We start from the raw sequence: 137,077 nt of genomic DNA, 5'->3' as shown, positions 1-137,077 counted from the left end.
ACCGCGTCACCTGCTACAATAGTTCGACTATACTTAGACCACTCAGCCCGGCACCGCGTCACCTGCACGACTATACTTAGACCCCTCAGCCCTGCACCGCGTCACCTGCATGCAAATGATTAAATAGAAAAGAAGAGATATTATGTATCAATGTATGATACAAAATCCTTTCACGCACTGTTTTGTGTGTTGATCTTCCTATCAAAGTCACAATCAGGCTTTCAATACAGAACAAAAGCAAACACCTTATTTCAAGTCGAAATGGTATCTAACACCACTAGATATAGATCGAGAATGAAGAGCCCAACTCTATAGGGTAGCATCATTCAACTATAACCATCATTGATCTATCACAATGTGACCGACAATCTCTCTGCACAATCGGGAAACAATAAAGACATGAAGACAATCATGGGGCACATTAGATACTTGTTAGAGAACTTGACAGAAAATACTGTATAAATATATTATGGCAAATAGGTGAGCTTGCATAATGATCTTGATAAACAAAATGACATAAAGATAGAAAGTAAATTAGCATACACAACATAGATTATTTCAAAATTAAATGCACACATTTACGGCATTTTTTTAATATGAGAGCAAAAAGCTTATGATTAAACATAACCTTAAACATGCTTTTTTATTCGCTTACAGTCAAAACCTTACACTACACTTTTGTACTATGATGTAGATTTTTTGCATTCAAAGTTTAGACAATATAACCGTCAAACGACAGCAAACTGGGTTGTTTTACATTTGTTAGGTTTTATTGTTAAAGCAAACAAGAGTCATAACTCCTCAACGGCATTTTTGTGAAATTTGTCAACATCAAATATGACCTCCATTCCGTCACCAGTTATAACACAATAAATTTAGATATTAAGGTTGGTTGTAAGGTTCTTAACTTATCCGACGAAAATAAGTTAAAGATCAATCAACTAATATAAGGACCATAACTCCTTTACAACATAACTCAAAAGCATTAATATTGAACTTGGCCTTAATTGTCATCGGCATTGACATATTATAATTTAAAAAGCATTGGTATAGCCAGTCAAGGTCGATAAAAACTTCCATTTGTTGTTAAAAATTAAGACAAGGAAACTGCTGAAGTCGACCGCCCGCCCATCCGCCTTGCAATCCACAATGAATTAAAGGATTTTTGTTCGAAATGAAAGTTAAAAATTATTTGAAAAGTTATCAGTTTCTTATGATCTTTTTTGCTTCCATCAAAACTTGCCTGTATTCATATATAAATATTAGAGGCAACAGATACCAAAGAGACATCTAAACTCGTAAGTCAAAAACAAACCGGCAGAAAAACGAAAAACGACAAACAAACAAACAACAGTAGACAAAACACAAAATAGAAAATTAGAGACTGAAAAATTTATTCACATATATATCCAATATATGACTTCAATCAAATAAATGAAGACAAGGAAAATGGTCTCATAGATGAACAATTGCTTACGACCTGTCACATGTCTAATAAAAAGGACTGTTATTTGTACAATAGCTGGCTGATGGCAGGGTAATAAGCATTATGTTATACATTGCAGTTACGCCTATATCATGATTATTGTTATATTTAAGGTAGATTCATGGCTTGAAAAATAGCACGGTGACCCATACTTATTATAGTTTTGAAAAAAACATAGTAAAATCTTCATTTTGGCAAATTATAAGAAAATTCTAACTCAAAAAGTCTATACTTATGATCTACCTTAATATGTGTAGATTATGTAAATTCCCTAAACCAGAGAGTTTGTTAAACAACTTCTAAATTCCTTGAACCAGAGAAGCTGTTCAACAACTTCTAAATTCCTTGAACCAGAGAAGCTGTTCAACAACTTCTAAATTCCCTGAACCAGAGAAGTTGTTCAACAACTTCTAAATTCCTTGAACCAGAGAAGCTGTTCAACAACTTCTAAATTCCCTGAATCAGAGAGTTTGTTAAACAACTTCTAAATTATTTCAAAATCGGGGAAATTTCGTGGATTTTACAAAAACATTGTAAAAATATACATAAGTTAATTATACATGCAGGGATTGTATTGGTGTTACTAGAACACTTAGTGGTTGAATATACAATTGTGTTTAGTAGACAAAATATTGTCATTAAAATAACCCAGCAATAGCGTTTACGATCTGTTACCTAAATGAAATACGAAGAGTGAAAATCACGCCTGTTTGATAATTCAATTAAAGAGTCAAAAGTAAGGCAATAAAGCACGAACCTTTTATGAAGGTTGTAAAAGTGAAGAAAAAAAAAATTGTACACACAATAAAAACATGATTAAATAAGAGTAGTGCCATGCTGAAAGAAAAAAAAGTAATTTCATTCTGAATGAAAAATACATTTCAAACCTGAACGATGCCATTTTACCTATTCCACGAAACATTGCGAAGATCGGTTTCACAGTCAGAATGGGTTAATCTTTTCTTTCTGTTTTGTCTTTTATCATATTCATTAATTTCATGTACTTTTGAGGTTTCAAAATTCAAGGTGCTATGCAGATATATAATGGTTAAAGGAAAAACAAAGTGCAGAGTTCAAATAAAATCAAAGTTTAGCTAATTGGTGAGACGATTGTTTAATCAAAAATATAAAATTATACGAAAAGCTTCTTATATACAAAATAGTTGATATTCTTGACGTAGAAGATTCCCTGGGTTTCTTTAACCAAGATGATGACGAAAGTAAAGCCATTACTTGGAGGTATGAACCATACTAAGCAAACTCGAAAAAAATGCTAATGTATGGAACATCTTGGTGTGCCACATAACAGACTATATCAGGTCTTCAAAAATGATCTTTGTAGTCGCATGTCAAATCTAAACTTATTTTGTCCTTGTATAAAAAAAAATGTAAAGAATAAATTTTTTTCTATTGTATTTCCTATTATCATATTTTTATTGTTTTATACCAAGGATTTGTATTAGGAAGTATATAGTATTACTATAATTATCCTTGGGTATACTTAGATGTTGTTTAGAATTTGTAAATATGTTTTTGTAATTTTTTTTTTGTTGCTGTTCATACAATATAAATTTTAAAATCTTCACTTATATGGAGGAAATAACTATATTTAATCAATCTATTATTTATGCTTTTGAAATATTACATGTGTATATTCTATAAATGAGAAACAATAATTGAGTGTTCCCCAAATCTAACACCAAATCTTTATCATTCAGCAATGAAATTAAATGAAAAGAGCGAGATTTCAACTTAAATGAAAATAACACTACCAAATTTGATGTGCTCGTTCTGAGCAAGCTCTAGTAAATAACAAAATAAAACCAACGTAAAACCCTTAAAAACAATAGTAAAAAAAAAACCAAGCCCAAACACACGGACAAACAAAACAATCACATGCGTATGTTCATTAAAAGAGGTCAATTTGTGTTTGCTTCATAAAAATAACTATCATCAAATGAAGCGACAAACACTGACGTAATAGTTTAAAGGGTATATGTAAGTAAAAACATATCTATTTAATTAACATGTAATATTACACCTTTGAGACAGTTCTTATGTGTTGATTTTAATCAATAATAGTGTTTTCAGCAATAAAACAACACATTACGACATTGTGATTGGTGTATTAAATTTGGACAAAAGACTGACGCCTCTACAAAGGGACAGACACCTTATTCGGTGAACACAGACGGAAAACACAATTACGTTACGTAAATCAGACGTCGAGTTATCACCCTGAAAAAAACAAATGTGTATTTAATTGGCAAAGGGTAGAACTGGTTACTAGATATCCTAGTAAACTTAACTTGACCTACTTTATATTGCTTTAGGGATATCTCCCTTTAAATCATTATTACCCAGCTTGATCTATATATAGATTTAAATTCTAATGTATGAACCTTTGATTTTGCTCACAGCAAAATAAAGTACAAATGTGAGGCAAAATAGTACATCTGATAAATTAATATATGTATACATATATCTAATTTATAAAATATAATTTTCCAATTGTCTTTGAGCAAAATAAAGAGTTCATTCTTCTGAATTTAACCTGCACTGATTTCATCAAGATTAAAAAATCATATCATATCTTGTTTTCTGTTCATTAAAAATGTAGTTTTTTTCTCGTGTTGTGGCGATGGCGACAACAACTAAAATTAACACATTTATAGAAACTCCTTAAACAGAACACACACGATGCGTCAAGAAGGATTGTGATAACGCAAAATGCGCACATTTCCCCTCAAATGTGTAAAGCCTGATACACCAAATCTTTGTGCGACACCGTATGTATGCTTCCTGCACCACCACACGCGAAAATAAGTCTTCGATTTCAACAACTGTTATAAACCTATATAGCTCAGAGACGCAGCAGAAAGTCCAGACTCTTTCTATAGACTTTTCATATTTCATATCACAACAACCTGTGTTGTAATGAAATTTTAACAAATGTCGATGTAAGGGGAAATAAGGCATTGTACAGTCCGTTAGTTACAAACCGCAAATGTCACCTGTTCATTTTCAAAAGTACCCGTAGGAGAAAAGTCCTTGATGTATATTTAGAAGGAAAAACAAGATTTTCTTGATAAATTTATATTTAGCTGTTGATTTTGAATGATAAAACTATTTTTAGTAGTTCTTTGGGCCAAGGATGTATACCAAAAGGTCGTCTTCCTCAGTCCACTTCGTGTCCTGAAACGTGCTTTAAATATTGGTCATTGTAGTTTAGATTAGGTGTTTCACTATACCTGTTTAACCCCGCCGGATTATTTCGCCTGTCCCAAGTCTCTGACCTTTGCTAGTCTTGTATGATTTTTTTTTAAATTTTAGTTCATTTATATGTTTTGGAGTTTAGTATGACGTCCATTTTCATTGAACTAGTACACAGTGTTATTAAGAGGCCAGCTGAGGCCCGGCTCTGGGTGCGGGATTTTCACGCTTCGTTTAAGACCCATTGGCTGTTTTCTGCTATTTGGTCGGGTTGTTGTCTCGTTGATATATTCTCCATTTCCATTCTCGATTTTATTTGGATACTTGAAAAAAAAGTTTTAAAAAGTGTCGAAATCTGGTACAGTAAAATTGGAATTATTAAATCTTATGACGAACACCAGGTGGTCAGTTAGTTCCCGGTGATATATACATACAAGTAGCTCCGAATTTCGTCGTAGTAGAAAGAACATACGAATCATTGTTAATTTTAAATCAAAGTCTTTTGTATTATTTTAAATATATATACTAGTTCAAGTTATAATAACATGAGCAACACGACGGGTGCCACATGTGGAGCAGGAACTGCTACCCTTCCAGTTTTTAGCCATGGCGTTGTCAGTTTATTTTCGATTTATGAGTTTGACTGTCCATCTGGTATCTTTCGGTCCTCTTCTTTGATAAGGTACTTATAAATCTTTGTTGTATAATAGAAGAATTTTCTATTATGTGCTAAGGTTATAGTTCTGTAAAGAATGGCTCTCTCTTTCATATCTATAGTTTGCACTTAATTAGATGTTGTATTATATATATTACTGAGAAACGAGACTTTATTGAAATATTGAATTGATTAGAATATATCAAAACCTGTCGTTATACGACTGAGAAATCATATAAAATTAAAGAATGCATCCCCGTGCATATATAGCTCTGATCGTCTTGAATATGCATGAAACATTTGCCACTGGTAGTTGAGCAACCAACAATCAACCAATCAAAGCTCCGATGTATTGCCCGTGTTTGGACCATTGAGGTTACATCAGCTCATCGAAATATAAGGTTTATTTTTTTTGAATATTTTGGCCACGAGCAATATGGTAGTGGTGTAGTTAAATTGGTACCATTTAAGGTATTAACATCTTTTTATATATATAAAGCGTTATAACGGTGATAAACCATGAGTACCGATACCATTGTTTCACTTGATGGTTTCTAGCGGACAAAGTTATGTGCATATACTGGTTCATTTATCATAAACAAATAACCATTCTTTAACATTTCTTTTTTATAACAAATTCATGCAGGTGTACTCGGCTCCAATCTTAATTGACTAGGATTGTCAGTTTTTCTATCGAAGGTCGTTGGTTTTTCTCCGGGCACTCCGGTTCCCCCACCAACACAAACTGGCCGCCACGAAATAGTCCAAACGCGGTGCTTAAAAGTGTCGTTAAAACACCAAAAATTCAAAAATCAAGATAATAAATTAATATGAAAGCCATTAACCATCAAAATTATATTCATTTATAACAGACATTATTATTTCTTTATCATAGTAATAAAATTGAGTATAGAAATGGTGAATGTGTCAAAGAGACAACGTGCCGACCATATAACAGACAAAAGCAGAAGGTCACCAACAGGTCTTAAATGCAGCGAGAAATTCCCACACCCAGAGATGTCCTTCAGCTGGCCCCTAAACAAATATACACTAGTTCAGTGATAGTGAACGCCATACTAAACTCCAAATTGTACACAAGAAACTAAAATTAAAAATAATACAAGACTAACAAAAGCCAGAGGCTCCTGACTTGGGACAGGCGCAAAAATGCGGCGGGGTTAAACAGGTATATTAGATCTCAACCCTCCCCCTTTACCTCTAGCCAATGTAGAAAAGTAAACACATAACAATACGCACATTAAAATTCAGTTCAAGAGAAGTCCCAGTCTGATGTCAGAAGATGTAACCAAAGAAAATAAACAAAATGACAATAATACATAAATAACAACAGACTACTAGCAGTTAACTGACATGCCAGCTCCGGACTTCAATTAAACTGACTGAAAGATAATGTCTTCATCATATGAATATCAGGCACAATCCTTCCCGTTAGGGGTTTAGTGTAATACCATCATAAAATATATGAGAAGAACATAACCCGTGTCATGCCAACAGTCTCAGCTGGTTTTTAAATTAATGTGTTTAGTTTAATAAATTCATTTGACAGACATTAATAATAGTTCTTTTTTTTTTTTTACCAATTGACACTGCCATTTCTTTGTTATAACTATAACATTCTTTCTTTAGCTGTCCAAATAAAGTAGTATACTGCTGTTCAGTAGTCATCAATGGATTTAGCAAAAACAAATCCAGGTCACATTTATATACAAAAACCGATGGAATCAAATCAACTATAAGAGGAAGACAACGGAACAACAGAAACACTTAACTGCAACAAAAACCGACACTATAGCATACACAGCAACAGACTATTTGATAACAAATACTTTATTTCTGACTTGGTACAGGACATTTGAAAAATGGTGGGTTGAACATGGTTTTATTGCTAGCCAACCTCCCGCTTATATGGCAATGTTAAAAATACCGCTATAATGACAATATCACGTGACTGGAATACATACAAATAATCGGAAGAACACTCAGGACAGAGAAATGACAAATAAATAAACAATATAATAACATGTAAACCACAGAATCATAACGGACACTTCCCATGAATTTACGACAGGACACCAAGACACCACAATAGAATTATAAATTGCGTCACACGAATGTTTCAACGCCACAAAACGTGACGTATTTTTTATGAAGTTTATTTTATCACAGGTAAGTTTCTATAAAATAGATATAACATTGGGATTGAGTTTGAGTTTATAATAGTGTTATTTTGTATTTTCCAACCATGACAATAATATGAAAATGGAATTGCATTTGTAATGGTGTAAATATTTGTATTTTTTTTTAACCATGTCGGTTTTTCTTCTAAATCAAAACTATGTATAAATAAAAAAAGTCCTGTGCATATAATTTCTTTAAACTAAAAATAACAAATAAATGAAATAGCTGATTAATTATCTTATCTTTTATACATATAAAAAGTAGAAATATACCACACACGATATAACATAACACAATATCAAACCAGACTTACCAAAGAAACATCATAACATAAATACATGAATGTTACATCCGAGACACGCCGTATAGAAATGCCATTTCACACACGAAAAAACAGTCATAGTTGGGAACAGGTCACTTTCAATCAAGAACCAAGAAGCTCACATTTCACCATCACTTATAACTATCAGACATCTTTTGAGAACATTTAAACAAAAAAATGTATATGATACTGGGATGATCCTAACTTAAAGAATATTGTTTTTTTGTTTAGACAAACCCAAGTAAGAAATGACCACGACAATGGAACATAAATAAAACAATATGAGAAGTCACAACAAACAGGTTTTCAGATTCCACCCATCTCGGTCGAATATTGAAACCACATAATGCAGAAATGAACCTAATGTGTTCCTCTACTTATGTTTAGTTTCTGCTATTTCCTAAAACAAATGTGTGGGATTTTTTTTTAGCAGAAACATTCTTTTATCCAGAGAACACGGTCAGACATACCAGCAACACTGATTTGTGTCCACACTTTTTAAATTTGAAAAAAAGAAACGTGTAAAATTGTGATTTCGAAATAACTCATTATTGTGGTTACCGAAGTTAAAAACTATTAATTTTAAACCAAACCTTTTGTAAAATGTTACAAGAAAAGTTTTCAGACTTAATCGCTTGAACAGTTAGTTACTTTTCTATTATTCTTGACTCTTCAACGAATCAAAGTGGCATTTAATTGTTGATTCTGGTTAGGTGTTGTTAACGCATTGAATAAATGTTATACGCAATGATTAAATGTTACAAGACAATCTATGTTGTGTTCGGCTTAATAGATGAGTTTTTAGTGTTTTATTATTTAATAAACTAAAGATTATATCTGTTATTTGTGATGGTAATTTGACTTTAAAACGCTGTCCTTCAGGTTATTGAAATATTAGATACATCAATAGTTAACATGTTTGTTATAACTGTAAAATAAACAACGTTTAAAGTTGATGACATTGAAATGACCTCAAACCATCAGTTCAGAGGGTAGATAGATGCTTTGTAACATAGAAAACTTATGTCTTGTACATGTTTCCTTCGCGTGATCGGAAAAATTAAAGTTATTGGTGATATAAAAAAAAATCACGCTTTTAAATTAGATTTCTCTTACTTCTTTTCTTCCAAAACAAAAGTTGTCATTTATTTATTTCTGAAATTTTCAATCTTAACGATTAATATACACCTGTACTTATGCTTTTATATGCTTTATAAAAGCATATATGACGTTGCCGCTCTTAATCTATATGTAATTAAAATGAACCATATAACTGCAACATTCCATCAGCACCTGCATATGCAGTATATATCTCCAAGTTGAAACGATGTTCTTGGGATTGGTTTCCTATCATGATTTCCTTGATAGAGGATTGCTGCTCACAAGGAAGCTGTTAAACCAAGAGTTCCAAATGGTGAAGTTGGAATCATCCTTTCGATTTATGGACGCTATCACGAGTTGGTTGACCGTTTTGGAATATCCGTTTCACAGATAATAGCGGATATGTCCCAAGTGTGTTATTATAATCCCGTCCCCTTTTTCCCGAATGTAACCTACTAATTTAGACTTATTACCTGGTTTATACTAGTAACATGAGCAACTCGATGTGTGTCACATGATGAGTAGGATCTGCTTACCCTTCCGGAGCACCTGAGATCACCACAGTTTTGGTGGGGTTCGTGTTGCTCGGTATTAAGTTTTCTATGTTGTGTTTTGTGTACTAATGTTTGTTTGACTTTTACATTGTTATTATTTGTTTTCGATTTATGCTTTTGATTGTCCGTTGGGTATCGTTCGCCTCTCTTACGGGAAATAGAGTGAACCAGATATATTCAAAGTTCGGGATTAATCACTCATTTGAAATGCCTTACTGAGCGTAATGATCATATACCAAACATATCTTGGTGTATCCTATTTAGTTTAATTGGCATGTACAGTGACTGCTATTTAAAAGAGCTCGTCTTTATAGATTTCAGCCTAATGTAACGTACAATTTAACTATAACTGAAATGATTTCCAATATATCTGCACTACTCTAGAGTCTAAAAGAATCATTCGAGATCAGAAATTCAACGTTTGCAAAAGTAAAAAAGTTGTTTGGTTTAATATTAAATTGCTTTCTTGAATTTCTTCTGTTTTCAACAAAGCATACAGGGGCAACCCTGTAAGTAGTTTCCTATCTTCCATTCGAACATGTTTAAAATGGACCATCCATAACTCACATGCATATCCAGTATACGAGCAAGAAATTCGTGTTAAATTCAATACACATTTCATTATTTAAGAATATCTATATAAAAAAAAGAAGAAGATGTGGTATGATTGCCAATGAGACAACTTTCCACAAGAGAACAAAATCACATACCAATTAACAACTATAGGTCACCGTATGGCCTTCAACAGTAACATTTTTGGCACAATATATTATGTTTTCTTAATGTGTGTTGTGTTTATCATTCAATAACTAAAGTAATTTATAATAGCATTAACGTACGGTACCATTTTTGTCTACACCAGATGCACCGAAGTGTTTATGAGAAGAGACAAAGTATTATACTGCTTGATTTTGAAATTCAATGGAAATATCATATGGGGGTGTATCAGAAGAGAATATGTTAGCTTTTGTCCTTCTAATATTAAAACTTTAAACCATGTCGAGATTTATTCTAGATAGCTGTTTAAGACATCGTCTATTGTGTGAATGTTATTGCTGAAATATACAAGAACAGGATGTGTCAGCAGCAAACACTATACGTGTGGTCCATTGGTTAAATTATAATTATTTTATTCTCTTAGAAGGTTCAGATTCTTTACTCATTTCGTCAGTAATTATTTAAAACAAATCAATGTCTTTGAAATGATAGATATTCAGTTTGTATGACGTTGAAATGATAGATATTCAGTTTGTATGACGTTCAAGATTTCTAAAGATTAATCTTCATTTGTCCACTAGCTGTTGATACTAATGACTAATTTGTTATTATTTCTATTTGTCATTGTATATTTGAATTTCTTTTTGTATGTTAGTATTATTTGATTTTCATATGTGTATCATAGTTACAAATAAATGTAAATATAAGGATAATTTGAATTATTTTTTAAAGAACAGATGAGGGGAAATGGGATCAAACCATGCAGAAGTTATATGCTAATTTACAATCGGGTTTGAAGAAGTCTAAAGGCGAAAGACACCAAAGGGATATGTAAGTCTAAAACAAACCGATAATGCCATTGCAAAAATAGGAAAAACGATATTAGAAAAGATAAACATTGGTCAGAGACACAATACTGTATTACAGGTCCCTGCATTGGTATACAAAACATAACATATAAAACTAAAGACTGGTCAGCACGACCCCCACTAAATTCGAGAGTGATATCAAGTGTTGTGGAATGGTAAGCAAATCCTTCTCCACATGTGGCACCCTTCGTGTTGCTCATGTGAGTATAAATCCGAGGATGAGTCGAATTCAATAGGTATCGATGACAAGTCCAATATGTCTCCAATCAACCAAAATGAAATAAAATTGTCCAAGATTTCAAATTATTAAGCCTAAAAAACGTTGAAGCAAAGATGACGGATTACTATAGTACATGCACTTGTATTTACTATGTCTAGGTTTTGATTTATAAACTATGTCAAGTCGATGGACTGTCATTTTCTTACCTCACACGACTTTTAAAAGTATGATTTTGAAATACTGGCCTCAGGGAACCTTTAAATCGAAATTGATATAAAAATCTTGTTCCAAGCTTATTTTTAACGTTTAGGGAAAACAAAAAAAGTATCATATGATAAAACAAAGAAAGTTCATCAACCGAACAAAATATTTGAACATTGGTCTAAAGTGGATCAAAGTGCATATACTGCCTCTTCAAAAATAAATTTCTTCTTAATTTATCTGATTTCCACATCACATCAGTAAAGATTATCAGTTGAACAGTTTTGCAACAAACATTGTGCGCATTTCTACGGAACCTTTTAAAGTAGACCGGTGTATAAAATGTGGTTTAAGCTACAACGTCCGGCCAAATGGGTACGTAACATCATATGTCTCTTGTAGACAGAGTGCCACGTTTTCTAAAAAAATAAGAACCTTTGCAACAGCTGATTTTGGTGTTTCGTAGGTGGACGGTTGCAATGTAAAATTGAGGACCCTTTATAAAAAACAAGGTTGATCACTGTTCATAGAGGCAGTGCTTATTTCACTCCTTTCACCGTGGTCAACTACACGTTGTAGAACCTGCATATTTAAAAAAAGATGTCATATTGTCAGATGTATATATGCAAAGTTTGTCCATTAGCTTCACGCAAGCAACAATCAATCAATCTATAAATTATATGTATAAACTATATCAGGTCTTCAATTATGATCTTTATAGTCACATATTCCATGTTCTTGTATGAAAATTGGTGAATATTGTATAAAAAAATGTGGTATTATTGCCAATGAGACAACTCTCCACAAGAGACCAAAATGACACAAATATTAACAACAATAGGTCACCGTATGGCCTTCAACAATGAGCAAAGCCCATATCGCATAGTCAGCTATAAAAGGCCCCAAAATGAAAATGTAAATAGACTTTTTTCGCCTGTATTTCATATAATTATGTAAATATCTATGTCCCGTTTTTAGCTCACCTGACCTGAAAGGTCAAGTGAGCTTTTCTCATCACTTGGCGTCCGTCGTCCGTCGTCCGTCGTCCGTCGTCCGTAAACTTTTACAAAAATCTTCTCCTCTGAAACTACTGGGCCAAATTCTACCAAACTTGGCCACAATCATCCTTGGGATATCTAGTTTAAAAAATGTGTGGCATGACCCTTCAAACCAACCAAGATGGCCGCCATGGCTAAAAATAGAACATAGGGGTAAAATGCAGTTTTTGGCTTATAATTCAAAAACCAAAGCATTTAGAGCAAATCTGACATGGGGTAAAATTGTTAATCAGGTGAAGATCTATCTGCCCTGAAATTTTCAGACGAATCGGACAACCTGTTGTTGGGTTGCTGCCCCTGAAATGGTTATTTTAAGGAAATTTTGCAGTTTTTGGTTATTATCTTGAATACTATTATAGATAGAGATAAACTGTAAACAGCAATAATGTTTAGCAGAGTAAGACCTACAAATAAGTCAACATGACCAAAATTGCCAGTCGACCCCTTAAGGAGTTATTGCCCTTTATAGTCAATTTTTAACAACTTTTCATCATTTTTTGTAACTTTTCTAAAAATTTTCTTCTCTAAAACTACTTTGCCAAATTTAATCAAACTTGGCGACAATTATCATTGTGGTTTATAGTTTAAAAAGTGTGTTCGATGACCCAGCCTACCAAACAAAATGGCCGACATGGCTAAAATTAGAACATATAGTGGTAAAATGCAGTTTTTGCTTTATATCTTTGAAACCAAGACATTTAGGGCAATTTTTCAAGATTTTAATGTCCATCAGAATAAGATATATCCCCTCACAAATTTTCAGTTGAATCGGACAACCTGTTGTTGGGTTGCTGCCTTTAAATTGGTTATTTTAAGAAAATTTTGCAGTTTTTGGTTATTATCTTGAATACTATTATAGATAGAGATAAACTGTAAACAGCAATAATGTTCAGCAAAGTAAGATCTACAAATAAGTAAGCATTATCAAAATTGTTAGAGGACCCCCTAAGGAGTTATTGCCCTTTAGAGTCAATATTAAATAACTTTTCCTCATTTTTGTAACTTGTATAAAAATCTTTTCTAAAACTACTTGGCCAAATTAAACAAACTTGGCCACAATCATAATACTAGGGTATCTATTTTTAAAAAGAGTGTCTAATGAACCCGCCTACCAACAAAGATGGCCGACATCAGTAAACACATTAACAGGTGAGCGACACAGGCTCTTGAGAGCCTCTAGTTTATTGGTGTTATACTTAGATGTTGTTTAAAATATGTAAATATGTTAGTGTAATGTTTTTGATTCTGTTCATATAATATAAATTGTAAAGTCTTCATATATATGGAGGAAATAAAAATAATCAATCAATCAATCAGTACAAGTCTAAAAGGGTACGACATAAAAAAAATTGATAATAAAATAAACAAATATTGAATAAATTCGGATAACATATATCCTTCATGAGAATGATCACGATGTAAAATGAATCATATCAATCTATTCTGATTATAAAACTATACCAATCTTGAAATCTATACAATAAAACATCATATATATAAAATTATATACCTGAACATCATATATATATATATACCTAACATCATATATATGTTACAGTGAATTTGTATAATCAGGGATTATGTATAATCACTAGTTAGTTTAGGGATTATATATAATCACTAAAACTTTCAGGGATGATGTATAATCACTAGAAAAAACGTCAGGGATTATACAGAATAACTGAAATGATACTAAAATATATAACATATTGAAATATCTTAAAAGTTAACCTTAATATATCATAATAATAACCTTAATATTGTAAAACGTTTGGCATTATTTATTAATATGAAATAAACAAAAACATTGAAATGTTATACACAAAATAATTAAATGATAAGCACAATATAATTAAATGATAAGCAAAATATATATAGAATAATTGATGTTTTGTTTTTAATACTGACTTTATCAGTAATAATATCAAGCGAGCCCTTTCTGATATTGACTGTATTAGTATTAATAATATTAGCGAGCCCACACGGGCGGGTTGATGAAGTCAGTATGAAAATATTAAATTGCATAATGATTATTCAATTTATCGTATTGTTTTAGCAATTGTTTTTAGGTTTAGAATATGAAATAAAATGAAATTGTCATTAAAACTATTTTTATGCGTACAGTCGTTTTGATAAATGTTAATATTATGTATAATTTTTAAATATTAAACATTTCATTTACAAAATAAATTTGGATGGCATCGACTATTACATATTTGCCCTGATTTTCTACAGGCATATCTATCAAATTCACATCTGTTTTTACTACAACATCAACATTAAAAAAAAACCTTGTCCTCAACATCAAATCAGATTTTACGGCACGTCTCAGAGAAATAGAGTTTTCAGTACAAACATCTGAAGGTACAAATTGTACCAATGAAGGGAAATCATCAACCTCAAACTGATTTCTTGTATTAAAGATCCGAGCAGGATTCCATGCTATATAGCAAGACGATATCCTTCTTCAGTCTTTTCATGAATATTGACCATCAGTTTTTTGGGATCTCCCTTTCCTGGAACCAAGGATTTGTATAGTAAGACTATACAAATCCTTGCTGGAACCACTAGTGTAATTGGTTTGAGATATCATCTTTGAAGCTTTTAATTATTGATAATCCCTGAAATCATATTAGGGAAATTGTAGAATAGTAATTAAAACTTGATTTGCCATTGCAAGCAATAGCGGATGGCACCCTTTCCCCATTGCCAGGCCAGCGGCAGCCATTTAGAAAATTCGAAAATCAAAAGTTAAGTTTACATAAGCTAGGCAAAATTTGTTCTAACTTTGATTGAATTTAAAGCATTTTGAAGTTTTTCATGATTTTGCTGTTCCCATGGTACCGGCGGCCATTTTGAATATTCCAAAGTCAAACCCCCGCTGCAATTTTTCCCCTCCATAATCATATATACCATCATATACCATTTAATGTCTCTAGAATACATTTAACATTGATGTTCTGGAATGTTCTGTGAAAATTCAAAGTTTTGACCTTTTTGCATTGTTTCCATGGTACCTACAGATATTTTAGAAATTCCAACGCCAAATTCCACATCTTCCAATGTTGCTCATCGTTACTGTGAAGTTTCATGAAGTTTGGAACATTTTGATATTTTTGAAATTTTTGGTTTAGTTTCCATGGCAACATAGTAGGTCCGATGAGTGCCAAAATCATCCAACACCTGTATATAGTGGGCACCTAAATTGTATTAAAATATGATGATTCTGAGTGTAAGCATATCAAACAGTTCACCAAAACAAAAAACAGAAATTTTTCACATTTGTTTCGTTTCCATGGCAACGGCAGCCATGTTGATGATGCCATACCTCACTGCACTATGTAATGTGGTGGTCAACATTATGGTATAGTTCCATCAATATTGTTTAAGCCAATTCTGAGAAATAGTATGGACAAAAAAGTGTGGAAGAATAAATATAACTAGATTTGCCATTGCAAGCAATAGCGGATGTCACCCTTCCCCCTATTGCCACTAAGCGGCAGCCATTTTGAAAATTTCAAATTCAATATGTCACCCGACATTGTCGATCGGGTGACATAACTAGATTTGCCATTGCAAGCAATAGCGGATGTCACCCTTCCCCCTATTGCCACTAAGCAGCAGCCATTTCTATGGCAACGGCAGCCATTTTCAAATTTTCAAAGTCATAAGTCTCATCTTTACTTGTCAGTTAACAATAATATCAAGTTTCATTAAGTTCAAAGCATTTTGAAAAAATTTGACATTTTTGCAGTTTCCATGGCAACGGTAGCCATTTTGGAAATTCCAACTTCAAAAGTCTCATGCAGACTTGACAGTAAACAATCCTGTTAAGTAACATCAATTTTGGAGCATTTTGATTTTTTTGAAATTTTTGACATTTTGATTGGTTCCTATGGCAACAGAGACCATTCCCAAAATTTAATGGCATATACCACATTGGTACATGGGAGGGACCATACCATCAAAGTTTGGATCAATTTGACCTACCATTTTAAGAAAGTAAATGCCACTTTAAGATTTTTGGACCATTTTGACCTGTTTTGCATTGTTTCCATGGTAACGGCAGACATTTTCGAAATTCCAACGCCAAATTCTACATCTACCAATGTTGCTCATCGTTACTGTGAAGTTTTATAAAATTTGGAGCATTTCCATATTTTTGAAATTTTTGGTGTGGTATCCGTGGCAACATAGCAGTTCCAATGATTGCCAAAATCATCCAAAAGCAGTATATAGTGGGCACCTACATTTTATTAAAATCTAAAGATTTTAAGCTTAAGCATTCTCAAACAATTCACCTAACTCCAAAATTATATTTTTTCACCATTTTTCGTTTCCATGGTGATGGCAGCCATTTTTTAGTTCCAAAGTTGCACTGCAACTGGAAAGTCAGGGTTCCTTGTTATAATGCACCATCGTTTAGATTGGTTCCTTTGGCTCTGAGAAAACTGCCGGACAAAATTAGGTGGAAGAAAAATAATAATAATAGAGGAAAAGCAATATGTCACCCGACATTGTCGATCGGGTGACATAATAACAAAGAAACATAAGAAAAGCAATATGTCACCCGACATTGTCGATCGGGTGACATAATAAGACAAAAAGAAACGAACAATAACAATATGTCACCCCAACTCCGTTGAGGGTGCCATAATTATCAGTGATTATATAAAATCACTGGTCATTTTCAGGGAATCTATATAATCACTAATGATTTAAGTGATTCTACATAATCCCTGAAAAATCAGGGATTCTACATAATCCCTGATTATACAAATTCACTGTAACATATATATACCTGAACATCATATATAGAGACGCTAGTACACTTATTTTCCTATACCATCAATGGCTGTCGTTGGTTGCGCTTGTTATTTCATTATTATCATGTCATAAATCAGGCCGTTGTTTTTATGCTTGAATTCTTAAAATATTTTTATATGTCGGGAGCTTTTTAATATTGGTGACTATACGGTATGGCTTTGCTTATTGTTGAAAGTCACACGATGACATGTAGATTTTGGCGTTGAGTTGTCCCATTGGCACTCAAAATGCATCTGCTTATCTTGTCTAGTAGCATACTAGCATGGATTTATACAATTAGTAATGAATACGGTATGTGTTTTGAACATGGTTGAAAGCCGTACGAAGTCTTATAACTGTCTGCATCCGTCTATAGCATTTGGTCTCTGGCGGGTCTCATTTTGCAATCAAACCAAAATCTCACTATTTTAACAAGTCACCTAATTTGTACAAAATATATTTTTTTTATTTCACTCTTCGTCAGTAGCGAAAACAAATTAATAAGGTATGGTATGAATGACAATGTGGTGTAACTATTCAACATACACCAAATGACATAGATATAGTATAGGTTAGCGCATTCAGCTATCAGCAAACCCCATATGGTATATGCAGGTATGAGTCATAAAAGGCATCAGAAAAAGTAAAAAAAAGCTTACCGGAAAACTAATGACCTGCTATCTGTACTGGAAAAAAAATAGAGAGGTGAGAGTAGCAAAGGAAATTCAAATTCACAAGTCGAAAACAAACTTTTAAACCATGACATGGTGAAACATGAAAAGCGTCCAACAGACAAACAACAGTTATGCAGTGGTCACACTGTCCCGAAAATGACACCAAATGGTCACACGTATATGAAATATTGAATTTTGCGCGAAGATGGCCCTGAATTTGGTCAACAGCCATTTAACAACAATTTAACCGATTCGAATATGATGCATACAGAAGGTCACACGATGACACCGAACCACAAACACGAAGGGTAAAATGAACAGCCGAATTCAACACGAAAATAAACTTTCGCATGGTCTTACGGGATTGTTTTTGGTATACCAAAGATTAAGCTGCCGCTAATGACGAAGAAGTATAACAGGCAGTATGCCTTTAGTGCTTTTACAAATAGCACGATCTTTTAAAAGGTCAGATCCAATTTGCTGTCAATTTCAAGACAGTGTGACGCAGGAATGGATAAAACACAAAAGGACTATCGACTTCATGAGCAACACGAACCGCACAAATAAATCGGGGGTGATCTCAGGTGCAGATAACAAATTACGAGTAACAAATACGATTTACAGCAACCAATGCCAACCTCAGAATTACAGGGTCCGGATTTGGGAAAGGCATATATAAATGGATGAGTTTAAACATTATTAAGAGTGTTCAACCCACAACCACATACACCGGCATGGTGACCGGTGAAACAGCTCATCATAAGAAAACTTATACCGTGTGGTAAAAATTGCATCATGCGAATATTTGATGACCAGACAAAAAGATATTACATATTAATGCTTTCGAATGTTTATAATTTTGCTATATGTTAGAAGTGCATTTAAACTGAAATTGCTTGATTTTAAAATGTCTCTCAACTATTAGAAGTATCTTTAATCTTCATGATATTTGACATAAGCATTCACTGCATGAAACCAGGATTGTTATGCGATTGGACATCGTCGATATATATGTGTTTTGTTTTACTCCAGTTTTGGATTTTGCTGTACGTTCTTCTGTGTACCGTTTGCTATTCCAATGATTCCAATGATATAGTTTAAAATAGTGAAGGTTTTGGATCTTAAAAAAAAATTAGTTTATAATTAACTCGCCACATGTTCTTATGTTTGCCCCAAGTCAGGAATTTCGTCAGTGGTTGTATATTGTCATATCTTAATGTGGTTTATTTTATTTTGTCGTTTGAGGGAATAAGTTGTTAATGTCAGCTTTGATAGTCTGTGGTAAATTTATTCACAACCGTCCATGGCTCGTGGTGATTTAGTTGGACATTTGTCCGCACTAACCATGTATATCGTAAAAAACTTCTATCGTCCTTTCGATGTTGTTATCTTAATTGTAGGGTAGCAGTCTCTTCAGGTTAGGTTTTGTCTTAAATATGCAGTATATGACTTCGGAATTATATACAAATATTGTCAAACTTTGCTACAGTTTCGTTGGCGCATACCCCATATGGCGGGTCTTTTGTTCATACGTAAAAGGGAAATTAAATTGAAATTACAGCCATTGTAGCTAAATATATCTTTTATCTATTTATCAATGATTATCAGCAATGAAATTTCGTTAAGTGTTTGATTTTATCATTCCAAAAGGTGTTTCGCACTACCTTTCCTCGGGGGATATGGAAGGTAATAACAGGTGAAATGTCATTGTACTATAAAACGTTAATGTATCAACATTTTATGATTGAGACATACCTTAAAATCCAGAAATCCCCTTAATGTAAGATTTTTTCACAAGATAAAAAACCTTATATTAACCTTCGATATGACTCAAGTACAATCTACTTTTAGGGTTGACCTCCTGAAGATTTGGCTGTTCTGACTGAATCGTTCAATTCAATAGTTTTGCCCCTGAAGTATCTAGCTTTCAAAACCTCCTTTCATATGAGAACGGTATATCATGCTATGTAAAATGTTGAACAATTTGCATCACCATTTCAGTACGCTAAATACGACCAGACCGTTGTTTTCTAATTTAAATTGTTTTACATTTTGTTATGACCGTTATCAGAGACATGTAATACTTGCATTATATGACTTGATTTGAAAATGATAAAATTTCCAAATACCGTCCACGATCAAAACTAAAAAAAAATCTGTTTGTTTCCCAGTTGTACAGAATGTGTGTATGTGTTTGTTTATCATTTTTCAAATTAGCTGGTATTCGTGATATATATATATATATATATATATATTTTAGTTAACTGAGTGGATAACTACATGTATGTAAAATAACAGAGAGGGGCATAAGACGTCCCCCATAATACAGACAAAGAAACAGTGGACGTAACCCACATGTCACTATTTAAACCCGTTTAAAAACATCCAACCTGAGACTACTATAACCACTATAACTATGAGAATTCCCGTCTCGTAAGACATGATAAGTATATGTTAAACCAGAGACATATAATACAATATGGAGTATATGTCTCTGGTTTAACTAGACTTCAAAAACTTTAATATGGCCTCGTTAGACATGTTTGTTTATGTAATATATACGTGTTTCTCGTTTCTCGTTTTGTTTATATAGATTAGACCGTTGGTTTTCCCGTTTGAATGGTTTTACATTAGTAATTTGGGGGCCCTTTATAGCTTGTTGTTCGGTGTGAGCCAAGGCTCCGTGTTGAAGGCCGTACTTTAACCTATAATGGTTTACTTTTTAAATTGTTATTTGTATGGAGAGTTGTCTCATTGGCACTCACACCACATCTTCCTATATCTATGATAAGTATAAAGTTCAAAGTTCAAAGTTCTTTATTTTCCAATTAAGGGCCCCTGACGGGACATAATGACAACAATAAACAATACATTCTGATTCTTAACACATAAACATATAATGAAGATAAACTTAAAATTTCACTTCACATGAAGAGAATATAATATCATAGAATATATATATATATATCATATAAAATGTCACAACATAAAACAATTGTTATTGTTATTTGTTCTTTCAAAGTTCAAGTCATATCTTTGATTTGATTTTTTTTATTTCTGCCATGCTAGAGTGCCAGCAAAAATAGTTTAATAATTTATTAATTCACCATATTAAATGGAGAATGGAAATAGTTTGCTAACAGAGGTCCACCTCGTCTCTTATCCATAAAAATAAGTTGAAGGAATAAATAATACAAGTCACTAAAATGGAAAAGAGACCAAGGGCAAATGCACTTGGACATGTTAGTAAGTGGAATTTTAGATACCGTCTTAACCTCCTCGTGACTAGTGCACAAAAGTAAAAAAATATTGTTCACTTTAATGCAGAATTCACCAAGGGATGATACTAAAAGGTTTTGGCATCGCGGCAAAATCTTATTTAATTATATTTACAAATGCATAAATATTTACATATTCAACACTCTAGCATAGCATTAGCAGGTGCAAGTGAAGTGACAAGGTCCCACTACTTCCGAGAATGCCCGCGCATAAAGCGCTATTTGAAACGGCTCAAACATAAGCACCCCTTTCATTATCATAACCTTATTAATAATTGTATTTGTTAAAAGTCAATGCTGAAATAGAAAGAAAAATGGTATGAAAATTTCCGAGAATGCCCGCGCATAAAGCGCTATTTGAAACGGCTCAAACATAAGCACCCCTTTCATTATCATAACCTTATTAATAATTGTATTTTTTAAAAGTCAATGCTGAAATAGAATAAAAAATGGTATGAAAACTTCTGAGAATGCCCGCGCATAAAGCGCTATTTGAAACGGCTCAAACATAAGCACCCCTTTTATTATCATAACCTTATTATTCATGTTAGTAGCAAAGAAAAGACAAAAAAGAAAAGGGAATAGTACAGTGGCAAATATTTCATACATGTATATGACGATGATACATAATAACAGGAGAAACAATTAAGATGAGATATTGTATATGCTGAAACTGGAAAAGACTGCTTTGCATGGAGCTAAGTACATGTTGCTATATTTCTTGCTAGCTAAAATATTTGTCATTAACTGAAAAGATAATGACCTGTATTTACATTCACACCATCTGATCAGCCAGCTGTTAGCAGAATAGTTAGAACAGACCCTGGTCTAGGTATCAGATTTAATTCAGTTTGTCTGGCAGTACCAAAATTTACATGATAGATTACAATGATAACCATGATATTTTTTAAATTATAGCATTTTCTACTTAAAAAAACAGTGCCTCAACACTAGTCAGCTAGTACAGGCTATTTATGAATAAAAATTAAATGCATGACCTGCTTCATTAATGCAATGTTTCAATCTTTGTTCTTAACCTGTTAACATGCTTTTTGTCTTGAACTAAAGTCCAGTGGCAAATATCCCATGCATATTCAACACTTCAATAAATAACTGAACAGCTAAAGGGGGAGGCAATAAACCCCAACAACAGCTTAAGCCAGAAGGAACATACTGAGCTGCTGAGACAGGCTTACAAACTGGAAAGTGTTCAACAATAATCAGATAATACGACTTCGCAGGTGTTCAAAGGTACAGATAAATCTGGCAATTATTACCAGTTAGCTACATAAGACATGTTGCTTGCTTATATACCTAATCACAATGATCTGATGATACATCAGGGGCGGATCCAGCCATTTAAAAAAAGGGGGTCCTAACCCAGCACAAAAGGGGTTCCTAACCCAGGACAAAAAAGGGGGGTGTGTTCCAACCCATTCAGATGCATTCATCGTCAAAAAAGAGGGGGGTTCCAACCCATTAAAATGCATTAATCGTATAAAAGGGGGGTTTCAAACCACTGGAACCCCCCCCCCCCCCCCCACATGTAGCTTAGATATTGATATAATTTACAAGTCAACTTTGATATACTTTCTTTATTATAAAATTGTGTGTAAAAGGGTATTTTAATTGAAAATGCAATGATATTTCTTATACAAAGTTACCAGATTTCGTCATAATTAGCTGATAAACAGGTGAAAATAGACCAATGTCTGCTTTACAATGTACGGGCTTTCTAATTGAATATTTTTTATTCCGTAAATGCAATTAGAAACTTAAATGGTTGATGGGCCTTGTGATTAATTTCAAAATGGATGACATGCTGAAAAAATGATAAAAAAGTGCAAAAGTAAAACGTTTCTCACCAGTTTCCGGTAATATTCTTCTCTAGGTTTTGCTGAAATCTGTGGGAAAATCTGTTATAAATTGTTCAACTTTGACTTTGAATTTCTCAATAATTGCACGGTAGATTGTAATTTTGCTTGGTAGAATTGTTGGAAAATACGTCTAGAGTTCAAAAATATTTTTCTCAGGTATGACAGTTTGTTTATTAGAGTTACAGGTAATTAAATTCACTTACAGGTAAGTATACTCGCATTTGCGAGTATCAGTATGACGTCACACTCGCAAAAGCGAGTACGGTAAAAAAAATATCGGGAACTCGCGTTTGCGAGTTCGTGCAGACCTGATTACTCATCATCCAAATAAATTTTTCAGGATTTTGTAATTGGGTAAACTTAGGACATTTCAAACAAATAGCATTAATAATAAGATAATAAGAACTAAACTTAAAAAACTTTAATATGGCCATTTTACTTAACTTAAGAAATAATTATTAAGATAGTTGTGTGAAAATAACAATTGGAAGTTGGTGAATCCAGGATCGGAAAGGTTAACGTAGCCAAAATCTCTCAACTTCCAAAATCAGAAAAGCACTGTAAGGGCAGTAACTCGTGTTAAATATTTAACAATTACGCCGGAAAAGGCGGGTAATTGTTTTAGGGTGACACCATAGTGAAGAAGAACGAAGATCCACATGCACATCGTGACATGATGATTTAAGGTTTATATGGTAAGGTCTCTGGGTGTACAAGAAAGATAATAAATATTTTTGACAATATTTTCTCAATTCTAACTTCAGAAACAGTTGTTTTCATTCATTTAGAAAGCACATATCGTGATGTTTCAGTAAACATGATTTCAAAAGCCCGTTTGCATAATCATAAATAGTCGAAAAGTTTACTGTGATTGCAAAACAGCATGTTATATAACAGTTATAACTATGCTCAGCCTCTGCATAATACTCGGATGTAGGACAGAAAGTCTGACACAGAACAAAAAGTTAGACAAAAGTCATGGGACAAAAAGTTGGACAAAATTCCACATTTTTTTAGTTGACTTGTGACAAACCTTCATTTGTATAAAGGGTTATGAACAGGGGCGGATGCAGGAATTTTCGAAAGGGGGGATGCTAACCAAGGGCAAAGGGGGGGTGCTGGGGGTGCAAAACATATGTCCCGATACAAATGCATTGATCGGCAAAAATAAAGGGGGGGGGGGGGGGTGCGCACCCCCGGAACCGCCCCCTGGATCCGCCACTGATGAACAATATACATGCAATAAAAAATAAAAAGAAAGTATTCCAAGAACTTTTACCTATGTATTCAAACAATATTAGAAACAAATTATTTGTGACTTTGTCTTGGTCCATTATAATTCTTGATATTTATAAAGGATTTGGCAGAATACATTGAACATAGTAGGCCCTACATTAAGATTGTTTGCAGATGACATCATTATTTATATGGCAGTGGCAGATCCACCCCCCTTTTTTGGACAATCAATGCATTTTTAATGGGGACATCTAGTTGGAACCCCCCCCCCTTTTTGTCCTAGGTTAGGACCCCCCTTTTTGAAATGGCTGGATCCACCCCTGTACCGAAAACTAAAAATGATGATGAACTACAGATGACACATATCAATTATAGTCTGGCAGATGGGAACAGGACTAACTTGTGCATTTTCCCTCTGATAAAGGCAACATTTTCAGTGTAACACAAATCCGAAATCCTTTTGCCTTCATTTACAAATTACACAATCACTCTTTTAAAAAAGATGACTCTACAATAGGCCGCCTAACTTTTCAATCAAACTTAAAATGGGATAAACATATTGATAACATGACATCAAAAGCAAATCATTCTCTTGGCAATCTTGGCTTTATTCGTAGTAACCTTAAAATAGCTTCACCTAAAGTTAAAGTTCATGCATTTAAATCTCTTGTTTGATAAAAAATAGATTACTGCTCAACCATTTGGGATCTACATAAAAAACAGCAATTTTCACAAATTGAAATAGTTCAGAGAAGAGGAGCCTGCTTGACATGCAACCGCATCCATAATACCAGCTCAGTTTACTGAAATGATGACAGACATAAATTGGTACCCACTTGAAATGGGAGTTTAATACAGACTTGTTTTCTATTACAAAATTATACACAAAATTGATCCCACTGTACAATAAAACCAGACATAGCAATCCACACTCATTTTGACAAAAACAAACATCTAAAGACAATTATAAATATTAATTTTATCAACATACAGTTATAGATTGGAATCATCTGCCACAACAAATTGTGTAATGCAGTTCAGGGATTCATGAAGTATGATCTAAAGAATCTGCTCTTAACTCTATTTTCTATCCCTAACTATCACTGTTATATTGTTCAAATGTACATATATTATTTAATTTGTGATTATGTTTCTTTTTTTTCTGATAACCTTGTTAATTATAGAATATTTTATAATTGAAGGATATCTAGCAACTGAAAGAAGAAGACTCTTTCCTATGATTTCTGTCCAATGACCACAAGTCTTGCATGGACTTTCTTGGGTAAATATGAATTTTACAGTTACAAAATGTATTATAAATGAGAAGTCAAAATTGATAAGTCCCCCTCAAAGATACAGACAAATTTTTTTTTGGAAAACCGGTGAGTTTACAATGTGCTTGTGATCAGTGCAAAGATATTGACAAAATATAAAGTCTATACATATTTAACATGAACAAAGAGCATTACATTGTTTCTTGAAAGAATTAAATCAAAAGTTCTCCTTTTTTAAATAAACATCTAATTTGTTTTTTAATGGTGTCCGGTGCTATGATTGTATTGTTCCTATGTATGCTAAGAATATAATATTGTCCAGCACTATAAATATATTGTTCCTGATTATATATGTATCTAAAGTCTACCTGCAGTCTGTTTATACTTAGTTTACTGTTGAATTATCTCCCTTTCTGTTAGTTTTATGCTCTGTCTCTATATTATTGCCAATATTTAAACAAATTGGGAACTTACTCATGTTACTTCAGGTGGAACTAGCTTCTGTCGAAAATATCCTAAAAAAATCATTATTTGAAGTCCAACAGGTTGCTTTTGATCACATTTTAATATTCTGCCAAACTGCATGCAGGATACAGATAAATTAGCTTCTAGAATTTGATTAATGTTTTTAAGTTATACCAGACTAATTGGAGTTGATTGAAAATGATATATAAAAAGAGTTTTTTGATATGCAATTGATTGTAAAATAACTATTAATACTTTCTTAATAAAAGTGGCAGGTTAATCTACCACTGATCTACACTGAACATTCCTCATTATCTTGTTATTCAGATCGTTGACTCTTTTTTATTTATAATTCTTATAAAGACAGAGTAATTTAAAAGCATGCAAATATTTTATAAAATATTTTGGAGTTATCTCCCATTTAAAAAAACACTATCCTTTAATCAAAAATCATTTTGGGGTTGAAAAAAACAATAATGTTGGGAGCCTCCATACTCTGTCCATCCTTCAATCTTTAACACAGTTCCACTCCATTTCCTCATCGACTGTAAATAAGAGCTTCTTGATATTTGTACCATAATTCATTTTGGTTAGCCATATCACATGGGACACATTTCCATACCTGCCACTTGTCTTCTTGTTTGCAGCATACATGTATAAAAATAAGAAGATATGGTATGAATTTGTCAATGAGACAATTCTCTACCAGAGACCAAATGACATTGAAGTCAACAACTATATGCCAATGTATGGCCTTCTGTAATGTGTAACACTCAAACATATTGGAAATCATGATGCCTGTATAAAAAAGAATTGTCTATTTTTCTTATCGACTTCAAATTATAGCTTTTGATATTTGGCACAAAGGCTTTTACTTTAACTTACAACAAGTATTAAGATATGTCATTTATTTTCTTCCTGGTGTTACGTCACGCATGTATTTTCTATGCATCAATATTAGTTGAGGTTTATTCTAATATGACATGCTTCTTTCGCTTTAAGAACAAACCCATGCTCTAAATCCAATAAAATTAGTTGGCACATGCTTATATTGACTACTGCAGAATAATGAATTTGATCAAATTGTCATGCATTTGAAATATTCCATTAACTTTAAGCACTTCCAAACTCTTAAATGATGCACATGTTGTTACTAATTCATTTATTATGACTGTAATGTGTTGCATTCTGAAATTGACATATTTGACCTAGATACGACAACCATTCATGCTGGCTGTTCAAAACTCCTTCCCTTGAAAAATCACAGTGCCAGCCGTTTGCTTCTTTACAAACAGTAAAGGGAGGTTCACACAAGCTTTACACTTATATTTATCGGACATAGAAATTACCTTAATTGTCCTAATCAGAATCGAAATAATTGATGCAAGCTATTCTTTATTGTAGTTTTAACATGGGTAGGCATTATATTTGTGTTATTTTAGCCCTCACTATCACTCGGGCAAAAATAATCACGAATATAATACCTACCCATGTTAAAACTACAATAAAGTATAGCTTGCATCAATTATTTCTTAAGTGTTGGTAACCCAAACTGAGTGCTTATCTTCTGTCTGTTGTCTGCCTCTACATTGTTCAGTATATATAAAAATAAGATGTGGTATGATTTTTGCCAATAAGACAATTGTCCATCACTGACCATATGCCTTTGAAGTTATATATTGTGTTTTGACGTATAAGAAATATTGATGATACAAGTCTAACACATAAACAACAAGGGCACACGAGGACCTAAAAGAAATAACAGAAATACACAAGTACAATGGTAACTTTAAAAAACACAGTTGTATAAATTTGAACATTGAAATGAAATTTACCGTGACCCTGTCAAACTGAATGAAGTTTCTGTGACTTACACACAAAGAATGTAGCTACTGTTATAATAATAGTAATTGATATCGTGAATGAATTTTAGGTGTAAAGGTCTGTGAGGTGTATATAACAAAGGTTATTGTCAAATGGGGTGTTTTGACACACTGCTGGATCTAGATGAAAACTATTGTAAAGTAAGTATTATACATTCATATACTGTAAATTTAGATATTATTGTGTGCATTTGTTATTATGATTTTGTCATTTTAACTTAAATGCGATTTTAGTTTTTACGATTTTGAGAAAAATCCTGTTTAATTCATATAAAATATTTCACAATTTGAGTTTAAATTATAGTGTTTACAACTCTGTCGCATTTTTCGCAATACCGGTAATGAAAACTACACAATAATTTCGGAATTTACAGAAGTCGCATGTAAATATGTAGATATTGTATATATGTAAATATGTAGATATTGTATATATGTAAATATGTAGATATTGTATATATGTAACTATCGTGGTTAAAAGATTGTAGTTTTTCATCAATATGATGGATCAAAGTAAAGTTTTACGTTATTAAACTTACTTAAAATGTATATCAAAATACCATTACTCTTTTTTCATAAGCAAATATAGAGTATTTGATAACAAAGTGTAAATATTCAATAAAATATACAGCATCTACATCCATTTACTTAAGATTGATGAAAAAAGATCTAAGTTAATTGGTTAATTAAAGTATTAAATGAACTAGCTATTCTAACCTTACAGGTTTAATATATACCTGAGCCGATCTATTTATAATCTGAATCTGCTAATAGATAATTAGTGATACATGAACCATATTATAAGGAATATAGCTCAATCTAAGATATTTTAGTAAAATCTTGACATGCTTGAAACAGAGTCGAGATATCGGAATCTCATCAACAATTATTTTTAGAAGAGGGGCGAAAGGTACCAGGGAGATATTAAAATTCATAGATTGAAAATAAACTGACAATGCTCTGGCTAAAAAAGAAACAGACAAATAAAAGTACACCAGACACAACATAGTTAACTAAAGAGTGTAGCAACATGAACCCAAACAAAAACTGGGTAGATTATCCTTCACTATCTCAATATTTTAAGTGGCTTAAAAATATCCAAGTTCAAACTCGGAGATTTTTTTTATCAGGTAAAAGTGGTTCTATTGGTTAGTTTTGCCAGCAATAAGAGCAACAAATAATACATCATGATTCAACTTATTCTCTGAAAGAATTCATACAAATAAAATGATCAAACTGGGACTTTAAATGGGACAATGTATAATTCAAGAGTTTGACCCTAAAGAAATATCTAATATCTCTGCAACCTTTAAGTTAAGGTAAAATCTTTTAACAAAACTCAGATTTTTTTGCACCCACTGTCACTGGGGGTAGCATAAACAGTTACCCTTGCCCATCAGAATGAATTTCGCAAAATTGGTTTTAGTTTTCTAACTTTAGTTTGCCTCTACCAAATATTATGAAACTAATATACACAACGATTATTACCACAAAATACATATAAAGTTCGAATTTTGATGGCATAACTTGAAAAGTCTTAACCTGTTTTCAAGTTATGCCCCTTAAACGTTAAATGCCAGCTGAGTAATAATCTGTGTTCCATCCCGTTCTCAAGTTATGCCCCTTAAATGTTAAATGCTAGCTGGGGAATAATCTGTGTTCCATCCTGTTCTCAAGTTATGCCCCTTATATGTTAAATGCCAGCTGTTCAATCCCGTTCTCAAGTTATACCCTTTTAACGTTATATGCCAGCTGGGGCATCATCTGTGATCTATGGACACATTCTTTTTTCATTTAACAGAATACAAAGAAAAAGATACTTCAAATTAAATAACAAGCTGACAATGTACAAGTGCTTTAAAAAAAAGAAAAATACACAGGTGATATATTTTTCAATGAGCTGTAGTTATTGTTTATTTTATCAAATTATTCCAATAGATTTGGTTTCATGAATAAGTGAGATGAAAAGTCTTCCCACTCTGTTTTACTAATTTAAAGTGGTATTATGATTTTATAAGCCTCTGCTAAGAAGAAACAGGGACATATTTCTTTTCCATTTTACATCCCTAGATTGGGCACACCAAATGATAAGAAATTTGTAAATGTTGTAACAAATCTTTTAACACTGTATTTTACTGATGTATATTTTTACCCTAACAGAGTTATACCCATTTGATGAAGTTGAAAATTAGCAATTTGTTTTATTTCAAGAAGACAATGGAATTAAAAAGGTATCTAACTATTTCCATCCTAGACTTCCATCATTGGCAAGACAGATAAATATAACAGTGTGAAAGTGAAAAGCTTAATTGGTACTCTTAGGTTAGCACTATAAAATTTATTAAGAATATTGATTCCTAATTCTTAACTTAGAGTAAGTAGCAGGTGATTGCCAGTTTTATATCACGTTATTTCCTACATCTAGTAATGGTAAAGATATAGTGTTTTCTGAGTTCACCTAACAGCGATTCTATAAGACGACTTACAGTAAATGGGAATGTATTGTCATCTGCAGAGACACACAATTAATATTGTAATTTGCCTTCATTACAGTAGGCCTACAATCAATATTTCCCAACAACTTAACAAAATAACATCAGCAATTTTGTTAACAACTGTTACCTTATATGATTACATACAATTTTCTCTTAAAGCTTCTCAAACTAATATATTACATGGTATATTAACTTCCCTGCACATTTCTATTTTTACCCTTGGGATACAAAGAAATATGCTAAAGCTATTTATGGATAATTTTCTGGGGATATTTTTTTTTAATGGAAATGTACTTCATTTTCCTATCAATACAATGAAGTAAAACAAATGTAAAGACCTTTTTTTGGTTTGAAATTATTCACCAAAGCTTAATCATAGGACAAAAACTAAACATTTTCTGGTAAAAAAAAAGGAATTTCAGGAGATGTAGGGGTATGATTCAATTTCAGGAGATGTAGGGGTATAAATCAATTTCAGGAGATGTAGGGGTATGAATCAATTTCAGGAGATGTAGGGGTATAAATCAATTTCAGGAGACGTAGGGGTATAAATCAATTTCAGGAGATGTAGGGGTATAAATCAATTTCAGGAGACGTAGGGGTATAAATCAATTTCAGGAGATGTAGGGGTATAAATCAATTTCAGGAGACGTAGAGGTATAAATCAATTTCAGGAGACGTAGGGGTATGAATCAATTTCAGGAGATGTAGGGGTATGAATCAATTTCAGGAGATGTAGGGGTATAAATCAATTTCAGGAGATGTAGGGGTATGAATCAATTTCAGGAGATGTAGGGGTATGAATCAATTTCAGGAGATGTAGGGGTATGAATCAATTTCAGGAGATGTAGGGGTATAAATCAATTTCAGGAGAAATCAATTTCAGGAGATGTAGGGGTATGAATCAATTTCAGGAGATGTAGGGGTATGAATCAATTTCAGGAGATGAAGGGGTATGAATCAATTTCAGGAGATGTAGGGGTATGAATCAATTTCAGGAGATGTAGGGGTATAATCAATTTCAGGAGATGTAGGGGTATAAATCAATTTCAGGAGATGTAGGGGTATGAATCAATTTCAGGAGATGTAGGGGTATAAATCAATTTCAGGAGATGTAGGGGTATAAATCAATTTCAGGAGATGTAGGGGTATGAATCAATTTCAGGAGATGTAGGGGTATGAATCAATTTCAGGAGATGTAGGGGTATAAATCAATTTCAGGAGATGTAGGGGTATAAATCAAATTCAGGAGATGTAGGGGTATAAATCAATTTCAGGAGATGTAGGGGTATAAATCAATTTCAGGAGATGTAGGGGTATAAATCAATTTCAGGAGAAATCAATTTCAGGAGATGTAGGGGTATGAATCCATTTCAGGAGATGTAGGGGTATGAATCCATTTCAGGAGATGTAGGGGTATGAATCCATTTCAGGAGATGTAGGGGTATGAATCAATTTCAGATGTACCCAGCTTAAAAAATCAAAAAGACATCTAGGGGTGAACATAGTCATCAACATAATTGGGTGTCTATGAAATGTGTCAAGTCTTATGTCAACCGTCATCAACAATAGACAGGTGTCTATGAAACGTGTCAAGTCTTATGTCAACCGTCATCAACAAAAGACAGGTGTCTATGAATTGTGTCAAGTCTTATGTCAACCGTCATCAACAATAGACAGGTGTCTATGAATTGTGTCAAGTCTTATGTCAACCGTCATCAACAATAGACAGGTGTCTATGAATTATGTCAAGTCTTATGTCAACCGTCATCAACAATAGACAGGTGTTGATGAAATATGTCAAGTCTTATGTCAACCATCATCAACAATAGACAGGTGTCTATGAATTGTGTCAAGTCTTATGTCAACCGTCATCAACAATAGACAGGTGTCTATGAAATGTGTCAAGTCTTATGTCAACCGTCATCAACAATAGACAGGTGTCTACAAAATGTGTCAAGTCTTATGTTTACCGTCATCAACAAAAGACAGGTGTCTATAATGTGTCAAGTCTATAATCAACTGTCATCAAGAATATACAGGTGTCTATTCAATGTGTCAAATGTAATGTCAACCATCATGAACAAAAGGCAGGATTCTATACAATGTGTCAATTCTAATGTCAACTGTCATCAACAATACACAGGTGTCTACAATGTGTCAAGTCTAATGTCAACTGTAATCAACAATAGTGAGGTGTCTATAAATACAATGTGTCAAAGCAAGTTGCATAAAATTAAACAGAGATTATCAAAGATCTGCCTTCAACACCAATTCTTTGTATACAAGAATCATGATACAACTAAAGTCAATCACAGTTAAAGTTCCTATACGTGGACAGAAACAAAAATATACATAGGGCATGGTTTAAATTCATTTTTCCAACTTTTAATTTTCAATGGAAAATAAGAGGAACAAAATTAAAAACAATTAAAAACCAATTGTTCAGAGAACCATTGATGGTCTTTCCACCAGTTAAGACCTTTTTTTATATGAAAATATTAAAATTTGATTTTAAATGTCAATTTTAGCGTCAAATGACAGCTTATTGACGCTTATTCCAAAAATATATGGTTTCTATACAAAAAGATATAAATTAGGGAGACCATTTTTTACTTCCGGTTTAAAATATGTTACTTCCGGTAAATTTTTATTGTTTACTTAGCACTGATTCCAAAAATATATGGTTCTATATACTTTTTCATTAATTAAGTATAAAATATAGCTACTTCCGGTTTACAAAAGGTCACTTCTGATTGTCTTTTTCTAGATCACATTGATTGCAACCTAATTTAAAAAGTCCCATGTCTTGATCATGTATACATATGAGGTAAAAGCAAAGGTCAAAATCTAGAACGTTATATTTACCTATGACCTTGAGCTCAATTTCGAGGTCATCAACCAAGGACCTCAAATCAAAAGACTCTAGGCCTCTACAATATATTGTTAATGAGTTGTAATACCTTACAACAAATATTAGAAATAAAAGGGGTCAAAACTGGCATCAAATGTCTACGTACTCTTTCGACTAAAATTTACGTGTTACGACATGTCGCAACTAACAATTTAGTAAAACTAATTTGTCGATAAGTTATACGGCTTTTGAAAATAAGTAAAATTAAGCCAAAATAAAAAAATTTATAATATGACCTTGACCTTTGACCTTGACCTTATTTTCATTTTTTTGAACCAAGGATCTCAAATCAAAAGACCGTAGGTCTCTATCACTTATGGTTTACCAGTTAGAAATGCATATTCATATATCAAACATAAAAGGGGTGATAACTCTCATATGGAATCTATATACGGCTTCGGTCAAAATAAAACAGAACATCCTGAGGATATAACGAGCAATTTGGAAAAATAAATTCATCGGTTTCTTATACGGTTGCGAAGCCTTAAAGATAACAAGGAAAACAGTGTTCAGGGAGATAACTCTTATTTGGGAAAGTATTCGGTTATGCAGAGTTGGTTTCAAAAGCGTATAAACTGTTCGATATCATATTCCAAAAATCTAAGCGACATCTTGTGAAACAAAAAAACAGCGAAGGAAAAAAATTAGGCGGAAGAAAAAAAAATAAAATTAAAAACCAATTGTTCAGAGAACAATTGAAGGTCTTTCCACCAGTAAATATCTATTTTGATATTAAAATATTAAAAATCAGTCTAAAATGTCAGTTCCTATGGCTTTATGATGTATAGATATGAATTTTAACCAAAGGTCATAATCTAAAACGCCAAATTTACCTATGACCTTGACCTCAATTTCAAGGTCACAAACTGAGGATCTCAAATCAAAAGACCCTAGGTCTCTAATATGTATGGTTAATAAGTAATATCACTTTACGCATAATTTTAGATGTGGTAGGGGCTAAAACTCCCATTTATTGTCTACGCACCCTTTCAACCAAAATTATTATGTTACGACATGTCGCAACTAACAATTTAGTAAAAATAATTTGTCGATATCTGATAAGGTTAATGAAAATGAGTGAAAATAAGCCAAAATCAAAATTTAGAATATGACCTTGACCTAATTTTCATTTTTTTGGACCAAGGATCTCAAATCAAAAGACCCTAGGTCTCTATCACTTATGGTTTTCCAGTTTAAAATACATTTCAAAATTTCAAATACAAAAGGGGAAATAACTCTCATATGGAATCTCTATACGGCTTCGTTCAAAATAAAACAGCACATCCTGAAGATGTAATGAGCAATTTGCAAAAATAAATTTGTCGGTTTCTTATACGGTTATGAAGATTACGCGATAACAAGAAAAACAGTGTTCGGGGAGATAACTCTTACATGGAAAAGATTTTAGTTACGCGGTGTCAGTTTCAAAAGCGTATTAACTCTTAGATATCATATACAAAATATCTAAGTGACATCGAATGTAGGACAGAAAGTCACAGGACAAAAAGTCACAGACAAAAAGTCACGGACAAAAAGTCACAGGACAAAAAGTCACAATTCTTTTTTTCTGATTATTTTCTTTGAATAAAAAAACTCTTATTTCTACAAAAAAAAAATTGTATTTTTTTTTAACTATTGTATATAAACCAACTTTATAAACAACATCTATCAAAAAAATATCAAAGATGATTAAATAATTGTTAAAAATACAAGATGTCAAAGTGGCATGCCACTTAAATGGCTTCATGGTGCCAATAAATCTTTCTTTTGCACGATTAAAAATAAATAAATCTTTATTTTTCAAATATAATGACACATTTCCTAAACTTTAATATGGATATATGTATTAAAAAGTAAATATTTCAAGATATTTCTCCAACATTTTCAGAAAATTGTCAACGTATTATTTGTGACTTTTTGTCCTGTGACTTTTTGTCCTACCAAATTTGTGACTTTATGTCCTGTGACTTTTTGTCCTGTGACTTTCTGTCCGTTTACCGTGACATCTTGTGAAACAAAAAGTTAGCGAAGGAAAGAAAATTAGGCGGAAGAAAAAAAATAATAATCAGAAGAAAACCAATAGGTCTTTCCACGGAAAAGTGGAAAGACCTAATAATCAGAAGAAATCCAATAGGTCTTTCCACGGAAAAGTGGAAAGACCTAATTAAGACAAAGGACAAGTCTTAAATGTGACAAAAGAAACAAAAGTACTTGTTAAAAACACATATTTTAAAATAATACAAACATTCTTATATTTACACAATTTTAGAGTAAAATTCACATTATACCACACTATCTAGTACTTGTATTTTTAAGTGTCTTATTTTTTTGAAAAATTGGTTTTGATGGGGAGACGACATATTTAATATTATTATCTGTTTTCTTATTAAGAAATTACATTAGCCATATTAAGACAATCTTGCATGAATTGCCAATCTTTATATTGACATTGCTCGCTAACAGTTTTTGTTCCACCAGGGTTTGTTTTTCTCCCAATAAACTACGACAGTAAAAGATAATTAGACAGGATAATTATAACTTTTAATAACTAACATCAACGGAAATTTACTGTCCAATAATGGACGTCAATTTCACTGTCAGATAGATTTTTGATCCCGTAAAATTAAGACTGACAGCTGAGATGGGTTTGTAGAAACTGTTGGCTATTGATCTATGTTAAGACATAGGAAACTCTAACATTAAGCTTTTCCCTGATTAATAATCGATACGAGATAAAGGGGTGGTGTTGTGATAAGAAACTTATGTGGGTATTGGATTAATAGGACCACACATGGTGCATTGTATAAGGTGAATTTAGATGTAGATTACTTTTAAGGTAAAAAGAATTTATGATTTAAAATACAATTTAGAGAATTTGAAGTATTGATGCATGTTTGAAATTTAAAAATGACCAAAATATGTTTCACAAACATGAACCTGAAAATATTTGAACTTATAAAATTTATTTATTAACTAAAACTTTCTGGAAAAGTCAGAACAAAGGATACTTTACTGGTCAACTTCTGTTGCAATTTTGGAAATAGGAAACAGTTAGAGAGGTATAGTGTATATTGAAAAGTTTAAGAATTTTTATAGTGTTATTCTTACAATATGTGGCAAAAGTAGTTGAGTATTTTATAAATTACATATTTATGGATACATTGTACTTAATCTTTAAATTGAAAGTTGGTGCAATAAAATCTCTCTTTACCCTTTGAAGAGTGTCTGCTGTAAATAAGGAAACATTGGTCATTCTTTATTTACTTTAGCAGTGGAAAAGTCAAGGTTGATTTCTATTTTTGGAAGTGATTTTTTAATTAAAGTTTCTATTTTAAAATACTTTTGATCGTAGTAAATTTATGATTTTAACATATTTGAATGATACTTTCAATTCATTATCGTCTTTGAAATGTTTTCAGTAAATGAATTATATGCTTTGATAGTATGAATTGGTTAAATAATTTCCTTTTAATTTTATTATCATAAACTAGATCAAATGGGCTGGATCAAATATAATTTTTAATAATTTTTTTTCTTCAAAATAAACCTTATTTAGTTATCTCTTAGGTCAGGTCTTATCAGTTTCAAATAAACAATTAAGTGTAAGATAAAAATGGTAATTAATATGTTATAAAGTTGTTTAACAAGATATATCAAAGGAATGTTATCACACTGTTAACCCAAGAGTTATGAATTAATAGCTAATTATGTTTGTGAGGTTAATCTGCCCCTAGGGAACATGCTAAATTATGGACTCAGGAAATAGTTGTATTTATTTTCAGGATTAGGACTCTGAGATCACATTGGAACGATAGCATGTGTTAAAAGTTCAGTTGACAGCACTATACTGTGAAAAGGTAATTAGGTTATTTTTTTCTGTAAAATTTAATTTTCCAACCATATTAAATAAAATTTTAACATATAAATAAGTTGTTTTACTCTGAGGTTTTATAACATATATAAAAAAACTTGTAAATGATAAAGAGATTCATTTTTGAACTACAATGTACATGTATATGAAATGATGAAGCAAATATAACCAAGTAACTATACTTTACAAATCCTTGATATAACTGCCATGGCGGTCGAGTTACATCAAACTTTCTGGTCAGGCCGGGTATTATGAAATCACAGAAAATTCAAGAACTAAATAATCCAATAATCTGTAGTATTGTTGTCAAGAAATACACAAGTAAATTCACTAATCTATTTATTAAAACTCCATTCCAGGACACAATTTACATTATATACAGTTTACAAAATGTATAGTTCATATATTCATTGGCACATTACTTTCACACATCACAAATGGATTTCATTACAATTCCGCATCAAAATCGGCAACAGTGTCCAATACTGTGCACCCCAAAGAAAAACGCCACAGGCATAGTGTTCTAAACCACGCAACAGTCTGAGCGGACAAAATATCAAAAATGCATACAGTTGAATAGTAATGACACAACTTTCTAAGAATCTATAATATCTCCCAAAATCGGCTAAAAACTGACCACAATAATAAAATCTTTTTAACGTTTCATAATGTATAGTTCCTTTCTCAACTTCAATTTCATCCTAACACTAAAAACAGAGGGCTCTTATATATACCTATGATCTCCAAATATTCTCCAACTGACCTAAATATTCTCCAAATATTCTCCAACTGACCTAAATAATCTCCAAATATTCTCCAACTCTTTGTTTACAAAAATAAAACATATAAATCATATAAAAGTATTTACTATGTGACCTTAGAGAACATATGCTATGTTAATCTCTTATAGCAGGATAGCCATTTGACTTAATGACTTTAACAGACGATAACCAAAACTTTCATATGACAAAATTAATTACAGTGGACATAAAGTTACACTTGTACATTCCTTCCCCGCTAAATGATGACTGACCTCAGTCATCGAACTCTTACTTCTATATTAAAACTTAATAAATAAAACAGATTAATTGTACAAATAAAATCCAGCATAAACACGGCATTATAAATTGTCTGCACTTGTAAATCTTTTGTTTTAATATTTTGAATGTTCATTGACTTCACTAACGGTATTATAGCTGCCAAGGCGGAAAAGTCATTTTTCTCTGAATTCAATCTGTTTGGATATGGGATATGGCTTCCACGTACTGTTTCTTTTACCCCATTGAAATAAGAAAAGTCTCTTTGTTAATCAACGATAATAGTTATAATTGTTTCATCTGTAATAACATGAGAAGAACTATTCATATCTCCAAATGTCAAAGTATCTGATATAGAAATAATGTCATCACCAGTGTCGTCTTCTTTGTCTTCAGATTTATTGGCACTGTTCTTAACAAGTTGGAAGTTATTTGAGATATCACAAAACGTTTTGTCCAAATTATCTAAATGTTTTTCTCCATCTATTAAAATTTCATTGTCCGAAACATCACTATGTAAAATTAGCGAAAATGTTGTATAAGGGTCTTCTGGTAGTGGTTCCTCATCAGAAAGCTCATCCATTTCCTCAAATGTACCAATGTTTGTATCCTTGAATAGTTTAGTAACTGGTTTTGAAGTTTGATTCAACACTTAAAACACAACATCTTTGTCACAAACCAAACTTTTGCCGGTAAAACTCTCTATTTAGAAGTTAATTAACACTTGGTTCAACAATTCCAATCATTCAATTTACATCTATTTTTTTAATTAAATTCATCCTGAACAAAGCACTTGATGGGACACTATTTTGATCACCACTTCCTGTAAACTTTACATACACATTATTCCAGTAAGCTGCTTCATCTTTCATATCAATAACTATTCCAATTCGTTTCATAATATCAGTCCCAATGATAGCATCATACAGTAAATTATCGACAACATACATATTGTGCACGGACACTTCCGAATTAACACTAATTTCACATTCAAGAATTCCAGTAATATTAAGAGGCTGGCCGGTTGCCGAAACAATGTGTTTATAATTCGGTTTAACATTTAAAAGTTCAATATTTGGCACCATATTTTTGTTGACTAAAGAAACAACTGCTCCTGTGTCAATTAACAAGGTTGCGTCTCGCATGAAAACTTTTCCTTTTATTTTAATTCCTTGCACATTATCAGGAATAATAGAATTAATTTTTATTGTATCATTAAAATCTAAATTATCTACACAATCACTTTGGAAATGTTGAACATCAGTCCTATTCAAAAACGAGGGATTTTTATTTACACAAGTGGCCGCCTTCCCCTCTATGAAGGAAGCCGGTCTTAGTTTAAACCAGTTTGTCCACCTCCTCTCTGCTGTTATTGTACACCTTGTTTAGAATAGCAGTACCGCTCAATATGGCCTATTTTATGACAGTAATGACATATCGGCTTTCCATCTTCTGACCTTAAACCACTTCCTCTAGGATTTCCTTGTGCGAACTCGGTTGTACTACCCTGCTCTGGATATGATTGAACACTTACACTATTCATTTTTCTCTCCAGAATATCTAATTTTTTAGTTACATCTTCAAGTTTTTGAATAACACTTGCATCAGCGGACACTGCATTTACTGCGCAAGCAGTACTCACCTCTTCTATGCGTGTAAGCCGTTCATTACACTCTTCCCGTTTGGCAATTCGAAACGCCTGCTCAAAGCTCTGGGGGTCGCTCATCATAACAAATCGTCTAAAACTGGGATGAAGTCCTTGCAAAAAGTGTTCCATAGCTAACCTGTCATGCTCGTCAAGTGACACGCCTCCATGTGCCCGTCTTGCCAGTTTTAAGATTGCATTTCCGTAATCTTCAACACTTTCACCAGAAATTTGCTTCCTCTGAAATAACTCCCTATAGTACATACGTTCAAGTTCTTTTGGGCAAAATCTTTGCTTTAACTTTTGCACAGCTGTATCAAAATCATTTTGAATTTCACTATCCAAATCCTCGAAATAGTCAGCAGCTCTTCCCCTCAAGTACGCAGGCAACATTTCTCCCTTCCTGCCATCACTCCAACGATTGGCTCGGCTGATCCTATCAAATATTTTAATCCAGCTTTCAAAATCTTCCCCAACGTCTCCAAAGAATTTCGACGGTGTTACTTGTGATTTCGTTTCAGGCAAATCTCTGCGTTCATGAGGTGTAGATGAAATTGGTGTTCGCACTACAGACACAGATTGAGCAGGTGAAAGACTTCTATTTCTGGTTTTCCTTGTACGGCCCATAATTACGTATTTAAAATAATCACAAAAATAAAAATAACATGATGAAACACTTACAGTTCAGAAATATATTAAAGGACATCCAAAAGTTATATCTGGTAGTCCATATGTTGAATATTAAAACCCACTAGTTGTTCTTGTTGGATCCCACTTCTGACACCAAAAATGCCATGGCGGTCGAGTTACATCAAACTTTCTGGTCAGGCCGGGTATTATGAAATCACAGAAAATTCAAGAACTAAATAATCCAATAATCTGTAGTATTGTTGTCAAGAAATACACAAGTAAATTCACTAATCTATTTATTAAAACTCCATTCCAGGACACAATTTACATTATATACAGTTTACAAAATGTATAGTTCATATATTCATTGGCACATTACTTTCACACATCACAAATGGATTTCATTACAATTCCGCATCAAAATCGGCAACAGTGTCCAATACTGTGCACCCCAAAGAAAAACGCCACAGGCATAGTGTTCTAAACCACGCAACAGTCTGAGCGGACAAAATATCAAAAATGCATACAGTTGAATAGTAATGACACAACTTTCTAAGAATCTATAATATCTCCCAAAATCGGCTAAAAACTGACCACAATAATAAAATCTTTTTAACGTTTCATAATGTATAGTTCCTTTCTCAACTTCAATTTCATCCTAACACTAAAAACAGAGGGCTCTTATATATACCTATGATCTCCAAATATTCTCCAACTGACCTAAATATTCTCCAAATATTCTCCAACTGACCTAAATAATCTCCAAATATTCTCCAACTCTTTGTTTACAAAAATAAAACATATAAATCATATAAAAGTATTTACTATGTGACCTTAGAGAACATATGCTATGTTAATCTCTTATAGCAGGATAGCCATTTGACTTAATGACTTTAACAGACGATAACCAAAACTTTCATATGACAAAATTAATTACAGTGGACATAAAGTTACACTTGTACATAACAATAACGATTCAGGAGAAAGAAAATAAAACCTTCTCGTAAATTCACCAGGTTGGTTTTGAAGGATACCTTTTCACTTTGTTGACTTTATTTAATTATAATAATCTGCCTAGGAGAGGAAAATCTGGTCAGAGGAAGACAAGGTTTATCATGTTTTATAGAAAGTACATGTACTACTTACAAATGATATATTAAACAAGCCTTATGGTCAGGGTGTCAGTGACAATGGCAAGACATATTGTTCTCATTAATCTAATGATGGTGATATATTATTGTAGGTAACTAAAATAATAACACAATCATGCAGACTAGTAGAACCGATATATAGTGGTCATTTGTATCTTGGAGTGTGTGCAAATTGAATATACCCTTTTTGTGGATATTAATGGTCCAAGACTACAACTGTCGTCCCTTGATTTTCGTTGTCCACGAATATAGTCCCTAGTGTTGACAGTAGGTTACTTGCCATTAATTTTTATACCCCTTCCAAATTTATTTCTCCATGTTTAATGCCTCAAATTGCAAGTAGGGGGGTGAATTAACACTGTAAAAAATTTGGGTCCAGAATTTTAAAGAAAAGTAGTTATTTGGTCCAGCTGAAAAAGGTTAAAAATTAGCACTTCGGAAGCTGTCAAAAGATTTCAAGACGCCCTAAACAAAAAAATGTCCATATTTTGAGTTAGAGCCGATGAAGTTTTCTATAATTTTGATATAATTTAACCCAAAAGTAGTACAATACACTTTTAAAAATTTCATTGAGAAAGCGCAGTTGGGATTTTTAAAATTTTCGTTTATGTTCTAAAAGAAATGCACTACGAAATAATTGTGGTCTCGGACTTATGTTAGTTGCTTTAATGAAAGAAAATACGTAAGTGTCAGTGGAAAAGTTAAAGACAAACTTGAACAAATTGATTACATGTATCAGATAATACAAAGTGACTCTTGTCTTATAGGGGATTAATGACTTTGAAAAGATTACATGACAGTATTCCTAGAAATTTCAAAAGTCTATTTTGTCACATGTTCATCTCACTGTTTTAAAGTAGATATATGTCTTATTATTAAAAAAAGTTGTGAATTATAATTAAATGAACTTCTAAAAAAACAATTGAATTATCTGATTAGCAGTAAGTGAAAAGTCAGACAAGTTACAAAATAAAGGAAACTTAATTCTTTGGTATTATACGATCCTAAAGAAATGATAACTTTGTTTAAAAAATTGTTGCTTATTTGAAGTTGTAAAAATTTGAAAGCTGAACTCTGAAATTCAAGATAACCTAACACTTCAACTTGGCAATTGTTAAAAGTTATAATGTATAGTGTTTGTCAAAACAGGTGAAATCTTTTGACATATTGAGTGTGATATTTGTAATACACTGCCAATCACTTTACTCAAATTTGACTTTTTACCTGTTCATTTCTATTCACCTGTGTAATATAATTGACCTAGGACCCCTGTCAGGTAATGTATCCAGCTGGGAGGGTTAACAAGCTTTAAAAGTGTCAAAATAAGTGGGAAATTGGGACAAATAATGATTAAGGAAATCTTTAATCTCTTATACTGATTTATCTTATTATATATAGAGCTATGTCATTTATAGACAAGATAGGATGGTCATCTTTCCTTTGGTCAGTATAGTAGATAATGTTTACCTTATAAATTACAGAATTCTGTCATAGCATGAGCAAAGTAGAGGTATGCATAATTGATGAGCCATAGTACCAGTACAATGTAAAACTTGGGAAATTCCTTGAAACATGCATGATTATTTCATTGAGGAGAAAATATTTTTAACATCTACATGTTAATTCACCTCTGTCGACAAATTTTCAAGATTATTTTCAGACATTTGGATCCTTACCTTACCTTACCTCTGTATCTTTAACCCCCTTTGTAGAGGAACCATACGGTAGTATGTAGAACTTGTGATCTTTCCTATATACAGTGATGCCTCCACCAAATATGTTGCAGTGATCTATTTACATAGTGAAGTCCTACCCACAAGATCGAGAGTTGACTCATACCACATGTACATCTTCTTATGAATAGTGAAAGAATATTTTAACATGCAAATTATAAATTTATTTCTCCCATATAGTTTCCATGCAAATGATTCCATAAACTAGATTTAATCCATTTAAATGAGGGATTGAAATTATTCCCCACACAAAAGGAGGGGTATACTGGTTTTCCTTTGTCGGTCATACTGCATTCTCAGAGACTGCATTCCAGTTCATCAAAATGTGTCGCCCTGTTTTCAGGACCTACAAGTCAGAGATGGTATCAAGCTTTACATGACTGTGCTAGACCATAGGATTGCTTTTCATTTTCATCACTCATCAAATACAAATACCATTATATTCTGATATTTGTACACATATAAATGGCCTGCATGAATTTTTCTACATTTCAAATCAGAACTTCCTGATATTTGATATCAAGCTTTATGCAAGCATGTTAAACTATACTTCTCTTCCTTTTAAGTGTAGTGTTCAGTTTCAAATACATTTTAACTTAAGCACCATATCTAAGATTTAAGACACCACTGTGACCAGGAAGAAAGTTACTAAATATCAGTTCCAGAACTTAGAAATCAGAACTATTTCATGTGATCATATTGTACCTCAAATTGCATGAAATGTAACATTAATATTTAAATAGAAAATATTTCGATCAAAGATAATCTGATGAGTGAAAAAAATAACAAAATGAACAAGCTCTGAGCATGGAAGTGTTATTATTGACTCTCATTTTACACCCAAGCTCCAATAGTTAGGATGTCATGATGATGTTATAATTGTGCATTCTTATCACGAAAATAATAATTTTGACTACTTTTCTGGGCTCTCGGTCATAAAACTTTACTCAGTACTCCGAGCACAAAAAAGTGCTCAAAACACAAAATCCAGTTTTTTGATTGGTTGATTCTTGAGTCTGAGTACAAAAATCGTGCTCGAAAGTTTTATGACCGCAAGGCCTGGTGGTGATACCGGTAGGATGTATAACTTAACCACAGTTGTATATATCTGTATATCACGAATTTATTTTGGTGGCAGTTTTCAACAGTTTGTGGCCAAGGCCTTTAGAAACAAGAAGACTAATAATGGAAATATGATCAGGAATTTAAGCTAAATCCTGATTAAATATTATATATTTGGCCCAGTCATCAATTTCTAAAACAAATGATAGAATAATGGAAATCATCAGGAATTTAAGCTTTAATACTTGTATTAACCAGTATATTCATATTGTGAATAATATTTTGAATCTCCTCACAAACACATTTTCATAGCTTCTACATTAACATTTTTTTAAATTTTAAGGCTTTTTAAATGCTGTTTGTATCTATATTTGACTAAAATAAAATGACATTTTGCATTTGTAAGAGGGGGCACACTACGTTTGCGCGCATTTGGGGATTAAAATGTTTTACGTTTGCGCGCAGCTTTCGATTACATTTGCGCGCACTCATTTTACAGGTAAACTCAGGTAAAAATATAAATAAAAATTAAATCAAATTGTAATTGACTATATATTATTTTTATTTTCATAATAAATATGACTATCAATTATTAATTTTGAAAACCTTTCCTAAGTCAAATTATATATTGTTCATTGTGAATATTTCAGGATGAAAAGTGTTTCAACTTATAGTGTTCGTTCTAAAAATTAGTAAATAATTCAAATTAGTTTGTGAAGTTACACCAAGGTACAAACATGGAGTTTCGGCACGTACCGACATTTAAAGTAATGAATTTATCAATACTTTTAACTTTATTAAAGATAACAGCTATGTTTTAACATTTTAACATTTTCATATGTATTATATTTCTAGGATGTATAGTGCTTGTGCATAATAAAACGGACTTATCTTGCTCGAAATCCCACTTCCATCTCATCGTTGGTGAGCAGGGGACTATGACTAACAGGATTGAGTACTTATACTTATAAATAATTGAACAAATTATAAATAAATAAGTGTTATTACCTGTATTTACCTGAGTTTACCTGTAAAAAAAATGCGCGCAATTGTAATCAAAAGCTGCGCGCAAACGTAATGATTTTTGCGCGCAAATGTAATGGTAATGCGCGCAAACGTAATGCACCGGTAAGAGGATAAAGGCAGTCAGCATTTTTCTGCTTCATCAAGTTTGATTTATTTTCGATGAGTTTCCCAAAACACTTGTTATTTGCCTGTGAAATAGTAATACTTGATCCATTCTGGTGAAAGACATTTTGTTGGCTTCACTAGATCTCTGATTGAGTTATAAAACTGGAAAGAACATTTCTAGTCTGTTTCTTTACATATCATTCAGTGATTATGTTAGACAAGTAAGGAAAATATCCAATTTATTTCTTGGAAGATGCTACAAGAAAAAATTGTGGCAATTACGTTACAGGACAAGTAACAAAAATAACCAATTTTTACCCCAAAAATTGCTGTAAACGAAAATTTGCTGTGTTGTAATTTGTAATTTAATGTCTAGTCTACAAAAATTAACTGGATACCGTCTGTTAGAAGTAATAATTCTAGGTTTACATAGCAAATACTTTGGTTTCTATGTTTTACTGACGTATATATGTTCCGTAATTGCTTGTTTCCTAGAATTTATTATTAGGTTTCTACTACTTTTAAGGGCATGTCACTGAAAGTTATTACTCATAACAAAATGTACTTATAAGCTGTCAGGCAAATGTCAAGAAATCAAAAGTTGGAAAAGAAGGGTGAAAGACATCAGAGAGACATTCATGTTAAACTTTTTCAAACAAATTGAAAAGGATCATTATATTAATTTAGAAATAATTTGCAGTGTCAAATAATTGCTTTGTTGGGTGTCTTGGTCAACTAACTTGCTGAAATATTAATTTCTTCTTTTTTCATGGTCATATCTTTGACAATCTATCTTTTTATACATATATGATTATATATATAAATATATGACCATATTTTGATAATTGGCTCTAATCACTGACCAATTCCTACTTTTTTATGCCCCATGGGCATTATGTTTTCTGGTCTGTGCATCTGTCTGTCTGTCCCTCTCCAAGTTAAAGTTTTTGATGAAATTGAAGTCCTACCAACTTGAAACTTAGTACATGTACACATGTTCCTTATGATATGATCTTTCTAATTTTAATGCCAATTAATTAGAGTTTTGCCCCAATTTCACTGTCCACTGAACAAAGAAAATGATAGTGGGATTGGGGCATCCATGTACTATGGACACATTCTTGTTTTAACTCTTAAAAGATGTTGATATTTAAAAAGGGGACGACAAAAATTACCATTTTTGGTCATACGTGCAAAGTTATAGTAAATAAACAATACATTTCCCCAAAAAATCTAAACTTTCTACAGACACATTTTGGTTACAACTGGATTGTAATGTGTCAGATAAAAGAACGCTGGTCAAATTAAAAAAAAAGAAAAAGGGAAGAGTTGAACCCATTATTACACACGCACTAACCTGCTTACATCAAAAACAAAAACTTTTTTACAACAAATAAAATAATATTTTGATTTTATGCCTAAATTTTAGAAATCAGTAATTTGTTGTCCAGTACAATGTCAGTAATTATTCAAGAAAAAAATATTTAAATTCATTAAATGTAATAATCACTATATCTTTTCTGAGAAATAAAAGAAAAAGGCCAACCCATGTTTTGTTGAATTTCTTTTTTAATGATAAATAAGGTCATACCCATTTATGCGTGACATCATTATTCATGAATGTTTTATTTGATTAATAAGGCATATACATGCAAGAAAATACATTTCATTTGGTATGAATAAAAGCAGCTATAATTTAAATTAAAAAAGAGTGAATTTTAAAGAATCTGTTGTCAATGAAATGAATGAAAATCATATTGATATTGGTTTTCTTGTTTTATGAATTCATTATTTTAAAGAAATTTAGAGATAAAAAAAATCTACCATTAATAATCAATAGAGGTCAAGCCAGGTCAAGTGGATTAGGCAAATTATCACAAATTGATAAAACTTCAAAAATCACAGCAGGTTAGCATCAATCATTGTGTGTGGAGTACCTTGGTAATCAGTTACCATGGCAACTGCACTCTAAAGATTTTGGAATGATGCACACACACAAAGATTTGTGGGTATTTTTCCACAGTTAGGTAAACAGTTCATTAATCAAGTTAGTTTGGTTTCTTCCAGGGTCAATATTTGTTTGCTGATTTTTCACACAAATATTTATACACCCTTTATAGTAAAGGAAAACTGTTACTACACATGATTATTTTGTCAAAGAGTAGAAAAATAGATTTTTTTTTTCACTACAGGAAATATTATTAGTTAATTCTGCCAATGTTCTAACAAAGAAGAGAAAGAGATTGATTGGTTCAAGTGTGAATTTTAACATCTGGATTAATCTTCATTTTCTAGGATGATAATAAACAGTTAATGGATTAAGATTTTCTTGGTACAGAAGAAGAAAAGAAATCTAGTTACATGATCTTAAGTAAGTATTAAATATTATTCATTTAGAATTATGGAATTTTATCTGATTACACAAGAATTGTTTTAGCTTAACTTTAAAGAAAAATAAATAGGAGAAAGTCAAAGATAAAGGAATGCTTATTTTAATATCTGTTTAGAAACACAAGTTTGTCATTTTACAAACAGCATCAAAACTTATGTGTAAAGCATGGTCATTTTAGGCATGTTTCTAAGTGCCATTATTGAGAATACTAGCAAACAGATTCAGATTATAACTTTGTACTTTTACTTCATTAAGGCAAAAATTATTTGCAGGATATGATAAAGTTTATAAAACATGGACAAAGAGTAAAATACTCTGTAATCTAACCATGTCATGACATAACAATTAGATAATTGAAATAAATGCATGCGTTTATTAATGGTAACACAAGACTTATTGGTTAACGTTAGCTAGTTGATTTTAATGATGTTTTAGATAATTAGATTGTAGTGTCCTTTCTTAAAGTCTGTTTATAATCAACACATGTCAGGGTAATCTATAATAATGACTGTACAAATTTACCCTGAGTGTAGTCTCTGGTCTGGTAAAAGGCATTTAAACCTCCTATTCTATTTGTAGAATTGGTCATTCAGAAACAAGTCAATGGCTAACAACAGTCATTTTTTGCTGGACAATAGGTAGAATTTTGTCACATCAAATTTGATAAGTGTCAGAATTATCAGTTTAAGAATGATTGAGTGTGTCAAATAATGACACTGTTTATACATTATAGCCATCCCTGGCAGCTGACTGTCTGAAATCTTACTATTGTCTGTTTCTGTTTATGGTGAATACATGACATATGTAGCTAAAGTATATTATGTGATTACACACTATCACTTATCTGTTAAAAGGCTATGTGATAACATTTATTCTAGTAACAGATGCAGATCCATAATTTAAAAAAAAAGTGGGTGCCACCAAACTAGTAACCATTAGGAGAGTATGCACTAACCATATATGTTGCTCCATAAAGGGGAGGGCAGAGGTCCCTTTTTCTCAGCATCTATGTCTGAGGGCCCTATATGGAATTTCCAGTAACCATTTCATTTAGTCTATCAATCTGTTTGTCTGTCTATTTGTAGGCATCCTTTGTCATAAAAAAAGGTTCATTTGAGTTGCTTCTAAACATGCTTAAGATACATCAAATTAATCCTTATATTCTTACGGTAGGTGGAGCCCTTGACTTTTCATTTATCTATTTTCTTGTTTATTTGTGCATGTAGTTCAATAAAACAAAAAAATCCTGCAATATATCTTTCAACAGATTTGCTGTAACTCCTCAAAGATAAGGAACTAACATATAAGTATGTTCAACATATAAAAAGAAGATTTGATGTTATATGTTGCCAATGAGACAACTCTCAACAAGAGACCAAATGATACAGAAATTGACAGCTATTATTAAGGTCACTGTATGGCCTTAATTCAACAATGAGCAAAATCCATCTGACAAATGTAAAACAATGCAAATGAGAAAACTTATGGTCTAATTTATGTACAAAATAATGATGAAAAACAATTATGATAAGTATACACAACAAAAAGAACAACCACTGAACTACAGGCTTGTGACTTAATTGGGACTGGGACATACACATTGTACTGATGTGGCAGGGCTTCATGCCAAATTGTTATAATGCTTCACCCAGTGTACCGCTATCTTTCATTTTAGTCAAATTAAGTACATGATGTAAGGTGTTCAAACTTATCTTCCTCCTCAATGTGGAATAAAAACCTGACTGTGCAATAATTTTGAGATTTTGTTTGTATATTTATGATATGTGGTGCCGTATTGACTAAGGATTCTAGAGATATACCATCTGGTTGAGTGATTTTTTCTGACAAGACAAGCACACGTAGTTTATACATTTTTTTTCTGAAAAACTTCAGTTGTCAACACTTTTTTGCAATGGCTGAATATATTCAAGCTGCCTGTGTCTGCTATTAAGTTGAAGATAAAGTGTTCTTTCTACATTTGACAGAAGTACTGACTTTTGAATATTTCATGGTAAGTGTAGTTAGTCTCTACTCTTGTGAAGGATATTCATTTTAAAATATCATATAATGGTAACAGTCTGAGCCTTAAGGTTTTTTCTGGAGCTGCTTTGATCTTTTATAATCGTCATAGGTCTATGTCCTAAATCGGTATAACACTGGATTGAAAATAATGGCATGTGATAGATGTATAGTCAGTAATATTACTTACTAATTGTTTCATGGATTCTATAACATTTTTTAGAGAATGGTTCAATCAGTAACCATTTATCATGTTTATAGTAAAGGTATTCTTTTCAAGAAAAGGAAAAACTCTGTTAAACATGTTAAACATGTTAAACATTTGTTAAACCAATATTTTTGTTACCCAAATTACCCTTTTAGCAGGTTTAGTGAAAGTCTTGTAATTTAAATGTAAATCTCATTAACTCCAAGTGTAACCAAATACTTAAGTTAAATCAGCCATGAAGAGGATGCTTGATAAATCAACATTTTGTCAGGAGAGAATTGATAAACACCTTGAAATAAATAATGAAGGCAAAGGGGAGCACATATTTAAGATAAGCAAGAAATCTAAATTATTTAGGGGAATAAAACTTTGTAGTTGGACAGTTGGTTTAAAATATTTTGGAAGTACATATTCAGTGGCGGATCCAGAACTTCTTGTAAGGGGGGGGCCCGCTCCAGTCAAGCTTCACTGATTCTCTATATAAGCAACCAAATTTTTCCAATGAAAGGGGGGCTCGGGCCCCCCAGGGCCCCCCCTGGACCCGCCTATGCATATTCACTGTTCAACATGTTTTAGTAAAATACAAAAAAGTCATCAAATGCGTAAGTGAGTATGAATACAAAAATTACATAGATTGTATATGTAGATAATGAATTCTTACATTGAATTATATAACCTGACAGCTACACTTGCGTACCGCAAAATATACATGTCAATTCCAGATTTATCTTACATATGTGAAGATGGCAGTTTCTTCATGTTCTTGGTATGATAATGCAGATAAAAATAATTGAAAAAAAAAAATAAGTTGAGAATTGATATACAAAAAATATCACTGAACATGCTGAAGTTGGCTGCAATAATATAAATGAAGTATAGGCCTTTATTCTTTGAACATCTAGTACATGATTGTATTGATTTTACATTTGTCATGAGGTGGATGTGTACCAGTGTGGTTTACTACTTTGCAAAACAGGTAACCTTGCAAAGGTTGCTATGCAAGTTTGTTTCACTCTTTTGCCACACAGGTCACTGTTTTGTAATGTTTGCCAAAGAGTTTTGGGTACCTTTGATTCATTCCTCTGCCATACAGGTTATTTTTTCCACACATGTGAATGTTTGATTGACCCCTATCTGTCCTATGAAAGGCAGGTACATTTTCCATTCAAGAGAAGATTTGGTTGACTTGGTTCTTTCCTTTGAAAAACTGTTAACTCTGTTGTTGTGTCCTTTTCCTTACAAGTAATTTTGCCACTCAATGTTTTCTATGAATTTTTTTGTGTATTCACTGTATTGGTTCATTCCTTTGCCATACAGGTAAATTTGCAATGCATGCTTTAAAGTTTTGTTTATCTTGGTTCATTCCTTTGCCATACAGGTAAATTTGCAATGTTTGCCATAAAGATTATTGTGTTTTGATTGGCCTGTCCATCAGTCCATCTTGTTAGCCATATCACACACACAATTCTTGACAGATTTTTATAAAACTTATATTAGTACTATATGTTAATATCAGCAATATCTCTTGACAAGTTCTATAATGGTGGATGATCAACTTTTTATAAAAAGAGTTATCCCCCTTGGAAATATTAAATATGTATACATGGGGGACATTGGAACTGTGTTTTATCGTTTGATTTTGCCATTTGATTAGGGACTTTCCATTTTGAATTTTCCTCGGGGTTCAGCTTTTTTGTGAATTTACTTTTTTCTAATATTTAAGGGTTGAGATGAAGATTGTGGTTAATTCCTTTGGCTATAACAGGCAAGGTTTGCAATTTTATGCATTGGCTAGCAGAAAACTTTGAAACAGTTTCTATGAATGTTTGGTATTTTGGGTTATCCTTTTGTGGTAGATGTAACTGTCATTGCATTAATGTTGTGAATTTCTGGCCGCCTTAGCTTCCTCCTTTGCTTTACAGTTAATATTGCCACTCTGTTGAATTAATGGTACCGTTAAGCGGGTTATTTTCGCGGGTGTAAAATTTTGCGATTTTCATTGTTAAAAGGTACGGTATACGAAATATTTTGGCAGTTATTATTTTGGCGGAATTCAAAACTTTCATCAAGACCTTTGCATGTACACTTTTAAATTAGCGGAAATTATTTTGGCGATTTTGCGATTTTGTTCTATCTGCAATAATAAGCGAAAATGTACACCCCGCGAAAATAACCATCTGTACGGTATCTTGCATATTCAATTGCCATTCTAGTTGTGAATCTTGAATTAATAGTCCTGACTTTTGACTTGATATTTGCTCACATATTATGAGGGATTTCCTTGAAACTTCTCATCCCCATATATATGTTCATATAAAGTTATTTTAGTTTGATGAACATTTTTTAATTCCTTACTGAGAAATTCTTAATCGATAAATGACATTTTATTGCTCAACCAACTGCTTATTATCAAATAATACAAAAGAAAGGCAAAACACTAAATTATGTTTCGGATTTTTTTCTCTTTTAGGTAGTTCAATTGAAAAAATATAGCATTTTAGTCAAGCAAATGTACATCCTGGAGTAAGAGAGGCCTGTTGGCTTCATTTAAGTAGTAAAAACTTCAATTATAGATATCTGTAATAAGAAAAACACAGGGAACAGGACTTTACATAGTTTATATGCCAATTATGTTTGGTTGCTGTCACTGTGAAAATATTTTAATATAGTTCAGTGTAACAGAAATAAACATTGATTTAAAGCTATTTGTTTTGTGATTGCCCTGTCTGGAGGGAAGATATATATTATTTTAGTTACTCAATCAACACCTTTAACCTAACCATCAATACGTTACCATGGAAACTTATCTGTTTGATCTCTTATGTTAACATTGAAGTAAATAACAGAAACCATCATGTTTTTGATGGAAGCACCTTTACCCATAACAATGTTTACATGACTAAGTTTTTATTTATCATTGCTTGTAGGTTTAGAATGATAAAGCATTCCATGGAGTGCATATGATTCAGTATGATATGAAATAATTTGTTACTGTAAGTTTGATGCAAAGGTGGAATAGATATCACCTGTGAGGTTTATAGCTTAGACCTGTACATGCTGTAGCAAGGTTGGAAAATATATCACCTGAGGGTCACAGCTGAGGCCCTCAGTTGGGTTTTCTCCAATGGATTAGTTAGGGGCCATTGGAATTATTGTGACTTTGAGACGAAGAAGCGCTGTTCCTTTGCTTTTTGTGTCCTTTTTTTTTTCTGTTGTTGTGCATGAACTGATTTTGTGTCATGTATATGGATACACCATATCTTTTGTTTTCTGTTTTATAATCAAACTTCAATCTGATTCTTGACTTCATGGATACCCCATATCTTTTGTTTTCTGTTATATAATCGAACTTCAATCTGATTCTTGACTTCAGTAACAGTACTTAATGTTGTGAGGATTGTCGTCTGAACCCTCATCCCCCTTGCTATAGATGTATATATGGCTGGTCCAATGGGAACCTAGATATTATGCTTTAATACCTTAAGCAATAATAAAACTTTCAATAATTTAGAAGGATCTTTTGAGAGGAAGGTCTTTCAGGGATTTAACTTAATTTAGAATAAAGCATGATAGACACAGAATATTAAATTATGTTTAATGAAATCATGGGGTTACTTAAATTCATTTTCTTCAACAATTTTTTGGAGTGAACTGTTTATCTTGTTTAATGCTATCCTTGTTTTGGTCGTCTGTTTCTCCTCATCCAGGGAGCATTACGTAACAATGATTTTGTGGATACTTAGAATGGATTAATCTGATTTGGTTAATGAAAAAGGAAAATGTCTTTAAATGTAAAAGCTTTATATGTATCATATTTTGTATTATATAGATATATATATTTTTCATCTTATCTATTGAATGTATTATGATATATGGTGTGTAGGAAGTAGTTATACTAGTACTACACTTGCTTTGATATTATCTCTGTTTTTGAGAAAGATATCAAGAAAGTGTGTAAGCTGAGCAGTAGATTTGTGAATGAATGTTAGGATTACTTTTGATGTCTAGTGGGACTAATTTAGAATGACTTTAAGTGTGTCTGTAAATTTAAGTTTATTACACTTCCTTACTTTGGACACTTAATCTGTTATTTATTTGTAAATTTATCTTTACAGAATCGTTTGAAGATGGCTACACAGGAAGATAATATTTCATCTTAATTGTGTGAGTATCTATGATAATTTGTCAGATGTTTGTAATTTTATAACTAGAGTTATCTCCCATTCTTATAAAAATTAGAAATGTGGTATGAATGTCAATAAAACAACTTTCCACAAACAATTATAAAAAGGGAAGGATATGTATAATGTAATATGAACTCCAATAGGACAACTATCCACCAAAGGCTATTACAAATGAATGAAATGAAGTATAAAAATGCCAATAAGACTACTTTCATTCCATAAACAATAATCATAAAGGTAAGTATGCAAATAGGACAATTATGTACCAAAAAGATTATTACAAAAATAAGGAGAGGAGGTATAAAAATTAGAAAGACAAATATCTACCAACTTTGGCAACTATAAAAGATTATTTTATATTACAAAAATTATGAAATGTGGTATAAATGTCAATTATCCATAATTGATTACCGTAAGCATGATAACTTTTTTATTAAGAGGAAAGAGATGTGGTATGAATGACGATACAACAGCACTTAAGATTTAAAGAGAAGGATGTAAGCAACTACATGTACAGGTCTCTACAACAATCTACATAAAGGAAAACTTATACAAGACAAATAATGAAATGTGAAAAAATTGTCTGAAGAGAAAATTAACAACCTACAAGGCTCATTTAAGCTAATAACATTTACAAAAACAATATAATAACAAAAGTTAAAAAACAGAAATAAGTAGACAAAAATATATTTCAGATTGAGATGTAATATGAGACCTCTCCTCATTCATGTCCTTGAGATGGAATTCTTTATGTTTTTCAAGTGTAAAATAAACTTTTTGATTAAGTGGGCTACCATGTTATTGCACTTTTGTATGATTTTTATTTGATAAACATAGTTAGGAATATTTTACTATGATTGGCTACAAGCACTTCCTGTTGACCATAGATAAAGGCAGATGTGGTGTGAGTGCCAATGAGACAACTCTCTATCCAAATAACAATTTAAAAAAGTAAATTGTTTTTTCTGGACAACTTTCTAATATAAAAAAAGAAGATGTGGTATGATTACCAATGAGACAACTCTCAACAAGAGACCAAATGAAAGAAATTAACAACTATAACTATACGTCACCACACAGTTTTCATCAAAGAGCAAAGCCCATACCACATAGTTAGCTATAAAAGGCCCCGAAATTACAAATGTTATACAATTCAAACAAGAAAACTAATGGCCTAATTTATGTACAAAAAAATGAACGAAAAACCCTATTTTTAAATGCTTTGGTAACTGAGATTCATATCAGACCTAAATAACATGTGACATTACCTTCAGAGGATGGTTGTTTAAGATATAAATCCAGAATAGATATTTTTTTTCAGTGTTTATTGATGCGTAAACTTATAACTCCTTACCCACAAACTTAAGGGCATACGATACAGTTACAGGGGAGGTAATGACGTTGCTAACGTAAAATGTTATTTTCGCGACGTCAAACTTTGACATATCGGGAAAAGGTGCATTTTTCGACTGATTTTTATCATTCAAACTGATTTAATTTGAAAACGAGTTCATGGACCCCTATTTTTCAGAACAGCAATTTGTTTCATTTTGCAGGGAGATTATGTGACCAAAATTTTATAAAACTGTAAATAGAGGATTTTTTTTTATTTTGATAAACATGCAGCAAAAAATGACGTATTTTCCTCAATTCATGAACATTTGAAAAATATGAGTTATTTCTGAATAAATAATGCATATTTTTTTATGATACTTATAAAATACAGAAATTACCGATCATTTAACAAAAAACAATTTGTGTTTATCTTTTATAACAAAAAAGTTATGTCTTTCTTTCGAAAAAGAAATTACGGCCACAAATCTGAATTTAGAGCAAATATACAAAATTTCGACCTCATTTTACTCAAAAAGTAGCACATGAAGGTATACTTTTTATTACATATTTGATTTAATTAGGTAAAAAATAGCTTATATGCAAATTTTCATCAACTTGTAAATACAGGATCAAAACTGTATCGTATGCCCTTAACCCTTTAACATTCAAGGATTTTTTACCTTTTCTTCCCGAATAAAGGATATCTGTTTTCAATCAATTGCACATTTCGATAAAAAGCTCACTCAAAGGACAAGTTAGACTCATCTGATAGATAATTGACCAAGGTTTCAGGAAAACTTGATTTAAGGAAAATAATTTCTTACGTTGGTCACTTGATATCCCTCAAAAGTCACGTGACATGCTGAATTAAAGTGACAAAAATGTACAATTCAAGCGGAAAAGCGGTTTTACAGACATTTAGTGACAAAAATAGAACATAGTTTTAGTGTTAAATTAATGCATGAAGACTTTCGGAAACGTTATCGGTGAAAACTGTATACAGAAAGATGCAAAACTTGTCTGATTGGTAGAAATATCAAGACTCGAAACACCGAAAAATAGTGGATTTTTTGAGAATTTTTGTCATAGTCAAATAAATGGCCCAAGTTTATGTTAAAGATGTACTATTCATAACTGCTTACAGAATAAGCCTTTAGGAAAGAATTTTGAGTAAATTTTGAATGAAAATCTGGTATTTTTGAGTGCCCAGGCTAAGAATGTAACAAGAACAGAGAGAGGGGAGAAAAAGGGGGGGGGGGGGGCGGATTTTTTCTTTTTGATGTAAATCATGTATTTCAGTTGTCTTAATTGAAATTGAAAGTAAAGTTAAGTTAAGTTACATTTAATATAGGAATTTAATTTTTCATCCTCCGGCAGTGAGGTTTGAACACGCGATCATCCGGGTGTAAGTCTGTGCATCTTTCCACTGAGCCACAGAAACCATTGGGAAACTTATGAAATTTAAGCATATAAGTCACCTTCTCTGTAAGACTAGAAATTAATTTTGGGAGAACATAATCAAACTTCGTTTTCTTAAGAAGCTATTTTTTGAAAATTGTTATTTTTTGAAGCAAATTTGTAAGAAAGTTATTCAGAAATGTTCGTTTTTTCGTCTATATGTCACTATTTCTATACCTTAGCGATACGATATCCAACACCCTCATAACCAGACACTAAAGAAACAAAGATTTGTTATTGCTATTCCGACTTGGCTAACAATTTTTAACACATTTTAGATGTTCTCATCTCTTTTGCTATAAAAACTGACAAAAGAAAACATGAAAATTCCTTGTAATTTGAGTTTGTTTCAGTGTTGATACTCTATGAATCAGATTTTTTGTATGTGTATGAGTTTTACTTACAGTTTTGATAGTATTCTTGCAAATGATCACTGCACAGTTATCAAAATTGTCATTTTAAAACAAAGAACAGCAACAATTTGTCTTGTGACATTTTGTGAAAATATTCACTTTAAAAATAGAAATAAAACAGTTTTCCTCTAAAAACATCTTGTCAATATAGGGCAAATTGGCATAATGCATTGTATTTTGTTGGTTTCAGACACCAAAAATCAAGTTGGTGGTATACTGATCTTCAATTTGAGCCCACAACCACATATGTACGTCAAAAATTGTCAACGATACAAAACTTCATGCAAACTACTCCGCCACAAATTTTGCTTAACGGTCAAATTGACCGGTAGGAACGTAAAAGGGTTAAGGACAGGGAGTGAATAGGTCCTGTTTACTTATAGATGGAACTCTAGAACTTTGTAGTTTTTCCTATAAATTTTTAGTATTTTGAATTTTAAATAACATAAACTTGGTGCTTCATGACTCAAGAAACAATAAGATATAAAATAAAAAACTGGATATGTATTAAAACATTCAGTTCAATAAAATCTCTATCAAGATTTTGATATGAAAAAAATTTTGATGTTTAGAAATATGACAAGAGTTGAAGTAGAATATAATTGAAAGAAAGACAAGTTACTTTTTTCTTTGATGGTTTTACCTTTTTGTTACAATTAATTAAAGATACATCAACACCACATTATTTGGCCTATGTCCAGTGGATCATGTATATGATAAGAAGATGACATGAACAGATTACCCCCTGGCAGCTGTAATGTACATCTGCCAGTCTTTGTCTTCCATATGAAAATCAAATCATGGATACTTTTATTGTTTACTTTATGTAATTTTGAAAGCTTGAGGGTTTCTAACTTACTTAATTAGTCAGGTTTAATCCATTAAAACTTCAGATTCAAGATTCAAATTCTTTATTTAACCTCAGACACATTAAGCATGTTAAGTGTAAATTTCAGATCAGATCTGAGCACTGACCACTATACAACTTTTTAGGAAATAAACATTAAAAAGTTGGAAGTTTACAATACAAGCTTTGTTAAAAATGATTTGCAAAATATTCCAGGGGCAGATCCATCCATTTTCAAAAAGTGGGTTCCCAACCCAGGATTAAGGGGGCATTCCAACCATAAGTCCCCATTTAAATGCTGTGATTGTCCAAAAAAGGGGGTTCCAATACCTGGATCCGCCACTGTATTCCCAGCATTGACATTGCATTTATTGTCACAATTATTATTTTGCTAAAAAAAACATCCATCCTAGGCCTGCATCAAGATACTTTTTATATGGCTTTTTTCTTAAATTTATTAAAGATGGAGTTTAATTGTGAATTATCAATGAATAGTATAATATATTATTTCACGGGTATTATGCATTTGATCATTTGGAAAATAAAAAAATCATGTGATAAATCGTAAAGTTAAGGATGCTTTGACTCTTTGCAATTTTGAAATAATTCTATCTGTGATTTGGTCCTATAAATTTACTGGAGTCTCTTATTCTATAAAATTGAATGTCATTTTATTTATTTGTTGAGGAGGCTATTTGCTATCTGCTTGGCTGCTAATTTGCAAATTGGAATTGGCCATTTGATATTATTTTCCTCTGGAAGATAAGCAATTATCAATAAATTGTATGTACCATTTGTGTACAGAAACTAAATATGTGTGGGTTGGATAAATGTTTCATGAAATGTTCAAAGGATTAACACAATATTTTAAGGTTACATGCATCTATTCATTAAGTTTATATTTTCAGAACTATTAATTCGAAATATGCTTGTACATGTGTATTATAACAAAGTTTTTCAGTGTTATGGTTATATGAGGATTAGATAGATTTTAACCATCTTAATCCGTAGTTATACAAAATAAACTTGAGAATTAAATCATTATACCTCTATTGATGAAAATTTGATCAGAAGAATGCTGTTATCAATATTAAAGGATAAATGGTCTTTTACACAAACAAATAAAAGGATCAATAAGTCATTTCAGACACCATATACAGTAATAACCACCTTTAGCAATGTTAGTTGGCATTTGGAAGATGTGCTATGGAGATTTTTTTTCACTGAAAATGTATATCATAAATACTACTGGCAAATTTCCTAGAAATCTAAAACCCTGTTCTAATTGCTATCTTCCTAGTTTGAAGTGCCAATTTGATTACTACTGACTTGGGGAAAATATTGAAATACCATAAAATCTGTGCTTGGCTGTACATAAAGATAACTTTGTACCCTGGATCTTAGCCAGGTATTGAACCTAATAAATGTTTAATGTTGTGGGATTGTCCAATTTTCATTATGTAAAAATTGTACATTACTGTTGAAGTTCTAAAAAAAGGTACCAGTTGTTAAAAAAAATATACTTCAACATGTACAGTTCATATCCAAGTCTAACCTCCATCCAAAACCAAAACAAGCTTTGTGATAGTCTAGAAGTAACAGAAAAACCAAGGATATGGGGAATCCATCCATGACACAAAATCAGTATACGCATAGAAAAACAATGCAAAAAGAAGACTGCCTCGGTGGCAGAGAGGTCTTAGTAGTCCAACTACTGTATCAGTATATCACTAGCCAGTCAACACTGAGGTTGTGAGTTTGTCCCATACAGGGCAGGTACACTTGATTCCAATCTTAATTGACTAGGAGTGCTGTTTTCCTACCAAAGGTCGGTGGTTCGCTCCAGGCACTCCGGCTACCTCCACCAATAAAAACTGACCTCCACAAAAAAGCACAATTATAGTGTTGAAAGTTATCAGAAACAAGAATGTGTCCTAAGTACACGGATGCCCCACTCGCACTATCATTTTTCATGTTTAATGGACCGTAAAATTGGGTAAAAAATCTAATTTGGCATTAAAATTAAAAAGATCATACCATAGGGAATATGTGTACTAAGTTTCAAGTTGTTTGGCTTTCAACTTCATCAAAAACTACCATGACCAAAAACTTTAACCTGAAACTTCCACTTTCATTTTCTATGTTCATTGGACCGTGAAATTGGGGTCAAAAGTCTAATTTGGCTTTAAAATTAGAAAGATCATATCATAATCAACAAGTGTACTAAGTTTCAAGTTGATTGGACTTCAACTTCATCAAAAACTACCTTGACCAAAAACTTTAACCTGACGGACGAACGGAGCCACAGACCAGAAAACATAATGCCCCTCTACTATTGTAGCATTGGGGCATAAAAACAAGAAAAAAACCAAGATATATTAAGCATATAAAAAGCTGACTGTAATCTCATTACAACTCTTATTATATTAAGTTAAAATATGGATAGAGCTTACAGAATACAGAATGAATAAGAAAAGAGGAAGTAGGATAACAAACATTTGTCCACTTAAACACTCTTAGGATATTTTTATATAACACTATTTTCAGAAGGAACAAACTATTTGTAATATCATGTTTTCACTTGTGTTTTCAGGTACAATAATTCCATAAGAACACAAATGGTTGTCCAATAGGCAGCTCTTACATAAACAGGATACCAGTATAGGCATTCCAACATGGATCTGAAATTATCTGATCTATATTTGTTTTCTTTGATGATAGTTATTAGCTGGACAGGAATTTTATCACAGAAACGTAAGTGAGACATACTTTCTGTGAATGTTATAATTTTTTTTATTTTTATGAGGTGAGATATATATCCAATTTTATTGCCAACAGAAAAAGTAAAAAAAAATGTAAAGATTGGTTCTGTGCCAGAACATGATTGTGTTGTAACACTATAACTATCTAGGTTCTAAATTAAGATTTGGCATTTCAATGATATTATTTTCAGGTACTTCATCATATAAATGTTGGGATTAGGTTATTACTTTTATTACATTTTAGTGTTACAGAAATTAGAAGTATTAGTGAAAAATTAAACACCAATTTTTAATAAATTATTCAAAATCAAATGATTTACAGAAAGTAAAAGAACTTTGTCATGTTGTTTGTTAGGTTTTATTGAAAGGAAAGTGGTTCCAAGGGTTATCTTTTAAACAAAAACCAATATGTGTTTGTAGTATGTAAGTGCTTTCAAATTAAGTATGGACCCTTTTTTGTAGTGCAATGGCTTAGAAGAGGTATACTGAAACAAATGTGAACATAAACTGCTTCATTTTTTCTGCTTTTTGGTTGCAGCTGATGATTGGGTTTTCATTGAGAGGGTCCCTGCCCTCAGGAATTTTATAACCAATAACTTTTCACATCTGCAAGGCTTTTCAATGAGAGGGTCTCTGCCCTCCAGAATGTTATAACCATTAATGTTCTACATCTGCATGGTCTGCCTCCTTGTTTATGATTGAAATATACAAGCCCTGTTGTTTGTTTATTACTTACATAAATTATGACTGAGTATGGATCAAGTGTTAATGTTGTAGAAATATCTATCTTCCTAAAGTCAAGAAATTCAGCATCTGTTCTGAGGTAACTCTAAGGTAGATATAATATTAGTGAGGAAAGATAAGGGGGCAATAGGATTTCTGTTCAGTTTGCCTATTGGTATGTGTAAAGATGATCAAAGATTGTACTCATATCTTGGCGAAACTAACCTATTTGCAAGATATGTAAGAAGGTCTACAAGATTTAGTAGGTTCTCAAATAAAAATCTATTTTTGACAGTTGAAATGGTACATGGTTGATTGAAAAAAGACAAACTTAAAAGTATATGTAATTTCCATGCAATAACTTTAGATCTGACTTCAACCAAGGCTTTAAAATTGTAACATGTTATTCCTTGTTATAACATGTTGGTCAAATTCAATATTGAAAATTTATGTTTTTATCGTTAATAAGTTATCTTTGATTGATAGGGAAATGGTACTGTATGCCATTTGAATGCAATGGTTTCCAATTTCAATGTTTTTTTTTCATTTCAAAATAGAGTATGAAATTGATGATTTTAGCTTTGCCAATACAAGGTTACATGTATGGCCCTTGATTGATTTGAAAATGACATTTTTTGTTGATTTTATGTGATAATTTGAGAATGGTAGATCCAGTCATTTTGAAATTTATATGTTATTTCTAATGACTAAATAAAGTTATAGTGACACTTATAAATGTAAGAATAACATGGTTTTCTATCATTTGAACAGCTTATTGTTGAGATCTGATTTATGAACTTTTACCTTTAGTTTGAAAAATACTTCAATGAATTAGATTCCTTTCATTCTAATGGGTAAAATGCATTTTATCAACTTGATTATTACTCAGAGAAACAGACTTTCTAAATTCAAAATTAGTTTTCGTGTGTTCTTTGGTATTTTATTTCCTGCCCATTAATGTATTTACCCTCTGGGAATCCTCTTTTATTAGTTTTAAAAGCACTGAAAGTTTTCTTTTATGAAATGTTTTAAGTAGAGCTGTTACCAGACTCTGTTGATTAACAATAAATTATATATAGTAGATAGAATCAGTCTGAGAGAAAATGTGTCAAGATATTTTCCTTATAAAATGTCTTTCATCCCACAAAAGTCAAGGGTTTAAAATTGTTATAAATTAAGAAATAACATGTTCTTATGTAAATACCAAATACAACAAGGATATATAGTACCAAAAATCCTAAATCAAAAGAGTAAACAATTTTTTTTTTTATATAGCCTTGAATTGAAGTTTGTCTGCATTCATTCTGATTATTTTAAAAAATGTGATCTTTTTAGTGTTGATATAGAAATGTATCTAGATTTCCATCTGTTTTTCAGTCTGATTCTGATAGTTCTGTTCTTTAGGTTTATATATTAGCTTGCCCTCTATGAATTAATGGGTCTAGGTGGGTGAATTGTCTTAGTAGTTCATCTATTGTATCACTATTACTTGTCAACACTATTAAAGGTTTCAAGTTAGAACCACAACCTGGCAAGTGTGTTTGATTGTCAGTTTTCATGCTGAAGATTAATTGTTCTCATGCATCTCCAGCATTTTCCCTAAATAAAAATTGTCTGCCACTATATAACCAAAGGCACAGTCAATCTATCAATCATTTGAATCAGATAGTTTGTTCTTTATATTAATCAATTAGTTTTGTTCTTAGGGTTTAAATATACCTTACCTTCCATGAGTCAGATAGTTCCATTCTTTGAGTTTATAAATATTTTGTCTTCCTTGGGTCTTATAAAGAATAAATAGTTATGTTCTTTGGGTTTATAAATACTTTAAGATTGAGAATGGAAATGGTGAATGTGTCAAAGTGACAACAAACCGACCATAGACCAGACAACAGCCTTCCTTGGGGTAAATAGTTCTGTCCATTGTGACTAATGGTAGCAAACTTTCAGTTCTGTTCTTTGTGACTAAATGCACCCTTACCAAAAAGTGCTAACATGTTGCACATAAGTTGCACATAAGATGCTCACGTTAGAAACTAACATGATTGCACACGAGTTTTTTAACATGCAAATTAGGTGAGCATTTTGTGAGCAAAAAAATTGCACATATGAAACTAACCTAATTTGCATGTTAAAAACCTCACATGCAACTGCTCATATGAGATTTTGTTTCACATGTGCATTTTATTAGATTGCTCATATGAGCAGTTGCTAACATGTTGCACACGTGAATATTATAGTTGACCAAAACAAAATGGCTGCTTTAAAAAAGGAATATTTTTCAAATTTAAATGAAAATCTTAAATAATTCAGTTGAAAATAAAATAACTGATACATCATGTTAAAAGTGTTATTCTTTAATTACTGTCAGTTAATTATGATTTTCATATCATTTTTTTTTTTTTTTATTTAAACAATAATCATGATCATGACTAAAAACATAACATTACATTATAAAACTAATAGAGGGACTTGCAAGTTAGTACACAATGAATGTCTTTGATTAATAAGTACTGTATTTCAAAAAGTTTAAAAGGAAAAATCTTTATACATGTAGTACTTATTTTGAAGCAACCTGTATATATATTCCCATAAAGGACTTAAAATTGTAATATATTTCAAAATCTGACACAAAAATGAAAATAATGAAATAGAAATGATAACTTACAAATAATTAACCACAGCCACACTGGTTTTATCAGATTTCAACAATGCCTTTCTTCAAATAGCACAATATAGGATTTAACATTTTCCATATCCATCTACCTTCATTTATTGCATGCTTTTCATGAATTTGAATTTACAGGAAGTACATGACTGGGCATGTCATTTTGAAAAAGCTCATATGAGCAATGATGTAGGTTAGTTTTGAATGGTTAGAAGAATAGAAAAACTTTTCAAAGTACAAAACTAACATAAAACTAACATGGATGATAAAAGCTCACCTGAGGTTTGAATTGCACATGTGAGCATTATGTTAGATTTTTGTGGGCACATATGAACTACCAAACTGCACATATGAGCAACCTGATTTGCATACAATTCTTACTTGCATCTCATGTGCTTCACATGTGAAACTTATGTGCTTTTGTTAGCAATTTCTGTACGGGCGTAGCTTGCCTTCATTAAATCTTATACTAGTAGTTTTGTACTTTTTGACTAAAGATAGCTTGCCCTCATTAAATCTCACAGTTCTGTTCTTTGGGACTAAAGATAGCTTGCCTTCATTAAATCTCACAGTTCTGTTCTTTGGGACTAAAGATAGCTTGCCTTCATTAAATCTCACAGTTGCTTGCCTTCATTAAATCTAACAGTTCTGTTCTTTTGGGTTATAACCTGTGACATCTACTGTGGTTCTCTTGTTAGGGTTTATGTTTTCATACCTTCCTTGAGTCTAATGGTTTTTTTTGTTGAGGTTTATAGATAGTTTGCCTTACTTGCCTCCTTGTGTGTAATCATTCTGTTTCTTCAGTTTTGTAGATAGCTTGACTTTTTTGTCTTATTTGATATAATAGTTATTTTCCTTTGTGTTGCCCTCTTGTATGTCATACATGTATTCCTCACCCAATGTTTGAAAAGTTATAATCTTCAATATGAGTGGTAAAAACATCATTTCAAGTATGGAGAAGGGTCAAGGATAACAGCTAAATTCAGTTTTTCTTTGTAGCTAAAACATGTAAAGAACTTACAATACACATGGTTTTACTCTCAAGATATAAGCATTAAATAGGACAACACACCATGTTTTTTAAATTAAAATTTCATTGTGCAATATTCATTAAAAGCTTTAAAAAGTCTGTTGTATAAAGTGCCCTGCTGAGTAGATCAACACTGTCTACTGATATAACTCACATTAAATGTTGCCAGATGTACATGTAAAAGCCTTGATAAATGTCTTCTGTTAAATTAGTCACAGTTGGATTCTACAACTTATCTGTTTCATGATAAGAAAAGCTACTATCATACATTGCATTTCTTAACAGCACATTTCTTCACTAGTTTAACATATGCTTTTGATTTTATGCAACAGTTGCATGCACATGCATACTATGTTATGAAAACAATTTTATTGTAGAATTTTAATGAAATATGCACATTGAAGTTAGAATTTTTACGTACAGAATCCTTTCTTGGTACCTCCTGATGTGTCTATATAATGTTTAAATAATAAGATGTTGCAGGTTTATTTGTTTGTTTTGTTTCTATTTGTTTATATATTGTTAGAGGTGTCAGCATACAGTTGTTTATTTTGTGTGACATAGAAATAACTTATAAATATTTTGATATGAGCATCACTGATGAGTCTTATGTAGACAAAACGCTACTGAATTATAATCCTGGTACTTTTGATAACTATTATGTCAAAAAAGAGAAATGTTATTTGACAGGAAACATGAGTTTGAGTTTTTTGGTTGCTGTCTTATAAGGCTTATTAATTTTGACCTTTAAAGATCTCATTAATCTGACTGGTACTTCAGACAACATAAAATAATCCAGAATCCTTCAAGTTCTTCAGACCCCAGTTAAATGATCAATCATGAGAGTGTCACCTTAAACACATTTTAAATTTTAAAAACATTTCTTTAGACAAAATCCTTAGTTAGTCAATCCTGTATTAGATTGTTTTAGTAGCTAGATTGGGTCTGTGTGGGATTGGAGATAGATATTCAATGAACATTCTTCATATAACTTAATTTTCTAAACGACTGAACCTGGAAAACTCATTTATAAAATCTGATTATACAACTTAATTAAATTTTGAATGAAAAATCTTTTAAATTAAAAAATATTACTGCAAATATCCATCCTAATTTGGAAGCAAATTGAATTCCCATGGAAACCAAATTTATGACATTTTATTTTCTAAATACGGAACAATGTAATTCCTCGTTATGTTTGGCTTAGAATATAATAAGAATATAATACCTGTTATTAAATGCTTCAAACAGTTTGATATAGGGTGATAATGGTCATTGAAATGCCAGCTTTTTTCTGCAGTTTATAGACTATCAATGTTTTAGAAAATTGGTAAATCACAAAATTGATTTATAAAAGCCTGTTCTAAAAAGATAAGTCAAAATTGATAGTATTTATTGGAAAACTTAGGTTGGATATTGCATGTCAGAGAACACTATACAGTTTCTATTACTAAGCAATCTTCATTATTTTAGATTTGTTTGTTTTCTAAAGTACAAAACTTACAAATACTAGTTTTTGTGATTTTTAGGGTAGACTCACTTTTTGAGCTACAACATGTATAGTTTACCAAGTTGACTTATTGTGTGTTTTTGTATAAATTTTCATAGAAATGATTCAGTTTATTTAAACATTTACAGATGATAAGCATGAAAAAGAAGGTAATTGTGTGTTCTGTCTGCTCAGATTGAAGTGCAACTGCTTTTATGTATCTTTTTTTTGTTGCTTACTGAGCCAAAGCTGTTGCCATATTTTTTTTGCCTTTGTTTTCATTTAAAATTTTTATCTTTGATCTTTATTGAGAAAAATGACAACTGGACTAATAGGAATAGGGATTCTAGAGCAAAAAATATTATAACATGTGTAAATGGTAATCAAAAAGAAACTTGAACAGAAGTATACTTCTGGAAGCTTTTGACAAACTTGGTACACAATTATACTTTCCATTTCAACACATGGGGACATTTGCCATTTCTACACATGTGGATGTTTTCCATTTTTACACATGGACATTTGCTAATTTTACACATGTGGACATTTGCCTTTTCTATACATGTGGATGTTTTCCATTTCTACGCATGTGAGCATTTGCTAATTTTACACATGTGGACATTTGCCATTTCTACACATGTGGGCATTCAATAGTTTTACACATGTGGACATTTGCCATTTCTACACATGTGGACATTTGCCATTTCTACTCATGTGTATGTTTGCCATTTCTATACAGGTGGATGTTTGCCATTTCTACACATGTGGATGTTTGCCATTTCTAGGCATATAGTTTTACACATGACATTTGCCATTTCTTTACATTGAGAGGTTGCCATTTCTACAGATGTGGAATGTTTGCCATTTCTTCACATCAGGGATGTTTGTCAATACAAAATTAAATTATTGTAATTGAATGGTAAACAAACACTCCATTTTTGTTGCCAATTGGCTTTTGGATAAGGCAGCAAAGAGGGGACTTCTATTCTTACATAATTGAATATAACTATTAGTGCCATATACAATTATATATGTTTATAATCATGTCAATTAAGATATTCTAAAGATATGATTTCCAATACTTAACGATAATATTTTTGTGTATCCATGGAAATAGATAATTTGCCTTTAAATGCTGCTTGAATTAAAATGTAAGTTCGTCTTTTTGCACTGAACAAATAAGCATTTCAATGTTTTTGAACCTTTGTATAAAAGAATAATTATGTACTAATATGGGTATGCATACAGTTCAAATGATAATCACATGCTGTTAAATTGTATCATTTCTCTTAAATTGGAATCACTCTGAGGTATTTGTGAAAAATTGTTATGATTTATCTAAATGTTGAATATGTTTGACAATTGTATATGCAAGATTTGGACATGGGGGCTGCAGTTTGAAATATTGCTATTGTGTGCTCCATGTTGATTCTACTAAAAGTTCTATATTTTCAGCTGCAAAAGAGTGTCATTATATTGCTTAAGCACTTCAGCTAATAATTTTGACTCAATCTGCTTCTTACATCTTTCATTTTCATCAGTATATTGATTTAAGATTTCTTTTACCTTTGTTTTCTTTTGATGTTTTTACCCTTTGCATATCCTGGAAATAGAAATGTTTAAATACGGAAAGCACAGATAACTGCGGAGAAATACAGATTATTTTATTGAATTTTGCTGGAGATCTTTGTTGGAAGTAAAAGAAATATTTAATTACACAATATCTTAGTAAAACATTTACTCTTTGAATTAAAGGAAAAAAAGAGGAAGTATCGATTTTGAATGCAGCTTGAAGATATATAATTACATGTTTTATAAGATAATTGTATTTAGATGTTTATACACTCTATGATAGATAACAATACCTCTCTGACATAACTTACCACATACAACTATAGATATGTAAACCACCACAGAAAACAGCAAAACAACACTTGCTGAGAACAGAACACACAAACTCATAAAAAACAACAGTTGCTTAGAACAGAACAGAGCAACACAATTAAAAAAAACAGTTAACAACCAAAGCCTGCTCAGAACAGGTCAAAGCAACACAATTTAAATAAACCAACAGTAAACAAACATCACTTGCTCAGAACAGAAGAGAACAACAAATACATAAAAAAAAACTTTACATTTAACAAACAACACTTGCTCAGATCAAAACAGATCAAGAAAAAAAACTATTATCCAAAACACTTGAGCTGACCTGAATAAAACAAAAACTTAAAATAAAAAAGCATTCACACACCACTTTCTTATATGATACCAAAAAAGTAAAACAAAAATATTAAACAACCATCCTTGCCCATTAATTGCTCAGAAAAAGACTGACAAAAAAAATAAAAAACCTTCAGTAAGCAGACAACACTTGCTCTGACAAGAACAGAATACACAAAAAGAACAAATACAAACAAAACAGTAAAAAAACAACACTTACTCAGAACAGAATAGAACAACAACTCTGAATTAGCACTCCACACATGTCAAAATAATAAAACAATAAAACAAACAACACTTCATCAAACCAGATAAGGGACAAAAACAACTGTACAACACAAACAACACTTGCTCAGACTAAAACATTATACATGTTCCGGACCATACAAGTATTTGGACCATACGCGTATGGTCATGACCATATATGCGTATACTCATATGGTCCGACCATACGCGTACGGTCGGACCATACGCGTATGGTCGGACCATATGAGTATACGCATATATGGTCATGACCATACGCGTATGGTCGGACCATATGAGTATACGCATATATGGTCATGACCATACGCGTATGGTCCAAATACTCGTATATGAGTATATACTCGTTTGGTTATAAACGAGCCGGACCATATGAGTATTTGGACCATATAGGTATATTTTTCAATAATATGCATGAGAAAACTTTATAAAATAACAATGATTGCTACATGCAATTGTATTATTTACAATTCAAATAACATTAAATATTGATGCCAAAGTTAGTTTTCATCGCTAATTGTATTCTTGCATGGATGAGTAAGGTGACATTTACGTCCCCACGGTACCATAGCCTTTCTTTGGTCCTGGGTTATTACGATGCGTCTACGGTGAAAAAGCTATAGATCTCCAATATCGTAACATGACTGAAGTACATCATATCACCAGACAACTTTAAAAAATAAACTAGTGTCCTTGTCGGTGACGTCATTCATTTTTTTAAAACAAAACACGTATAAGTATAAAAAATTATGAATATTGCACTGCTAATGCTAATTATATTAAGTTTCAAAAGTAAGCAATTTATTAGACTCTTTATCCTGTCGACTTTTACGTCAGGTTATAGTAAAACAGTGTAACAGTTCATTAAGATATTTTTGGAAGTTATCTTCCCAGGTCGACATCTTGCCATTCACTCGCAATAACGATATAGGTAATGAAAAAAAAATGTGTTTATCATAGTTTTGACTAGAGATGAAATTTACTGTGTGAAACTGCTTATTTTATTTTGTTAATCTTGTTATTACATATTTTTAATGAAAAAAAACCTTTGGTAGTGTCTTTTTAATGACGTGACAACTAGAAGGGTTATATAAAGAGGTAAGCATAAATGTACCTCTTAATTACCCCAACCATACGCGTACAGTCCGACCATACGCGTATGGTCGGACCATATGAGTATATACCCATATGGTCATAACCATACGCGTATGGTCCAAATACTCATATGGTCCGGAACATACACAAACTACATGTCAACCTTTCACAGGACACTACAGATAAACAATACTTGCTCAGACTAAAACATTATACACAAACTACATGTCAACCTTTCACAGGACACTATAGATAAACAGCACTTGCTCAGACCTGGATACACAAACAACATACAACCTGTTGTGTCAACCTTGCATCCCTTGTTTATATTATTACTAGGACTATCTTAACAAAATCTTACAATGCCCTTATTTGTCTCTACTTAGTTAATTAGGAGAAATCTGCTATTGGCTGTTGGCACATTTTTTCTTTAAAAACACAAACCGAAAATTTAAACTCTGTGAAGAAATAATGATTTTATTTTTCAGATTCATCACCAAGTTGGAAACCAAAATCCAGACCAGCACAGCGTGATTCCATAGTAACCAAGAACGAAGGAAATGATGTTAAATTAACTTGTGGTGTGAATGGCAGTCCTAAACCAGACATTACATGGTATAAAGATGGAAGAGAATTTGATGATACAAAAAGACCAAAGGTATTATTTAAAGGATAAAGAATGCTTCAGAAGAATACATGTACTTGTATTACAAGCCTAGACAGACATTCACAACTTTAAAAAAAAAAGAAGCTATTGTACTAATCTAAAGCCAAATAACAATATAAGCATGCATAGCTACAAATGAAAATGAATAATTGGCAAAATTCCTTCTGCCCCTAATTTGAATGGGTTTTGGAATGGATGTCATATTTTGGCTTCTTTTTGGGTCAATGCAAAATAAGTTGTTGAGATATTGGTTTGCTGTAGCTTTTTAACAACTTTTAGTAAGTTGATAGAAGATATCAGATACCATAATTTGAAGGTTATTGAATTCTTAAACTGAATAATGAGGAAGATTTCTAGATCACTTCCATATTCCTATCTCAGTGTGAATAATGGGTTATGGTTCTAAGTTTGTAAAACAGTGAGGTGTTTTAATACAATAACTCTACCTTCTCACTTGCAGTGCATTTAACATTTGATTACAACATTTTGGAATTTAAAGTGCAGGAGTGGTGGGTGTGTTGATTTGGTTTTAGTATGTAATCGTGTTTTTGGTGTGATACTCTGCTGTTCTGAGAGAACTGCTATCATGAACTGTCAGGAATAATTCATTCAATTAGTGTCATCATATACCATCAACATGAGGCGGTATCTACAGATTAGGTTACATTTATATAAAAGCTTTTATATAAATTTATATTGATTCAATTTATGTAATATTATTAAATTAGGAAAAAAGCTTATAAGAAGAGGTATCCAGTAGCAAAACAGATAAAGATAAAATATAGGATCTAAATGTGCTATATGAGGCAAATATGTCAACTCTGAACATCAATGTAATGTACAGACCACACTTATTTTGGTTTTGCATGTTAAAGATCTCTGTCTTTTTATTCAGATTAAAAAAAAACTATACTACATGTACTACATGACGTACCTTACTGAGTACTCATCAGCTATACAAACTAAGTACTGGTATAGAATATTAATTTCAAATAAGAAATTTTAAATATAGCAAAAATTCACTTTGACTCATATATGGTGGAGCAAGCATTAAGCTTTACCCTTGTCCGTTTGTTACTTTACGTCATGCGTCCATATGTGGTGCACTTCAAAGTTGTTTCTGTTCTCTAATTTTATTTTGCCCCAACCAATTGTTATGAAACTTATACACAATGCTTATTACCATCAAACACAAATCAAGTTTGGATTTTGGTTGTGTTAAAATAACCGTTTTAGAGTTATTATAAAAAAGAAGATGTGGTATGATTGCCAATGAGATGACTCTCCACAAGAGACCAAAATGACACAGCAATTGACAACTATAGGTAAATGTACGGCCTTCAACAATGAGCAAAGCCCATACCACATAGTCAGTTATAAAAGGCCACCAAATGAGAATTTAAAACAATTTAAACGAGAAAACTAAGGCCTTATTTATGTACAAAAAATAAACAAAAAAAACAACTATATTACACATAAACAAACGTCAACCACTGAATTACAGGCTTATGACCCTTTTCAAATGGAAAAATTGCTGAATTTTTAGTTTCCATTCTCTAACTTAAGTTTGCTTCAACCAAATGTTGTGAAACTTGTACAAAATGCTTATCATCACAAAATACAGATCAAGTTTGAATTTTGGTGGTGTCACTTTTACAGTTCTAGATTTATGTCTGTTCAAAAATGGAAAAATTGCTGAATTTTGTTTTCTGTACTTTTACTAAAGTTAGCCTCAACCAAATGTTATAAAACTTATACCCAATTCTTATTACCACAAAACTAAAATTGAGTACAATTTTGGGTAGCTTCACTCTTACATTTTTTCAGTTATGCCCCTTTATAACTTTATATGATATGCAAGTGGGGGCATCATCTGTGTTCCATGGAAACTTTCCCCGTTTATTTGTACATAATGTTATTTTTCCAAATGTTATTTTTCCAAATGTTATTTTTCCAAATGTTATTTTTCCAACAGGTTCTATATAAAAGACATCTGCTTTGTAGTGTTATAGGTTTCTTCACAGGACACAATTCTTTCTTTCAGACAAAGATGCACCGTTACTCACTGATAATCAGAGACGCCCAGGTTGATGATAAGGGAGATTACCAATGTATAGTGAGGAATGTCCACGGCAGTCTTAATTTTACATTTTATGTAACAGTCATAAGTAAGTACTTGTACAGTAAATGGTTCTGTATTCTTTGTCAGTTTATCAACCACCGATTAAAATTATTATGTTGAAAAGTATTTATCAAATGTAGTCACATACCAACGTTTTTTAGCTCACCTGGCCCAAAGGGCCAAGTGAGCTTTTCCCATCACTTGGCGTCCGTCGTCCGTCGTCCGTCGTCTGTCGTCCGTCGTCGTCTGGCGTCGTTAACTTTTACAAAAATCTTCTCCTCTGAAACTACTGGGCCAAATTACACCAAACTTGGCCAAAATCATCATTGGGGTATCTAGTTTAAAAAATGTGTCCGATGACCCGGCCAACCATCCAAGATGGCCGCCATGGCTAAAAATAGAACATAGGGGTAAAATGCAGTTTTGGGCTTATAACTCAAAAACCAAAGCATTTCGAGCAAATCTGACAATGGGTAATCTTGTGTAACAGGTCAAGATCTATCTGCCCTGAAATTTTCAGATAAATCGGATAACCTGTTGTTGGGTTGCTGCCCCTGAATTAGTAATTTTAAGGAAATTTTGCTGTTTTTGGTTATTATCTTGAATATTATTATAGATAGAGATAAACTGTAAACAGCAATATTGTTCAGCAAAGTAATATTTACAAATAAGTCAACATGACCGAAATGGTCAGTTGACCCCTTTAGGAGTTATTGCCCTTTATAGTCAATTTTTAACCATTTTTCGTAAATCTTAGTTATCTTTTACAAAAATCTTCTCCTCTGAAACTACTTGGCCAAATCAATCTAAACTTGGTCACAACCATCTTTGGGGTATGTAGTTTGAAAAATGTGTCCAGTGACCCAGCCATCCAATCAAGATGGCCGCCATGGCTAAAAATAGAACCTTGGGTAAAATGCAGTTTTTGGCTTATAACTCAAAAACCAAAGCATTTAGAGTAAATCTGACAGAGGTAAATTTGTTTATCAGGTCAAGATCTACCTGCCCTGAAATTTTCAGATGAATTGGACAACCCGGTTTTGGGTTGCTGCCCCAGAATAAGTAATTTTAATGAAATTTTGCTGTTTTTGGTTATTATCTTGAATATTATTATAGATAGAGATAAACTGTAAACAGCAATAATGTTCAGCAAAAAAAAGATTTACAAATAAGTCAACATGACCGAAATGGTCAGTTGACCCCTTTAGGAGTTATTGCCCTTAATAGTCAATTTTTAACCATTTTTCGTAAATCTTAGTAATCTTTTACATCTTCTCCTCTGAAACTACTTGGCCAAATTACACCAAACTTGGCCAAAATCATCATTGGGGTATATTGTTTAAAAAATGTGTCCGGTGACCCGGCCAACCATCCAAGATGGCCGCCATGGCTAAAAATAGAACATAGGGGTAAAATGCAGTTTTGGGCTTATAACTCAAAAACCAAAGCATTTAGAGCAAATCTGACAGGGGTAAAATTGTGTAACAGGTCAAGATCTATCTGCCTTGAAATTTTCAGATAAATCGGATAACCTGTTGTTGGGTTGCTGCCCCTGAATTAGTAATTTTAAGGAAATTTTGCTGTTTTTGGTTATTATCTTGAATATTGTTATAGATAGAGATAACTTGTAAACAGCAATATTGTTCAGCTAAATAAGATCTAAAAATAAGTCAACATGACCAAAATCGTCAGATGACCCCTTAAGGAGTTGTTGCTAATTTTCACTAATTTGGTAAATTTTTGTAAATTTTTACAAAATATTTTTCACTGTATCTAAAGGTCCAAGTTTATTATAGATAGAGAAAATTCTAAGTACCAAGAATGTTCAGTAAAGTAAGATCTACAAACACATCACTATCAGCAAAACACAATTTTGTCATGAATCCATCTGTGTCCTTTGTTTAATATGCACATAGACCAAGGTGAGCGACACAGGCTCTTTAGAGCCTCTAGTTTTCTTTCTTTTTTTACCATTTTTAGAAAACAAGAAAACTTAACTTTAGTACACATGTTCCCTATAATATGATCTTTCTAATTTTAATGCCAAATTAGAGTGTTGACCCCAATTTCACAGTTCAGTGAACATAGAAAACGATAGTGCGAGTTGGGCATCTGTGCACTATGAACACATTCTTGTTCCTTTTAATGTAAACCTTTAACATTACATACATGCTAACAATGTTTCATGGACCCAGAAGTAGGTGAGAAATTAAAAAATAAGTATACTTGATTGCATTAAAAAAATGATTTAGCAAAACATGAAAAAAAACAAGAAAAAACACATAAAAAACTAAACAGGAAATTAAAATACTAGAAAATTGTGAAAGTATGATTGAATACATTATATAGAAAGAACAATGTGGAGTATTTTCATTTGTAAATCCCAGGGAAAAGAGATACATGTAAAGATTTCAAAAACTGAAAAAAAATATTGAATTGTACCAGCAAATAAAAAATCTTAAAAAGATGTAAAATTATATTGTTCAGAGGTTTTGAATTCCATTAACACCTGTCTTTACCAGATTCTGAAAACCTGAAGGCATTAAGTGCTACTGCAATCTACCAATCTACATCGGCAATATTGGTATGAAAGAAAATATTTAACAGGTGACAAGTCCTTCTTTAGCCTTCCAACTAACTATATAGTCTTTTATCATAAGCTAAAGTTAAATTGTTTCTATTTTAAGAACTGACATGGCCTTTAGAAGTAGAAGAACCTCAAAATCAGACTGTTAATGAAGGTGATGATGCTATATTTACTTGCCGACCTTTGAATGATCCTGAGGCCACAATTAAATGGGTGAAAAGGAATCAAACTGGATTACAGACAAGTATTGGTAAAACGTCAGATGTAAGTTATCTTACAATGTTACAGTTGTAGATTTAATTATAATGCCTAAATGTTACATATAGGTGTACTGAAGTTTTGTCAATTTCTACCACATATGTGAGATACTGATAACATTATTACATAATTCATAATAATTGCTGTGTATCATTATGTAGATATTATATTTTGTTTGATGGAAAGTTATCAATAAATTTGTTTAATAAAGGCTTATTTTCACAAAATGCCTGTCAATTCATTTAGAAAATTAAAGGGACTATACAAAAAAAAAAATGTTTAAGTTAATTACTCAAATAGATTACCACTTAAATACACTAATGGTTACATATGGAAGATTTATAAAATAAAACTGACACCTTCAATTGCAGATTTTAGAAAATAAAGAGATGTTAGTTATACGCACTGTTACCATGAAAGATGCTGGACATTATGTTTGTTTTGTTGGTAATTATTTTGGTTTGAAACAAGTGGATGTATGGTTGACAGTCATACCTACACCTACAACAACTACTACGACTACTTCTACTACAACGACTCCTCCACCAACTACTACTACTACACCGACTACCACAACAACAACTCCTACGACTACGACAACCACACCGACTACTACAACAACTCCGACTACGACCACTACAACAGCAACAACGACAACAATGAGAGCACTGTTCTGGCCAGAATCAACACCAGACTGGGATGCTGTCGATGAATGGGTTGCTGTTGATGACTTTGATAATCAAGAAGATAGACAACGCAAAAAAGATAAAAAGAAAAAGAAAAAGAAAGATAAAAAGAAGAAAAATAAGAAAGATAGAAAGAAGAAGAAAAAGAATAAGAAGAAAAATAGAGAAGATACATCATATATGCAACCTGAGATTTATGGTAATTGAATGATGTAAAAATAAAACCAGTCAATTCTTCTTCCATCTCTGGAATAAAAACCTAATTTAAAATTTGTGTTTATACCAGTAACCATCTCCAATAGAAGAATAAAGAATACAATAATATAAGTATATGTTTGAATAAAAAGAGATGGTGTATACATTGTAACCAAATATCAATAAATACCAGTCCACATCTAGAGGTCAACTTTTGGTTCTTTAATAATAGACAAGTTTCTGTACATTTTCTCAAGCTCTTTAAAATACTTAATTGCAGTTATAGATATTATTACTGCAAGAAGGAATGGACAGCATCTTTAGGATGGGCTTTAAGTCACCAAATTAAATGCTGAAAGAATGGTAACTTTTGATGAAATATTGGAATTATGGGTGTAAATTGTAAAACTGTAAAAGGGTCGAAAATGCATCCCTGTTCACATTCTTTTAAGAAATTAATGCCTGAAAGATATTGTGTTTGGGGGAAAACTGAATTAGAGTTGTCTCCCTTTTATCTCTTTAGCTATACTATTAAAAACAAATTGTATTATTTATTTATTAACATATTTGGATTGTTAGAAAGAGAAACCTCAAAACAAACATAAATCACCACAATTTTGTATTTTTCAATAGAAGCAATAATGTGCAATAAACGATTGTAATAAATGAATTTGATAACATACTATCAGAATTGTATACAAATGTAAATATACACAATTACAAAAAATATCAGTGTAACAATGTCAAATCTGCAAATTTGCTTCCTAATTTATCTATTTTTTCTTTGCCAGGATTGTAATCTGTGCTATTGAGATATTGAGACAACACCGTTGTAAGGATGTCACTTGTTTAGACATCAAATGTAAAGATATATATTTCTTATTATTTCAGATAAAAACTATGTGGACACCAATACCCCAAACCCAGACAATTGGTATGATAGGACAGGCCGTATTGATCCTAATGATCGATATGATCATGGAATTGTACCAGAACCCTATAATCCAACATCAGAAAATGATCAGATGGTTCCCTACGGAGAAAACAAAAAGGATGAAACAATCGATAACAGTGATGTTGATTTTACCGGCAAAACACAGGCTGAAAATGCAGATCAGAAAAAGTCTGCTGAAAAAGATATAGATGTATGGACTATATATATAATTGTAGGCTCGGTGGCAGGAGGGGTGCTGTTAATTGGAGTTGTGGCTATTGTTGTGGCATTATGTTGTAATCGATATGAGGATGATGGTTATAAACACACAAATGTTTGACTATAGGAGAGATTTCCATGGTAACAAACATTTAATGAGGAATACTTTGAGGAAATTTTGCCATGGAAATTGAAGACCTAAGGATTAATAAACATAATCATGTTGACTTTAAAATACATTTATAGCATTGTTGTTATTGATAGTTCAAAGATATAACACAAATATCAAGATGGACTTAGATATTAAACAATTAAACATTAAACAATGACCAAAGTGCAATAAATATTTCTAGAGTATACTTAAAGACACTTGATGTGCAAGAAGAATACTTTTTTATATGTTTGTATAAACTGTGAAGACACTATATGTGCAAGAAGTATACAATTCTATAAGTATATTTATTTATATGAATGTGTAAACTTCATAAGACTTCCTAACATACGGTGCAGACCAATTTTACAATACACACATGTTTATTATCAATTACATAAATGGATAATATAGTGTGTTGTTACAAAGTGGAATAGTAACTGGAATGTTAGTAGGCAATACAAAGAGGATGAGAACATATTAAAGTTATTTGTATTTGTTGCTCCTAATTACATTGTATGATCCAATGTATTGCAATGAAACAGGTTGATAGCATCCTGAACTGCTGGTATATTTATATGCCTGTATATTCTTAAGAGTGCAAGGAATCCAGTGTTTTATATCTGTTTATTTGATTGGCTTCATAAACATACATGTCATATTTGTCTTGGCATTCATAAAAATGATAATAACATTCTTATTTAAAAACAAGATGATTACAACAAGAGTAGAATACATTTGTAATGTAAATAATAACAACTGATTTATTGTCACTTTCACATTTACATGTAGATTTTTTTTTTATAGACCATCAAAATTGATCCCAAAAAAAATATGATATTAAAAACACCAATAGCACCAACTATGTTTCAGTAAATTTATATCATAGAAACTGAATTAATAGAAAGCAAATGAATGAATGGAAAAATATGGACATAATCCCAAAACTATAGGGAAGGGGGTAGATCCTGGTAAGATTTTCATCAAACTTTCAGTAATTGTTCATTGTTATCTAACTCAATCTTGCCTATTCATGCTATTTGTTCTATATTAGGATATAAGTTTTATTATTTCAAACTAAAGGAATAGTGCTTTATTTATATTCAGTGAAGATGCACTGAAATATCTGGAAAATATAACATAATTTAATAATTCATTTTATGGCATAGCAATATAATATTTCCCACAGAAAGTAACCAAAAGTTAGCGTGCAATAAATTCTAATATTGCAATAGTGCAATAAATCTTCAAAATTTATGATGTCATCAACGACAAAATCTTAGCTTAAACCAATTTTTACTTTCAAATATTATATTGCTTTACAATAAAAGGGTTATTGCATGAATATTGGGGAATAATCAATATTGTCCCTTGTAGAACATATATTGCACTCACAAGCTCATGCAATATAAAATTCTACTTGGGACAATATTCTAAATATTCATGCAATAACCCTATGATATTCAAATAATACAGTATTCACAGTTTACAATGTGTGTTAAAGGGAGATAATTAAACTGTCTTACAGTATTTATTAAAGGAAGATAATAAGGCTGTTTTAAAAGACATTTCGGTCAATTATTTGAATCATTGGAAATTAAGAAAAAATCATAATTACATATATGTTTTAGTCTGAGTATTTGTTTAAGGTGAAATATTACAGAACTTTTACTCTCAGAAGTTATTTTAACACCTAACATGACATTATTTTCACTGTTATCATTCAAATCAGGGATTTTTTAAAGAATAATAATACTCAACATTTTATTGTCTGTTTGTTGTAATTTTGTTTAATTATTTATGAGTGTTCAAGTGTTTTGTGTTTTATATATGGTCATATATGATCCAACAATATTAAGTATATATATATGTTATAACTTCTGTTTTTTATACGACCGCAAAATTTGAAAAAATTTTCGTCGTATATTGCTATCACGTTGGCGTCGGCGTCGTCGTCGTCCTGCGTCCGAATACTTTTAGTTTTCGCACTCTAACTTTAGTAAAAGTGAATGGAAATCTATGAAATTTTAACACAAGGTTTATGACCACAAAAGGAAGGTTGGTATTGATTTTGGGAGTTTTGGTCCCAACATTTTAGGAATTAGGGGCCAAAAAGGGCCCAAATAAGCATTTTCTTGGTTTTCGCACTATAACTTTAGTTTAAGTTAATAGAAATCTATGAAATTTTGACACAAGGTTTATGACCACAAAAGGAAGGTTGGGATTGATTTTGGGAGTTTTGGTTTCAACAGTTTAGGAATTAGGGGCCAAAAAAGGGCCCAAATAAGCATTATTCTTGGTTTTCGCACAATAACTTTAGTTTAAGTAAATAGAAATCAATGAAATTTAAACACAATGTTAATGACTACAAAAGGAAGGTTGGTATTGATTTTGGGAGTTTAGGTCCCAACAGTTTAGGAATTAGGGGCCAAAAAGGGACCCAAATAAGCATTTTTCTTGGTTTTCGCACCATAACTTTAGTATAAGTAAATAGAAATCTATGAAATTTAAACACAAGGTTTATGACCATAAAAGGAAGGTTGGTATTGATTTTGGGAGTTTTGGTCCCAACAGAATAAGGGGCCCAAAGGGTCCAAAATTAAACTTTGTTTGATTTCATCAAAATTGAATAATTGGGGTTCTTTGATATGCAGAATCTAACTGTCATGACTGTGTATGTAGATTCTTAACCTTTGGTCCCCTTTTCAAATTGGTCTACATTAAGGTCCAAAGGGTCCAAAATTAAACTTAGTTTGATTTTGACAAAAAATGAATCAGTAAGGTTCTTTGATATGCTGAATCTAAAAATGTACTTAGATTCTTGATTATTGGCCCAGTTTTCAAGTTGGTCCAAATCGGGGTCCAAAATTAAACTTTGTTTGATTTCATCAAAAATTGAATAAATGGGGTTCTTTAATATACCAAATCTAACTGTGTATGTAGATTCTTCATTTTTGGTCCTGTTTTCAAATTGGTCTACACTAAAGTCCAAAGGGTCCAAAATTAAACTTAGTCTGATTTTAACAAAAATTGAAATCTTGGGGTTCTTTGATATGCTGAATCCAAAAATGTACTTAGATTTTTTATTATGGGCCCAGTTTTCAAGTTGGTCCAAATCAGGATCCAAAATTATTATATTAAGTATTGTGCAATAGCAAGTCTTTTCAATTGCACAGTATTGCGCAATGGCAAGAAATATCTAATTGCACAATATTGTGAAATAGCAAATTTTTTTTTAATTAGAGTTATCTTTATTTGTCCAGAATAGTAAGCAAGAAATATCTAATTGCAAAATATTGTGCAATAGCAAGATTTTTTTTAATTGGAGTTATCTTTCTTTGTCCAGAATCAACTTAAATCTTTGTTATATACAATATACAATGTATATTCACTTTTTACTACCAACTGATAAATTAAAATAATCTTTACCATTCAGTGATAACAAGCAGTTTTTTTTACATCTTAATATTTTATGATGTATTTAAATGAGTAGTTATTGTTGCAAACTCCATTACAAATTAATTGAGATTAGTTTTGGAATAAGGGAAAGGGGAATGTGATTAAAAAAATTGGGTTCAATTTTTCTCATTTGAAATTTCATAAATAAAAAAGAAAATTTCTTCAAACATTTTTTTGAGAGGATTAATATTCAACAACATAGTGAATTGCTCTAAGAGAAAACAAAAATTTTAAGTTCATTAGAACACATTCATTCTGTGTCAGAAACCTATGCTGTGTCAACTATTTAATCACAATCCAAATTTAGAGCTGAATCCAGCTTGAATGTTGTGTCCATACTTGCCCCAACTGTTCAGGGTTCAACCTCTGTGGTCGTATAAAGCTACGCCCTGCGGAGCATCTGGTCTTCAGTTTATATCTATGAGTTATTTTGAGAGAAAAAAGATCTGTCCTATAGTTTACACTTGCTTTGAATTTTTAAAAAAACATTTGAAACTGGAAAGATGTTTGTATCCACTTACAATAATACCAAACACCAGAGGTGTACAGAAATATTCTACATGGGATAGTTAATACTATTGTTATATATTGATAACATTGTTACAGATTAATAACATTGTTACAGATTAATAACATTGTTATATATTAAAAACATTGTTACATATTAATAACATTGTTACATATAAAATAACATTGTTACATATTGATAACATTGTGTTTATATTTTGACAATCAATTGTTAGATCATACATTGTACATTGTCTTTTATTATACTTCAAGTTAAAATACCGGATTTTGATTGGCTAATATAAGGGATATAGTTTACTTTATCCCATAGCTAAGCCTAAGTTGACAATATTTTCTAGGGGTAACAATCAACTATATTAGCCTCTCAGCTATGTGTTATTTATATATCACTACACAACATTTTAAGAAATCCTTCCTGTCAACATATTTTTCAAAAGATCAGTGTAATGAAATAGGTTAAATTCATGTACTTAATTTTTTTTCTACTTTTTTTAGAAACAACAAAATAAGAATTAACTATTTCATGAACAAAAACAATTATATACCTAGTCAGTAGTTTTTTAAAACTTATTTTACTTTACAATAATACTGCACTGCATTTTTTTTAGACACTTTGTACAGAGCTAAGCAGACCTTAAGGCAGGTAGTGTTATACCAAAGAATTGTTCACAAGACAACGGGTAACTTGTTTTGAATGGCTTTAATATTTTATTTTCATCTTTCTTATTTAAGTTTTATTTAATATTGTAAAGATTGAAACAGTTGTTTTATAGTGTTTATAAGTATATGCATGATTTGTTATGTATAAATTATGTCTTGGCTAAATGTATTTGTTCTGAACTCCTTCAACTAAGAAATAATAATGAACTTTGTATATATTCACCTCTGAAAATGTGGCATATATAAGTTTATCATTTACAGCTGACTAAGATTGTCTTTATATTCAGTCTAATTGAAACATTGTACTATAATGAGATAACAGTATTGTATGTAAAGATTTCAGGGGCATCAATTTATTTTTTGATTGTTACAAATTTAGTTTATTGGAGACATGTTATTGGACCAGTAAATAGTATATTTGCAACCATCAAATAAGAAATTGAGGTCTGCAAATCTTAAGATAAAATGCCGGTGTTTCTGTTCCAATGCAACTTACAGGGTTATTTTTTTTTTAATCATACATTTTGAAACTCATTTTCATGATGTTTACAGTTGCACAGATAATTTCAGACAGTCAGTCGAGAAATTGATCACCTCTAATTAACCTTGATTTGAAACAGCTGTCATTTACAAAATACTGTATAAAGACAGCAAACTGGTTTTTTTTCTGCTGTAAATAAATGAAATTATTTTCAAAGACATAATGTTGAATCCTAAAGTATGGTATACATTCTTGAAATTTAAATCATTGCTCAAAATTTTTCACACTTTCATTTAAGATAATGTTCAGAAATTACATTTTTGTACATTGAAGTTGCTGTTTCAATATATCAAAGTCCATTTTTCTGTTGGACATATTTAACATTATTACATGAAAAATGTTTTAAAAAAGATATTGTGTTTGGATACCCTCCATACATATAATTTGTCTGTAAAACCTGTGGAATGTAGACAAAAAAAACCTCCTAGAATCTGAAATAAAGGATGTTTACCATAGATATAAAAAATAACAAGTGTTTTCTTAATTTTAACATTTCTTGCAAGAAAGTACATGTATATAGATTTCATTAAAATAATTGAAAATGAAGAAAGCATAATATAATACACTTTTTTTGACATCTTCAATCTTTTAGGAACCTTATTTAACTAAATTAATGTGGTTGGAAAATAAGTGAATCTTTGTTTTAAGAGAAAATATGTTGAGACAAGTCAGCATTAAAATGATAAAAAAATTCAGCAACAAGGATTATATTATTTTTGTTTGCGAATGATGAAAATTGTGTATGGGTTGCTTGGCAAAATCTTTAAATACATTGATAAAAGATCTAAGGACTGAAAATGGACATATAGGATATTTTTTACATTATGAAAACATTATTAATTTCACAAAAATGTAAAGCAATTTATTTGAGAAACTTTAAAAAAAAAAAAATAGCTATATAGTATTGATGGTGCATTTTTTCAGTGTTTCAATAATTGATATATCATTTATTTATGTTTAGTTCACAGTCCATCATAATGGAGAATAGATTATGATAAATAAATTTCTTAGAAAATGTTTTATTTACTTTTATACATTTTGTGTATGTGAGCAAGTTTTCAATATTAGTTGGCTTGTCCTTTGAAGATATGACCCTGGAATGAGAGGTTAAAGATATTATACAAAAATATTGTTAAAATATTTACACTGTTTTTGTCCAGCCTGTAACTTTTGTCGCAGAAATCTCGACATAGGGATAGTGATCCAGTGGCGGCGGCGTTAGCTAACTTCTTAAAAGCTTTATAATTTACAAGGTCGAAGACATGGATGCTTCATAATTTGTATATATATGTCTCATGATACGAAGTTTATGTCAGTCTCATATCCAATGTCCTTGACCTCATTTTCATGGTTCAGTGACTACTTGAAAAAAAGTTAAGATTTTTTGTAATGTTAAATTCTCTCTTATTATAAGTAATAGGATAACTATATTTGGTATGTGCGTAGCATCTACATCTACATCTACATTCTACGTTGATCTGTCAAATTTGACCAATACTCAACGCTTCTGGTGGGCGCTAGAAAAAGAGTAATTTTGAAAGATAACCAAAGAATATACAAGCGAGTATAAAGTATAAAAAAAATAATAATAAAGCAATGTATAAAAAAAGGGGGTTCCCATTTGCTTTTCATTCATCTGGCCTGAACCAATCCGGCTTCCGTGGCGGTACCAGGGGAAATAATCCCCGCCGGCACAGCTCCAGTCCATCATTTGACTTACTTGACAAATGGGGGACTGCACAGATTAGATAGAAAGTGTTGAAAGCTCCCTCTTGAAAGATACCAAGACGGAAGCCTCAGCTATAGTTGCTGGTAGTGAGTTCCAAACTGTCACTGTCCTTGGGAAAATACTGTATTTGTAGCCGTTAGTCTTGGTTGAATATTGCCGGAATTTCTTGGTATGTGACGATCTTGTTCTTGGTGTTAAGTATGTGTCGCATGGTATGTCCACAAGGTCATTAACAACTTTGTAGAGTAATGTAAGCTGTAATTTAACTCTTCTGTTTTCCAATGATTCCCAGTCTAGTTCTTCTAACATGCTGCCCACACTACTGGTGTTCCTATAGCAGTTGGTGGCATAACGGGCTGCTCGATGCTGGACCATTTCAACCTTTTTTACTTGCTCTTTTTGGTGTGGATTCCATACTGTTGCGCAGTAGTCTAAGTTGGATCTGACCATTGCAACATATGCATTTGTCTTGGTTTCGCTGTTGGATGTTCTTAGTTTGCGTTTTAGGAATCCTAGCATGCTGTTCGCTTTTTTTGTTACTCTAATGATGTGTTGTTTCCAGGAGAAGTCTGATTCAATGTCGACTCCAAGGTATTTGGTACTTTTTGATCTTTCTAGCACTTGTCCCTTAAGCGTGTATGAGTGTATTATTGGTGAACGTGATCTAGTGGTAAATTGTACACTACACTTCTGTGGGTGGAAGTCCATGCCCCAGGTTTTTTCCCATTCTGCAAGTTTGTAAAGATTTTCTTGTAGTACATTAGTATCAGCAGTATATGTTATCGTTCTGTATACTATACAATCGTCTGCAAATAGTCGTGTGTTGGATGTTATGTTGTCAGGTAAGTCGTTGATGAATAGGAGCAATAGTAACGAACCTATTTTAGCATATATATATACATACTAAAGTTATGCTAGTGATGACATTTTTTTAAAGTGTGCGATCTTAAAGTGAAAATATCAAGTTTAGATTATATATAGAAAACAGAATTTTAAACAATACATGAAGGACCTTTTAGAAGAAATGAATATAACTTTTAGATAATTACTTTGTAATACAACTTTTAATTCATGAGGAAGAGGCATTCATCATTCTTTTATCTTTTTACCGTTTTTACCGCAATTATGGAATAGTGCTGTTGATATTTTTAAAGATCGATACTAATTTTTAAAGAATACATCTATCGGTTAGGGGTATAAATGTGATACCAGTGTATATATAAAGAAAGAGAGGAATTTTAAAGTATGTGACATGACTTTTAATCAACACAGAAACATTGTAAATACAGGATAATGGAATTGTAATATAATTGTGTGTGGATAGGATCTCACCGTGTATATAGTCTCAGCACTTCAAAGCATTTGGTGGAGGCATCACTGTATATTAGAAAGCCACAAGTTATACATACTAGCGTATGGTTCCTCTACAAAGGGGGTTAAAGATACAAGTCAGTCAGTCAGTCAGTCCCTTGGGGGACTCCGCTGACCACAGGAACTTTCTCTGAAGATTCTTCCTCAACGATGACTTGTTGGGTACGTTTGGCTAGGAACGATTGAATCCACTTATGTGTTTGTCCTGTAACTCCATAATGCTGTAGTTTGTTTAGCAGCCGTTTATGCGGGACACGATCAAAGGCCTTAGAAAAGTCAAGGATAACCATATCAATCTGCTCTCCTCTGTCTAGAGCTGATGCAAGCTCATGACAAAGCATGCTGAGTTGGGTTTCACAGCTTCATCTTGCTCTAAAACCATGCTGACAGCTGGTAAGTATTTTGTGATGTTTCAAGGTGTTACTGACAATGATGTGTTCCTGGAATTTACAACATAGACAGGTGAGTGAGACGGGTCTATAGTTACTAGCATCATATGATTTTATCTGCTTCCTTTCTTAAATATTGCTGTTACGTTTGCTTGTTTCCAATCTTCTGGCACTGTACCGATTCGAATCTGGCATTAAATACAATGCATAAAAGGGTTGCTAGGTCGTCAGCACATTCCCTTAAGATTCTAGCTGGTATTTTATCAGGGCCGCATGCTTTACTTGGGTTGCATCTGTTCAATAGCTTTCTAACGCCTTCTGTTGTAAGTAAGTAAGTAAGTAAGTAAGTAATTTTTATTGGTTTAAAATCCAAAATTACAGGATTGATACCATTAAGACAATACAAATTTGTTATACACAAAAATACAAACATATATATATCATAGCAATTTCATAAACATTATATGAGGAGGTGGTACCACAAAGTTATTTAGTGCTTAATAAAGCATTTCTAGAAATGTACATGTCGCTTATAAATTTAACAATAATTCTAATTATATCAGTCTCAACACACGTATATAAAAATTTAAATCTTGCTTCATTAGTCATATTTAAAAAAGAGGAAACTATTTCACTAATTTTGGAAAACAGTTGGTCTCTAATTATATTTAGTTTTGTACATTTTAAAGTGAAATGAAATTCATCTTCAACTTCTAAGAAGCACAAAGGACAAATTCTTTCTTCTACAGGGGTTTTAGTGTGACGCCCTTGTTCAATTCTAAGAACACTGTTACTAATACGAATTTTAGCAAAATGCCCTATTACTTTTCTGTCTATATTTAACAATAAATAGTTTTCCAATTTATAATTTTCTTTAAGCTGTCTATATGTTCTCAGCTTATTACCATGTACTGATTTATTATCACAAAATATATTTTCTTTCCAATAATTAAGATATCTATCATTAAGTTTGGTATGAATTGCATATAATAAACGTCTTTTTGAAATAGTATCATGATTTTTCCAAACATGTGAAAAATTTAATGTAGCAAGTAACTGTTCAATCTTTTTAGCAAATCCATTGGTTAATTGCAGGTTGGAACAATATACATCTTTTAGTAAACAATTGTTATCAGATTTGATCAATGCTTGTGACTGCAATCACTGGCATTTGTGGATATTGTTTACCTGATGGCTTTGGTATGTCGTCGCTTTTTTCCTTAGTAAAGACTGATTGGTACTGTCTGTTCAAGATGTTAGCTTTGTCTATTGCGGTATTAAATAATCGTCCATTGTCTTTTAGAGGGGCGATCCCTGTGTTGTCCTTTTTAAATGATTTAATATAATTCCAAAAGCGTTTCTGTTTGCTGGGTTGGTCCAGTGGTGTTCATCTCCCACTTCTATGATCATGTTAATATTTATGTAGCTTGCAAGGTATTATGCCCGTCAGACAGTTTTCACTTGACCTCAACCTCATTTCATGGATCAGTGAACAAGGTTAAGTTTTGGTGGTCAAGTCCATATCTCAGATACTATAAGCAATAGGTCTACTAGTATATTCGGTGTATGGAAAACTGACAGGTATATCTGACCTTGACCTCATTTTCATGGTTCAGTGGTTATAGTTCAGTTTTTGTGTTTTGGTCTGTTTTTCTTATACTGTATGCAATAGGTCTACCTTATTTGGTGTATGGAATGAATGAAAGGTGTACATGTCTAACTGGCAGGTGTCATCTGACCTTGACCTCATTTGATGGTTCAGTGGTCAAAGTTAAGTTTTTGAGTTTTGGTCTATTTTTCTTATACTATATGCAATAGGTCAACTATATTTGGTGTATGGACATATTTTATAATCTATATGTCTGACAGTCGCACATGTTTGTTTGATCTTGACCTCATTTTCATGGTTTATTGCTCAGCGTTGAATTTTTGTGTCTTGGTCTTTTTCTTAAACTATATTGCCAATAGGTCAACTATATTTGTTATGGTATGGAAGAATGTTAGCTTTACATGTCTGCCTGGCATGGTTCATCTGACCTTGACCTCATTTTCATGGTTCATTGGTCAATGTTTTGTTTTCTTGGTTAATGTTAAGTTTATGTGACAGTTGTAATAAAGCTTTATTTTTAGAACTATCAACATAATATCATTGATTAGTAAAGAAGGCGAAATATTTCAGTGTGTGCACCCTTGTATTACAGAAGGCCCCAAAATAGTTAACCTTTCACAATGGGCCATATCTTTTGGCTTTGATCTTCATTGTCCTATGTTATCTTCTTTTCCAAATTTCTTCTCTGAAACTACTTACAAAGTTCAATCAAACATACAATGAATAAATTATAATCCTTAGGGTAAAAGAAAAGAATTTACGGGTAAAATGCATTAATTGTTGTACATTTTATTAACTACAATAGACAAAATTCTGACCTGACAAAAGTTTTAAGTGTGTCAAGAGAGCTATCTACTTCTTTCGCTAAAATTATCAGATGATTCATTAATGGAGTTAAATGATGTTTTTTTTTACCAATTAATCATGTTTTGGTTATTGTCTTGAAAACTATATAGGGAGAATCAGAAAACAGCAGAAAGGAACAGCAATAAAGAAAATACAAAAAATGCATATGTGACTGATATTGGCAGATGACCGCATATACAAGTCTATATCTATATGTACCAAGTCAGGAATATGACAGTTGTTATCCATTCGTTTGATGTGTTTGGACTTTTGATTTTGCCTTTTGATTTTTGATTTTCCTTTTTGAATTTTCCTCGGAGTTCAGTATTTTTGTGTTTTTACTTTTTTTTATACAAGATATTGCCCTAACTAAGGAATTCTTTTGACTTAGTGCAAGTTTTTACCAATTAGGAATTATTTCAAAAACTTTTAAAAAGTAGTGTCTCATTTTCAAGCACACCACATATTATTTTTAGATAGACTTCATTAAATAATCTATATGTCAAGAGGAAGATCCATTTGTTAGAGAGTTCTCATATAGTAATAACATATGCATAAAGTACATACAATATTATACATGTAATAATATATACACATGCAGTATACAATTTTAATCTGCCTTCTTCATGAAAAAATGTTAACATAATGCTTAAAAAGATACAAGTGTATCGGTCATCTTTATTTCATTTGGTAAACTGTTCCATATTTGGGAACCAGAATATATAAAAGTTTTCTTTAAAAAAAGTGTTTGGCTTCAGAAGTTTTTCTGCAGGTAAACGTTTGGTTTTGAGTTATCCTTCTTTAATTGGTGCTGTGTTACAAATATTGTGTCCATGAACAATGACATCTTTTACGAAAAATATATTCTGTGGGTTTCAACTATAATATTCTCCTTAACTTGACACGGTAAGAATAGAACATATTTTAGCACACCATTAGAACACATTCAACAAAGCAGACTGTGTTCACCAACTTTAAACACATGAATCCAACTCGGGTGATTTAAAGTCAATTAAATTTATGGGACAAGAATAGACAAATTTAACTTTTTATTCAGTTGTCTAGAATCAACACGCTCTTTCATTCCCATAATTACATATTGTACATACTGAAAATAAAAGAAAGGGTAAAAATAACCACACAAATTATGAAATAATCGGCAGCTAGAACATTTGCACACAGTTTCTAATTAAAAGAGTTCTGAAGACTTCACATGTATGATGAAGTTTCCTTGAATGACAATCTAAATAAATCTTACATCATTATGTTTTATTCACTGTCCTGGTAGTTTCTTCATAAACCAAGTCTCAAGTATGGTTTATAATTTATAAAATCTTTTCACTTGATATTCACGAAGATAAATATATTTCAATTTTATCACTTTCAGCCTTATTTCAGCGACTTCCGCTTTTGAAGAGAAAATCCTGCAATACTTGGTTCTACCTGGGTACTGCATCTGAAAAACTTCCTCATTTCAGAATGAACTTCTTTGATCCTCCAGGCAAATATGAACGGGTTTATCAGAAAGTGTACCATAAGCCAGAGAGTGCCGAATGACCAAGCATCTAGTGGAACGTTGGCGTCAAACAATTCAGCTACTAGAAGGGAAATGAATGGTAGAAAGAAGACAATCTGGGCAACTATCAAATAGAAGTTCGTGAACATCGCCCTTCTTTCCCATTGATTAAGTATGACTGTAGATACTTTCCGCTGTCTCCTTCTTTTGTCTGACACCATAGAATTATCCAAGTTAATTGAGTGTCCGTCCTCAAACTGAATAGTCTTCCGAGATGTGTAAGGTTTCCCCTGAATTCCTGTTGACCGAAATGACGATCTACTTTGCATTACTTTATTTTTGGCAACATTCCAAAGAGAAGTTCTTCGCGTAGCTGCAAATGAGGGGTTGTGAATAGGATCCTTGGATGTTGATGGGATATCGGCATCTGACAATGCTTGGTCCTGTCTAGGTACAGGAACTGATGAGTCAGGAATTGATTTCTTGGACTTCTTTTGGGTCAGAACTGAAGACTTGTAGAAAATTTTCCACAAATTACTTGTCGTTTTCCCATAAAGAATTAAATTTGCTATAATCAACGATACATACAAGCCAATGATAGCCCATCCGTTTATGTCAATATTATCATTGTGGTAGATTGTACCGACACTACATTCTTGAATTTTCTTGACCGGTGCTGTCGTGACAAAAACACAGATGTATGTCCATACCAGTCCCATCAAGATGACAATGGCTACATACTTTTTCTTTAGACTTAGCCTTGTAGATACGAAATTAAAATTCTTCACCGTCACATACCTCTCTATTGAAATAAGAAGTAATAGTGTCAATGAAAATCCAATGGAAACAAAATAAGCTATCAATTGTAGAGTACAAACAGGATAGTTGATATGGAGGGTTTCTGTTTTTGGAATGTCATCGTTAATGGAGTTGTATGTAATACATATAACGGCAATACCATGAATCCCTTCACTTACGCCTAATAACAAAACCAAAAGGCTGTGGATCTTCTTGGAGAATGTCTTTATACCAATGGCGGAGAACAGTAGGTTTAATAGAATTATTGTAGTACCAAATATATATGCTATAATTTTCTCGAAAGCAACTGTCATCTGAAACAAAAACACAATCATGAATAAACAAACTAGATGATGCATCTATGAGATAAGACTATAAGCAAGATGTATCAAACGGAAATACAGACGAAGAAAGGCGACTATTAATGTATCCAAACTTTGTGCTAAGAATGTATGCATGATTTAATGATATTTCAATATTTTTTTTCTTCAGCAAATCTAAATTAAAATTGCAATTAATCACATATTAAGGTAGATCTTCCTCCATCTTGGATTTTGAAATACTAGAAAACAAGGTCTAGATCTTTGATGAAATGTTCAAATTTTTATAGTAGTAGGTAATTCATGTGTAGGAATTTTCATTATAATATAGAAAATGCCATGTTTGATCATATTTATGATAACTTTGTCAAATAAGGGGAGGCAACTCAAATGCAAGGGCAGATAATTCAGATAGTGTTACTTTTACAATAGAATGTGTTAGGAATTTACCCATTTTTACATGTAGCAAGAAAACGAGTCCGGTGACCCCATTTTTTCTTTTCCTTATCTGAAAGCATAATATTGAAGCTATCTTCTCATATTTTATCTCAAAATTCTATGGTGTGGTTTGCGTTTTATGGCGGAAAAATGGGTTTTCCATGCATAATCTATACAAAATCTTGACAATTTTGAACAGCCTGTAGCGTGAAATAAGTCCGGTGACCCATTCTTTTTATTAATGTTTTTAAACAAGCAGGATATGAACTACATTTTGGCAAATTATTAAAAGAGTCTATGGATTATAATTTAGACACCCCATCTACCTTAAGTTAAGATACTTCGAAATAGTATTGACTGAATTAGTATACTATTACCCCCTTCAAGACTTTGATCTAGAAAAAAATAAAAAAAACATTAATTTATCACCTTTTGAACGTTCCATTGTCTGTTAAAATGACCACCTAAATAAGTGTTATCTCAAAAAGCACTTTACAATTATAGGATTAATTTGAGATCATTTTAATCAAAAAGATGTTCATCTCAAATTAACAGCATATCAAAAGAATAAATTTACCATTATTATTTAAGATCATACCTTGTTTGAAACAGCCTAGACGCAGTGATCATTCGAATAGAACATCTGCTATTGAACATATTAAGGATGGAGTTAAGCAGAGAAATTTAGCAGTTTAGATACTGGTGATAATTGAGTGTAAAACGGTACGTAATGATGACTTCATTGCTGAGTGAATCTAAATTTAATTGTGTATTGGATTCGGGTGATAATTTTTTCTCTCGATTAAATGGATAAGCTAAACACAGAAAATTTAAGACCGAAATATAATTAACTAAACCCCAAAAAATTGTGACAAAAATATGATAAATTAAACACACAAAAATTGTAACAGAAATAGAATGAAGTAAAACACAAATATTGTAAGTGAACTCTTATATAAATGCGAGCCCCATTTTAAGTAAATTGTATTTTCTTAATTTCACGCTTAAAAATTCGTTTAGAACTCATTTTGAAATAACATATGCTGGACTAATTATTGCACCACATAATGTTATACTGCATAGTTTCCTGGGATACCGAATAACAAAAATTGCAATGTTGTTAATTACGGAAAATCTATGGCGATAATTGATAAAGTTACATTTTGATTGCGATATCTAGGAAAAGATGCTAAAAAAGAGATGCAATTACGATTTCAGTTTTTTTTCTGTGTGATAATAAAAATATAAGAATATGTGGTATGATTGCCATTCCAATGAGACAACTTTCCACGAACGAACAAATGCCGATATAGAATACGTCGTAGTGAAACATGTTTGCGGAAACCAACCCTTCCCTAAGATGGGACAGGTGTGAGGTACAGATTTATATACGTTCTTCTTCTTGTTTTCGAATCCTGTATTCTATTGGATAATCGTATGTTGTGCACTTTTGAAAAAAAAAACACCACTGTTTAAACTAACAGTACACCATGAGAACACACTATAGAAAAAAGTAAAAACTCAAAAATACTGAACTCTTAGGAAAATTCAAAACGGAAAGTCCCTAATCAAATGGCAAACTTAAAAGCTCAAACACATCAAACGAATTGATAACAACTGTCATATTACTGACTTGTTACAGGCATTTTCTCATGTAGAAAATGATTGATTAAACTTGGTTTTATAGCTAGCTTAACCTCTCACTTGTATGACAGTCGCATAAAATACCATTATATTGACAACGATGTGTGAACAAAACAAATAGACACAATAGGCAAAGATGTCAACAAACAGGGGTACAGCAGTCACCAGTGTATTATAATATTAATCACTATAAAACCAACAAATATGCACAAAAAGCATATAGGCAAAGCACATAAGCAAAAATGAAAGACAAGAATATAAAAATTTACAATAGCACATTAACACAATGACGGGATGTGTAAGTACAGAGCCACGCCACGTGTAACAAAGAAACACAAGAGGGCATATAGACAAAGCACATGAGCAAAAATTAAAGACAAAGATACAAAAATTATCAAAGAACAATAACACATTGACGAGATGTATAAGTACAGAGTCACGTTAAATTGATATACAAAAAATAAAATAAAACCAGACTAAACAGTAAAAGTAATATTCATAAAGACAAATAAAAGAATAATATAACACGTTATTAAGATGATAAAAAAGTCAGTACCCAGCATCTATACTTCTAGACCATCGTGTATTAGTATTTGTGAATATTTATCAACAAGGTCTTGGTACCTGCCGATAGACTTTTTTTTTTTAGAAAAAAGGACGAAACGTTCTTTGACAAACCACTGGTTCATCAACTTTTTGCTCAGACACTGGTGACGTTTTACAAAGTCTGAATAGGTGTTACAAGCTCTTGAATACCGAATAAGTTGGGCAATGTATATTCCATATACTGGTGAAATTGGTATATGGCTACTGAGGTGGGAGAAATTGATAATTTCAAAATTTAAATAGTCCCGTTTGTCATAGATTCTGGAACTGAGATGACTGTGTACGTATAATTCGAGGTAACAAGTTATGGTTTAATTCTGACTGTTATAAAGCTAGAAAAGAGCTTAGGAGAGCTAAGCGGCTATATAAACATTATGGTTCAAATGTATTTAAACATAGAGTTAAAATATCTGAAATGTATTATAAAAATATTATGGATGAAAATATAATTAAATTTAATCGTGATATGCGTAAAAAGATGAAATATATGAGAGTAAAAAATTCGAAAGAATTTTGGAAAATCCTTAATCAAGATAGAAAAAGAGAGAAATCAAAAATTTCTCTGGAAACATTATTCCATTTTTTTTAAAGATCTGAATAAAAACAAGCATGACAAAAGAGAAGATTTTAGTATACAAAATAACATGGATCCAGAAAACTCCAATGACATTTTAAATGGGAAAATTACTAAAGATGAGATAAAAAAAGCTGTAAAAAATGCCAAAAATAATAAAGCACCAGGAGAAGATAAAATAATTAACGAATATATTTGTTCTTCTTTGGATAGTATGATAGATATTTATGTTCAATTATTTAACTTAGTTTTTGATTCAGGTATTTTGCCTGAAGAATGGCTTATAGGTCACATGATACCAGTATACAAAAACAAAGGAGACAAGATGAATCCTAAAAATTATAGACCTATTACATTGTTATCTTGTCTAGGAAAAGTTTTTACATCCATTTTGAATGATAGATTAAATATTTTTATAGAAGAAAATAAATTATTACATGAAAACCAAGCTGGTTTTAGGCATGGTTACTCAACAAATGATCACATATTTGCATTGTATGCATTATTTGAATTACTCTCTCTCAGAAAGAAAAAGCTACACTAAGGAGATACCTGTATTGTATTTTAAGCTCCGACGGCATCAATTGGGGATTTGATGGTCGCAAATTAAGTTTACTGGCGACCGACCATCAAATCCCCAATTGATGCCGTCGGAGCTTAAAATACAATATTGTTATCTCCATTCTAATGAAACTGACAGAAAACAACGTTAAAACATGTAATTAAAATCTGTCATATGCCGTCTGCGCTTGCGCGTACGTCCCATAGTATCAATTGTCAATTGATGCCATGTAAAAAAAATGACGTTATCCAATCAAAATGAACGTTACAAACGTTGTTGCATTAGAATGTGCATTTGTCGATTTCGAAAAAGCATTTGACTTTGTTCACCGTAACTCATTATTTTTTAAGCTTGTTCATACAAATATTACTGGCAAATTTTTAAGAATTATACAAAATGTGTATGAAAATGTAAAATCATGTATTAAACATAACAATGAAACTTCGGAGATCTTTTTCTCTGAAATTGGAGTAAGACAGGGAGAAAATTTATCGCCTGTATTATTGCAATCATATTTAGAAACAAAAGATATTAAAGGTTTAGAATCTATCAGCAAAGATGCTGAAAATGAACTTACAGTGTATTTAAAAATATTTTTGCTTTTATATGCAGATGACACCATTTTATTAGCAGAATCGATTGAAGATCTGCAACTTATGCTTGATAATTTTTCACAATATTGTCTAATGTGGAAACTTAAAGTAAATGTAGAGAAAACTTATGAGGTCAAAACATAGGGCATATTTTTGACATGTATACGCCCCGAACTTGTTAGAGTTTGAACTTACACTAAAATTCTGTCCTACCTTCACTTTTTGTCTACTTCAGAATTGAATTTTCAACGCAACAATATTCCTTTATTCTGGCAACAGTCCCAATTTATGTCTCTATGAGATGAAACATAGCAGTAGTCATCCAGGTCTTTTCAGGGCACTTTTTGCCTTTACTTTGTACAGGCAACTGGGAGGAGTAAATTTTTAGACAAGTTTGTATATGTATATTAAATTGTATGTATTAGGCAACATGTTTTTTTAAAGGGTAACAACTTTGTTTGATGTTGGGCATTGCAACTGTAGTCTCCCTTATAACATGCAATGCTGATAAAAAATATATTTAACTCGTTGTATTTACGACGCATGATCAGCTTTTTCTTCAGAACCTATTTGGTTTGCATGTCGTGTCTTTGGTATTTGTGCATTGTGCAATTTGTGTTTTTTTTGTAGGCATTTCCTAGGTAAGTTTATTGAAATTTGTTTACATTTTCGGCAAATGATGTAAACAATTTAGAATTCATAAATATTCTATTATACATAAGAACATATCTATACATATCTATCAAAACATCAGTCGGGTAATATATCATTGTTCACAATATGCAACAGTCCATACCATATATGGTAAAATCATTTCTTAATTGTAATGTGTTATAATAGGACACAATTACATCTCTCTATAATCTGTGTTATATTTGAATCTCTTATGAGTTTATGTTCATCCACGACAGTTATTGTTGTCTTCTCACAAGTTGTAACTGTAATTATCCTTGACAGCACCAAAATTTATGCTAAGTGCATTTTTATTATTGAATGTAAATACCACGTACTTTACATACAGTTTGAATTCCTGCAGAAAACTGTACAGGTTAAATCTAGCATGAGCTGTAGTATGTGCAGATTATACTACATTGGTTCTTGCAGACGTTTCCATGAATTCATTGTTTTTCAACCTAATTTCCACCATTTCATTAGTAAGTAAAGTTGACACAAGTTACTACTTGTTGATCACTGGTCAACATATCAAAATAAAAGGATGGGTCTGACACATACTCCACTTGAGGTAAATTTACATCATAATATTTGATTTTTTTCATAAACCTTAAGCTTTATGGTATAGTATAAAGGCTTCTGTTTTATCACACGAGAAATCCATTCATAGGTTCAAGTGGAGTGACGTAGTTCACATATTCTACAAAAGTTTTAATATCAATATTTTTCAACTATTTCCTTGTTAAACTCGTTTTCCCATTTAGATATGTATTTATGACCTGGTTTTCTAGGTGCATTGATGGAGATCAGCCATTTGATTAACCGTGTCTACTGTTTGTTTACTGTAGCACTGTGAACACCCATGCCAGAAACATCCATGATATTCAAAAACGTTTTCTTCTCAAGCCTCATTCTTGTGATAGCCACCAACTCTGTAGTTGCATATGTTCTTGTCTCCGCCATTACGTGCGTGTTATATATGTATTCCTTTTGATTAAGATACATATCTCAACCATTTCAAGACCTGAATGGAGTGTTTTCCTCTGGATTGTAGTAACCAGCAAGTTGTTTCTGAATCAGTCGACCTTTTCGAATGTCTTCCCATTTCGGTGATGTTTTAAAACATGTACTTTACTTTCCATCTTTCCTTGTTGGTTGTTCACAAGTGAATGAGTATCTATAAAAAAGAAATTTTTTTATAGGTTTACATATGCTCATATTACCAATAATGCAACTTAAAAAAACTTATCAGAGTACAGTTAGATTTATCTAGAACATACATCATTATCTTATTTTTTATTCTATTTCCCAGAATGCATTTGAAAGACTATATAAAATCTCGGAGATTTTTTTCATTTCACAAAAATCTTACATGTGCGAAGATGGATAAAAATTATTGTCCTATTTGTGAAATGAATTTTTCAAGAAAAAATGTGTTGATAAGGAAAATCAGTAATGCATATCCGCAGGCCACTGAAGTATATCCAACGCCAACGCTAACACGGAGGGAAGTTATCCCATTACCGTCGTCTCCGTCGCACATACTACAAGAACGATCGTCACAATCAAGGCCATGCAGTGAACAAAAAGATCAGGACCGGTTTATTTTTCAACATCCATTTACAACGACGGTGACTGGCGCAACTTCTTGTGGGAAGAAATAATTTAAAAAAATAAGTCTAAATTAGGACCATGTTTCAACAAAACCACATAGAATTATATGGTTGTATCGTAGATGGCAGCCTGTGTATAAGTAAATAAAAAAAAACGAGTTCTTCCAGGAGTACAATTCAGTCAATTTTGAAAATTATACTTTCTTGACCCGTCAGAACAAAACTTGAGTATTTTGGACGATCTGATGTCTACTGCAGCCTTAGACTCGAGAATAACCGATCTGTGTACTGGAGGAGACACAACAGGAATGTATCCGTAGTAATTCTTAACCAAAATTTGTATTACAGCAAGGATCATACTCAGAATGGAAACTGTCATTGTTTAATTATGTTTAATTGTTCTATAGATAGGCAACAAGTGATGACATTAGGTAAACAAATGTATCGAGGGTAAGTCAGCTATTTTATGAATAAGTTTCAGGATGCTACAGCGCAACCGTTTGTTTATTTATTTGAAGATTTGAAACCGACAACTCTGGAAAATTTACGATTAAGAGCCAATATTTTAGAAAGAAAACGTTAGTGACGTCACACTGATGCAAATTAATACAAATACAGCAGTCAGTATTATACAGAAGAGATTCAAAGTGAACAGATGTTTAATAAAGATCTCTCAAAAAGATTTCATGTGACGATTGTGGCGTTTTGTTTGAAACTATTCATGATCTACAGAAACACATCACAACATGGTGTTTGGAAAATAAAGAATCAAAAAGAAAATTGCCTGAAGATATAGAAGAAAATAATTCAACAAAAAGGGCAAGACTTGACAACCAATTAGATAACGAGTTAGGTTTAGATGACAACAATTAGGAAAATAAAGTTTTTTTCGAAAGTTAGGCAAATTATCTAGATGCTACATAAATAGCAAGAGAGTCAAAGACAACGAAATACTTGAACAATGGACTTTCAAAGAGCCAAAAAGAGAGTAGATGAAAAGTTAAACAAATGAAAACTGGAAAATATTTATGAATAGATATTTGCAGCTAATTTAATACATCATGAGACAAAACTATGGAAAAATGCATGAAAATGTTATGAACAAAGTCGGAGCGTATTTACGCGATAGATTTAATAAAAAATGAGCTATCCAGATGGCTATTAAAACTTTAGAACTTCATAGAAATAAATGATAATGAAAGCGAGGCTTGTGACAAGAAAAATAAGCAATTGAAAATATTTAAAAAACAATATTTTAGGTTATAACGCAGAACAACAAGCATGTCTTAGAAAGTCTACCTCAGGAACATTTATTTTAATCCATCTAACTCTGCAAGCTTTTCTAGGACTGAAAAGTGTTTTGTTTTTGTCAAAAAAGATGGAAAATATACGTTAAGCAAATACAAAATACGGAATTGGTTACACAGTCAGGAATCATACAGTGTTAAAAGACAGGCAAAGAGGCCACACAAAAACCTTATATGATAGTTACCGGAATTGATGAGCTATGGTCTGCTGACCTTATGGATATGGTATGTTTCCAAATAAAACGATGGATTTTCATACATTTTTAGTAGTTTTAGACACATTCGCAAAATTGACAAAACGCTCTCCTATGCGCATTCGAACAGACAAACTTAAGGACAGAATTTTAGATTGAGACTCGTTCAAGATGTATTTGAAAATAGTTCAAAGAAAAGGGGTATATAGTAGACAAAAAATACGAAGTATGGCATGTCAATGATGTTGAGAATTACAATCCGAAATAAAAATCAGGAGGACATTTTTTCGGCATTGGTTTCTATTTAAATGTTCAAATAATTCATAATAATTCAAATGACATGATATATATCAACATATGAGTCTTTTAACAGTTTTATCAGTTGAAACATCCAGAAGAAACTGGTTAAGTCGAATCATACTGAGAGATCATACGTGTATATATTATTTCTCAAGTCTTTCCTCCTTAACTGTTGAAATTTAACAGTTGTGCTAACACCATTTATCTTTATTTCAATGATTTATGCAGATATTGTAATCATGGTTATTGATCTGATTTTAGGCATATATATATAATATTCAAATTTGAACTTTTGTTGATATGTATGAAGACCTAGAAGGGATTTAGAGAATAGAAAGTAATAAGTTAACTCCTTAACAATACAGATCAATCAAAAACTTAAACAATAGAAAATCATCATATAATGTTATAGAAAAAAATGACCTAAAAAAATGTGGAAAAAAATTCATACCCTCATGTATTGCATGACTAATAATGTACATAGTTTAAAATGTGGTTTCCTTTGCTTTTTTTTCATTTGATATTCATGAATACTGTTTTTGTGTCATAGAAGATACCCCCTATCCTATGTTTTTCTAACCGTGATTTCAGACATATCCTATGATTTTATACATGTGGAATGTATCAAAGGAAAGAAATAATTTCTGACTTGTCTGAGTTTTTACATATCCATGATCATGGTGACATAATTAACAAAAAAAGGTTTAAAATTTCTTTTTATCAAATGTTTATATGTACATAAATTATGTATTTTTCGACATAGCCTGTACCAAGTCAGATTTATCTTTTTGCATGCATTTTGCATTTTTGTCGTTGGTAAACCTATAGTTAAGTAACCATGGTCCGTGAAACTGTATTAATACAACTTGTTTTATTGTTCTTTTTCTTAGGATTCAAGAGAGGTGCTGACGAAGGAATGGCCCCATTAGAATAAGCAAGGTTAGTTGTTTTAAACTATGGAATGAACAACTAAATTTGAATGATCATGATAATACATTTAAATTAAGATTTAAAACAAGCAATTTAAATCATTAGTATAATTGATGTGGTGGTAAGACTGGTTAGATCCTGTTATAGATCATACATCTAAGGTATGAATTAATAATTAATGTACATTAGTATGCAGTTCGAAGGATGTACCCAGAATCCTTTATGATTAACAATGATTAACTCAATAATATGTCAATTAGGAAGTTTTTAATATGCATTTAATTACTCATCCTTCATAAAAACAAAGAAATTTGATAGAAAAAAATGCCCTGCTAATTACTTATTTCTGACATGTAAACACTATGACTAAACTGTAATTGTTTTTCATTTGTAGAGTGTGTAAGAACCTTTTTCCCTATAAGCCTTAATACATTTGCACTTTAAAAAAAATGAAAGATATATCTTTGTTTCAAATAAAGAAATACTTGGTATGAGTAAGTTTTATCCTGTCCAGCATTATAGACAAAATTTTACATACGTTTCATTGTATCTAAGATAATAACCATCACTGAAAGTTAACCAATCAAATATCATTTTTTTTAATTGATTACAAGCTTAAGTAACCATGTATCCTCAAGCTTCCAAAAAGTTCTATAAAAACACTAAATAAAAAAATGTGCTTTGAAACACCCAAAATATATGTTTATGACCCATAAACTTTTTACTGCAATTAAATGTAGGATTAATTTACTACAACTGTCAAATTCAGAGGTTCATTTATTTCGATCCTTTCTAGTATGTAACCGGATGTGATGTACTATTTGGAGGATTTATACTAAATAAGGTTGAATTCCAGTTTTTAAACTTCCATTATGTCAAATAGATATGTGACAGCCCTGTTACATGTTGATGTAAGGAATTACAGAATTACGTTTCACTAATGGCATAGTCATCTTAGTGATTCTTCTTAAAGTACACTGGCATATATTGAGAAAACATTATTGATTTCTTTTTATTGGTGCCTGATCGTAATAATGTTAAGACACAGTGAGACACTAGATTTTGTGGTGACTTATTTTATTTTATTAAAAATTAAGTGTCATCCCAAACTTGTCCCACAATGATAATTTTGTCAACACTGTAATACAGATACATGACAGAAATATGAAGTATTGCCTATTGGTTTAAATATTTTGCCCTTGCAACATGACATTAATACAAATGAAATACTATATAAAAAAAATCGTAAGAATTCCGTTGACAAATATATAATACATGTACTTGGTAATATTTTTTTTTATCAAAATGATGATTCAGCAATTTTGAAATGCTGTTATGTGTGTATACTAGTGGTATCATGCAGACAAGAACTATTCGTATGGATCTAGGAAAGGATGTCAAGGTATACATTATTTAAAATATTGAATACATCATATTATATAACTGTGCACTCGTAAAGTACTGCACACGTCTGCACTCATTGTCTTTAAAAGAAATTGAGAATGGGAATGGGCAATGTGTTAAATGACACCAACCTGACCAATGAGCAAAAAACAGATCAAGTCCACCAATGGATCTCTCACACAACAAGGATATTCCACAACCAGAAGAGGGCGGGGGGATGTCTTCAGTTGGTCCCTAAGTAAAAATGTGTACAAGTTCAGTGAAAATGGACGTCATACTAGACTCCAAAACATTAAAATGAACTAAAATTCAAAACCATTCAAGAATATCAAAGGCTAGAGGCTCCTGACTTGGGACTGACACATAAATTGGTCATTGGTCAACATTTTTTGTGAGATCTCAACCCTCCCCTATTCATCTAGCCAATGTAGAATTAACAAAAACACAACAATATTCCCAGTAAAACTCAGTTTAAAAGATCTCTGAGTCTGATGTCAGAAACCATCAACTTTAATTCTTGTTAACCTGTTAATCGTTCTTTTGAAAGATTATCCAAGTCAAAAGTTGGGTATAATGATTTGACAACACTAACTATTATGAAAAATGTATAGATAAAAAGCCGCCATATATTTTGTGTACATTAGCAGCTTCGGCATGTATTTTGTATAAATTACCTACATTGTCCATGTAAACATTGAAAACATCAAAAATACTTCAGACATAATAACATTATACTATGTTGCGGTTTTTCATTTAAATCTTTAAGATTATATTGAACTATCATGAACATGTGAATGATGTATTGAATAACTTTATATATTTCTTTCCAGTGTACATTGATTTTGAGCGATGATCTACAGATCAGATCAGACTGTACATGGCTAGTCATAACATCCACTGATATTGTAGCTTTATACTGTGAAAACTTGTGATATTTATACATTACAGTTCACATTACAAATTGAGGTCTTTGTAGTAGTTGGTTATTGTTTTGGTTTCATCTACAGTACAGATTTTTTTTTACTAAAATACCTAATTAAAGTATAGTTTATCAACAAACAGGATAGTTCTTGTTGTTCACAGTACTTTGTTTGCATTTATGATTCAAATTCGATTGAAAGAGGTCGACTATAGTTTTGCACTCCATCTCTCATGTCATTCGATCTAACTCAGTCTGTTGCACTTAAACATTTGTAAGTTTTCTGCAATATCTAGTGGAAAAAGGTGTTTGGTATTCTTTTCTTAGACAGCAATCAAACAAACCAAAATAACAAAATCAATGTTGAGACGGTGTCAAACAGTCATACGTTATTCTGTTTATCTGTCGGTAACTGATTGCACTCTAAGATCTCGGCATTTAGTGTCTTTTTGTTGTTGGGGATGAACAAATAACTGTCCATTCCACTCTATGTTTTTGTTAGAAGTATTTCTACTTGTATCAGCCTGATAAGCTTTTTACAGGTGACTTTTAGTTATTATGTTGTACTGTTAGACCACTGTCCCATGTTTGGGGAGTTTAACATGTTTATCCCCACCACATTCTGTATATGCCTGTCCAAAGTCAGGAGCCTGTAATTCAGTTGTTGTCGTTTGTTACTGTGTAACATATTTGTTTTTTGTTCATAATTTTGTACATGAATTAGGCGGTAGGTTTTCTCTTTTTAATTGTTTTACATATAAAATTGAGAATGGAAATGGGGAATGTGCCAAAGAGACAACAACCCGACCATAGAAAAAAAAAAAAACCAACAGCAGAAGGTCACCAACAGGTCTTCAATGTAGCGAGAAATTCCCGCACCCGGAGGCGTCCTTCAACTGGCCCCTAAACAAATATATACTAGTTCAGTGATAATGAACGCCATACTAATTTCCAAATTGTACACAAGAAACTAAAATTAAAATAATACAAGACTAACAAAGGCCAGAGGCTCCTGACTTGGGACAGGCGCAAAAATGCGGCGGGGTTAAACATGTTTGTGAGATCTCAACCCTCCCCCTATACCTCTAACCAATGTAGAAAAGTAAACGCATAACAATACGCACATTAAAATTCAGTTCAAGAGAAGTCCGAGTCTGATGTCAGAAGATGTAACCAAAGAAAATAAACAAAATGACAATAATACATAAATAACAACAGACTACTAGCAGTTAACTGACATGCAAGCTCCAGACTTCAATTAAACTGACTGAAAGATTATGATTTCATCATATGAACATCAGGCACAATCCTTCCCGTTAGGGGTTTAGTATCATACCATCATAACATAGTAAGTAAGTAAGTAAGTAAGTAATTAGTTTATTACAGTGTCACAATCTAACATTATACATAATATATTATACATCAGATAAAAACAGCATAAAAATATATTAGATTCCTGCCTTAAAAGACATATGAGACACTTTTACCTCATGTGCATTAAATGCATACACAATTTAATACATTTTTCAAAAGTAAAATTTAAAAATACGAAACAATTACTTCGTAGATCAACAATTTTAAACTTAAAAGAACAAAAAGGGTAGAATTGATTTTAAAATCTTTTAAAAATAATATGCTAATAAATAATAATTAAAAATTTTAGTTCTTTAAAAGTTATAAATTTATCTTTCTCCTCTTAAACATCAAATGCAATGTTTTAGCTAACAAAAATTGAATTTCATCACAGCTCATAATATAATTAAATTTCTCTTCTACACTCAAGATAATAAAAACATAGTTTGATAAAAAAGGTGAATTTAAAAGTTCCTCTCTCAAGTCCGAATAAAAATTACAGTTCATTAAAAAATGTTGTTCAGTTTCAATCGTATTTCCATCACAAAACTGACAAATTCTTTCATTTAAAGGTGTAACTGGCTTGGTGTAACGTCCTGTTTCAATGGCGAGTGGTAAGGAGCCACAACGAAAGTTGGATAAAGTTCGACGGTAGTCTCTAAACTTGACGGATTTCACATAACTGCTTGCCTGAAGATAACTTTTAAATTGTCTGAACGTCCTAAGTTTATTTCCATTTTCACAGTTTCGATCGTTATGCACATCGCGTAGCCAATTTTCAGCATCCATAGTGTTTAACTTGTCCTTTGCAATATTAACTTTTTGTCGGATTGTCATATTTTGAGCGTTTATCAAAGAACTTAATTCAATTTGTTCAATAAATTTCAGTACACGGGAATTCCACGAGCGCTGTTTTGATTTACTCGATTCATGTATCTTTTTAACGAGCCTATTTCCATCTAAGTTTGTAACTTTAAAATACAGTCTCAAAACTTCGATATTTTGTTTAGTTTTTACCGTAGACCATCCCATGTCTCCACGTATAGCTAGGTTTGAAGAGTTCTTAAAAGCACCTAGGTAGTATCGGCATGCTTTGTTTTGAACAGTTTCTAATTGTTTGTGTTCTGATATGCCCCAAATACTCGCTCCATATAATAAAACAGGCTGTACAAGGCTTTCATATAGTTTTGTAAATATGTCATAGTCCATTCCGCCACACGAAATGAACTTTGTATAAAGTGCGGAGAGAGCTCTACTTGCCGACTTTCTTATTTCCCTCACTGTAAATTTCCAATTTAGATGTTCATCAAGCCACAATCCTAAATATCGATATTTACTGCAATACTCAATAGTTGTGTCTCCAAAAAGAAAGTTAAAGTTTGATCGAGGGGATGCGGGACAACGAAAATGTATTATTTTGGTCTTTTCAAAATTTAAACTTAATCTCCACTTTGAACACCAGTTGCTGACTACATTTAACATCATTTGAAGGGATTCTTCATCTGGTGCTAGTAAAACAATGTCGTCAGCGTATAACAGGATAGACAAAATGCACGACTCATTGATCGGGATACCAAGATTCAGATTGTTTATTTCATTGACTAGATCGATTACATACACAGAGAATAATGATGGTGATATTTTGCAGCCTTGTTTTACGCCCATATTAACGCCAAACATATCGGTCATATGGCCGTTTACTTTAACAGCATAGCGAACATCTACATATAACGACTGTAGTCCTTTTAGAAACTTTCCATTTATGCCTATTGACATCAGTTTAAACCACATCATCTCCCTATTTACAGAATCAAAGGCTTTTTTGGCATCGATGAAACAAGCAAACGTTGATAGTCTTTCGATTTTTCTATTAGTTATAATACTTGTTAGAGAGTATAAATGTTCAATGCAACCACGATCTTTTCTAAAGCCGTTTTGTTCATCGGCTAAGATGTTATTTTCTTCTAACCAGGATGATAAACGTGTGTTAAGAATATCTGCATATATCTTACAGGGAATTGACATCAGAGCTATCCCTCGATAGCCTAAAGGATCACGATAATCTTTGTCTGGTTTTAATATTGGATTTATGAGTATGTTGTTCCATGTCGCAGGCACAACTCCATTGTCAAATGCAAACTTTATGATCTTGAATAGAATATTCACACACGAGTTGTTACGAAGAAATTCGGCACATATTTGGTCAAGCCCGCCGGCTTTATTAAGTTTTGCTCGATAAACAGCCTTCTCAACGTCATCATACGAAATATCATTATTTAAGATTTCTGAATCCTTTCCTGAAAGATTTATTATTTCATTTTCTAGTTGATGTTGAACAGTACATAGAAAGTCTTCGTCGTACTTACTATCAGTTACATTGAATAAATGTTCATACTTGCATTTCCATGTGTCATATACTGTTTTAATATCTTTACACACATTACCTTCTGATGTTAATACTTCCATTGGTATTGAAGAACGCCTGTCATTCGCTATTCCTAATTTACCAATTTTCTTCCAAAAGTCTCTTGTGTTGTTCTCTGTCGAAAGATTCAGTAACTCTTGCTGTTGTCGCATTTGATAACTTCGTTTTTCCTTCCTCAAAAGTTTATCGAACGCATTTCTCGATGTAAGAAATTGTTCTCGCACACGTTTCTTTTTGGTACCACACCCTTTCCATTTCAGCCATACTTTTTCGTGTTCGCAGGTTTTATCCCACAGTAATTTGAGATTATCGTTCCAGTATGGTTTGTATCGTGATTTTCCTTTTGACTTCCTGTATTGGTTATCTCCTTCTGATTTTTCACCTATCTTGGATTTCACTTCATCAGAAATTAGTTCAACAAAACAACCGTAGGCAGCATCGACGTCTTGTTTCACAGTTAAATTATTTTCGATGTTTTGAATGACTTGTTCTATTTTTACTCGTATCGTATCGTCATTTAAAAATTCGTTTGGTATGGTCCGAGATCTCGGTTTACTAGGAAGTTTTTGAATATCGGAGTAAGACGCTAGTGGTGTTTCATTTTGTTGATTAGCCGATTCTCTCTTGATAGAAACTGTAAGTACCGAGTGGTCAGGCATTTGGTTCATGTCTTGTAATCCTAATTCGTTGGTAATATCAGACATGATTTTAACATCAAAGTCAGTGCACATATGAATGTTTTCATGGGTTGTTATTATGAAGTCGACCACTGATTTACCTCGTTTCGATATACACGTAAAATCTTGTTTTCCTTTTCTTCCATTGAGCATGCATAAATTACAGTCGACTAGGAAATCTATTAATAAATCACCATTCGTATTTGAACTATAATCAATCACCTCTCTTGGTGTTACATCATCAACTCCTTCAATGAAATCTGAAATGTCTGAGCATCTCGAGTTGAAATCACCTACTATATACATTTTTCCAATGTTCTGATACATATATACCTGATTAGTAAGATCTGCATTAAACTGTTCTGGGTCGTTTGAGCGGCTTGAGCCTTTTGGTGGTAAATAACACACACATACACAAAAAGTTTCCTGTTCATTATCGAAATTTAGCCAAAGAATGCCTTCGACGGTTTTATCTAATATTTTAACCTTATATTTCTCTTCAATACTACTTTTTACAAATATTCCAACTCCACCCGAGCCACGCTTCGCTTTATGATGCTTAGTCAGTCTGTTGTGTCCATAGAATGTATAACCGTCTATATCGAATTTGTTGTTTCCAACTAAAAAAGTTTCACACACACAGAATATATCAAAGTTCAGTTGTTCTAAAACGCAATGTCTAAATTTATAATTTTCACTGTCAGTGTGTTGTGACCACCCGCCAACATTCCATACACCAAGCGTTAGTTCCTATGTTCTTTTGTATGGGTTATGATTTCTTTGGAAGTTTTTCACTAGCTTTCCTTGCAAAATTTTGTAGTCGTTCATTTTTCCAATTTCTTGAAGTATAGTGCGCATATTAGAGTTTTGGACCCTTGTCTCGTATGCAACATCACTCTCAATATACACGTTTCTATATTTTTGTGTTTTTCTGAGTTCCATTTTCTTTTCCAAAACTGTTGTTTTGTCTTGTTTTGAATTTAATTTTGCCACTACTACACCTGGACGGGGACCATTTGATTGCTTTCTTTCCACTTTTTCCACTTTTACGTCTCTTAGCTTAAGTCCATCTCTTATCATGGAAATCACATTGTTTTTTAAGCAGTTATTGTTGGGTGTTTCATTTTTGTCATTGGGTAACATTTTAATGATCAAATTTTTCCCTCTATCAATGGTGTCCAAGTTTTTTGATTTTACGACGGATGCATACGTTTTTTCCACCGAGTTAAGTTTGTTTTTCATAGTGTCAAGTTCAGTTCTAATTTCGCTCTTAAAGTTGTCTATTTTGCTATCGAATTTCCGGTCCATCACCGAAACTAACTTCTCAGTAATCTTTACTTCAAGCCTATTTTCTAGATCTGTCATTTGTTGGGATAGTGTCGAGACAGCGGACTTCAATTCCAGCGAAAGCCCAATTACAAGTGATTTAATGTCAAGTTCATTGAGTGAATCGTGATTTACGTTAGGACGGTTATTTTCGATACAATTTCTCTGTTTTTTATTTTCATACTTAATTTTCTCGAAATTAGAGTCAATATCAGATAGCTCAGATATATTACGCTTTCTTGATTCGTTGCATGTACTTTTTGGTAGAGTGTTAGAATATTCCGTATGTACAGTGGCTTCAACTTCAACGTTTTCCATAACTGAATATAATCGTGTTATATTTCCGGAAACTTGTCGTAGTCTCTCCGATTACAATTTCAGTATGTGTTTACAAAATGTATAGCCCGTGCCTATGTGTGGGCTTTGTTTAACAGAAGAATAATTGCATATATTGTTTGTTTTGTGTCCTCTGTACCTTCCAAACACTCAAAATAACATATATGAGAAGAACATAACCCGTTTCATGCCAACAACTGATTTTTGAATAAATGTGTTTAGTTCCGATGTCTTTTCGAGGCCTTTTATAGCTGACTATGCGGTTTGGGTTTTGCTCATTGTTTAAGGCCGTACGGTGACATAACACTATGTCAGTTGGTCTTTTGTGGAGAGTTGTCTCATTGGCAATCATGCCACATCTTGTTTTATATTCAACGGCAGTCTTTTTTGCTGTTAAAAAAACTGTTGATTTTTATGAATATTTCTAAGCACAAGCTTGTCTAAAATTAGTAGATAAACACGAATCAATATATTCTGGGAGAAAGCCGTGATCTTTACACTACTAGCATCAAATTATCACACTCATTTTTTAAGTTCAAAGTTTTAATTAATAATGGGTCTAATTCATAGCTGTATTACAATGTTTTTATAAAAGCACAAAGATTCAATTTTTAACAAATTTCAGAAATTTTATTTTTAATTAATTCAGTTAGGGGATATTTTGCTCCAAATCGTCTTTGGCTCATTTGTTTAGTAATAAAGCGGTATTTTCACACTTAAATTTAATAAATTGGCACAACCCCCATATATGTGGTTTAGCTGATAAAGGTCGAGTAAAGGAAATTAAACAAAAAATCGACGCTTTGTCATCATATAAGAAAGCTGTATCTAAATGTCATCAAATGAATATGGGATTCCCAAAATTGGACCATTGATTATTGATAGGATATAAATCACTTTAACTACATATGTATTAGTAATAATTTGTATATAATTCATAGTTAAATTATGGATTTTCACAGTGAATACACAGCAACAGTTAACGGTAAATTTGAGTTATATGTTCATATTTTAAATGTTGTTAATTTTTCATTTCATTAGTATACAAAAATTCCCCGAAATTGGATTTGTTGTTTTTGGAATATTTCAGAAGTACCTAGAATATTTACCAAGCAACTGTTAATGTTACATGCATGTAACGTGATAGAATTAAGCTTTAAGTTACATTTTTGCAAATAACCTAAAGCCGTATAACCTGAATAATTCGTCGTAATATTCCGCGGCTCAACGATGGCTTCATTATTAATAACCCCGCCTGTGTGGAAGGTCAAATGGTAGCTCGTTAAGGGGTGCAAACTTGTTCATGAAATAAAATAAAAATCCCCGCTTACGGGTGTGGTGTCATTTTCTTATTTCTTTTTTAACTCCCCTGGCCGAAAGACCAAGTAAGCTTTTCTCAACGCTTAAAAGTTCGTCGTCGTCTATCGCTGTCGTCCTTTAACTTGTACAAACATCTCATCTGTACTGGGCACAATTCAACCAAACTTACTTGCCACAATCATTATAGGGTATCTACTTCTACATTGCCGACATGGCTAAACATAGACCGTTTGGGTAAAATGCAAGTTTTGTCTAATTAAAAAAAAAATCTGTTTTGAGTTTTTGCCTTATATCTTAAAAACATAAATAAATAAGAAAGCCAAAATGATCAACACGTCGAGATCTATAAAAAAAAATGTCAACATGACTGAAATCGTCAGCCTACTAGTAGGTTGACTGCTTATGGAAGTAATTGCCCTTTAATGACGATTTTGTTTCCAATTTTTTTTTTTTTTGCCTATAAAAGATAGATAGAAACTTTATATAGTTCAAATGATCAGCAACAACATATTCAGATAAGCTATCATGACTGTAATCTTTAGTCGACTTGTTATTGGAGTTGTTTCCCTTTTAATTAAGATGTTTTTGCCATCGTTTCGAATGTTTTGCCTTCTATCTTGAAAACTGCAATAGATAAAATGTAGATAGAACTTTAAATTGCTAAAAGGGCTAAAACATATGTCATCATGACTGAAATTTTCTGTTAACTCTTTAAAAACAGAGCATTTTTTCGATGATGAGTGTTTCATAATATTATTCCCTAAAAATAAATTACGTTGTTGAGGATGCAGGTGAGCGACACATGCTCTTTAGAATCTATAGATTTTAATAGAATTCGAAAATGTAAGCAGTCAAATGCACCCACTTTGCTGGCTTTTTTTTTACCTTTTTGAATAACCTTAATTTTTCATATAACCATGATTAATAATGATAACACTCATAGAATTATAAAAAAGTAGAATTAAACCGATTTATGAATGCACGTGTTACTTTCCGGAATAGGAGTCATCAGGTATGATTAATTGCTTTTAGTATCGAACAGTAGATCAGGATTGAAATATTTTTCTAAATAAGATCAACATGCTCCAAAAACTACCTGATAAATTGAAAATCTAAACAAATAATTTCATTTTGATTAAATTATTTTTTTAAAAACAATTTAATATTAATTTATGGTAATTTAAAGATATTTTCATTGCTTTCCTCAAATATCGATCTTGTTTTTGTTTAATTGATGTAATTTATGATTAAACAACCACTAACCTTGCAACACTAAAGATGTATTTTGTAAGCCAACTCACTATTTTGGCCGGAAATATGATTTGTCATCTTTAGAAAATTAATTTCAAATTATGTTATTGATAAATTGCTTCTGTCAAGGCGTTTACTTGTTGGTACAATTTAATAGCGAGAGCCATCTGCACCAAATCTGTCCAAATGATGAAGTCGCTCTGAAGAAGTTGGTTAGGTAAGCATTTGCCTTCAGATATTGCGTTAATCTGTTTGCTGCGTAAAATTTAAACTTCAGCATTTATTTGCTATTTTAATTTGCGTTCTACTGGGCTCTCGGTCATACAACTTTACTCAGTACTCATGGTACTTCAGTACAAAATATGTGCTTGAAACATTAAATCCAGTACATTGATTGGTTGAATTCTGAGACGGAGTACAATAACTTTACACGATATTTTATGAACGCAACATAGCATTGATGCTTATTTTAAACTAGTCTGAAATTTAAAAAAAATGTGACATGATAGTTAGCAAAGGTACTAGGCTTATAATTTGATACGCCAGACGCGCGTTTCGTCTACATAAGACTCATCAGTGACGCTCATATCAAAATGTATTTAGAAACAAACCATAATGCGTATGAAGTCGTAAACTCATGTGGATATGTTGTTTCTATACTTCTATCTCTTCTAGCATTTTGATTAAAACAAAATGTTAAAATTCACGCTTATAGTTCTAAATTCGAACTTAGCAGTCACCTCATGATCACTTTTCTTGTAATATTTGAAGAATTTGATTTTTAATACTTAAAATTTCGTATAATTAATCATATTTGTAAGCATGTATTAAACCATTCAATCTTTATTACATTAATTTATATTGGAACTAAATGAATCGTGCTAGGAAAACGAATAAATTGTAATTTTGTAGATTATTATATAAAATTTAATTATTATTCAAACACACTAGTTAATGTATCTCCTCCGTTTCCCCTCTTCTGAGATATGTATGGTACACGAACTGTAGAGGCAAATATTAAATGCATACATGTGTCAGAACGAGAACAAATCAACAGTAAATTGATAGGTTCTGAAAATTTGGTCGATGGGGTAAAGGCAATGAACTTTCCCTGCCACGCGAAAACGAGGACGTTGAAATAACCCTGAAAATTTAAGTGCACAGAACATGACACTCTCCATATACGAGGCGTCGGATTTGAGAGGACATGGTGGCTTTGTACTTTAACAAACATCACAGTCAAAGGGTTGCACCTATTAAGCAATGGTTTTACTCGCAGAAAGGGAGGGAGGATACATCGGTTTGTTTACGGGGAAAGACATGCATGATTGGACGTCACGCCGACCAAAAAGGGGGTGGGAACAATATATGTAGTTTACATTCGAAAAACATATTGAAAGACTGAGCACCACGAACTTCATCGTGAGGGTAAGCATATGTGCTCTAGAAGGTAAATCAATTTCAGTTCCACTAATTCCACCCGTTTGGTGATCGTAAATATAGATAAATCTGGTATGTTAGGTCCTGCAGTTTCTTTGTGTTCGGCATTTGAATTTGACGTGTACTGGCATCCGGGCTACAGTCTATCGGGGTTTTTTTTGTAAAAAAGTATTTCCTGTTTATCAATTACTTTTGAAAATAAAAAAATATTATGAAATGTGACTAATGGTATTGGCTGTTGTACTTATCATATTAGAAGGGAAAAACAAATTCATGAGGGTTTGAATTTCCTTAAAGAACCAAATCTCATTAAAGCCAGTAATTGTCGTTTCAAATTGTTGCCGTTTACCATAATTGTTTTACGTTCATTGTTTTGTTTATACACCAGGCCTTTAGTTTATTCTTTAAAATTGTGTTACATTTGTCTTTTCGTGGCTTTTTAAAGAATGCAATACGGTATGGGTTTTTTCGCTATAAAACGGTGGAAAATGGTCTTATTGGCAATCCTATCACATCTTTAAATATTTAATATTGCTGTGCTTGTTGAGAAATTTTATAGAACCAATGTGCAGTTACACTTATTTTTCTTGACTAGGCTTAAGTGTAATATATTTGAAAGGAGAAGTTAAGTTGTTTCTTATATGTATTTATGATCATATAATATTGAAATGACACGGAATCATACAAGAACAAACACTACTTGATCTTTGGTAAAACAACGAAATATAAAGGAAAAAGAAAAATACAACACATAAAAAATACAAAACACACATCGACATAGATTGAAGAGAAAAAAATGGTTGCCCTACACTTCTAGCAAAAAGGTCTTTAACAAGGGTTGTGGGAGAAAATGGGGAGAGAATAGAAAACCCCAGATCACTTGATGACAATACGACGAATGGATGAAGTTTTACTTTTTTATTTGGTTATTCATTCTGGGCAAGAAGAGTTATAGTATATATATTCATTGTAAAAAAATATCCAGTTTATTAGTATGAGCTTTAAAACCCGGACGAAAAGCAAGCATTTGTCGAGTTTTTCTACTGAATTGTAGCGAAATACTTTTTATATTTACAAGCCATGATCATACATTGTATAATCTTCTGCAATGTGACCGTTAGTGTTTTTTTTAATTCCCTACTTTTGACATTATCTTCATTTATATGAAATAACTTGGCGTGAACACGAACAGTAAAAAGAAATATGGCGTATGCAAAGAATTAAAAAAAATATATAAATATGTTTGATATGCACTGAATGACATTTTAGGCTCGGAGTTAAATTTGTTTTCGAATCTATCTTTTGAAAATGCCTGTACCAAGTCAGGAATATGACAGTTGTTGTCCATTCGTTTGATGTGTTTTGTCATTTGATTTTGCCATTTGATTAGGGACTTTCCGATTGATTTTTTTGTGATTTTACTTTTTCCGTAACTGCAATTATCATAGATCGGTATTTTTTGTTTATGTCTTTTGTTATATCTTTTTTCTATTTCTCCTACCGATCTGATTTGTTGCGCTGTTACACCACTGTCCGCGGTTTGGAGGTAATTGTGCTCTTTCAAACATGTTTAACCCCGCCACAGTTATCATGCGTCTGTTGCAAGTAGAGAGGCTGTAAATCAGTGTTGCTTTTAGTATTATTCAGGTCGATTGTTTCTTGTTTTGAATATGCTTCACGTTTGGCGAAGCTAGAGCACTTTATAGCACTTCAACAGTTTCGGTCCTTAAAAATCCTTGACTTTCAAATATTCGGTTTCGAGCGTTCCTCATGAAGGTAAATCCAAAAAAATTGCTTCGATATTCATATTTTGTATACTACATGTATATAGTATGTGTTAAGCTCATTGCTGAAAGTCTTATCGTGACTTATCTCTAGTTATTTCATCCATGTTCTTTATTCTTTAGTGGGTATTTGTCTCATTGGCAAACGTACCACATCTCTTTATTTTTTTTTATATAGAAGCAAGGATATAGGAAACTTTAGTTGTCTATTCTATACACATAAGACTACGATTTATTTGCAAACCAGGAAATAGTTCTGAAATTGTATGCACATTTGAAATAAATCTCATATGTTTTGCGGCAAAAAAAAAAGAACAAAACTTTCCAAACTCGTTATAATTTTACAAAATTATCAGATTCATACCATTCTGTTGTGTTGCTGTTTCGTTTACATGTAAATATTTTACCACCATTTTGAACAGCATACCAAGTTTTAAATCTATGCAACTGATCTAACATTAGTTACAGAGAAGACAATCATATTCTAAAAGTGACCTACATCTGCCAAGTCAACTGTCATATCATTATTGAAAATAACAAATTGGTCATGATGTATCAAATTTTCAGTTTTTCACTTAAAATTGTAATTATTTGCTGCGGTTTGAAAAACATAATGAAATTAATTCTTTTCATGTCGTTAAATAATAAACTGTAAGATTGATCACCACATAATGTAGCTTTTCATCAAAATAAATCTGGTTATTTCGATGGTTTATTTTCAGACATAGCTTGAGATCCTTAAACAGAGGAAATGGTTAGCATTCTGACATGGTCAGTATTGACATTACTGTCAAGTTTCGTTGTTTGCCAGTTCCCTTTTCGTCAAAGAGTTTCTCAATGGCAGAGATTCAGGAATGGTCATCCAGTATTTCCACAGAATGCTGCTAGGCAGGCTTTGCAGAGAAATCCATGGCCGATCAATGTGGAAGCTAATGTTGGAAACCAACAAGCTGAAAACAATGAACTTGACTCTGACATTATAGCGTTCGATGATCCCAGTGCCGGATTAGATGAATTTTTAGAAGGATTATTTGAGGATAATGATCTGGACTCAGATGAATCTCAATCGGTGAATGTTCAACCTAATTCTGTAAGAATAAGGAGCGGCTCGGGTGATATTCAACTCAATACAAACGACGGAACTATAAATTTTAATGATATTGCTCAAAATGCAAAGTTAGAACATGAACTTCTTTTCGGAGGTTTGTTAAAGGATCTTTCTGGAACAGGAGTAAGAAGCCAAACTTCGTCGATTGTAAACATACCGGCTGGACAAACAGATCTTGCTGAACAAATAAGGATGCGAGTTATACAAATGCAAGGGCAACAGCCTACTACGTCAAATATGCGACAACCTATCAGGATTGCATCACCATTTAATAGTCAAGGTAACCAACGTGTTTTGGCTTTGCCTCTTCAACCACGACCAATGAACCAAAACTTTGAAGGGGGTAGTCATACTCGGAATATGGTGAAAAATGAACAAAGACCAAGACACACATTACTTGTACTTCTAAATAATACTAGATTAGATACTAATAATGTAAGGCGGGGGCCAAATACAGGACTTTTTACTACCAGAACATTGAGAATAAACCGTTTTAATAATAACAACCAAATAAATAGATCTGATTTGCGTTTTTCGACCAGAAATTCTACTCGATCGATAACTTCAAGAAACAATTTCCAAAATGGCGCAAGACAGGCATTACTACCAAGACAAGCAGCAACACAACAACCAAGTCAAAACATTGTAGGTCCAGCACGAACACTGTCCGTAAATAATCAAAGGCAAAGACAAAATGTGTTGACATCACAAGCACGAAATAATAATCAGCCTTCAAGTGCAGCAAATAATGTTCCGTCAACTCGCGCAGGACGGAACATGGCAAATCCAATATTTTTGGCAAACCAAAGACAGCAACAACGGACAACGTTGAACAATCCCAACATTATGAATAACAACAGAAATGTTCCAGAGTCTCATAGACAAAACTTGAATAGAATCATAGCAAACCGACAGTTAGTCACAAATACACGCAACACAGCAGATACACCCGGACTTACACATCAGCAAGTTGTCGCAAACAGATTGAATCTTCAAAGACGACTGATAGCCGAAAGAATGGCATCCGAGAGACCAGGTATGCAAAGACAGTTTGCTCAGTTCATTCGCGACAGTACGTCAGTTCCAACCAGGCCTCCGCCTTTTCAAGGAGGTCCTGATCAATTTCCACCATGGTTAAGAAGCCAAATGAATTTTCCTAGGCCAAATTTTCCGTTTCTTCACCAAAGAGGACCACCAGGTCCTTTTAATCGATTTGGAGGACCGCCGTTCTTTCTCTAAGGAAGTTTCGCTATAGTACATCAAAAGCCATATGGATATTACGGTGTGCAAATTATCAAAAGACAGCTGGATTTTACAATGTGCAAGTAATCAAAAGACTTGGATATTGTAATACCAATAAAGGATGTCTTTTTGCTACAAGTATGATATTAAAGGTAAATTCTAAGAAAAGAACTGATACCGATTTATAATTCGTTTGTGAAATCCAAATACAATTCTGCTTCGAGGGAAATATGAGTTGGTAAATGCAGTTTATAATAATAGTAAACACAAAGTTCTCCTTTTAGATTAGTAGGAGGAAATTATTAACAAAAATGTATTTTTGTTTTGAAATTAATTTGACATGTTTCTTTTTATTGGAGTAATGGTTTATTACTTAACTACTACTAAAATTATGAAAGGTAAATTACGTAGTATAAACATGTTTCCCGAATGTTTCGAATTCCTTAATCGCCAGTTGATTAAAAATGATTGGTTATTTCGTATCGAATGTATGTATTTCTTAATAAAATTATTTTGTGTTGTCAAATTAGATAGTTTACACGCTCCTTTTGACTAGTAACATCTTGCTGCTTAATACGATAATCTTTATCTGATTTGTATATTATAACATATAGTCATATTTTTTGTTTGTTTGTTTTAAAAAAATAACAATTGTTTCACTGTCTTTAATTCCATTGTGTGATAATTGTTGATTGCTGTCTGCCTTATTTTGTTGTTGTTGTTTTAAGCATAAATCAAACCTATGGTTTTCTCTTTTAATTTGTTTCACGTTGTGTCATGACATGTCCTTTTATAGCTTTCTACATGATATGGGTTTTGTTCATTGTTGAAGGTCGTACAGTTTCCTATAAATGTTTACAACCTCGTCGTTTTGTACATGATGAATAGTTGTCATAATGATGACCATGTCACAGCCCATTATTTAAAAATTATTTATAGAGAAAGCTTAACATTTTCTGAACATATTAAAAAAAACAAAAATATGAAACAATATAAAAGAATCAATTTATGAAATTACAGTTACGATTGTACTGTTGAGATACACACTAAAAGAAATCACTGTTAGAGAGAGCACTCTTGTATACTATATAGTATTGAAATCAACCATTCGTAAATTTTATGGACGTCATCATGAGTTGGTTAAACGTTATGGAATATCCGTTTCTCTAATTTTTGTGCTATGTTCACATTTCTTGATCGGTGTGAGAACATTCTCCTCACTATTGAAATATCTGTTCTCGGCAAATGATTAGTCGAAATTTGATTATGACGTCAAAATGTTTTGTTTTCTTCTGAATTTTCCTATTATGACGTCACGAAAAAAGTCGCATATAAAGAACACAAGTTTCTGAAAATCTTTGAAAACGAAGGATAAAAATCATCAGAGAAACAGATTCCAACACTATTATTCGTGTATTACGATATTTCTCCACTCCCGACAGTTAAATTTTAATTATTTAAAAAGCTCGACAAGCCTCGCGCTTTAAGTAATAAAATTTTTCTCGAGTGGAGAAATATAATACACTAGGAATCTATATTTCACAGATGTTCTTTGTGTCGTGACTACAATCCCGTTCCCTTTTTCACGAATATGACCTACCGAATTAGACTTATTACCGGGTTGGTACTAACATGAGCAACATGACGGGTGCAACATGTGGAGCAAGATCTGCGTACCCTTTCGGAGGACGTGAGACCACCGCCAGTTTCTGGTGTGGTTTATGTTGCTAAGTCTATATTTTTCTATTGTGTTTTGTGTACTATAATTTGTCTGTTAGTCTGTTTCCATTTCATCCATGGCGTTTTCAGTTTATTTTCGATTTAATAGTTTGACAGTCCCTTTGATATCTTTTGTTCCTCTTTTAGGATAGATATTCTACAAAAAGATAGAGATAATATAAAAAAGAAGATGTGGTATGATTGCCAATGAACCAATGAGATAAGGCTATACTTTCAACTGAAAACATGTATAGCTTAATTTGGCCAATTCCATTAGGGACCGGTCAAAATTTATCTACACATAGGACCGGTGCAAAGTGCAGTAGGACAGTTACTTTTTTTCCAGAATCGCTTTTTCACAGATAATATCCATAGGACACAAGTTTTTTTTCAAACCATTTCTTTGAAATAATTTTTATTAACATTTATAACAAATCATGAAATAACAAGTATAATATACAATATGTAAAAATAAAAATTATTGTATAAAAATTCAGATAGGCATCTTTAATTTTTTTATAACTTTTTCAAATCAACTTGGATTTTCATCAAACTATGCAGCTATCTTAGATATATATCAAGCTTATTGAATCCCATTTCATTTAGTTTTTTGTTGTATTGCTGTAAACTTTAAGAATTAAAGTAATCTTGGTAAAAAAAAGCTAGGATTTGCAATTCGGACAAAATAGAGATAGTACACTTTAATTTTTTTTTATAATTTTTTCAAATCAACTTAGATTTTCATCAAACTATGCAGCTATCTTAGATATATATTAAGCTTACTAAATCCCAGCTCATTTTGTTTTTTGTTGTATTGCTGTAAAATTCAAGAATTAAATTAATCTAGGTAAAAAAAGCTAGAATTTGCAGTTCGAACAAAATAGAGATAGATAAAGGCAGATGTGGTGTGAATGCCAATGAGACAACTCTCCATAGTACACTTTAATTTTTTTTATAACTTTTTAAATTCAACTTGGATTTTCATCAAACTATGCATTTGTCTTAGATATATATCAAGCTTACTGAATCACATGTCATTTAGTTTTTTGTTGTATTGCTGTAAAATTTAATTTCACTTATATGGTGAAGTGTAACAAACATACATCATGTACATTACATCAACCAACAAAGTAGCAAAAATCATTCGGGGGTCACATCAGGTACATTTTCTGTAAATCGGAAAATGTTAAAGCAATTATTACCATTCCTTATAAAAAACACATTCCAAGGCAACCTATGGGTCTTCAGGTTCAAATATATATAGAGAGTTAAACCAAATGCTATTGAGTTTCATGTTTCTTCTGGAGCTTGTTTTTATAATTAATATTTAAAGTTATTGAGAAAATTCTATATAAGATACATGCAGCTTCATTAATTTTTCAGTTTAACAAACACCTATTTGTGGTTTGATTGCATTATGCAATGTCTTTATTTTTTTCAATGCTATATTCAAAGTATAATTTATGATAATGCCATGCCTGTTATTGTATGTGAATCAACAAAATAAAACATGAAACTGTTGCTTTTGATCATATTATAAAGACAACATATTTTAAATGCCTCTATTAAGTATACTTTTATTTACAATACATTGGAAAAGTAGGATAGGACACCAAATTTTTTATTACTAAGTTGGCATAAGACATCATTTTTTTTTCAGTCAGAAAGCCATAGGGTTGTAACTTTTATTAAATGTTTTTATTTTTTGCACCGGTCCTATGTGACGATAAATTTTGACCGGTCCCTTAAACAAATTGAATCTTCCTTGCTAAATAAAAAAAATAAATGTCTTGCTAATGCTTATGTTTGTTATAATATCACAGAGGACTTTATTAAACAACTCCAAGCTGTTACATTTAATAAACATAATTGTGCTCCTTATCTGGATTTTATAGAGGGGTATCTTCTGGTTTCAACATGGCTACTAGTACGAAATCCCATAACGTCAAGTTTTCGTCATGTTTTCCATCCTTTCATTGATTGGTAAATGGATTGGTTGATGTTTGCTTAACGACAAGTGGCAAATACTTCATGCATTGTCGAACAAGATGAAAAGTATGAAATTTGGAATGGCTCTGGAAAATGTAAAGGTATAATGGATAGTGACATAAATTTAGCCCTCCAACAGATCATACACGGAAACCTCATAGAGATGTTGCAAAACAGAGGCGAGAGATATCAATGGCATAATCAAACTTACCCGACAAACAAACATACAATGTCATTGACAAAAAATAAAGAACACGGTGGAAAGATCAACAGTTTAACCCCACCTCCCCTAGGACTCAGTAATAAGAACCCCACCCAAAAGGGATCATATCGTACATAAGTTACGACACTCACTCTACACGAGATATCGGAAACAACGTTCCCATTCTAACATTAAAGTTTATCTTACCTCCTATAAATTTCTAGGAATATGATTGACTATTAAAAGCGTCCTCGTGGAAACCGTGTATACTTAATATTAGGTTAGTTGGGAGGCGGGGCTTATTTCATACACGGTTAGTAGTGGAGTTACGTCCCTTTATATTCCATATAAGGTAATAAGGAGGCGGGGCTTATTTCGTTCACGGTTAGTAGTGGTGTTACGTCCCTTTAGAAAAACAAAACAGTACTGAGAAAAAAATCTTAAAGATTTCAACAGACGAAGAAAGTGGTGATAAAGTGAAACATATTCACAAAACACATTTAAATCTAACAAGTATTCATTGTTGGCATCTGTTTTTGTAGGATCAAAGGAAGTAGTTTCTTAATCATGTTTATGCTAACTGTATTGAAGACTTGCTCATTTTTATAGGTCACTAGTCTAAATTCTACACGTTAAGATAGTCGGAAAGATACATTCGTTACATAGTGTGCTAGTAATACGGTACATATGGCCTCAGATCACAATTAATTCCCTTTGTTCGTGGTCTAGGAATAAAGTTCTCAATTATTATATAGGGTATTTCTTCCCAAGTAATCTGTCTACTATTTTCTTTGAAATGTTTACTATTTAAGTGGTCCTATCAGTTGCATATATATTGAAATAAGTAAAACATGTGGAAAAAAAATATTGTTGAAAGTGAAAGTAGTGATTTGGCCAAACTGAAAGTAGGGTAGAAATTAGCCTTCGTCATTTATTCAAGATTCAAATCCTACCATTGGCATGCTAACAGGGCCCTCAAAAGAAAAAGCACTGATGGATTGTCCTGGGACAAGCATATTTTATTAGAATAATAATGGTCTATAAGCAGTTAAATTTATTTCATGTTTGTGGCGGTGCAAATTTTTTAATTCACTTTGACTTTAACTAAAAAATGCATTGTAGCCAAGGAGAAGAATAATTGTGTTCTGAGGCCATATGGGGTCAGTAAATTCCATATGGGAATTCGAGCTTCGCTTTCATCCCATATGGAATTTACTGACCACATATATACCGTATTAGGTCACTAGCCCACTATGTAACTAATATTAAATCTCTCATATGTTAAAATACATGTGTTGAAACTGCCTATATAGTCCTGGTAATTTTCAGGCCTTATCATGATCAATAGCATTGCTATTTCAATCCGTCTTTCGTACAAAAGAGTAAAATAACAAAAATACCGACAGCTGAGGAAGATTCTAAACGGAAAGTCTCTAAGCAAATGGCAAAATCAAAAGCGTAAACACATCAAATGAAAGAGTAACACCTGTCATATTCCTGACCTGGTACATTGCATATATATTTATTCATATGACCAAATCCTTGATACTTTATATTATTTGCACAACTTCCCTTAGCTGTAGATTGAAAATATAAATTATATCAAATTAGCAATTCATGGATTCATTTATGATGATTACCAATTTTCGTGGATTAGGGAAAACTTGCATGTTCGTGGATATTTAATTGTGTGGTTTTGATACATTCACATTCAAGCCTTTAGCGAATTTGTCATTCGTTGAACATTGAATTTCGTGGTTCACCTGTAACTACACAAACCGCGAAAATTTGTATTCAACGAAAAATAAATGAATCCACAGTATATGAGGACAGATTCGACTAATGAATTGGCATATTAGCATTTTTATTTTAGGGGCATGTATAATTCTATTGTCATGGCTGTCGGGATAATAAGGCAATGTGGCCGCTAAGCAAATAAAGCAAATTAAGAAATAATAAATGCTTCAAGGGTAAGAGTGAGAAATATTCTGAACAGTAAGATTTTTTCTATTAAGTGATCTGCATAAAATAAACTCATCATAGATACCAGGCTTAATATCATGTACACATGACGCATATTTCGTATACAAAAAAAAAAGACTCATCAGTGACGCACAGATAATAAAAAAGTTAAACAGGCCAAATAAAGTAGGAAATTGAACAGCTTTGAGAAGCAGAACATCCGTAATGTGTTGCATCATGCAAGTAAGTTAATCTATTCCAGTGGTAGAAAAATATTCGCATTTCGACAAATTTAAAGTTTTGTAGGTAGTTAGTTTAAAATCCTGTTCATACCACTGGTAATTAATGTCAACACAGCTGTGTTTTACTACTGTAACGGCAATACCTTCAAAGAGGAAACCTTTAATTGAAGTGACATTGACCAAGTGGTTATAAATGCACTAATCATCGATGTAAGTCTTACAATTTTGTACAACAGACGCGCGCTTCGTCTAGAAACTACTCATCAGTGACGAGAATTGTCAATCCGCATTGAGAGGCCAAACCTCAGAAAGGTTCTGCCAAACACAGCTAAGGTTATATCTTTTCCAAGAGTATAAAATCCTTAGTATTTCAAAAAATTCACACAAATTTTGTAAACAGCTAATATATAATTAGCACAATACTGATGACAATTTATGTCAACACAGAAGTGATGACTACTATGCTGGTGTTATCCTCGAAAATCGAAGGAAATCACCACCAACAGTGGAATAGAGAGTTGATGTATATAATTTCGTCAGATACAAGGCGTAAAATTATGTGTGCCAAACGCACATTTGGCCTACAAAAGACTCATCCGTAAAGCCGAGTAGATAAATCTAAAAAGGCCAAAAGGTACGAAGTTGAAGAGCACATAGAAGTGAACATTCCGAAATAGTTGAGATGATATTTTCCTAGAGAAAAAAAAACCTGAGTATTTCGAAACATGTAAAGTGTTGTAAAATGTTATTTTCTAATAATGACCATATCAATGATAATTCGTCTCAAACAGAAGTGCCAAATGCTAGGGTTAAGATACTCTAGAGGATGAAAAATTCACTAGCAGTGACATGGACCAAGAGGTTGGAAATGCACTCAACAGAGATATTAGTCTAAACATTTTGTTCACAAGATGCGCGTATCTTTTACAAACAAAATTAATCATCAGTAGAGCCGAATAAAAAAAGTTGAAAGACCAAATAAAGTACGAAGAAGAGTAGGTTGACATTAATATCAATTATATGGTCATTTTAATAAATTTCCTGTTACAAACTTTGAAATTTTCGACAAACTATTCTTATCCCAGGAATAGATTACCTTAGCCTTAGTTGGCACAACTTTTTGGAATTTTGGGTCCTCAATGCTCTTCAACTTGTTTGGCTTTGTAACTATTTTGATCTGAGTATTACTAATGAGTCTTATGTAGACGAAACGCGCGTCTGGCGTACTAAATTATAATCCTCGTAACTTGGTTAACTATTGAAGCAACAATTCCGAATGTTTTGCAATGAGGTAGGTTTTCCTTTTTTAATTGGTTCACAATTTGTCTTTTCTGTGCCTTTTCTGGCTTAAAATTTGTTTGAATTTGACTCATTATTGAATTAATCCTGTGAACAACAGTGTTAACACCCTCATACTTTGGATTTTTTGGGTTAAATTGCTCATTTGCATTCATACTTCATCTAGGTATTTTTTATGGAAAGATAACTGTATCATTGTTGTCGTTCAGGGTAATTTCAATCACCAAATTGAACATCTTTACTGAAAAGCAATTTCGATGGAAGAAAAAATGCATTGCTCGTACGTAAACGATTATCACAAGTTCTTGATGCGAACAGATGCATACTTTAGAAAACAATTGAAAAGAAACCAACCCTACATAAAACCGTGACATGAATGTACGTTATACCTCACGTTATTAACAGATGGAGATTAATTGAACAGTTCTGGTTAATCAAGCAATGCACATCTCCCTTCAAAACTAAAACATTCAAAAGGTAAGTTGTTTACATTGTTGTTTATTCAAATACTTAGTCTATTTTTTTTTATTGTTATCAGAGTTATCATACTAAGCAGGATTTCCTAAATTTCAGCAGCATCACTAAAATATCGCAGAGAAAAGAAAAGAATCATGATATAAAATATAATTAATCATAAGACGTTTTGATCGAACATTATTTAATCTAATTGGTTTGCTTGAAGAAAACATGGACAGGAGTTTAAACATATAACATATTACGAAAACATAAAGTGTATATACAAATATTGTAGATACGAACTCTTTTCTTGAGAGGAGATTTGTGGATTAAGAAATAAAGCAAGGTTTTGAAAAGTAAGCAATTGTGACTGAGATTAAAAAATTACACATATGTACATATGATTAAGCTAGTTAAATGGTCATAAAAGGATCAGATTATACATATTCACTTGTCAGAAATTAAGTTGCCCATCTACCTTGCCCGAGCCAATATAAACACTGTGATGGGGAGGGGGTATATAACATTAACTGAACACATATATCCAGGTTAAAGGATAAATATGGTATAGTAAAATACAATGTACATAATAATTAGGTGAAAATGTTAAGAGAAGTTTTGAGAAAGATGTATTAACTGCATTCAACGAGACAGAAAAGCGCTATATAGTAGCTATATAATAATTATAACGGTCGTGATGCATAATCACATATATTTATGAATACAAAGGTGTGTGTGTTTAGGTTTAAGGTTTTCGTTTAAAAGAGTCAAACAATTGTGTAATTGTCACCACTGTTCACAAAAAAATACCGTTCCTCCTATATTAGATATTATTTTTATCAGGGTTAAGTTTGTATAAAATAACTCTTACACATGTTGTCATTGATGCCAACACTATGACAAAAAAGCAAACCTACACATGATTTTTCTTTTATAGTAGCACTACTTTTTAATTTTGTTTTATCATATCTAACTTTAGGATCAAGTCGGACATTCTTAGATATAAAATACTTAACTATAAACTTACATAACTATATATATATATCATACGCAATTTGACTTACATCTAGAAATTGACAATGAGGGTCGGTTGAAAACAAAACTTTACGACAAAAGAGATGATTTCAGCTTTCCAATTGTAAACTTTCCATTTCTAAGTAGCAACATTCCAGCAGCACCTGCATACGGGGTATATATCTCCCAATTGATACGATATTCCCGTGCTTGCATTTCCTATCATGATTTTCTTGATAGATGTTTGCTGCTCACAAGGAAGCTATTAAACCAAGAGTTCCAAATGGTGAAGTTGAAATCATCCCTTCGTAAATTTTACGGACGCCATCACGAGTTGGTTGACCGTTATGGAATAACCGTTTCACAAATGATATCGGATATGTTCCTTACGTCGTAACTACAATCCCCTTCTCTTTCATGAATATGACCTACCGAATTAGACTATTTACCGGATTTGTAATCACTTAAGCAACACGACGGGTGCCACATGTGGAGCAGGATCTGCTTACCCTTCCGGAGCACCTGAGATCACCCCTAGTTTTTGGTGGGGTTCGTGTTGTTTATCTTTAGTTTTCTATGTTGTGTCGTGTGTACTATTGTTTTTCTGTTTGTCTTTTTTATTTTTAGCCATGGCGTTGTCAGTTTGTTTTAGATTTATGAGTTTGACTGTCCCTTTGGTATCTTTCGTCCCTCTTTTAAGTTTAACAGATGTTTTTCTGTCATGATATTTTGTTCATAATTCACTTGCTATTTGTTAATAAGTAAATATTGAATATTGCGTTATTTAGGGAAGTTTACACGTTACAACCACTGTCAATACATTAGCACGTAGAAGATGATTTGTCAAAATATGTATGAATCATTGTTCCAAATCAATGGTTATACATATTTTGTCGAATTTGTAAGTAATATGAATTATATTTAAGTTCGTTGTGTATAACTATGACTTATATACTAAATAGTTGTATTCGCACTCATATTACCGCAACCCTATTTAAAGAAATATTTACATATTTTTTATTTACATTATATGTCATGTTGTATTTGTTGTACACTTGCATAAACTTTTCATTCGATTTCCGGTGGCGTTAAAGTTAGTTTCTTTGGTTACTGTCACGAGCGACATAACAATATTTTACATATCCTTTCCAGTGATCGAATCCAATTTATATTCTAACATGTTTCTTAATATCGTTTGCCATTAATGATGCAGCGTTTGATTGACCTGATGCTGTTTTTGAGTTATCAAGTTCGTTACAAAGATGTTCTATTTGGTTCAAACCAAGAGACTTGCAAGGTCACGGCGACCAATGAATGTTGTTCTGAGTAAGGATATCCATATTTACTCTAGCTGTATTGGACTCTGAATTGTCCTAATGAAAAAAGTAAAATCACAAAAATACTGCACTCCGAGGAAAATTCAATCGGAAAGTCCCTAATCCCATGGCAAAATCAAATGACAAAACACATCAAACTGTCATATTCCTGACTTGGTAAATTCCCCTTCGTTGGTCAATAAAATTTAGTAAACAGGACTGAATTTGAACAGCGGTTTACTACTGTTGCCTTTATTTATATTGTCTTGATAACATTGAGATATCAGTATATTTTATGGGACTTGCAGTAGGTTTATTCCGAGGTTATAAAATATCTCTGCAAACAGCTTGACACTTAATTTGCCAAATTTGTGATTTTTGTGACTATCATTTTGATTTTATTGAGATATATAAACTGGTACAGTAGACAAATGTTTTATGTATATCATATAGACAATTAATATTTGAATTGTAGAATTTGACATCTGTAAGATTTTGTGATTGAAACAAATTATCACTTCGATGTGTTCTAATCCCTAAAAAAGTTATAATATAAGATGACTGTGACTGTCCTGTTTTAGCCGTTTTTAGTGTTGATCCTATGAATAGTGTATGTTACAAAAATATATAATTCCAAGGTAAATACTAAAAGTAAACTCATAAAACCCAACAAAAGGCCAAGCGCTTCACTGTCTCAACCAATGGAACGACTTGAAAATATCTGCCATATTCCTTACTAAGTTCAGGCATTTTCAGAAGGAATATTTAACCTAGTTATATAGTTGCGTAAGCCTCTAACTTGTATGACATTTGTTTACAGTTACGATATATTGACAATGTTTGTGCCACCCAAACATACATATTGGTTAATGTGACAATAATTCGGAAATTATGTGTAAACATACACACCAGACTAAAAAATTATGAAAAAAACTTACCCCGTCAACAAAGCAACTGTTAAAATGTAGAACAGTATAATGATATTCAATGAAAAGTGAAAAGTGCTAAGTAAATAGAATGAAACATAACATCAGAACATCGAATCTTTATTTCAAGACCATCCAGAAGTATTTGTTAACTCTGAATTTGATTAATTGACACATAGGTCTTGGTACTGTCTTCCTGCTAATTTGGTGTAGTAAAGGGAGGGGACGTTTTTCTGACAAAAAACTGGCTTATTATTTTTTCTCAGACACCGATTATGTTTTAAATGATGAACAGAATCTTGTATATGTACAGAACTTATATGGCAAATTCGTATCAAATTTTCACCGATAGGACAGCTTCACATAAACAGCCTACTAAACAATTCAACTAATACTCCATGCTGAAGGCTTTGAATTAAAGAACACCAATTAAAACAACACTTGACGCGCGTCTGGCATATATACAAAATTTAGTCCTGGTATCTATGATGAGTTTATTTGCAAAGTGTCAAGTTCATTACGGGATTGTGTGACTTGAATCGATTCAACATATCCCCTTTTTAGATTTCATATTAACTTTCTTATCACAACATAACAGGTGATATAAAGTTTTTTTTTCTAGTTAATAATATTTTAGGTTATATATAAGGGGAAAGTGTATTATTATATATAGAATATGTAAAGTTTGAATACTATTTATTTTTACAGGACGGAGCCATGGTACTGTACATCTGTTTTATTTTATTTAGTATTATATATAAGAGCCATCAACATTTATTGGAGGCTCTTGATGACAATGCATTGAACAAACTATTAATGGAATCTTCATGGCCTATAAGGTTCAAATCTAAACCGTATTTGGATCTAAAATCTGGTCTCCTTTTGCCAGAGGTCAATAGTTTATCAAGTGTTTTTAGAAGAATAAGATATAACGGACAGTCAAATATTGACGGAAAGTTAGGAGAAGTAATCTTCCTAACTACGGATCATAAATTTCAGGAGGAAAATAAGCATAGAAGTAAATCGACAGTGTCTAATACAAAAAGTGTCTACAAACCAGATGTAATAATCAATAAAAAATACACAGGAAATACACAAGGCTTTATGAAACGATCAATGTCAGATTTGGTACCTAAAGCACTCAGAGGAATGGCAAACTTAAAAAAACGGGAAATTAATACGCCGATGTTTCGTCCAAGACAACAGAAGACAAAACACTTACACATGTATAGAATAAAACAGACAGATAAGAAAACAATTCCACCGAGGTCTGGTTTTAACAGAAGTCCTTTGTGGATGTACTATAGGAAGCAAAAGAGATTTCCGTCATACCACAGATTTAACCCTCTTACTGCCTTTGCAAAATAGCCAAACCTTTTTATATAGGATTGTTAACATAAAGATATATAATAGTTCTTTTCATCTTTTATTATATAAAAGGATTCGTCATGTAACTTATATTATTATTTGAATTTGCTGAATGTGGTTTTAATAGAAATACAATATAGTTTTTAAAATATGTTTTCCTAAATAAAGGCAACAGTAGTATACCGCTGTTCGACTTCATAAATTGATTGAGACAAAAACAGTCCGGGTTACAAACTAAAACCGAGGGAAACCCGACAAAAAAGAGACGTGGGAATACGCCAATGAGATTGTAACCAAAAGACAAAAAAAGTGAAAGACACCACGAGGTTCTTACTTGAACTTTAAACACGTAATTATGGAATTATACGATAAGACAAGCTTTAAATCACCAAGAATCCAGAAAATTAGCAAATACATTTGAACATTTAAAAACAAACATATTCGATCTGAAAAATATGAATGCTCTTTCCACAGCAAAATGTACACCATAAATCATCTTCATATTTTAATATGTAGAGGTGGTGTGGTAGAAATATTCTTTTTGGAAAGTAAACTCTCCCTTTTTGAATTTCTCAGTGGAGAATGTATAATAAAAAACAACAGTAGTTTATACATGTCCTCGTGAAGAAGAGTCCTCTGCTATGCAAATAAAGTCATCATAGATACCAGGATTAAATTTTGTATTTACGCCAGACTCGCGTTTCGTCTACCAAAGACTCATCAGTGACGCTCGAATAAAGTACGAAGTTGAAGAGCATTTAGGACCAAAAGTAAAAAGTGTTGCCAAATACAGGCATCAACAGTCATGAAATCCAGTCTCTGTATCAGTAAATACTCAACGTTACCAAAGTAAGCTCAGTGAATTTAACCTGTTTATTTGAAATCACGCCGACCAACAATAAAATATTGAAGGCTCTACATCTGAGCTGGTGTCACACACGACTATAAGAAGATTGATCCTATGCAATTCCCACATTATTTCGGTTTGATTACTAGGTTATTGCAATACACAAAAGCGCTTGGGCAGATTTTGATATTTAACTTCCTTTTTGTCTATGTGGCGAGTTGAATATGCTTACGATCGCTTTACCCTCCCTTAACCTGGGACATTGGTTTAAGTGTACAACATCAACACATACTTTGAAATTAGTTGAAATGAGATACACGTACCTCTTATACGATCTCTAATAAGCACAAAAACACATAACAAAATGACAAAAGTTACTTAACGACGATCAAAGATAACTAGCAGTTACTGAGAGCTAGTTCAAAGCATAATTTTAACTATAAATGTGATTTAAGACAAAATTGACAGTCAGTTAACTTCTAATGGCATTACGGCAAATAATTCATAATAGTTCATGGAAAATCATAGCCTTATGCAATGCCAAGTTATAAGTATTGACAGGTTACAATACCATAACTTTATTGCAGAGAAGCAAAATCTTAAGCTTATTATTTTTTGTCAGTGTTTAATGTATTGCTTAACATACAAGTATATGCGTAATTTATGTAATCATCGGTATTATTCTTGAAATTTCTCATCATATTCACGTTTTTCTTTTACGTTTGACCAGTTTTGCCCTGAAACGTTTTTTCTAATTTATTGCCTTAATTTTTTCCGGTTGTATAAATATGAAAATTTAAAACCTAAAATTCACTTTAAAGAAAAAAATATAAGAGCAATCAATCAATTTAAGACAACGACTTATATGACTTTTAACATAGCAGATGTTACAAATTAAATAAGAAAAAATAAAGACAAAACAAGGAATGAATTGTGAAAAACTAAATACTGTACCACAAATAAATCCCAAATGCATGAATAAAATTACCGACCATAATTATCAGCTAAAATTCAATAAACTATATATTGGTCCTTCACAAAATATTTACAAATATGTATGTTTTCCTTATAGTATCTACAGATGCACTACTTAACTTAAAAAATATTAATCATATTCATTATCAAATCAAACATTAAACGAATAATTAGCATATTTCATTTACATTGCTGTCATGTCTATCATTATAGTTTAATTATTACAAATACAGTTCGTCGAATATAATTGTCTCTGATTTATGAACAATAAACTTATGATTTTTTACAACGCCCGATACCTACACATAGGTTTTCTTGACAAAATCAGAAAACTCATCATTATTTGAATTCAAATTCTTTTCACAAACCATTGTGATATATAAAATTTTACATCAACCACGTTCCAGGAAAAACACATTATTTATGCTTATAATTGAAGTAATTACCACTTCCGGTTCTTATTGTAAGTTTTATTGGATGATGTTACAATGTGTTTGTTAACATTATTTATCAAAACAAATAACTTTTACACTATTTTTGGGTAGTAAACATGGTTTCTCATACTGTGCCTCTTAGTTCCACCATTATAACTATAAATCAAAGAGGTAAGCCAGATTTTATTAACATAATGAAACGCCAAATCCACATTTAATTACATAAACAATTTCAAGAGGAATAAAAAACAAACTTATTTCATAAAACATATAGGATATCAATTTAAAAAAAGAACCTTGTGTTACGTCTAATCTTCAGATTTGAATTTTTTTTATTCCCTTCACTGTTTATTTAAGATTTTAAGCTGTATAAATGGAAATAAAATGACGAATCATATGATTCAAACAGTGATACGGATATGATATACGTCTATCCAACGGGTGCACGGTTGCACCAACCAATTGTTGTAAATATGTACAGTTTATCAAATGATTATAATTTTGTAGTTTGCATATTAACCAAACACACCATCCTCTTCATCAAAACAAACGAAAATGATTTCAAGCTGAACAAAGCGAACTATTTAGATAAAAAAAACCAGAAAGGTATTTCTCATTTCAATACACAAAAATCATACGAGTGAGTAATAAATTTGTTAACATTGTAAATAATAATCATTATTATGATATTTCATTTGAAACGATCGATCAAATAAACACTTAATGTTAAATGTAAAAATTGTTAGTAACACATGACAGCAATGTCACCTAGCTCACTGTCATGAAGGCTGCAAGCAGGTTTTGGTCTTTTACACTTAACAGGTAAGGCAATTACGGTTTTGCACTTCCGTGTTTTAATATCAGAAAAGAAACGCCCACAGTTACAGTTTTTGTCATTTTCTTTAAATATTAACTAAGATCAATTTCATCAATTAATCGGATATTTATTTTAGACCGATTACAGCACTACCTATAATTAATGGTGTTTTTTTTCTAGTAAGGTTAATGACGTATTGAACATACATTCATTTAAATATGGTTGATGTTTTAACGATATAGTTTTCTGAGCTTTTAGACCACCGATTATCGCCCTTTTGATCCAGACATTTATGAAAAGCAGTTCATGCAACTGGCGTGACAGTTATATAAACAAATTAATTAATTAAAGACAGTGTTTACAACAACATACACGTTTGAACGTATTTTCATATTATGCATTGACTTTAACTGGTAGAAAAACAGTAAAATACACAACATTGACGTTTATGCAGTGACACCCACCTTACAGACCGTTTCTATTCTCATAAAGTTCTGACACTGTTGAAAATTTAAAAATAAAAGTAATGTTTAAAATAGTATATGGTTGTGGTTTTCAAAAACACTTATATTTAGGAAAGTAAGTCAATATTTATTTTTATTTTTATTGGTTCGATTGTTTATGGCGTTTGTTATCTATCAAACATTTTGTTTTTTTTCTTATTAAGGGAATATCAATTATTGTATACAATAAACAAATATCCCTGCATTTTAATTATTAAGAATTTTACATTTTGTATGCTCTGTAATTTGTCAAAATATAAATAAAATATAGTCATGCCGAACTAAAACAGCAAGCTGAAAAAGGCATTTATTCTGACGAGTTAACCCTTTTTATAGTTTATTAATTGTATATCGTACTGTAACACCACTGTCTTATGTTAAGGGGAGGGTTGCTGGTGCATTCAAAAGAGTTTAACACAGTCACATTCTGTATATGACTGTCTAAAGCCAGGAGCATGTTATTCTGTTGTTGTCGTTTGTTGCTGTGTAACATACTTGTTTGTTTGTTTAATATTTTGTACATAAATTAGGTCGTTTGTTTTCTCGTTTGAATTGTTGTATATTTGTCATTTCGGGGCCTTTTATAGCTGACTATGCGGCATGGACTTTGGTCATCGTTGAAGGCTGTATGGTGACATTTAGTTGTTAATTTATGTGTCATTTTGTTTGTCGTGCAGAGTTGTCTTATTGGCAATTATACCGCATCAGCTTCTCTTCATATTTTTTGTTTGTTTACCAAGGCTATTGTTCCTGAAGTAAATAGTCTTTTTGTTTTACATGTTTTTATTTGAAATAACGCTGTATACAATTTAAAACACAACTATATCTAATTAATAAATATTTTTTTTAAATTGCAAATTACAGAATTAGAAATGTGTTTCCATTGGTAGTATGCACCATACATTTTTTCTGCCATATGTGTTAGTTATATATGTATCTCTGCTTTTAAGTTTTGGCAATCCTTAATATTCATTCTTCCATTATAGAGAACTCACCTGTAACCTTGGTTTAATATTCATGGTACTAAATCTTATCTCATCTGGTGTTGGATTTTTGTTCCTTTTTAATTATTTGTTTGTTACAGGCACACGCAGAATGTTGAAGGATTAACCACGTTTGTTAGGGCTAACCTGGGGCAGTGATTTTACACAAAAGTGTATTGAAAAAAACAACTGGAAAGGTATGATCTCTTTAAAACATTTGCTAAACGCTAGTTCAAAGCCCAGTTTCCTTGTAATTAAGTGCCCTAACTAAACAATGATTCCACACACAAGTGCACTTTTGATCTTTATTTTTATTTGTTTTTGGTTTTAAACTTTAGTTGAAGTATTTACAGCAGTATAATGTACGTTAATTTGAACGCATTTAGATTTGAACATGGATTTTTTTTATTCATTTCTGTAATCCACTACTGAAAGCTCTAACCATTACATTATACATACAATATATAATTGTGTTCGTGAGCAAGATATTTTCGACATTAAATTTGTAAATTATGAAATTATCTTTTGCAACACACCACCTATCACTTAGAAGCAGAGTTATTTTCAAATGATCGTTAAGATGGTTTATTATGTATGTATTGATTATTTCAGAATAGGAAGAGATGAAGTTAATATTTGCACATGTCATACTATTGTTAATCTTCAATGCAAATGGACAGATACAACGTAATTTTTTCGGAGACTCGAAAGGACAACATGTATTATTTGATCTTCCTGACGTTTTCCAACCTTCAAAACAGCATCAAAGTAACAAAGTTAGTGATGACTACGCCCATACTATATATGATTTGTTTGGCAATGAAGCAGACAGTGATGACCAGGTTATATATGCCCCTGGTGTTGCAGCCTTTATACGACCAGCCAGGTTAATTGCACATGAGAAGAATACAATAACAACTCATACAACAGAATTAAAATCAACAATAGGACAAGTTGAATCTAAAGTAGTTCATTCGGAGGAATTTTCCACTAATACACGATCTAAGCCAAGAATTGATCCTCAAAATGTAAAAAAGTTTGGATTACCAGAAGTTAGTATGATTGATAATCTTTTCAACCTAGCCGATAACACAAAGCACAACTTTCCAGCAATTCAGTCCGAGAGAAATAACGAATTGATGCAACCATTGGACAACACATTATATAATAGCGATTTAAATCCTAATAGAAAAAACAACTGGAAACAAAGCTTTGAAAAACGAAAATGGATTCAAGAATTACAAGAGGCGAGAAAAAAACAAATAGAATTTCATGAGAAACAGACGAAAACTCAATTTGGACTTTCACCTTCACAAGAGCTTGTTCAACAAATTAACAAGAAGCCTTTTATGGAAACTAAGAAAATTGATAGAGCTGCACAAGAAAAACAAATAATAGATATGATCACACAAGGTTTACACCCATTGCAGGAAATGATAATGGACGATAAACCAAAACAAAGGACACAAAAGGCAACCGGTGAAGAATCAATAAGTGAAGTACGGGGTTTACATTCTCTTCAAGCATATTCTAAACCTGAGTCGTTGGATTTTAGTCTTTTTAA

General features: G+C 32.0%; 4 protein-coding genes across 9 annotated transcripts in view; 3 read left to right on the top strand and 1 right to left on the bottom strand.

The window, feature by feature from the left end:
• Nucleotides 1–23,814: 23,814 nt before the first annotated feature.
• LOC139512814 (fibroblast growth factor receptor 2-like) lies at nucleotides 23,815–84,766 on the top strand. 2 transcript variants are annotated; one of them, XM_071300734.1, is made up of 14 exons: nucleotides 23,815–23,925; nucleotides 25,669–25,748; nucleotides 28,139–28,229; nucleotides 37,277–37,351; nucleotides 48,050–48,125; nucleotides 54,489–54,537; nucleotides 61,204–61,364; nucleotides 67,432–67,452; nucleotides 71,347–71,516; nucleotides 73,570–73,693; nucleotides 76,335–76,498; nucleotides 76,864–77,377; nucleotides 78,265–80,559; nucleotides 82,534–84,766. In XM_071300734.1, exons 7-13 carry the CDS (start codon nucleotides 61,286–61,288, stop codon nucleotides 78,645–78,647), a joined length of 1,455 nt encoding a protein of 484 aa, XP_071156835.1. In that variant the 5' UTR covers nucleotides 23,815–23,925; nucleotides 25,669–25,748; nucleotides 28,139–28,229; nucleotides 37,277–37,351; nucleotides 48,050–48,125; nucleotides 54,489–54,537; nucleotides 61,204–61,285; the 3' UTR covers nucleotides 78,648–80,559; nucleotides 82,534–84,766. The 2 variants fall into 2 exon arrangements, with proteins under 2 accessions (XP_071156835.1, XP_071156836.1); XM_071300735.1 differs by lacking the exon at nucleotides 67,432–67,452 and adding an exon at nucleotides 36,491–36,553 and having other exon boundaries at nucleotides 23,822–23,925.
• Nucleotides 84,767–105,873: 21,107 nt separating this feature from the next.
• LOC139510993 (uncharacterized) lies at nucleotides 105,874–108,960 on the bottom strand. Its single transcript, XM_071297557.1, has one exon. The coding sequence runs from the start codon at nucleotides 108,958–108,960 to the stop codon at nucleotides 105,874–105,876; it is 3,087 nt and encodes a 1,028-aa protein (XP_071153658.1).
• Nucleotides 108,961–111,188: 2,228 nt separating this feature from the next.
• LOC139512813 (putative uncharacterized protein DDB_G0277255) lies at nucleotides 111,189–118,987 on the top strand. Of its 2 annotated transcripts, none has more exons than XM_071300733.1 (2): nucleotides 111,189–111,301; nucleotides 116,834–118,987. In XM_071300733.1, exon 2 carries the CDS (start codon nucleotides 116,863–116,865, stop codon nucleotides 118,456–118,458), a length of 1,596 nt encoding a protein of 531 aa, XP_071156834.1. In that variant the 5' UTR covers nucleotides 111,189–111,301; nucleotides 116,834–116,862; the 3' UTR covers nucleotides 118,459–118,987. The 2 variants fall into 2 exon arrangements, with proteins under 2 accessions (XP_071156834.1, XP_071156833.1); XM_071300732.1 differs by lacking the exon at nucleotides 111,189–111,301 and adding an exon at nucleotides 112,984–113,104.
• Nucleotides 118,988–133,260: 14,273 nt separating this feature from the next.
• Nucleotides 133,261–137,077, top strand: part of LOC139512812 (uncharacterized) — a 5,020-nt gene continuing 1,203 nt past the window's right edge. Inside the window, exons 1-3 of one of the 4 annotated variants that reach the window (XM_071300731.1) lie at nucleotides 133,261–133,381; nucleotides 135,615–135,710; nucleotides 136,131–137,077. The exon at nucleotides 136,131–137,077 is cut by the window's right edge and continues 1,203 nt beyond it. In XM_071300731.1, the coding sequence (XP_071156832.1) occupies nucleotides 136,137–137,077 (941 nt within the window). In that variant the 5' untranslated portion in view covers nucleotides 133,261–133,381; nucleotides 135,615–135,710; nucleotides 136,131–136,136. Of the gene's footprint in view, nucleotides 133,382–133,924; nucleotides 134,033–135,614; nucleotides 135,711–136,125 lie in introns of those variants that run through there. The other 3 variants (XM_071300729.1, XM_071300730.1, XM_071300727.1) reach the window with 3 other exon arrangements.

The sequence above is a fragment of the Mytilus edulis genome, chromosome 2 (genome assembly GCF_963676685.1).
Source record: "Mytilus edulis chromosome 2, xbMytEdul2.2, whole genome shotgun sequence".
Taxonomy (NCBI): Eukaryota; Metazoa; Mollusca; class Bivalvia; order Mytilida; family Mytilidae; genus Mytilus; species Mytilus edulis.
Note: the sequence above shows the minus strand (reverse complement) of the source record. Positions and strands in the feature narration are given on the sequence as shown.

Coding starts and splice junctions, on each gene's coding strand:
- LOC139512814 (XM_071300734.1), top strand. CDS start 61,286: ATGGATCTGAAATTATCTGATCTATATTTGTTTTCTTTGATGATAGTT. Junction 61,365..67,431: donor AGGAATTTTATCACAGAAAC/GTAAGTGAGACA, acceptor AAACATTTACAG/ATGATAAGCATGAAAAAGAA. Junction 71,517..73,569: donor ATGATACAAAAAGACCAAAG/GTATTATTTAAA, acceptor TCTTTCTTTCAG/ACAAAGATGCACCGTTACTC.
- LOC139510993 (XM_071297557.1), bottom strand. CDS start 108,960: ATGTATATAGTAGGTGATTTCAACTCGAGATGCTCAGACATTTCAGAT.
- LOC139512813 (XM_071300733.1), top strand. CDS start 116,863: ATGGTTAGCATTCTGACATGGTCAGTATTGACATTACTGTCAAGTTTC.